The following is a 106582-nucleotide window of genomic DNA, read 5'->3' on the forward strand; positions in this document are numbered from 1 at the left end:
GTTGTAAAGTGAAGGGTGAAGTGGGCATTTCATGCAGTAACTTGGTTGTCAATAGTGCCCACTGTTGTGCTGACCTCAGACAGAGAAGGCAGCTCACTGGCAGCATATTGTTGAATACCTGCCATCAAAATGGACTGGGCATCTGGCCAGAAGGATCCAGCGCCTGGCAAGCACACCGCATTGGTCGAATGCCCAACAGCCAAAGTTGACCCCATTACGGTTGAAGGGCTATTTTCATCACTGCAAAGCAAACAACAGAACTCGAGCCAAGATCCCATTTATATGTTTGTAATTAACAAAGTGCGACAGCACCGTATATACAATATTGCACTAGGCAGGCACTGAAATTGACTTCCCTGTTGAAGTGCCAGTGTCCCACCTCGAAACAGGAGAAGGTCTCAAAGCAAGATGAGATGAACAGCGTGATTTCTTCACCCTCTCCTGGTACAGTTTTCATCTGATGAGCTGGTGCTCCATCTATTGGCTCAGACAAGAAATGAACCCGTCAAACTTGAGCAGCAAAATCAAGTAGTTTTGAGAAAGCGCCACATCTCATAGTCTGAACGACGGGGGGAGCCAGGCTACTGAGATGGGTAAAATTGTGCTGTTTTAAAACATTGCTATGAATCAGTCAACAGTAGTGCATTTTCCAAAATAGTTGAGGATGGCACAAGAAACAAAAACTATATCTAACACTTCAACAGAGGGTGTTCTTTTTAAATGCAAGGGGAAGTTCTTTCTGTCCTCGCCGTTTTCTCTCCTTCAGGTTCAGAGAGGGAGCAAGTGGCCAGTTACCTGGTCGGCACACTGCTGTTTATGAAGTCAAACTCATCTCCCACATCATCCTCAATTACATCGGCATCTCCACGTTGTTGCAAACATTTCCGGACTGCCTGCAGGATGGTCTGCAACCGTCTGTCTAATGCAAGCAAATGAGGCTCTGTCAAAACTGGACTGAGAGTGTCGTGAAGCAAGGACTCCCGCATAACGTCGCTCAGTCGATAATCCGGCTGTGACAACAGCTCCAAACGCAAGAGTGTTGACTTCTTTATTCTATAAAGTAGACAATACAACCATTAGGATCTCCAGCTGGAAGCACATTGGACTGGATTTTGCATTAAGAATAGTTACAATTAAGTCAAACAGCAACTTCCAATGGGGAATTCTCCCGCTCCGCCCGCCACGGGAATTGTAGTGGACAGGGGCGGAAAATGGAAAGGTGTGTTGACCTCGGGCAGGATTTTATGGTTTTGGGGTGAGCGAGACTGAGAAATCCCACCCCAGGTGTCTGTACAGCACATTGAGTGCAGCAATCTAGAAGTTTCTGCCCGAGTTTTCCAGCTCCTATACAATTTCACTACACGGATGCCTCACTGAGAGATTGGGCACTCTCAGCACAGATAGAGACTATGGTGTATCCATCGCTCAGTATCTACTAAACATGCCAGGAAAAGTTAGGGCTAATCCCTTCAAGTGTTACTGAATTTTTAACAGGGTGATAAGTCTTAATTACAGCCGACAACCTCTCTGGCGCTGAAAATGTAAATTTGCGGCCTCTCACTCCTTCAGATTTTAATCATTGCTGAAGATCTTTTAAAAATTCAATTAAACCTTGTGCTTCATAAGCAAACACAGGGTTAAAAAAAGCAGCGGGACCATTACCTGCGTAGATGGTCTCACTGCTAAATTGGCATTGTTTCATACTCATTTTAGGACTGAGACACAGGCACAGCACAGATGTGGCACAATGGTTAGCACTGCTGCTGTGGGGACATGGTTTTGATTCTGCATGTTCTCCCCTTATCTGTGTGGGTTTCCTCCGGGTGCTCCGGTTTCCTCCCACAGTCCGAAAGACATGCAGGTTAGATGCATTGGCCGTTGTAAATTGTCCTTCAGTGAACCTGGACAGAGTGTGGCAACCAAGGGATTTTCACAGTAACGTCACTGCAATGTCAATGTAAGCCTACTTGTGACATGAATAAAATAAATAAATAATTTTGAACCCATTTCTCTTCATCTATTTGATGCCATGCTGACAGTGTGGGATTACCTGCAGCACTGAATCAGGGGGGCAAGGATAGAGAGTTCATCATGTGAATGCTTCCCAAACCTAAGAAAAAGAAAGAAATTGGTTAAAAACTGGTTTGTTGAGGTTGGCAAGTGAGCATTGTCATTCAGATGCGCATATCAGGATGAAGTACAAACAGAAATCTAATCAAAGTTGGTATACCTAATGTCTGTATTGGACTCCCAGGTAACCCTGCAATGCATCCCTTAGACCATTATCAACCAAAACATGACACTGAGCAATAGCAAACATTACTGGGATAGCTGGCAAAAAACTTGATCAAAGTGGGCTATTTTACAATGCTAAAATGCTATATAAACGTCAAGATGCCATTATAAAAATAATGACAATGTAAGTCTGTCACAGCAAGGAAGTGACAACAGCAACTGTTGTTCGCAACAGGGAAGAATTCACAAAAAAAAGTCTATAAATTTTACTATAAATGAATGCCGTGATTTTAGTTTGGGTTTACTGTGACGTACCAAATTTTCTGTTATTATGAGCAAAAGCAAGAAATTACAAGGATGATAAACTAATGACTGAGACTAAATTTCACTGGTATCTAAAACAATGATCAAAGCTGAACCAATCACCTTGGACAGAGGCAGAAAAATTGAGCATGACATATTTTTCACTCAGAGGTGCCACTTTCTATGTTATATAAGAAAGTACATGTCGCTACTGCTTTGCTGGCTGTTCTGAGATCATTACAGAAGCCCCAACCCAGGGCCGGCACAGTGGTTAGCACTGCTGCCTCACTGTGCCAGGGACCTGGGTTTGACTGCCAGCTTGGGTCACTGTCTGTGCGCAGTCTGCACATTGTCCCTGTGTTAGGCAAGGTGGATACAGAACTGACTCGGTCATAGAAGACAGAGGATAGCAGTGGAAGAGTGTGTTTCTGAATGGAGGGCTGTGACAAGTGGCATTCCTCAGGGATCAGTGCTGTTTGTAATATATGTAAATAATTTGGAAGAAAATGTGACTGGTTTGTTTAGTAAGTTTGTGGACGACACAAAGATTGGTGGATTTGCGGATAGTGATGAGGACCATCAAAGGATACAGCAAGATATAGATCGATTGGAGGCTTGGGCAGAGAGATGGCAGATGGAGTTTAATCCAGACAAGTGTGAGGTAATGCATTTTGGAAAGTCTAATACTGATAGGAAATATATAGTAAATGGCAGAACCCTTAGAGTATTAACAAGCAAAGGGATCTGGGTGTACAGGTACACAGGTCACTGAAAGTGGCAATGCAGGTGGAGAAGGTAGTCAAGAAGGCTTACGGCATGCTTGCCTTCATTGATTGGGCATTGAGTTTAAAAATTGGCAATTCATGTTGCAGCTTTATACAACCTTAGTTAGGCCGCACTTGGAATATAGTGTTCAATTCTGGTCGCCACGCTACCAGAAAGATGTGGAGGCTTTGGAAAGGGTACAGAAGAGATTTACCAGAATGTTGCCGAGTATAGAGGGCATTAGCTATGAGGAGACACTGGAGAAACTTGGTTTGTTCTCACTGGAATGGAAGTTGAGGAGCGACCTGATAGAAGTGTACAAGATTATGAGGGGCATGGACAGAATGGATAGTCAGAAACTTTTTCCCAGGGTGGAAGAGTCAATTACTAGGGAGCATAGGGTTTAAGATGTGAGGGGCAAGGTTTAAAGGAGATGTACGAGGCAAGTTTTTTTTTTACAGAGGGTGGAGTGGATGCCTGGAACTCGCTGCCAGGAGAGGTAGTGGAAGCAGATACGGTGGTGACTTTTAAGAGGCATCTGGACATATACATGAATATGATGGGAATAGAGAGATATGGCCCCCAAAAAGGCTTGGGGATTTTAGTTCAGTCGGGCAGCACGATTGGTGCAGGCTTGGAGGGCCAAGAGGCCTGTTCCTGTGCTGTAATTTTCTTCGTTCTTTGTCTGTGTGGGTTTCCTCCAAGTGCTCAAGTTTCCTCCTCCAGTTTGAAAGACATTCTAATTAGGTGCATTGGTCATGTCAAATTCTCCTTCACTGTACCCCTACAGGCACTGGAGTGTGGCGACTTGGGGATTTTCACAGTGACTTTATTGCAGGGTTAATGTATGCTGACATGTGATACTATTAAATAAACTAAACTAAAACTAAAATCCAGTAACAATAGGTTCTCTGGAGATGATGGAAATTTGCAAAGCTTTGCCAACTTTGGATCTCCAAGTGGCAGGTTTTTCCAGAGTCTGAAGTACTTTTTGTCTCTTCTCCACATTAAAGAAACATTGCGCTGCATTCTCACTGCAAAAATCACTTCTAGTACATTAGAAAGCTAGCCCAGACTAGTTATAATAACTCCAGACAGGCTGCGTTCTCATTTCATACACACCTTGTGGAAATGGTGACAATGGACTGCTGACTTCATATCACCTTAATATTCTGCAGACTTATTTCTAACCACTAAGACTGCCGAGGAGATATTTGGTTCAGACTGGACTGGGATTTCTTACCATTCGCTGCCTATGTTGTTTGCAATCCCGTTCACCAACAGTCTTTGTACCCTGACAACTTCCCTTTAATAGTCTTGAGAAAATTATTTCCAAAGTGCAACGTCAAAATGACTGCGGATACCGGCTCCTTGCCAAGCCTGCCAGTTTCCAATCCTCCCCTACACCTGAGGTTAGCTGTCAGAAATCAGCAGGGAAATCTTCCGCTGGAGGAACAGAACAGCTGCCACAATAATGGTCAAAAAGGAACAAAGAACGAAGAACAAAAACAGCCCGGGAAACAGGCCCTTTGGCCCAACGAGCCCGCGCCACCATTTTAACATTACCAGTCCCCCCCTCCACCCATGACCCTTATCTATTGTTTATGGCATTCCACATTGAGAGAAACTAATTTATGGACAATTTATTACCTCCAATCAGCCTAAATAGCAAATTGCTGAAGCAGTCTTTAACGGTGCACTGGCAATAACATTTCTAAAATGTTTCCTACTGTGTAGCTGGAGCCGCTTTATCAATGAGTAGGGCTCCAGCTTTGTGCTTCCTCTGCACTTAGACCATCTTGAATATTTTTTAAAAAATTCCCAGTGCTAATCTGCAGTTCACAGCTGGAGCAGATGTTCCTACCCTTCCGCCCTTTACTGCATACGGCAAGAAATTAAACAACTGAAATCATTCCCTTTACAATCTGAATCCAAAGATAAGAGGAGCAGAAAGGATGTGGTTAGTTGTCATAACACACTAATCAGAACATTTCTCCTCTTGGCCAAGTACGCCGCTATTGAAATGGAGTTTCCACAGAATTTGCAACTAATAATTATAAAATCAGTTCATATTTGGGCAGGATTCAGTAAAATTGAAATATAAGAAATATATAGCAATTCACTAAAGATCCTTATGCAGCATCTTCCAAACCCACAACCACTTCCATCTAGAAGGTCAAGGGCAGCAGATACATGGGAACACCACCAGTGGTAAGTTCCCCTCCAAGCCACTCACTATCCTGACACAGAAATATGTCACTATTCCTTCACAATTGCTGGGTCAACATCCTGGAATTCCCTCCCTATTGACCTTGTGGCTCAACCCGCAGCAGGTGGACTGTAGTGATTCAAGAAGGCAGCTCACCTTCTCAAGGGCAATAAGAGATGGGCAATAAATACTGGCCAGTCAGCTACACCCATATGCCACGAATGAATAAAAGAAAAATGAGGGAGGTGGTGACTTCAATATAGAACAGAATGGAGGAGAATTTCCGAGAAACCTCCTGATCTTCTGTAGTCACTCGGCAGCAACAGAATGCCTCTTCTGGACACACCTTTTATTCCTTTGCTTGTTCCATTACTATCATGCTTTTTGCCAATTAACCTCTGGTGCACAGACATTTTCCCTTTTGTTCTTGTCTTTGCACCACCCCCATCCCAACTTCTTCCATAGCCACTTCGCTCACTTCAAACATGAGACATTTCTAGTTTATGAAAAGTCATTAACCTGAAACGTTAACTCACTTCCTCTCTGCACCACAAATACTACCTGACCTACTGTTAATATGTTTGATTTCCAACAAGTGCAGAATTTTTCTCTTGGTTTCTGTTTTTTTCATTCATTTGAGGGAGGTGGACATTGCTGCCCAGGCCAGCATTGATTGCTCATCCCTACTGCCCTTGAGAAGGTGGTGGTGAGCTGACTTCTTGAACTGCTGCAATATAGGTACACCCACAGTTCTGGGCGGGAGTTCCTGAATTTTGACCTAAACATAGACTTGAACACACTCTAGTATGTTTTGATTTTGGGTTTGGTTTGTCAGGATATGATCGCGAGACACGGAATGTGTCTTGAGTTCAGCAAGTACAAATGCTGAAAATTCCATGGATTGAGAATGTTCTGATATGTTGTATGAGCTGATTGTTAAACAGGAACATCCGTTCAACTGAAAGGAGTGAATCACAATGGACAGCGATGAAGTGACAATAAAGAAGCCTGATTGTAGTCTCACACTCTCATCCTATTCTACATGGGTTTATACCACCTAAAAAAATCAAACTCTTAAAATAAAGTTTAAGTTTATTTATTAGTGTCACAAATAGGCTTGCATTAACACTGCAATGAAGTTTCTGTAAAAATCTCCTAGTCATCACATTCCAGCACCTGCTTGGGTACATGGAGGGAGAACTTAGCATGGCCAAAGGAACCTAACCAGTCTTTCGGATTATGGGAGGAAACCAGAGCACCCGGAGGAACCTGCGCAGACACGGGGAGATTGTGCAGACTCCACACAGACAATGACCCAAGCCGCGAATCGAATCCGGGCACTGTGAGGCAGCAGTGTGCCAACTAAAAAAAAGTTATTAATATTTATTCTGCATTCATAATGTTAGTAACTATATATATATATAAACTAAACAAGTCTGTTACCCTCTGGCATTGTCGAAGTGGATGAGAAATCCATCCTTCCCAAACTTAGTGAAAACCTCAAAGTGATGTCGATCCATATTTCCTGAAAATAAATTTAGAAACATTGGAATTAGCAGCCTGGTTTCACATTGAATGAATCTCTATTTTAAAATTCACTCTTAGTTGAGTACAGTTGGCTGCTGTCATTCTTAATGAGCTTGGCAATTCATGATCCGAATAAAATATAATTAATTGTGAATATTAATCACTGTATCGTTCCTGGATCCATTACATTTCCTGGCTCTGTCTGTTCAGTGATCTCATTAAATGCATTTAAAAGCTTCAGTAGCTTACTTCAGTCACTGGAAAGAAAATAGTCTGAGTTTTCACTTGTGGGTCAGGAACGCAGAGTCAGGACAATTCCCAGCTCTACGAATCCAACCTGGAAAAAATGCCCTGGAATTTCCAATTTTCATTTGGGAGGGTACTAGTTGAAATGGGAGTTGTGGTGGGTGGCACTGGAAACCGTGTGGAGGAGGCACAGGAGCTGCCAGACATGGAGGTAGGCTGGGCATGAAGGTCCACCTCACTGCTGTGGAGTTTGTCCCAGCTGTGAAGAAAAGAATGAAACACTGCCTCCTCACACTCCCTCATCCCCACACACACCCCATGCTCACACCCCAAGGCCCCTCATATCGTACATGTCAACCTATGCCCCTCTACCTACCCCCTAAGACACTTTACAGCCCCTATACCAACTTAGTGCCACCAACCCATGCCCTTACAGCCTCCAGGCCAACTCATCAAGCATCCACCATGGGCATACCTCAGCACTCATGCTGAAATTAAATAAAGTTCTTAAGTATCCTTTGATGAACTGACTAGTTTAAAAATCACTGACTGATACAAATGCATTAACTGCACTTAACTTTCTTCAAATGCTTAATCCTTAATAACATCCCTTGGTACTCCCTTTCTAACAATGCCACCACCTTCTCAAAGGCAACCATGGATGGGTAATGCCTGCTGACCTAGCCAGTAATGACCAAATCCTGTAAAATAATTTAAAATAAGCAAGCAATTGTATTCACTTCAATGCCTTTGTAAGCACTTGGAGATGTCAGTCATACTATGAACTGACAGTAATAATGATAGGTAGTGAAAGCAGTCATGCAGCACTAATCCCATCATGATAACCCTTGGATTTATTTTACAAACAGAATGAAATATCAAGAACATTAAAAAATACTGCAGGTTTTTTTCAAATAGTTGAAGGGCAGCAGACTTAAATGCCTTGACAGTGCAGTTTTACAGCGACCTCGGACCACATCCAAAAGGGTACCCTATCTCTCCAAATAATTTTCTTCTACCAGGTTTAGAGTGCACAAGTGGTGTTTTGGAAATCCCACTAGCCAAATAAGATCAGCCTGAAGACAGTTAAAACGTGAAAATTGCTTCCATGAATCACGGCTGTGTGAAGTGCGACCAATGCCCTGTTCTCATCACCCACCCTGCAAAAATGGTGAGGGCTGTGTCTGGGAGCAGGGCTTCTGGATCCAGGCCTCAGGAGCTATTTTCACTAAGACAGAGAGTCTCTCTGCACGATTATTCAGGCTACTGTCTCAAGATGCTTTGGACAAGAAAAGCAGACATCACACCATAATCTATAGAGAGGGCAGTTCAAGAGGTTAGGGCTAAGATTGGAGGAGTGGAATAGGGGTGATGAAGGCTGGTTTGAATGGGATGGTGGTAATACAATGGCAGCAAACTGTTCTTTTTCTGAATTATAAAGTGAAGCAATGAGTCAATCCTCTGAATATTGCAGGAACTAGTTCTTGTACAATAATGTAAAAATGAATTTATGCTTTCTATATTTTCATCTAACATAACTACAGATTGAAATAACATTCCTGGGTTCCTTGTACTCATATTAATTGCTTCAAGTGTTTTTGTTGTTTCCAGTTGGAAAATATATCAGATTGTTACTGCACATACTGTTTATTCAGGCTATAGGACTGAAAAGGAGTAAACTCAAGATGTAGAATCATTGTGGTTTCAGATGACATTTATCTTGGCTTATGGGAGCTGCTGAATTGGCTCCATCAGCAATGTATAATCCCTGGCAGCTGGGGGCCACTCAGCAGGCTGACTCCGATCCCTCTCAAATACTTATTTCTCTTCTGAGCAATCTAAACAAGGAGCACGGGACTGCATATGAGGAATCAATGTGTGTGGCACCAAGATACCATTCAATTTACTTCCAATCACTTCAACAGACCCACAAGAAAATACTTTACATCTTAAGGAACTGGGTTCAATTTCGGAGCTGATGTCTAATTAGTTGGAGTACTGCAGACATACAGCTTAATCAAAAAAAACGATCAATCCGACAGACTTTCCTGCACTGTGTTCCCTCTGCGGGAATCCATTATTTGTGATTGGGTTTGGATATTTCGTGTTACCGTCATTATTTGTTGCATTTTAATGTGATGCCTACCTATTGTGCTGCACATGATTTTTTTGGCTCATTTTAAAGTGACTTCTGTTTGTATTGAAATGTAGCATTTGTTACATGGAGATAGGACCTTTACCCTTTCTCTTATCCTTGTCCTGCACTGTGCTGGGAGGCAGTACCCTACAGATGCCAGATGCCCCCAGTCAAACATGGCCAATCTTAATGTTAGAGTATTGTCAGGCTAATCGAGTGCAACACAGTTGAGCCCATTTTGCCTTTGCTCAATACCCTCATAATGTATGAAGTAACAAGAGGCTCTGGTCAGACCACATTTGGAATATTGTGAGCAATTCTGGGCCCTGGACAGAGTCCACAGGAGATTCACAAGAATGATCCCAGAACTGAAAAGCTTGATGTATGAGAAGTGTTTGAGTACTCTGGGTCCGTACTCAATGGAGTTTAGAAGGATGAAGGGGGATCTCATTGAAACTTACAGAATACTGAAAGGCCTGGCTAGAGTGGATGTGGGGAAGATGTTCCCTTTAGCAGGCAAGACTAGGATCCAAGGGCACTGCCTCAGAGTAAAGGGCCTTCAGAACCGAGATGAGGAATTTCTTCAGCCAGAGGCTGGTGAATTGATGGAATTCATTGGCACAGAAGGTTGTGGAGGCATGTTACATGTGGTTACATGTTGTGATTTCAGAGGTGTGATGGTGTAACAGATTTTGAGATATGTGGGTGTGGTGGCATTTAATCCTTCATATCTACATGCAGACAGTTCTCCGCACCAGCTTTACCAAGTTGTGGCACCGAGGATGGCTTAGCCAATCCTCCACAGGGAATTATAGTCATATAGTGTTGCATTAGTGGACACATTTCTGCCTCTTCCCTCTCCAGGCCTCTCCCTCACAGGATACTAGGCCAGCTGCCCTAGTATCCTGTGGCTCCGCGAAATACCTAAAAACGTTAGCTATATTAAGAGTGCTATTGTTAGAACAGTCAGAAGTCAATGAGCAAATTACTTTCCTTTGAAGTTTTACCTGTTAGAAAATCAAATATGGCCATATCGATAACATTCAGTAACCTGCTACCTGCGTTGTAAGGAGGGGTACGTTTAATCTTTTCACAATACTTTGGGTTGACTTCCCACCTGTAGGAAGACAAAACAGCAAGAGATTAGACATGTGATGAAAGCCCCCAATCATGATAACATTGAGGGCATATCATAATGTCAACATACGTGCTAGTGCATTAAGCATTGTTTACTCAACTAACTGTTGCTTCAAGGCAGTTCAGCTTTGTCTAATATTTATCATTTTGACTACGTGGGTCAGATGAATTGTTTCTGAATTTTCCAATTGCTGATACAGTTTTCCTCCTCCATCATCAAGACCAATTGTATTATTTCTGAAACCAATACTGCTGTTTCCATTACTCTCCTCTATTGATCCTCTTATTAGTTGGCTTTTCATAGAATCATAGAATCCCTACAATGCAGAAGGAGGCCATTTGGCCCTTTGAGTCTGCACCAACCACAACCCAGGCTCTTTTCTCATGACCCCACATATTTACTCTGCAAATCCCCCTGACACTAGGGTCAATTTAGCATGGCCAATTAACCTAACACGCACATCTTTGGACTGTGGGAGGAAACCAAGCATCTGGAGGAGACTCACGCAGGCATGAGGAGATTGTGCAGACTCCACACAGACAGTGACCCAAGGCCAGAAATGAACCCAGGTCCCTGGCGCTGAAAGGCAGCATTGCTAACCGCTGTGCCTACGTGCCGCTTTTCTTCCTTTCGGGTCTGCCCATGGTGTGTACCTTTCCAAAACTGAGACCACAACCAAGAATGTCCTGCCAGGGTGCTGCAAGTGTGACTATCCAGGTGTTTGGATGTGTGAGGATATTCTGGATTTACCCACTGTGTGCTCATCCCTGCAGGACAGTGTCAGTTATCTTCACCATAAGAACCTCTCAGTTGCCAGCTGAGATGCCATGTGGAAGTGGTGGAGTGCTCATGCGCCGTCAGTGCCAGGCAAACCACCCTACCTCCATCAGAACTCTGACACTGTGACTCTGATTGGGAGGGTAGTGGGGAGCACAGTCATATGGGGAAATCCCAGCGAGGCAGGATAGGTGGCGATCTCACCAAACTCAATGCCGAGAGTTCAGTATTTTCTTTTCTTCTATTTTCCGCCAGTTCAAATCAAAAGTGTGATTTTCTTTAAAAAAAATTGTTCTTGTGGGGTGTGAGACCAGCATGCGCTGTTCATCTCTAATTACCCCTGGGAAGGTAGTGGTGTAGGTAAGGTGAGAGGGGAGAGATACAGAAGTGTCCAGAGGGGCAATTTTTTCACACAGAGTGGCGAGTGTCTAGAACAAGCTGCCAGAGGTAGCATATAGAGGCGGATACAATGTTGTCTTTTAAAAAGCATTTAGACAGTTACATGGGTTAAATTGGCATAGAGGGATATAGGCCAAATGCAGACAATTGGGATTAGCTAGGACTTTAAACAAAAGGGCAGCATGGACAAGGGCCTGTTTCCATGCTGTAAACCACTATGATTTTTCTGTAGTTTGCTAGGCCATTTCAGGGACAGTTAACGTTAAATCAGTGAAAATCCATTTACCGAAGGAAGCAGTAGCAGACATTCTGATGATTCACGGTTGTTTTAATTGTGATACTATAGTTCATTACAAACACTGGTTTCTCCCTGTCCAGAAACCTTCTCCTTGTGTAAGGGACCGGATTTTCCCTGGTCAGAGCCCTGGAAGAGCACTGCAGACGGTGGGGAATGACGGGAATAGGTGCGACCCTGAACGGATCTTGCAAGCATCATTAAACAAACTGGACTTAACTGCTGGCCAGGAAACGGGCAACAAAACATAGTTAACCAATGTGGACTTAACCTCCAGTGAAGGAGTGGGCCAGAAACCTTCCCCCTACTGGAGAAAAACCCAGCTCTTAAATACAAGCTTCAACAAGAATCACTTACTCTCAATCCATCATGAGGCTAGTCCTGGTTTACTCTGAAAGGGACCTGTATTTCTAACTTTATTTAACAACACAGTTTAACTATAACAAATGAATTAGTTTAACCTTTAACAATTGCACAATGCTTAAAGGTGACAAGATGCAAGTCTTAACCTAACCTGCTAGCCTATTGTTATGAGTTCATATTCAAGCAATGTTCTTCTAATTGACTCAAAACTTTTCTTTAAAATTAGTTGCAAAATACAGGTCTGATTGCTTGTCTTAAGTTAAGTCCTTGAGCTTCCAGAACACTTCTGGAGAGTTTGGGGGGGGGGGGGGGGGGGGGGGGGGGGGCGGAGGTGGAGGGAGGGAGGGAGGGATGGAGAGAGAGAGAGAGAGAGAGAGTAAGACATCCGTTTCCTTCTGGCAGCCCAAGCAGCAACTGCTTCTATTCTAAAATGAAACTGAAACAGTATTTATTCGCTGCAAGCTTAGCTCCTCTCACAGGGACTCTGTCCCTGTCAATCAACCTAATCAAAACTCCACACTGAAATCCCCAGGGGAGACCCAGGTAAACACAAAAGCCTTAGCTCTGCTTAAAACAAAGACTCCAGGTCTAAAATGAATACTTATCCCAGCTACCAATCTCAAGGTTTTGTTAGACAAATCGCTACCTTGTAGAACAGTCTGCATTCTAAACATACCCCTTACAAGAAACATGATATACATATATGTATTAAAGGCACAGTAACATCACACCATTCATTTTAAATCAGACGCCCATTACAGGTTGGAAGCCTGATTCGAATATGTTAATGAAGTGCGCTGCCTTCACATGCCTCAAATTTCACTTCTGTTAAAATGGTACTAGACACATGCGGCGAGTTGGGGACACATTTCCCATCTACAATCTTTGAACCACCTAAATATAAATCCCAACACTTACTCTTCTTTACCCGCAAACGTGTAGGACCTGCTCCATGGATTCTTGATGAGTTCTCGCTGTGCAAGGTAAAGGTCAGGCAGAAAGGCAGACATTGACCCTTCCAGCAAGTGAGGCCGCCCGCAGACTGCATACTCTGCCTTACACGAGTACAGGCATCTCGCAAAAAGACACACATTGTTCTCTGCAAAAGAGTAGAGACAACAAAGCTTATCGCGTTACGACCATGTGCAGACCTTATTTTTAAAATTAACAATATTAGGGTCATCAACTCCACTCAGACATCATCAGAAACCTTCCTCCAATCACCTCAGTAAGTTTGAGGGTGGGATCTCCCAACCACACTCACCTCAAGACCAGAAAATCAGCCCAAGGTCAACGGACATGATCCTGACCCAACTGCTGCAATTCCCGTGGTGGGATGAACAGGAAAATTCCATCCAAAAGTCTTTTTTTGCCTATCGCTAATATTTCTATAACTAATAAACAAAAGTATTCAAAGAAAATGAGAGCATATGATTTTTTTTAATGGTCTAACAGTCTTTCAGGCTTGCTGACAGCAATATCTAGAAACCCCCTGTGGTTTGAGCACTAACATGGAGGTTTGGCAAACCAACAAATAATGCACAACAGAAAAGGAAAGCGGACATTTGTTTTTACTTCAACAAGTTCCACAGAAACTAAGAAAACTGTGGCTATTGGCACTGGGAGAGTAAAGAACTTCCCTCTATGTGGGTTCTCAATTTTCCTTCACTTCCATGGACACGCATACGTCATATCCCAGGAAAGTTCCTCTGGCTGTATTTTCACAAGACCTCTTGGTTTGACTTGAATAAACACTTGCAAAATAACCTGACACCAGGTAAGCAATGGCAGATTTTTTCCATTACCATTGGGCAGCATTGACTAGCAGAGAAGAGGCACAGAGGGAGAGCTGTGTTTGGTGTCTATGTTGAAATTAGCGACAGGAAAGAATGTACGTGGTATCTGAAAGAAGTGCTTGATGGATCAAATTAAATTCTTGTATGTTCTTATAACCATCAATAGGAGCAGGGATCAAAAATTACACTAGATTGCCTAAGAAGTTAAGCGGCCAAATTTAAAATGGTAGACGGTTGCAAGTGGATTTTTCCAAATCCTCCCGTAGTGAATACCTCAACATGATGGAAAGAAGATGAAATGTAAACAGCAAATTAAATATTAATCAAACACAAAAGATTTATTCATGGTAAAACCAGATGGAAATTGGTCTCTATTTTTACACAGCAAAACTTGCTACTGAATTTAGACATTATCAGAATGGAGGACCAGATGTCTTGCACATTAAGAACAGGTTGGTGGCAATCAATTGCATACAGTGCCAAAGGAGGCCATTCGGCCTAACAAGCCTGCACTGACAATAATCCCACTCAGGCCCTATTCCCATAACCTCACATATTTACCCTGCTAATTCCTCTGAGACTAAGGGTCATCAATTTCGTATGGACAATCCACCTAACCTGCATATCTTTGGAGTTTGGGAGGGAACCAGAGCACTCGGAGAGAACCCACACAAACACGGGGAAAATGTGCAAACTCCACTCAGGTGGTCACCCGAGGCCAGAATTGAACTTGGGTCCCTGATGCTGTGAGGCAGCAGTGCTATCCACTCTGCCACTGTACCACCCAATTCTATGTGTAGACATCTCAGACCGGATCTTCCTAATTATTTTCCAAAGGAGTTGTTCATTTAAGTTTACAATGTTGAGTAATGATTGTACATAAACCCAGGCTTTCGCTTATTGCAAAGATCTGCCCTCAAAACAGAATCCTAAAGTCAAAGGTAAGATGGTTAAAATATTTTTAACTTCTGCTTGTTGAAATAAAAGTAAGTTGCTTTCGGAATGCCATGTGGTGCATATATATCTTGCTCTGAACTGCATAGGTTTCTGTAAAGTTCAGCTTCTTCCTTCATTACCTGGTGAGATGAAAAAAGTGCCTTTTAAATCTTCATTTCTAGTCAGGTCTTGGACTTCTTTACTTAGGTTAAGCTTCCGGCCAGCCACTGGTGGAACACGCCGGAAATCAAGAATTCTTGAATAAAAAAAGTGTCAATTCATTAACAAAGAATAATATATTTGACGACTATATTTTCAGATACAAGTGTGTGTGTGTGTGTGTGTGTGTGTGTGTGTGTGTGTGTGTGTGTGTGTACCACTCGCAGAGCTCCAACTGTGGTCTCACCCGGACTCAATGCTTGAATTCTATCTCCTTGAATTCTCAAAATAAAGGCCAGCATTCCATTTGTATTTTTTTGATTACATTCTGTACCTGCCCATGACCTTATCTAAAATCTGTCTATGCAATCTCTCAAGTCTCTTTGCACCACCACCGTTTATAGCTTTTCATCATCTGGAAAATACATCCTGTCTTTTTTAGGTCCAAACTGGATGATCCCACACGGTCGATATGAAAATTCATTTGCCAGAGTTTTGCCCCATTTGCTGTTAGTAATTTTATTCTTTTGTCTACAGTGCCATCTATCTTTGTGTCATTGGAAATCTTGGACCTGTGGCTTTCTACCCATCTCCTAAGTCATTAGTTAATATGGTGAAGTGTTGCAGTCCCAGCGCAGATCCTTCTGGAACACCACTAGATACATCCAGGCAATTAGCCCACTATCGCTAATGTCTGTCCATCCTGTTATTTATAGCAATGTCACTACAGATTTTGGTCTGTTAATGACAGCGATTAATGGTGGAAGTCCCCTCTCTCACTCCCCATTGTTATCCACATCAGTGCCTTCAACAAACTTCAATAAAATGCCTCCAGCCCTGTCTTGTCACTGCACCATTTCTTCCAAGAGTCTACGTTGGGTACAATTTGTAGGTGACTGTCAAAACAATGACTATTTGCATAATTTAAAGACCTTTTGATGTTATGAAAACTTTGCGATGGATAAGAAGTAACTTCAGCATGGACAAACAACAGGTGGCAGCAGATCAGCCACTTGTTTTACACACCACGTGGCATTTCTTTCCAACGCAGTTGTGTTGTACCTCAGAAGCCACAGGGATAAATCCAATCCCAGGTCCTCGGGTATAGAGTATGGGCCTGTTCTCAGCAAGGCTGCTGGATGGAGCAGCTTCTACTGTGGATTTCTGATCTTCAAAGGAGGAAATGAAAGGCCTGCTTTCCTCCTCCAAACATACATTCAGTCAGAGGAGAACTCAGCCTGAAGTAAAACATTTTTCCCACTGAAAAGAGGGGGGAATGGGGAGGGATGTAAACCGGATGGCAATGTGTTGCTTCTGTGGAGGGGTAACTTGGTAGGTGGAACAGAGTAAATAGTGAGTTTTAGTGAACTCGTTCATTCGAAACATTTCCCTTTTCATAGTTCAGCTTTAGGAACGAAAAGTGAATTATAAATAAAATCCCTCCCCCACCCAACTGTTTCCAGGGATAGATATGTCACCCCCTAGAGAGGTTGCATATGATTATATTGGCTCTCAGTGGTTTGTGGTTGACCCTTATTATAGTATTTAGGCTTAAACATTTGGTGGGCTGTGAGCCATCTGTAAACTTTACAATAACAATATTTATAAAGAAATTCAGGAAGCACAGACTTCACAGAAAAACTTTCATACTAAGCCCGCAACTTTCTATGCTCAGAAACAGCATGGATTTGTCGCAATACCTCTTGTCAGAGTTGGAAAGATTATTGATCTTTTAAAAGCTAGAAAGTCCCTTTTGTTCTAATGAGAAATAGAGTCTGATCTCCCATCTGTAAAAGGAATAGTAGTCAGCACGGCTTTGTCAAAGGCAGATCGTGCCTTACGAGCCTGGCTGAGTTCTTTGAAAATATGACTAAATACATTGACAAAGGAAGAGCGGTAGATGTGATTTATATGGACTTCAGCAAGGCCTTCGATAAGATCCCCCATGCAAGACTTCTTGAGAAAGTGAGAAGGCATGGGATCCAAGGGGCTGTTGCCTTGTGGATCCAGAACTGGCTTGTCCGCAGAAGGCAGAGAGTGGTTGTAGATGGGTCTTTTTCTGCATGGAGGTCGGTCACCAGTGGAGTGCCCCAGGGATCTGTTCTGGGACCCTTGCTGTTTATAATTTTCATAAATGATCTGGATGAGGAAGTGGAGGGATGGGTTGGTACGTTTGCTGATGACACGAAGGTTGGTGGTGTTGTGGATAGTTTGGAGGGATGTCAGAAGTTGCAGCATGACATAGATAGGATGCAAGGCTGGGCGGAGAAGTGGCAGATGGACTTCAACCCAGATAAATGTGTGGTGGTCCATTTTGGCAGGTCAAATGGGATGAAGGAGTATAATATCAAGGGTAAGACTCTTAGCAGTGTAGAGGATCAGAAGGACCTTGCGGTCAGGGTCCATAGGACTTTTACATCGGCCTCGCAGATAGAGGATGTGGTTAAGAAGGCGTATGGTGTACTGGCCTTCATCAATCGAGGGACTGAGTTTCGGAGTTGGGAGATAATGTTGCAGCTTTATAAGACCCTAGTCGGACCTCTCTTGGAATACTGTGCTCAGTTCTGGTTGCTTCATTACAGGAAGGATGTGGAAGCCATTGAAAGGGTGCAGAGGAGATTTACAAGGATGTTGCCTGGATTGGGTGGCATGTCTTGTGAGGATAGGTTGAGGGAGCTCGGTCTTTTCTCCTTAGAGAGACGAAGGATGAGAGGTGACCTGATAGAAGTGTATAGATGTTGAGAGGTATAGATCGGGTGGATTTTTTTTCCAAGGGCTGGAATGGTTGCTATGAGAGGACACAGGTTTAAGGTGCTGGGGAGTAGGTACAGAGGAGATGTCAGGGGTAAGTTTTTTACTCAGAGGGTGGTGGATGAGTGGAATCGGCTGCCATCGGTGGTGGTGGAGGCAAATTCGATAGGGTCTTTCAAGAGACTTCTGGATGAGTACGTGGGACTTAATAGAATTGAGGGTTATAGGTAAGCCTAGTAGGTATAGATATCATCGGCACAATTTGTGGGCCGAAAAGCCTGTTTGTGCTGTAGTTTTTCTATGTTCTAATAACATCAACAATACAAACAGATAGAGTTGGGGGAGTGTGGGTACACTGTCATTCTGTCCTCCCAGTCAGATGTGCATTTACATGACTGATACCCACAGGGACAGTAGGCATTAAGTGGCAGTGGCACAATGGTTAACACTGCTGCCTCACAGCGCCAGGGACTTAGATTTGATTCCCAGCTTAGGTCACTGTTTGTGTGGAGTCTGCATGTTCTCCCCATGTCTGCATGGGTTTCCTGCGGGTGCTTTGATTTCCTCCCACAATCCGAAAGATGTGCTGGTTAGGAGCATTGACCATGCTGAAATTCTCCATCAGTGTTCATGAGCAGGTGCCAGAGAGTGGCAACAAGGGGATTTTTCACAGAATCTTCATTGAAGTGCTTACTTGTGACACTAATAAATTAATTTAAACTTAAAACCCGTTAAGGGCCTCAATCAGCCGATAAACTGACCACCCCACACCCACCCCCAGCCCTGTTGCTAGTAAAATGAGGGGGAGCTGGCAGGTAGGCAGAGGGCACGGTGCCACTGGGTTTCATGTGCCCCAAGTTCAATCCTGCCAGCGTGGAAGCATTAATCCAGCTAAGAATCTCTGAAAAACACAAAATCATGTCTTGTGTTCACACTGGCCTTTTTTCCACAAATGAAGGAATAGCAGAAATGCTATTCTCCAAGATCACACAACCTTGAAAAACCCAGTGCGTCTGGTCCTTCTACAAATCTGGTCATTTGTGGACCGTAACCTAAAAAAATAAATAAAGAATGCAAACGGCTTGTTCTAAAAACCCAGTGGTTCATTAAAATGCTGTCATGCCAACTAGGTTTGCCCTACACAGGACCTCTATGAGGCTGGCTCTCTTCCTGCTCTTGTGGAGTGGCTGAGTGAGCCGCTCTATCAGAAAATCACAGCGACAATGAATAGACAATAAATGTGACCTTGCCTGTCTCGCCCACATTGTTTGAACATACATTTTACGAAAAGCCTCCACCAAAAATTCACACACTTCAGAGCCTTTACAAAGACTGACAAGAATTTAAGATGAATACTTGAGTACACAAATAAGTGGACTATCATACAATCTCATTATGTTGGATAACCAGTCTCAGGGAGCTATTATTACTGATGTTTGTAGAATCATTGAAATTCAGCGCATAATTCATCTCATTACCAACTTGCTGTTCTTAAAAATTCTTCACACATTAATTTAATATAAAATTGGATTTGTCGCACTAGACGCAGTGAGAAGTCTCACAACACCAGGTTAAAGTCCAAAAGGCTAATTTGGTATCACAAGCTTTCGGAGTGCTGTTCCTTCACCAGGTGAACAGACCCATCTGACAAAGGAGCAACGCTCCGAAAGCTCGTGATACTGAACAAACCTGTTGGACTTTAACCTGGTGTTGTGAGGCTTCTGACTGAGCCCACCCCACTCCAACGCTGGCATCTTCACATTACACTATATGAAATCAGGGCTTTACCTGTCCAGGTGGAAAGCAGCTATTTCCGCATTATGCCGTTGAAGGTCAACAAAATAAAAAACATCTTCTGGAGTCTCCTCTTCTCGTTTTTGCCTAAGAAAAGTGAATAGAACATTTTTTTGTGGTCTGGTCCATTCACCACATAAAAAAGGGACATCGGAAATCAGTTATATACATAAACGCACAGTACCCCCTTTAATTCCCCTTTGCATGCTTTCTCAGTTACCCTCTTGCTACCAGAAGATGCCTACCCCTGTGTATTGAGAATACCTTCTTTTAACTGCCAGGCTATTATAGTAAGTGACCTGGAGCCAGTATGTTTTGAATGTAGAGATATGTACTACATAACAACATCCCTGTGCTCCCCAGTAAGTGATATTAGGTGGTCAGAGTTACAATGTAAAATAAGCATACAGATGTTTTTTCTTTCTAGTTGGATAAGCTCAACATACAACATATTGTAGAGCAGAAGAAAATGCTACTGATATTAAATCTCCTGGCAAGTACAGCGAGAGTGTGATTGTTAAAGTAAGAGAGAAATAGAGGGATGTACCCAGAATTAAAGGAGGCTGTCATAATCACTGATTAATTTTAAGGACACAGGCATTACTATCCCCTTTTGCTTTGCACCATCATCACTTTTGCAATTCAACCTCTTCACCCAGTTGTACAATGTCTTTAAGGGATAGCTGGATGATATCATTCAAAGAGAAGTGTGCCATGTAATCCAGTTTTATTTTCACTTCATCTTGCAAGCTGAATATAGCACAGCTCTGAAACCTGCAAGCTCTCTGCCTTTGTATAAATGCTCCCATTTGGCTTGTCTGAATAAATGAACCTACAATGTGTTTGCCAAATCGCTTATGTGATTGTTATATCATTATAACATGACATGGTGTTCAGCTGTGATCAAGCACTGTTACATAAGAACATTGGAACTAGGAACCGGGAAGGCCATTTTGCACCTTGATCCTGCTCCACCATTCAATAAGATCATAGCTGATCTTTTCATGGACTCAGCTCTACTTACCAGCCCGCCGACTCACCACAACCCTTAATTCCTTTGCTGTTCAAAAATCTGTCTATCGATTGTTGCAACAATTTAAATACAGATGCAACCTAGTGGCCCGCCTTAGATCATGCTATATGGCATAAGACAACTCTTGACATTTTGGTCAGATCACAACAAAGATGAAGTGTAGAGAGCTTTGAGAATGCAGCACACTGAATGCACAGAAAAGTTTTGAAGACACATTGCTTAAGTAAAGAGCTGGTAAGCAGATGGATCGCTCCTGGTGAGATTGCAGCACATAGCCTGTCAATTCAGTGAGTGTGATAGTACATTTGCAAGAACCAACACCGCATTAGCTCAGCTGAGAAAGGCCAGTGACCAGGGTGTGGACCAAATTCATTGCAAGTGAGGGTCAAGCAAAAGCATGTGGAAGCAGCCATAGTGACACTCATCCCTGTAGGAGAAGGAAAGTCAAAAGTAATTAGCCAAATCGTCCACAAAATTTTGCAGTTTGAATTGGGATGCTGGTGACCCAACTATCTGATGTCAAAACATTTAAACAACATGGTTTCTGGATTCAGATGTGTCTGAACCAAACAATCAAGCCATAAGTATTCACCTAGCAAATCAGAATAAAAGTCTACACAGACTGACATATCTGGACTAACAGTAGAAGAGCTAAAGGATCCCAAAAAGATGGTCCAAAGATGTGCAGGTTAGGTTGATTGGCTATGGTAAATTGCCCCTTAATGTCAGGAGGATTAACAGGGCAAATACATGGAGTTACGGGGGTAGGGCTGGGCAGACTTGTTGTCGGTGCAGGCTCGATGAGCCACATGGCCTCCTTATTTATCGAGGCAAGTTCATGTCATTTTGACAACAGCTTACAGAACCTGTAGACCGCTTTGTCAGCAGAAGCAGGGAAATGGGTTCACACTGTGATTTTTCAAACACAGAGCCGGCAGACAGAATTGGTGATCACATCCACTCCCATTCCAGAAAGAGCTGCTAAACACGTCCAGTATGTATAGCATCGAAGATCCACTTGGAGATGAACATAAATACAAAGTGATCCTTGCCGACAAATGCAGCTTACAGATCCAAATCACAACCTCAGTTGCTGATCCACTTACCAGAAAATCCATGTGGATTGTGTGGCCTTCCACATGCATCAAGGAGATGCCCAGCTTTCCAGCAATTCTGCAAAATCTCTAGCAGAAGGGCCATTGACAGCGGCAGTGAACTCGAGCACAGACTGGTGTAGCTACAAAGAGCCATGCACTGATCCAAACGGACCATATACAATGGGAACCTTCAAGCGATAAGAATGACCATTCGGTGTCCCATCAGAAACATGTACATGAGGTGACTCGCAAACCAGAAAATGATGCTGATACGCACAATGAGACAAAGAACAGTGAACACATGTTTCACATTGTCAATCTCATGCAGGACATTGATACCATTTCACTCTTCAGTTTTTCTGCCCTAAGAAAGTTGGCAATTACTGAGTATTGACAAAGATTGACGCAGGGGAAAGTGCCACCATACTACCCCTGCGGATTCTACAAGTATCCACAGAAATGGACGGCCAAGGTAAAAGCCACTGTTGTGAAACTCTCAGCGAACAGTGTTTACTAATTCCGTGTGCAGAGTCCATAGTCCTTGAGTGCCAGTTCAATCAGTCCTCTTGGAAATCTGTAACTGACTTACAACGATTTCAACGATAACCCACTACTGTCGGACCAGCCTCAGTCCTCTCGGATATCACAGATGTTCTAAAGGTCCAGCAATTACAGATCTATCACCATGCCATGAGCTTACACCAATGACAATCCATGGAATTCATCAGACATCACAAGGAAAATCAACTAAAAGAAACTATTCTTATCACTTCAATTCACAATCTAATATTAAAATACCCTACAAGGGAAGGTGACCAATATGCATGATAGAAACGCAGATACAGAACTGCCAGGTTTACTGTTGGGACAACAAATTCACATCCAGGATTCCACAGAACATATGAACATAGCATATGTTCTTAGCTGGAGTACTATGTGCAGTTTTTGTTGCTGCACTTGTGGAAGGATATATTGGCCTTGGAGGGAGTGCAGAGGATGTTCACTGGGCTGAAACCAGAGATGAGGGGGTTGGACTATGAAGAGAGACTAAATAGACTGGGTCTGTACTCGTTGGAGTTTAGAAGGATGAGGGGGGATCTTATAGAGACGTATAAGATAATGAAGGGGATGGATAGGGTAGAGGTAGAGAGATTCTTCCTGCTTAGAAAGGATGGCAGGACTAGAGAACATAGCCTCAAGTTAAGGGGGGGGGCGCAGTTTAGATCAGAGTTGAGGAGGAACTCCTTCACTCAAAGGGTGGTGAATCTCTGGAATTCTCTGCCCGTTGAAGTGGTGGAGGCTACTTCGCTGAATATATTTAAGTCACGGGTAGACAGGTTTCTGATAGACAGGGGAATTAAGGGTTATGGGGAGAAAGCGGGAAAGTGGAACTGATCCACTTCAGATCAGCCATGATCTTATTGAATGGTGGGGCAGGCTCGATGGGCTGGATGGCCTACTCCTGCTCCTATTTCTTATGTTCTTATGTAACTTGAGAAAATACTCAAGAGTGACAGCCTCCACAGATCACTGAGAGCAATTACAGACACCTCCAGATAATGTTACTTCTACAAGGTCTGCACCAGCAGATTACCATTTAGAAACCATGATAATTGACTGTAAACAGTTATAATTCTTTGGAAGTGTAGGAAAAAGTATCTTTAAAAAGAAAGGGGGATGTTGTATATGCTTTTATGAGATAGCTGCATGACATCACAGGAAGTGAGGTATGTCATGTGATCCAGCTTTAGTTTTGCCTGTGAATAGAACACAGCCTGTCCTGATACCTTCAAAATTTTAGTACAAATGTTCACATGAGGGTAGAATTTCCACGGGGCATTCTGATGATCTCCACTTTCATTTCAGCAGGAATTCCAGAGAAACAGCTTTTACATTTATTCATGCCATTGCTTGGGGTGCTGCTGTCAATACTGCACCAGGATCTCAGGCTTGGAAATTTGACCAGTAACAGTTTCCAATTAAAGAGGAAGTAAGGTATTAATCTAACTGCTGCTTGCTTCAGTTGGATTTGTGGGCGAAGCCATAAGCTCTCCATGTGTGGCAGTGGAATCATGGATTCCTTTATTCCAGAACGATTGACAGTTCAGGCTGCAGGATGAGGCTGTAAGTCACATCCTTTCATATAACCGGTTACCTCTGATCTCTACTATAGAGAAAGTCCGATACTGCCAGTGAACACATTTCCTTTTGTTGCTTGACCTAACTTTTTAAAACTGTTCTGTTATGCAGAAATCTCTTTCAACATTGACTGGTTTGAGACATATAATTGTACTCTCAAATTAATCAAACTGTCTCCAATGCGTTTGAAGATAGAGTATGTAATTAACTTAAATGCCTTTGATATAACAAGTAAAGGATTCTCCTCATTTGCTATTTGTAGAAAAATTATAATCATGTTCTTTATAGTTTTGCAACAAACAGCAAAATGCAATGACTCTTCCCATAATTAGCTCCTTTTTAAATTCCCTTATGGGACATGGATATTGCTGCAAGGTCAACATTTATTGCAGATCCTTATTTACCCTTGACGATGGTGATGAGCCCCCATCTTGACAACAGCTGAGAGGCTCACTAGGCCATTAAGAGCCAACCACATTCCTGGAAGTCTGGCCTTACATTATTAGCCAGACCAATCGAATGGCATGGCTCCATTCCAAAAGGACATTAGATACTTGTTGTGTTTTCTGATGGCATGGGATGGGTTCATTCAATGAAAAGCTGAGCTATACCAGCTAGTCCCATGTTCAATATCCAACTGGGGCCACATTAGCTGACCTCAATGGAGGCAGCCATTCAGAGGGTTCAATCAGCATCATCGAGGCTGTCTCAGGGAGGGGAGATGAACAAGGCTTCCAATTCCTGATAGATATTCAGTAGTCATGGCTGGAGTGCATGCAAGGTCAAGACCAGGGTCAGTTGTGATGACCCGAGTGGTCAAATAGTCTGACAGAAAGCCATTCAAATATGGCGGGGGCAGTGGGGGCGCAAAAAGGAATGTAGTGGAAATAGGGCATAGTACAGTCAGCAGGATTGACACCATTCTTTACAGCAAAAAGTGTGAGTTCAGCATGTTGTCTATCTAGTACCAGGGCTCAGGACTTTATTTGGGCTGGAGAGGGACTTGTAGTGGAAGCAGGAGGACCCAGTCGTCATGGCTTACATAGGTAGCAATTCCGTTGGCAGGACAAAGAAGGCAGCACCAAATTAAGAAGCAGAACCTCAATGGTCATAATCTCTGGATTGTTACCTGAGTCATGTGCAAATTGGCAAAGGAAAAATCAAATTAGGGAGATGAATCCGTGGCTTAAAGACTGGTGTGGGAGAAGTGGGTTCCAGTTTGTGGGGCACTGGCACCAATACTAGGGACAGTCTATGGCTGAACTGTGCAGGGAGCTGTGTTCTTGTGAACTGCATAAATAGAGAAACAAAAATGTTTTAAGCAAAATAACGGGGGCAAGGGATCAATTTGGTAAGATATGGTCAATAAAAGAGCAGACAAAGAGCAAAAGATAAAGATACTATTCCGGGAGATGAAAAACAGACCACGACAGGAAGGGATAGAGAGTACAAATTTAGCAGTAAATCAACAGGTGAGACTAGATGCTATTAAAGGAATAAAAAGATAAAGCTAAAATCTCTGTACTGAATGCACATAGCATTCAAAACAAAACAAACTGAAAGCGCATATAGAATAAATAAGTACTATTTGATAGTGATTACAGAGACCCAGCTGCAGGAAGACAGATTGGGATCTTAATATTGAAAGGTACAAGATATTTATGAAGGAAGGAAGTGAGGAAGGGGTGTGGTGTGGGGGTGGGGTAGGAGGCGGTGGAGAGGAGGTGGGTGTACAGGCAGGAGTCTCTGTTAGTTAATGATGGTATTAGCACAATAGACAGGGATGACCTAAATTCAGGAAACCAGGATATGGAAATGTTTAGGTAGAGATGAAAAACGGAAAGGCAAAAAGTAACTTGTGGGAGTACATGTACAGACCCCTTAACAGTAACCACATGGTAGGGTGGAGCATTAGGGAAGAAATAAATGGAATTTGTCAGACAAGTACAGCAGTAATCGTGATAGATTAATTTACATATAGGTATCCAACTGGACAGGTTGGATGGACAGAAAGAGCCTAAATAAGGTGTTCATTGAATGTTTTTGAGATAATTCCTTTTAACGGCAAGTTCTGCAGTCAGAGAGCAGATCAAACCTGATCTGGTATTCTGCAGTAAAGTGCGAGTAATTAATGATCACACAGTGAAGGCACCCCTAGGTGGTTGTGACTATCAGATGATTGAATTTTACATTCAGTTTGAGGGAGAGAGGAGTGGGTCTGAGGCTGTGGCCAGAATTTTACCGTGGGAATTGGAGCGGGTGAGAGGTGGACAATGGAACAATCCATTGACCATGGGTGGGATTTTACGGTTTCAGGACAAGCGGAGTCATAAAATCCTGCCCTATGTTTTTAGACTTAAATAAGGAGAATTATCAGGGCATGAAATTGGAGCTGGCTTAAGTAAATTGGCAAATTAGGGTAAGGGATAGATCATGAGAGATGTAGTAACATAAAACCTTAGAAAATAGGAACAGGAGTGGCCCATTCAGCCCTTTGGACAGGCTGGACTTGTATCTGTTGGAGTTTATAAGAGTGAGAGGTGACTTGATTGAAATCTTCAAGACCCTGAAAGGTCTTGACAAGGTGGTTGTGGAGAGGATATTCTCTGCTGTGGGAGAATCCAGAACTAGGGGTCAGCATTTAAAAATAATAGATCACTCATTTGAAATGGAGATGAAGTGAAATTTGTTCTCTCAAAGGGTTGTGAGTCTTTGGAACTCTCTTCCTGAGAAGTTGGCGGAAGCTAATTCCATGAATATTTTTAAGGCAAAGGTAGATAGATTCTACCTACCCCAATGGATGATCGGGGATAGGGAGGATGAAGATTTGAAATTACTATTCAGTCATAATCTTATTAAATGGCGGAGCTAGGGGAATTTAACAGTAACTTCATTGCAGTGTTAACATAAGCCTCACTTATGACTAGTAAATATACTTTAAAAAACTACTTTAAAAGCAGGCTCAAGGGGCTGAATGGCCACCTCCTGCTCCTTGTTTGAATGTAATGCGAAGACTTAGCAATGGAATGATAGCCAAATGAGTGATGTCATTGAGTATGCTCAGCACATTTAGTCTCATTCATAGAATCATAGAATCTCTACAGTGCAGAAAGAGGCCATTCAGCCCATTGAGCCTGCACCGATCACAATCCCACCAAGGACCTATTCCTGTAACCGCACCTATTTACCCTGCTAATCCCCTGACACCAAGGGACAATTTAGCATGGCCAGTTCACCTAACCTACACATCTTTTGAGTCTGGGAGGAAACCAGAGCAGCCGGAGGAAACCCATGCAGACATGGGGAGAATGTGCAAACTCCACACAGGCAGTGACCTGAGGCTGGAATTGAACCCCCGTGCCTGGCACTGTGTGTTAACCACTGCGCCACCCCAGTTCACAGTTGAAAACAGTGCCTTTAAGAATAGTGGGAAGGAGACAAAATTGGTGAGTGTTTTAAAAAAGAAACTGATTATTTTCAATAAAACAAACCCCAGGAACTAAAAGTAGAATGATTCATCTCACAGCATGAATTTAACACTCATCTCTCAGCAGCATCTTTGGGGTTTGGTTTAAGCATGTAGACATTACAGGACAGGTTCAATATCTTACTTGTGCTAGGTGGCTCGATGGCACAGTGGTTAGCACTCCTGCCTCACAGTGCCAGAGGCATGGCTTCAATTCCCAGCTTTGGTCACTGTGAGGAGTCTGCACGTTCTCCCTGTATCTGTGTGGGTTTCCTCCGGGCACTTCAGTTTCCTCCCACAGTCTGAAAGACGTGCTGGTTAGGTGCATTGGCCATGCTAAATTCCCCTCAGTGTACTCAAACAGGTGCCGGAGTGTGATGCGTAGGGGATTTTCATTGCAATGTTAATGTAAGCCTACTTGCGACACAAATAAATAATATCCTTTCCCATTTGTATGTTTGCAACTGTGATAAAGTAAATACAAAATATGATGATTCACTCCAATATGGTAGGGACATGAGGGTGGGAGGCAAGTCTTCCTGTTCCGCGGGAATGGGAGCGGGTGAGGGGCGAACCATGGAAAAGTCTGTTGACCTCGGGCGGGATTTTCCAGAGGTGAGTGTGGCCGAGTGTTTAATTTGCAGTAAGGTTAAATGTGGGTGCTGGTGAACTAACTTACTTCATAGGCTTGAACATGGCTTTTCCAAAGTTCTTAAATTTTAGAAGTAGTTTCAGATGGACTCCACTTGGCTTCACAACTTGCAAGAGAGAAAAAAAACAAGAAGATTGCAAGTTATAACAGATAAAATAGCGTTCCATATCGTATATATTATCTCCATTTGAACTCTGCCTTCAGATCCCACTCATTATCCAAGACAAACACAGTATAAAAAAACTTGAGAGCTAAGTTGTGGTGGCTTTAGAACAGAGAAACCACTTTGGGTTTTATAATGAGGGGCAGACTGAACACATCCTTGTAGTTTTAAGTGGGAAATCCACATCTTTTGCCCATATCTCTTATTATTTAGTTATAAGCTGTAATTCTCATGGTTCAGGGAAAAGTGCTGCCTTCCGCAGAATGATGCAGAAAGTTCCAAACAATTAAAATAAGTGCAGCTTTGCTTGTGCATTTCAGATTCAACAAAAGCTACCATTGGCGCCAAGCAAAACCAGTTTACACATAGATGCCACAACCCATGTCATGACCTTGGATTTCAGGGCGCGATTTCAATGCTGGATAAGCTCATGCTTCCTAATCATCAACTGTAGAACCTTATACACCTGTCACTTACTGTCCTATCTGCACACCAGTACCAGATTGAGGTAGCAAGAATGTCAAACTGGGGAATTCAGTTCTAACATTAACTCTCCACCATTACTGTACAGAATTGGGATCAATCACGTAATCAGAAATATACCATATTATCAGGTGCAGAGGTCTAAGGACATCATTGTGCTTGGGAAGCCAGTAGCGTCCTGTGAACCAACTATAAATACAATGAGCCAATTTAGCATAATGGGGTAAGAATGCTCACTTTGGGACAGATGTGTGAAGCACCTCTGGACTTGCAATTTTGGTGCATATAGCCTGGATCATATCATCAGTTCTTTACAACCTTAAACGTGGCAGAAAGTTATTAAACACATGGTCTTGCTTTTATTTTATGTTGGTGGCGGTGCAATCTTGGAGGATAAGAATAATCCTACTAAATTGGCAGCTGAGCTGTTTACTGATCTGACAATTAGCGTACGTCACAGCAATTCTGCTAATTTGACCTTTGCCATTCTGAACTTTTAGTCCAGGATGACTGGGGTAGCGTGTTTCAGATATTCCTCTTTACTCCAAGGGCTATGGGGGGAAAAGGCAAGGGAATGGCACTCAGTGAATTGACGTTGCAAAGAGCCAGGACGGACACAACAGCCTCCCTCACTGTAACCATTCTAAGATCCTATGAAATGGATACATCTTCTAAGCAGCTATATAACAAATAGCTTCGTCAATATTCCTAAATTTCATGTCATAAAGTGATAAATTTTTAGTTTGACTTTTAAACTATTCCCCACATAGGAAGCAAGCTTTGTGCAGTTTGGTAAGACTTCCTGTTGAGTAAGGGAAAAATAGCACGCCTGGGGTCAGTGGTTCTATAAGATACAGACCTGCTGTGAGCTTTGTACTGATTATTTTATTAAATTCATTTGTAGGACATGGGCATCTCTGGCTGGCCAGCATTTATTGCCCATCCCTAATTGTCTGAGGGCAGTTGAGAGTCAACCACATTGCTGTGTAGGCCAGACTAGGTAAGGACAACAGATTTCCTTCCCTAAAGGACATTAGTGAGCCAGGTGGGTTCTTATGACAATCAGCAATGGTTTCATGATCATCTTAATTCCAAATATTTTTTATTGAATTCAAATTCCACGTCTGCTGTGTCGGGATTCGAACCCGGGTCTCCAGAACATTAGCCGAATTTCTGGATTAATAGTCTAGCAATAATACTATTAGGCCATCTAAACTTTAGATAGTAGGAAAACAACAGCATATTTATAGATTTAACTCCCCCAATTCTTTAGGGGTACACAGAGTCTGTATCTGCAGGTTGGGCTCCAATTTTTACCTGCCTCATGTCAAATCAAATATCTAATGGGCACACATTTGGGCACAAGGCCCACTTCTCTACTTATCTTAGACACAAGCACCACGTTATCAGCTTCAAACAGTGTTTGTGTTCTACTGCCATGAAAAGAAATCATGCTTGTGTATGTGTTGAAAGTAGCGTTTATTTATATGAGTCATTTGTACGACTGTCTAACGTTAAACAGATTTCTATGCAATCAGCCATACCAAGCAGTGAACAAGGGTGAAAGGGTTACACATTTAAAACAAATATCCTTCCATAACAAGCAGGGTGCTGAACAACTTGTCAGCAGATTTCCTTGTCCCTAACCATGACTCTGAAAAAGTTGCTGATGTGCTAATAGTAACAGTGAGCCTTAGCCGCAAGTAACACAAAAATCAAGTTGCTTTTATTTTTCTCATTTCTGTTGACTCATGTATCTCTTTCCTGCAGCAAGAGCAGAAACAAAATTTACTTTAAACCAGCTCAAATAGTGCAGGCACTGCACAAATTAAAATGACTTAAAAGGGCCGAAAGGACCCAAATTCCAAAAAAAAATCAGCTGGTTTTAAAGTTTGAAACTATTTGCTTCATTTTGTTCATGGATGTGTAGAATATATTTATTAATATCAAGATTAAGTTTGTTGCTTCTGGGCCTTCTGCTAAACTGGGATATGAGGCTGCATTGTGATCCTTTTGCTGGGAATCAAATAACTGTTCAGGATAGAGAAGGTTAAATGTCTCTCATACCTTCTTTACAGTTGCATCGCCCATCCAAAGCCTTCTCGTCGTATGTGTAATCTATAAAATATGTAAAATGACACTTTATTCATAACATAATTGCAAAGATTAAAGATGAATAATCTAAGAAGCCGATAGTGTGTCATTTTGGATCTCTGTGAAGTAGTTCATAATTTGGAAGGATCATTTAGGGTGGCACGGTGACACAGTGGTCAGCACTGCTGCCTCACAGTGCCAGGGACCTGTGTTCAATTCCGCTTCAGGTCACTGTCTGTGTGGACATTCTCCCCATGTCGGTGTGGGTTTCCTCCGGGTGTTCCAGTTTCCTCCCGCAGTCCAAAGATATGCGGGTTAGATTGGCTGGCCGTGCAAAATTGACCCTAATGTCAGGGGGGATTAGCAGGATAAACGTGTGGGTGTTATGGGAATAGGGCCTGGGTGGGATTATGGTCAGTACAGACTTGATGGGCCGAATGGCCTCTTTTTGTACTGTAGGGATTCTATGATTGTATGGCAAGCGACACTGCAACTTCAGGGTACAACTGGAATCTGTTTCCATAACACAGCAAATGTCAGAATCGCCAAGGAGGCTACCTGACACAGATGAACTCCAAAACCAAGTTTCAAAAGTGTTCAGTGAGTCAGCTTGACCTCCTGGGCACTTCCTAAACGTAAGCAGAGCTTATTTAAAAGCTTCAAGTAAGCAGGCGCTCCCATCTGCAATCCACACGCAAATCCACTGGAGTGGAGCTCTTTCTTGGTTACACGGGTTAGATTCTCCAACAGGCTGCATGATTAAGGTGCTGCCAGCTAGGAGTGTGACTGTAGACGTTGGTTTTCAAAAGTCTTTCTTTGAAATGGTCAACCTAAGAATGTATTAAAGCACTCAATAACTTTCTTTAAAGTTTTATTTTTTAGGTACGAAATCTTTTGAATAAAACGAATCTAATCTGCGGCATCTTGGTAAAATATTCAGTGAAAGCAACCTCTGTTCCCAATAAAAAAAAACAGGCTGAAAAAGGGAAAAAAACAACTGGCTTTGCACAGCTGCTACTACCAGACTTCACATCTAACTGCTGATTCCTGTGTGTTGCTGGCACTAACCTTTAATAACCTGGTATAATTCATTACCCCGTCAACTCCTCCGTATTTCATGTAGAACTCCTAGAGAGAAAAGGTCTAATCCACTTCATGTCCAATCCCAGAAGGTACAGGACAATATTTGCAAACCTTTGTGCAACCCAGGGGACGATTCTCCCATTCTGACCTGCTCATTTTTTAGCACCTTGGGCCAGGAGAATCGCGTTTGGGCCGATTTGCAGGATTTGTGCATGCGTTCCTGATGTGTGCGTATCTCTGAGCCCCGGATATCTGGCCCAGTTGGGACCATGCTGGAAACCAGCGGGACCAGCAGGTAAGTCGTTTTAATCTTATTTTAATATTATTTGAATGTCATTATCAGGTCCAGGAGTGAAGTCTTTGGGCCCCATATCATCTTCCACCCCAGTCAGTTTCACTCTGGCATGGTTCAGATTAACTCCTCACTTTTGGGGAACTAGGGACAGACCCTACTGGAGTGAAGGAGGGGTCAATCAGGGCCCCACAGTGGGTCAGGTGGTGGCGCTCTCTGGGTATGGGCACCCTGGCAGTGCCAGCTTGTGCCTCTGGCATTGCCCAAGGGGCAAACTGTCCATGCCCCTTGACACTGCCAGCGGGCATGGGGCAGTGCCGAGGGGTTGGAGCCTAGAAGCAATCAGTGGGGATGAGGGTCCTGCTGGCACTCTGCCATTGGGATCGTTTGGGGTTGGAGGCAGGCCAGCGATTGGGGCAGGTGGTCTGCCAGGATGGGGGATGGGAGGACCATCACTGCTGGGGAGGGAGCAGGGGGAGGTTGAGCTGGCCCAGGAATGCTCCTGGGGGTGGGATCAGGCTGTGGGCAGGTGGGGGCCCCAGGCTGGCCAGCTCGATGCAGGCAGACAGTTTGGGGCCACTGTGCATGCATGATTGTGACATTGCACAGAGTGTGGGAGATTCAAATCTGAACTCCCACTGAAAAAAACAATTGTGATTTACATCACTTTTCCCATTAATTAGCACTTAGAACGTTTTTGGGAGATTGCCTCCCCACTCCAGTTTCTCTTCTCGACATAAAACATCTATTTAGTTCACCCTCTGAAAATCTGCTGCTTTTACGCATTGAGCAATAAACAGTTTAAAATTTGAATGAACAGTACCTGAAGTAATGAATGAACTGACCAATTTATTACACAGGGCACTGTGCCAGTGCTAAAGTACTAACACACTTTGAAAGTTATTCAGAACTTTTCATATCAAACTGCCTACATTGGTAAGACTGGAATTGATGTGGTCTTTGGTTCATTCCCTCTCCTGCAGCAGGTATCATGCCTTAAGAGGGTGTTGGCGACCACAGACATCCAGTGGCTGGGTACATGATTATGTTTGGCAGAGTATTGCAGCTTGCTGTTGCATTCTGCTGACCAGGAAACTCCCACACTTAACAGCTGCACATTGGAAGGATTTAGAGGCTGATAATTAGCCATGTTATGAATGGACCTTCCATAGCCAACGTGCTGAAGCAGATGGTGAACCTGGAGCTTCTGGCCCAGTAGTAGGGGTGCTACCCACTGCCCCATAAGATGCCCCCCCCCCCCCCCCACCGGCTTTAGCTTATGAATAGTTTTGCCTGAACTCCGCTCAAACCTTCATTTTAGGTCTACATGTATCAAACAATTGATGATTTCTTGTACTCCAACAATAGTAATTACTTTTTACCAGTGTACGAGCATTCCAAATGTCACATCTAGATCATAGCATCCTTACAATGCAGAAGGAGATATTTCAGCCCATCAGGTCTGAACCGACAACAATCCCCCACAGGCCCTAATTTCCATAACCCCGTGTATTTACCCTGCTAATCCCTCTGGCGCTAAGAATCAATTTAGCATGGCCAATCAACCTAACCCACACATCTTTGGGCTGTGGGAGGAATCTGAAGCACCCGGAGGAAACGCATGTGGACACGGGAGAATGTGCAAACTTCACACAGATAGTTCCCCAAGGCCGGGTTTGAACCCGGGTCCCTGACGCTGTGAGGATGCAGTTAACTGCTGTGCCACCGGATTATGTAAAGTAACACAAGACTTACATAATCATGGAGTCACTATTCATTTCCAGTGTCCTCCCTGAGACTACAATTACACATTTTAGATCAGCACCAAGTGCTGCTGATGTCTGAATGAGCTGAGATTAATCCACACAAAAAAAAACGCCTTTGACATTTTCAGTACTTTTATTGCTATCTAAAAAATGATTTAATTTTCCCTGGGTGATGATTTGCTTTAAATGTGGAAACAAAGAGTATTAAATGTTATAGATTGGGAAATATTTCAAACAAAACCTCATTATGACTAACCTTTACTGCTCCCAGCTAAAAGTCAGGACTGCACACCTTACATATTACGTAATTCCCAACGAATTTACCAGAAACCCTTGTGATAAGCTCGTCTTGTGATTTTCCTTACAAGTCCTCTTCCTTCATCCACTGTGCCTCAAGATTGTGAGTCACAAACAGCTGGTGAAGTTGGAATTTTCCCCTTGCAGTTTGAGCACACACCCAGTGAATAATGAGATGAAGTGATGTTCAGAATGGAAAGTGGTTTAGAACAGTCAAGCATGAAAATTTTGAACATTAACATCATTTGAGAGGACAGTGGCTGAACAGACCTGGATTTCCAAGCTGTTGTAGGGTTAATGTTTTGCAGTGCTCAGTAGAAAAGCCACCCATACCAGGGGGCCAGAGGGAATGTCAGAGCAGCCACTCCACTGGGGGTGGAGGGAGGGAAATGTCACAAAACCTCTCAAAAGCTGAGCTGCAATCAAAACTGCGACAACAAAGAGATTTGTCCTGTGTTTCCCAAAGCTGGAGTTTACAGTCTCACTTTTGTACTGGCAATGTAACTTAGCGCAGAGTGGGAGGAGGCTCATATGGAATAGAAATGATGCAGACCAGCCAGGCGGAACAGCCTGAGAATGTCCTGAGCACCCAACGCACTGGGGTGCAAATCCCAGGAGGCCATCACGTGGGTTTGTGTCAATGCAATACTATTGTAGCCAAAGACGCCTTTGTCTATTTATAAGGGGATTATGAGATTCCTTACCAGCTTCACTGATGTCAAGGACAGCCAGGTCTTCAAGCAGACGATCGAGAAAGGGGTCTGATCGCGGGTACAATGCATAGCGATCAATGGCTAAGTGAAACTTCAGCCAGTTAGAAGCCAGGTAAACTTTGGAGCTGTAATGTGTACCTGTTAACTCCCCGGCCCGTGCTCTTTTCCTTTGTATGGAACACAAAACAGAAAACAAGTTATAATTAGTGAACTGCTCAGTGAGACAATTCTTAGGATATGTGTCTAACAGTTGCATTAAAATTAAAAACTTGCTTTACTTTTTTTTTGTTTTCTTTATTTTAAGCCTGGTTTCGCTTGGCCAAGTAAACAAAATTGTATCAGAGATCAATAATTATGAATTGGAGATTAACGGTGGCACAGTGGTTAGCACTGCTGTCTCGCAGCGCCAGGGACCCAGGTTCGCTTCCCAGCTTGGGTCACTGTGCAGAGTTTGCATGTTCTCCCTGTGTCTGCGTGGGTTTCTTCTGGGTGCTCTGGTTTCCTCCCACAGTGCGAAAGATGTGCTGGTTAGGTGCCTTGGCCATGCTAAATTCTCCCTCAGTGTACCCGAACAGACACCAGAGTGTGGTGACTAGGGGATTTTCACTGTAACTTCATTGCGGTATTAATGCAAGCCTACTTCTGACACTAATAAATAAATGGAACTAATGCAATTAAAAGGACCAGCAACCCCAATGTATTGATGGACTTCTAGATGGAAAGTATTAACATTCTTTAAACGTGAAATTCCGACTAAATAATAGCTGGGAAAGTAAAAACAAAATTAAATCCCTCATAGGGGGTTTTTGAAAGAAGAGTAAATAAAAGATTTAATATTGCTCTAAGGAATTTTTTTGGCTGAGGTTTCCCACAGGTGCAGGGGCAGCAACACAAACAACATTTGTCCTGGCGCTTGTAGAATTCACTTCTGTCTGTGCTATGATGACACCTTCAAATCTTCCCACTCTTCAACCTCATTAATACAGCTCTGACATGGAGTAAAATTCCATTTTGCACCTGTGGAATATTGAATAAGTTTCTACTTAATTACCTTGAGCAAGAGCTTAACAGAAATTTATTCAGCCGCCCATTCTTCAAGGAATACAAATCCTTAAATTAAGGCTAAACCAACAGGAATAAGCTCTTTGATTCAAAACCCATAGTAAGCACAATGTTTATTTGCCAAAGTCATCGAATGGCACAAAATTTGATGGCCCTTGGCACTGAAATGGTTGCTATGGAACACACAAAAGGTGAGAGTTTGCAGCATTTCCACTAGTCCCAGCTGGCAGGATCAGTCGATTTTGGCCCTTGTTGAGTACGTACAAGATGTTCCGGAATTGTCCGTTGTACCTGTACCTGTCTGCTGTCACTGTGAGAAGAGAATAATGTACAGGTGCAGCTCGAAAAGGCTTTATTCAGCTGGAGAGTACAGGCAGTTTCAACCTAAACAACTTACAGGTTTTGAAATAAGGCTGCTATCTGGGCACCATGTTCTGTTTCACAAGTAGAGTGGCCAAATAGCCTGTAGGAGGTGAATGCAAGCGTGTGAAGGTCACTTCCGGCATAATTGTGTGTGAATGTTTAACAGAACTGGAGTCCACATGATTTACTGTATGCTATCTCCACTATGGAGTTGCCAGCGACAGAAAACCTAAGCCTAGGCAATATACCTTCCATTGACGCTTGGCCTAAAGTTACAAGAGCTTGGACTCAACTTGACAATAATCTCTGCCTGGTTTCAATACGTTGGTGATACAGGACGTCAATGCTCTAACTGCTTAGAACTCTGTTCCCTGATCAATAGGGAAGAGAGTGCAGGAGTACAGATACATTGGACACCAATAAGTTTGTTGCAGCTGGGCATTGCTGCATTAAGCTTATCCAGCCCCCACATACCCTCAAATGACAAAAGATACGCCAGAGAATGGCATGGATTAGTCACTCACCTTAATGGTTGTATCATACACAGAGCTGTCTCATGACTCAGTTAAGGGGATACTTGACACTTTATTCCAATAGCCTCTCACTGACACTCAAACCAGCAATGTTATTGCCAATGGGAACAAGGAGTGATAGTCAATATCTTTTTACAAAGGTAGGGGTGTCTAAAACTAGAAGGCATAGATTTAGTGTGAGAGAGGAGAGATACAAAAGGGTTCAGAGGGGCAACTTTTTCACATAGATGGTGGAGAGTGTCTGGAACAAGCTGCCAGAAGTAGAAGATGAGGCCGGTACAATTTTGTCTTTTAAAAAGTGTTTAGGCCATTACGTAAGTAAGATAGGTGTAGAAGGATATGAGCCAAACACGGGCATTTGGGACTAGCTTATGTGTTAAAAAAAGGGGTGGCATGGACATGTTGGGCCGAAGGGCCTGTTTCCATGCTGTAAACCTCCATGACTCTATGAGTGCAAGATTATTAACTGCACACTGAAGACATGCCAAGGACATGCATAAGGCTGGTGACTGTAGTGGAGCTCTAGAGGTGGCCATTGCTAGCTGCTTTCTCCTTCAGCTGGTTGCAGGACAGGGAGCTGTCCGAGAATGAAGGCAGCAGGACGCCTCACTGATCATCTGCATATTCATGGGAAGGAAAGATGGGCACAGACTTGACTGGTTTGACTTCAGAAGCCCCAAATATGAAAATATTGCTGGGTGGCAGAGAGGCAGGTACAGATATTATACTGTTTGTGCCACTTTACATCCCTTGTCGCCCTGTGCTTGCTCATATTCTCAGGCAGACTGAGTACAGGTGAGCACTGAATGGTTCCCATTGTGCTGTGTACTCCAAATGACATTCCCAGAAAGTGAGCCGTTGCCACCACAAGAAATACAGACTCAGCTTTAAAAGTCAAATTACATGAATGCAAAGAACAAGTGGCAGGTTTGATGCAGAAGATAAAAATATAGTTTGTTTCCAATGTTTGTTAGTGGCTATGCTGATTTTAACAGTATTCATTGTGTTTGTGCATTTTAAGTATACAGAGATCACATTGTACAGCCATGGATGGGTGTGTAGAGCTATGTTGAAATGTGCATTCTTGAATTTATTGCTGCTTTGTTTAAAAAAAATTGTCTTTATGCTGACTGTAACTTTTAGATAAAGGTACCAATTACTAATACATTATTGTCAAGTTACAACAAGTTCAATTACCTTCCTGTCAATTAATTACAGTACTTAAAATGCAAGTGAGAACAAGCATTGCACATTTTTAAGAGAACAACATAATTTATGAAAACCTCTAATACGTTTCATTATTAGCACCTCAAACAAAAAAAATTACAGTGCGTCTGAACAATATTTCTATATCATAAAACATGCATCATTTGTGGACAGCTAAAAATGCTTTTTCAGCTGCTGCCTCATAGCACCAGGGACCTGAGTACAATTCCCAGCTTGGGTCACTATTGGTGTGGAGTTTGCACATTTTCAATGTGTTTGCATGGATTTCCTCCCACAGTCCAAAGATGTGCAGGTTAGATGGATTGGCCATGATAAATTGGCCCTAGTGTCTGGGGGATTAGCTACAGTAAATACATGGGGTTATGGGGATAGGGCATGGGTGGGATTGTAGTCGGTGCAGACTCATTGGGCTGAATGGTCTCCTTCTGTGTATAGATTCTATGACATGTAAGGACCTGTTTCAACTACTTACCATTCTCAGATCTAACAGTGAACAGCACATGTTGATTTTGATTTATTATTGTCATATGTATTAGTACAGTGAAAAGTATTGCTTCTTTTGTGCTATACAGACAAATCGTATGGTTCATAAAGGAGAGGATGCAGAATGTAATGTTACAGTCATAGCTAGGGCGTAGAGGAAGATCGAGTTAATGTAAAGTAGTGTCCATTCAAAAGTCTGATGGCAGCAGGGAAGAAGCTGTTCTTGAGTCAGTTGGTACATAACATTTGTATCTTTTTCCTGATGGAAGAGCATTGATTTGTAAGGAAGGTGCCCTTAATAATCCACATGGTCCTTTATCATCAGTGATCATTTACCTTGTTATTTGCCAGAAATTCCATAAAATCAACCACAGAAAATTTCCTGGCAAATTCTGGGCTGTCTACATGTTGTCAAGTTTTCAGCAACACAGCATCATTCTGATCACACGATTATTATTACAAAGAAAGAAATTGCATTTATGTGGCACCTTTAATGATCTCAGCATATTCCGCAACATTTCACAGTGAATGAAATATGCTTAAAGTGTAATCACTGATGTGTAATCACTGTTGAAATTTGGCAAACGCAGCAACCAATTTGCATATGTAACAATCCACAAACAGCGATGTGACAATGATCTGATTCTTTGCTTCCCTTTCATGTCAGTTGAGACATTGTAATATAGAGTCAGAACGCTGGGAAGAAGCATCTTGTTTCGCTTTGAAATAATGCCACATCCTCTGAGTGGGAAAGCAGGGCATGGTTTCACTTCTAATCCAAAAGACAGCACCGTTAATGGTGCAATGCTCCCTCAGTGCTGTATTAAGGTATCAGCCTAGATTTGCTGCTCAAGTGCCGAGGGTGAGACAACAATTGACCCCCCCAATCCTCTCTCACACACTTTCTGGCTCAGGTAAGAGTGCCACCAACTGTACCAACTGAGCCTTAGAGCAATTTCCATCAACATGACTATCTGGAAACAATATAATAGTCATATTAATACCAATCAATATGAAATGTAACCATCTTACACAAAAATAAGAGCTTTCATTTGTTCATCCCCGTCTTTTACTCTTAATTAAACTAATAGAAGTATCAGTTTAATTTAATAGTCATTTGGTATTACAGAATTTGAGTATTGCTGACAAAAGAGAGTGCAAGTTTTTCATTTTGCACTCATCAGGACAATTCAATAGGGCTTGCAGTGCAGCTGACCTTCACATGCATTTCCTTTGCAGACAATAGGCACGTGTACACACACTGCACATTTTTCAACTAAACAGAAGCTTAAGGGACAATCGTTTCCTGGGTCATTCCCCAGGGTTTAAATTTAAAATAAGCTTGGAAATTAATTGTCAGTTGTTAGTTAATGGGGCAATCTCCATAGCAATATTTCTATCAATCAGACTCAACCATTCAGTACTCTCTTCCAAAGCAGCATAAATTGTTGTTCCCTTTACAATTTGGTATTTTTGCAAATTGTTCCAAAGGCTAAGATGAAAAGCTTTGGCAGCAAGCCTCTCTACTCAAGTTAAATTTTTACTTTTTTTTACTGTTATAATTCACTTTAGGGGCAATTCGTCCATCCTGCGGCACTGATTTTTTAATGCAGTGAGCTGGGAGATTTGAGCAGCACCCAATCTGCGGGATTCGCACCGGGAGTCAAGCCCCGATTGTGTTTACCAGCGCTGGTGGCGTCAGCTCCGCATGGGTGCTCCCTGGGCATTGACACCTTGGCACTGTTCAAGTGGCAAAATGCCAATGCCCAGGGGGCACCTTGGCACTGCTCATTGGTCAGTGCTAAGGGGGTGGGGCCTAATGGGGGGCAATCGGTGAGGTGTCCCATTTCCACTCAGTAGTCGGGATCGGTGGAGGAGTGATGCCGCTGATGTCTGGGTCAGTGGGGAATGGGGATGCCAGCAATGTCAGTGGGGGGTGGGAGTGAGAGGCCAGCAATGTCAGTGGGGGGTGGGAGTGAGAGGCCAGCAATGTCTGTGGGATTGGTTGGGAGTGAGAGGCCAGCAATGTCTGTGGGAGTGGTTGGGAGTGAGAGGCCAGCAATGTCTGTGGGGGGTGGGAGTGAGAGGCCAACAATGTCTGTGGGAATGGTTGGGAGTGAGAGGCCAACAATGTCTGTGGGAATGGTTGGGAGTGAGAGGCCAACAATGTCTGTGGGAATGGTTGGGAGTGAGAGGCCAGCAATGTCTGTGGGAGTGGTTGGGAGTGAGAGGCCAGCAATGTCAGTGGGGGGTGGGAGTGAGAGGCCAGCAACCTCTGTGGGAACGGGTGGGAGTGAGAGGCCAGCAATGTCTGTGGGAGTGGTTGGGAGTGAGAGGCCAGCAATGTCCGTGGGGGGTTGAGACCAGCGATCTCAATGCTGGGAGGACTTGTTTAGCAGTATCCCAGAGATCTGCACATGCACAGTGGCCCGCTCAGCATGCTGATTTCAGTCTCTTCAGCTGGAATAGGCACTGCCCCTTGACTTCTGGGGGATTCATGCTAGTGACCTCTGCAGTGCACAAAGGGCGGGAGATTCATTTGAAAACTCTGCTAAAAGCACTAGCACGACTTACTCCAGTTTTCATGCAAATTGAACATTTAGAATTTTTCTGAGCAAATCCCAGCGTTTACCTTTTGTTGCATATGCTATTTGTAAAATATGTAGCTTTGAAACATTTTATTCATCTTATTTTCTGTCCTTCCAAAATTCCATAATCTATTTACTTGGTAGTCCAAAATTTGTTCCCAATCAGCCTGTGACTATTTGAGAACAGGCTGGTACCAGCCAAATTACAAACATTGTCTTGGACAGAACCAGGTTCATCTTTGGTGCTTCCGAGCATCTAAACATATGATCAAGTATTTTCTGTAGGAGGGATTGTCTGCAGTGCTAATAGCCCTACTCTGCCAAATAAAACAACACAGAATGCGTTCGTGCAAATAGTAGAAAATAAGGAAATCAAATTGTACCAAATGTAAATAAGCTAGTGTCTGTTAGCGAGTCTGGCTTTTCTTTATATTATCAATATAATTATGCAACTAAACTCACCAGAAAGACTTGCTTCAATAGGACACAACTAAAATGTTTAGTAAATGAACAAAAGAAGGCCACCAACAAAGCTGCCCATATTTTCATATCATTACCATACTTGATTCAAGAACATGTAAACTATGTCGTGACTCAGGATCACTAAGCCAAACTGAGGAGATTTAGTGGCAATGGGTGAAATTCTGCTTCTTTCCCAAACAAATCAATATCGCCAAATACATGGGTGGCCATCAACTTCCCAGTTCTGGGGCAAGAGAAGACAAAATCCAAAAATACCTACTTTAAATACTTCAATGATACAATTTCACTTTTCTGGTACGGGGGGCAGTGCCGGTTCCTAGGGAGCTGTGCCAGGAGGCAGGTCCCTTCAACCCCTCCTCCCTGCCCCTGAGGACTGTATTTAACTGTGCCCCCAGCAAGCTCTCTTGCCAGGTTCATGTTGATCCAGACTTTTTTTGTAAACCTCACCGAAGTGATGTCACATTGGCAGGGGAGGATATCCGAATGTGGGCGGACGATACCGCAGGCAAGTCCGATAACAACGTTAAAATGTATTTACCTGGAGTTCCTGCCATGCATTATGTCACAGGTGGGGCAGGGTTGACGATTGCGTCATGAAAGATCTCACTGGCACGCGTTGTTTTTTTAATCGCTCATGAGAATTTGCGCCTCTATTGCCATTTACGTCTGTGGCAAAATTGGGTGCAAAGTCTTGGCCAAAGGGGTGAAAAAGCATTTGTGAAGTTTTTTTTAAAGCAATAATATACTTTATTCATAAAATATCTGAAAGAATATAACAAACATTGCAATGAGTAAAAGCAAATTACTACGGATGCTGGAATCTGAAACCAAAAAAGAGAAGACACAGGAAAATTTCAGCAGGTCTGGCAGCATCTGTAAGGAGAGAAAAGAGCAGACATTTCAAGTCCAGATGACCCTTTGTCACAGCTCATTTCAAACTGGCCACGAAATAAAGTGCAATAATATTCAGGTTCTCCACATACATCATGTTGCACTCTGAGGTGCTTCAATACAATTGTGATACCTGTAATGTTCACTGTATACCTTCAATACAACTCATACAGCTCAAGGGAGCTCGATACAGTTCCACTTCTCTCAGTTCACTTTGGCTGAAATGCTTTGAACAGTGACCTTCCCCATTGTGCCTCTGTGACAGCTGCCCCGAACTTTCCACATTAACTTCATTGCAGTGTTAATGCAAGCCTACTTGGGACACCAATAAATAAACTCAGTACATCCCTCAGCATGTAGTCTGGGGCTTCGGAATGTGCATATGAGTGCAACACTCATACGAGGATAACTTTTTGTACTGGAAGACTAACAAGTTTCAGACAGACCAAAAAACGTCTCTCACTGAGTTGATGATCTTTCAGCAGCAGTTGATGTCTGTCTTAGTGTGTGTCCCTGGGAATAGCCCTTAGAGCACAGAGTCACAGAGAAGTTTGGGATGAACCACCTCAACTCTCTCCAGACCTTCTTCGTAAAGGCACATTCCACAAGGAGTAGTCAACAGTCTCTTCCCCCCCAGTTTCCTCAAGGGCAAAGCGCAGATGGGGTGAGACTCCAGAAGGGTCTGATAGGGAAGACTTTTCTCACCACTAGCTAGGACCTCTGTGAAGGCAGCAAACTTTAAAAAAAATTGTTCTACTCCCATTATTAAATTTACAAAACCAATGCATCGAGTGGACCAGGCAGCCTTGAATAGACCTCCCTGCTTTTCCAAATCTAAATTCAAATTGAATCCAATTCATGGTCCCCACAAGAGACACATTCAAGATCTAAGCTGACAAGAAAAGGCATTGCACCCTAACTTGGGCTTAATTGCACTCTTGACTTAGCCAAAAGACCAAGGAGCACATCCCTGCTCGGTAAACATGGCAGCAAATATCGAGAAAAGGACCTCAAAGTGTCTCCGTGTAGCTGAATCAGAGGCCTAGGGCAACTGTTATTCCATTTTATATGAGTTCCCAAGTGCAACATTGTTGTACAAACAGGAAATTCCCAGCCATCACACCATCTTGCTCCTCTACAAGTGAGTCCTATGAAGCTTGAGCAGGGAGCATCAAAGATTTCAAAAAGAATGAAGAAACTTCTCTTTAGCATATTAACAATGCCTAAAATATCATAACTTACTAAACACAAGTTTCCTTGTTCTTTTCTCACATGGTAACAATATGACATCATGGTGTAAATATTAAAGATACTGAGGAAATTCAAGGTGAGTGGACTTTCACCCAACATCATTTTTCCTTGATGGAGTCAATTGGTTCCAATTTCATACCTAAAATCATTTGGAGTAACAATGGCTTTGTACACCTATGTTATGTGGATGATAACAAGAGCCCATTTTAGATAGGCTGCCCATCCATTATGACCAGTGTTACACTAATACGCAACATCAAAATTAGTTTCAGTGTCATTAACCGTTCCTCACATCAAATCTTTTTATTTTCTCTGCCCCCTTCCCTCCTTTCTCTCCTCCCTTTTCTCCCTCAGTGCTCCTTTCTCTGTCTGCACTCCCTTACTCTCTTTCTCTCTTCCCTTCTCTCCTCCATCATCTCCCTCTCACTCTCTCCTGTCATACATTTCTTCACGTTCAGCACTTTCAATTTCTGAGATGTTCTGGAACATATTGTGTGATCACATACTATTATATCCTTTGAGTCCTGACTTCCAATAACTAATATTGCTGGTAGCTCATTTGGTTCTTATAAAGCACTGGATTGCATAGAAAGTGAAAATGTGAATAATTCTTGAGCACTTTTAAATTGAATATTATCTGTAAGATTAACCTGTTGGTTAAAGTACTTAAAATTCAAAAAGTGTCGCTTCACAGCAAGAACTAATGAAGCCTGATAGCTTCATGACTCATAGCAGATTTCTATATATGCAAAATACACAGCATATCTATGAGCAAGCATCAGGACAAGACTATTTAAAACTAGTGACCTTGCTTCTGATTTGTTTTTTAAATACCAAATGATGGGCACTGTGTGAACATGTAAATCTGTTTCACTCAAATCATTGCAACCCACCCTTACTCATTTTTAAATTGATGTCTTAGTCAGTGCGTGTTCCTTGCTGTAGCTGATTGAATGACACTTGGAAAATTAGCAGCAGCCATCATTACTTAGAGAGTTTGCACTCTTGCCAATGGTAATCAACAGTGACTATGAAATCCCCATAGGATGAGCCAAATTCCAGTGCTTCGGTATAAGCAGGCATTCACACAAATAAACTTCAGTCCCCATCCAGAATCTAAAAAAACTAGGAGGTTAACAGTGCAGATACAGCAAGAGAGAATCTTCATCTTCAATGCTGTTACTCCAGTAGCAGTGTGTTTCAGAATTTCACCTTCGTTTTCTTTGTTAAAAAAACATTTCTTGGCCTTTTGACTAAGGCCAAGCATTGGATCAAGACCAAGATGGGGTGCAGTGCTTTGTCTTGTCAGCTTGCATCTTGTTTGTCTCTCTGGTGGGGACCATGAATTGGATTCAGTTGGAATTTGCATTTCTGCTTTGGGGCAAACAAATAATGGATTTGGGCTCGTCAGGTCCACTCTGCCCACTGGCTTTGTAACATTAAAAACGCCATGTGATATCCATAAATGGTTGGAGGCACTGGGTACTGCAATGGCACTGGGCCCTACTAACATTCTGGCAATAGTACTGAAGACTTGTGCTCCAGAACTTGCGGCTCCCCTAGCCAAGTTCCTCCAGTACACTTACAACACTGGCATCTACCCGACAATATGGAAAATTGCCAGGTATGTCCTGAACACAAAAAGCAGGATAAATCCAACCCAACCAATTACCGCCCAGTCTACTCTCGATCATCAGTAAAGTGATGGAAGGGGTCATCAACAGTATGATCAAGCAGCACCTGCTCAGCAATATCCTGCTCAGTGACACCCAGTTTGGGTTTCGCCAGGGTCACTCAGCTCCTGACCTCATTACAGCCTTGGTTCAAACATGGGTGAAAGAGCTGAATTCCAGAGGTGAGGGAAGAGCAACAGGTCTTGATATCAAAGCTGCATTCAGTTAAGTGTGGCATCAAGGAGGCCTGGCAAAACTGGAATCAATGGGTATCAGCAAGCAAACACTCCATTGGTTGGAGTCATACTTGGCACATAGGAAGATGGTTTTATTTGTGGAGGGTCAGTCATCTCAGCTCCAGGACATGTCAGCAGGAGTCCCTCAGGATACTGTTTTGAGCCCAACCATCTTCAGCTGCTTCATCAATGACCTTTTCTCCATCATAAGCTCAGAAGTGGGGATATTTGCTGATGATTACAATGTTCAGCACCACTCATAACTCCTCAGGTACTGAAGCAGTCCATGTTCAAATGCAACAAGATCTGGACATTTTCCAGGCCTGGGCTAACATGTGGCAAGTAGCATTTGCACCACACAAATGCCAGGCAATGACCATCACCGATAAGAGACACTCTAACCAGCGCCGCTTGACATCCAGTGGTGTTACCATCACTGTATCCCCCACTGTCAACCTTGGGGTTACCATTGACTAGAAACTCAACTGGACTCGCCACATAAACACATTGGCTATAAGACAGGTCAGAGGTTAGGAATACTATGACATAAGAACATAAGAAATAGGAGCAGGAGTAGGCCATCTAGCCCTTCGAGCCTGCCCCGCCATTCAATAAGATCATGGCTGATCTGTCGTGGCTCAGTTCCACCTTCCCGCCCTCTCCCCATAACCCTTAATCCCCTCTCTTATCAAGAACCCATCAACCCGTGTCTTAAAAATATTTAGCGAGGCAGCCTCCACCACTTCAACGGGCAGAGAATTCCAGAGATTCACCACCCTTTGAGTGAAGAAGTTCCTCCTCAACTCCGTTCTAAACCGCCCCCCTTTATCTTGACGCTATGCCCCCTAGTCCTACTGTCTTTTTTGAGCGGGAAGAGTCTCTCCACCTCTATCCTATCCATCCCATTCATCATCTTATACGTCTCAATGAGATCTCCCCTCATTCTTCTAAACTCCAACGAGTACAAGCCTAGTTTATTCAGCCTCTCCTCATAGCTCAACCCCCTCAACTCCGGTATCAGCCTAGTAAACCTCCTCTGCACCCCCTCCAAGGTCAAAATATCTTTGCGCAGGTGCGGCGCCCAAAACTGCACACAGTACTCCAGCTGCGGCCTCACCAATGCCCTACACAGCTGCAGCAAGACCTCCCTACTTTTATATTCAATCACCCTCGCTATGAAGGCCAGCATCCCATTCGCCTTCCTGACCACCTGCTGCACCTGCAAGCTGGGTTTTTGCGACTCATGCACAAGGACCCCAAGGTCCCTCTGCACCGTTGCCTGCTGCAGTTTTTCGCCACGTAAGTAATAGTCCTTCCTACCATTATTCCTACCAAAGTGGACCACCTCACACTTGCCAACATTAAATTCCATTTGCCATTTCCTGGCCCATTCGCCCAGCCTATCTAGATCCTTCTGCAGACTCTCCACACCCTCCGCACAATTTGCCGTTCCCCTAACTCATTTCCTGACTCTCCAAATCCTGTGCACCATCTACAAAGCACAAGTCAGGAATGTGATGGAATACACCGCCCCCCGCCCAACTGGTCTGGATGGGTGCAGCTCCAACAACACTCAAGAAGCTCCGTACCATCCAGGACAAAGCAGCCTGCTTGATTGGCATCACATCCACAAACATCCAAACATCCACTCCCTCCACCACCGACACTCAGTAACAGCCGTGTGCACTATCTGCAAGATGTACTGCTTCAATTCAAAGATCCTTAAACTGCATCTTCCAAACCCACGGCCACTTCCATCTAGAAGGACAAGGGCAGCAGATACATCGAAACATCACCACCTGCAACTTCCCCTCCAAGCCACTCACTATCCTAACTTGGAAACATATCGCTGTTCCTTCATTGTTGCTGGGTCAAAATCCTGGAATTCCCTCCCTAATAGAATTGTGGATCAATCCACACATGTGGACTGCAGCATTTCAAGAATACAGCTCACCACCACCTTCTCAAGGGCAACTAGGGATGGGCAATAAATGCTGGCCAGCCAGTGATGCCCATGTCCCACAAATGAATATAAACAAAGTAGTAAAAATATTTTTTCAAAAAGGGCGAGTGAAAGAAATTGAATCTTGAAATCCTAACCTACACACTACAGACATACTGAAGATTCATTTTCCTTACTCGTCAGGTTTTTCTTTCAACTAACATAAACATAGAGTAAACTATTTGTTTCTATAACCTGCTGCTTGTAGCTACTCCTGCCAGGAATCTTGCTGTTGAGGTACGTCACACTTGTCTCCATCCTCAGCCATCCACTGTAGCGTGTCGACAGCCAGTCTGTGACATCTGTCATCCAATTATACCTAGGTCAACCATGCTTTTTGCTGCTCCCTAATTTTCCTTTCAAAAGAGAGGGTGGCACAAAGGTTAGCGTTGCTGTCTCACAGTGCCAGGGACCCAGGTTCGATTCCCAGTTTGGATCACTTTCTGGAGCTTGCACATCCTCCCTGTGGGTTTCCTCTGGGTATTCTGGTTTCCTCCCACAGTCTGAAAGATGTGCTGGTTAGGTGCACTGGCCATGCTGAATTCTCCCTCAGTGTACCCAAACAGGCGCCAGAGTGTGGCAACTAGGAGGTGTTCACAGTAACTTCATTGCAGCGTTAATGTAAACCTAATAAACTTCAACTTTATCCCTGCAACCTTTCAGTCTGGATCAGATATGTCAAAACGCAATGATCTGTCTTGGGTTTATCTATGGGCTACTTGTGGAATTAATGTACAATATATTTAAATTTCACAATTGTCACAGCTAAATGATGTGCCCATTTTTAATTGTTATAATTTTCTTCCTTTTCCATTCCTCCATGTAACTTTGGTGAAAAGCTTTGAGTGTGGATCAGCTGTGGAATATGTGCATGTGATTAATTAGTCACCAAATCGATTTCTAATGATATCAGTTGGGAAAGCTTGGATTTTTAATTGCGGAAAAGGATTCACATGTATATTCTGGAATTTTACTGGTTCTCCAGCAGAGAGGTGAAGCTGACAGGGGTACAGACCAGCACAAATGCCTTGGCTTTGGTTTCCTGAGGGAAAGGGTAAAATTGGCTAGAGTCATTAAGCCCCCTTTATTCATCTTAAAGAAAGAGGAAGATTTTAAAGAAGCAATTTGCATTTAAATGGAACCTTTTAATCACCTTCGGGCATCCCATAGCACTTTGCAGCCCACAAAATGCTTTTATTTTTAGTAATGTAGTCAGTGTTTGAAGGCAGAAAATGTGGCAATGAAGTTGTGCACAAGCTTTCACAAACATCAGTCAGCTAATCTATTTTAGTGGTGTTGATTGGTGAATAAATATTGCCCTGGGCACAGGATGGAATTCCCCAGATCTTCTTTAAATAATTCCATGCGGAATGTTTTATGCCCATCTGAGTGGGCAGACATTGCTTGAAGATTTTGTACAAGCGACAGCATTTCCGAAGGTGTTGTATTCTCTCAGCACTGTTCTGAAGTATTAGTCTAGATTACTTGCTGAAGTCTCTGCAAGTAGAACTTGATCCAGAGCTTGAAATTGCAACTGGTATTGTTCGACCGTGAGTTCTAACACTGAGTATCTGCTGGGATCTGAACCTCAGATGGAAATATTATGCTGATGTAAGTTGAGGTACAGGCCAGCCATGGTCTAACCTGATTGGCAGAGCAGCCTCAGGAGTGCTAAATACCTCATCACTGTTCCAATGCTCCACATTTCCTTTGATTTTTGATTTGATTTATTATTGTCACATGTACAGTATATAGTGCAAAGTATTGTTTCTTGCGAGCGAGACACACAAAGCATACCGTTCATTAGGATGGAAGGGAGAGAGTGCAGAATGTAGTGTTATAGTCATAGCCAGGGTGCAGAGAAAGATCAGCTTAGTGCGAGGTACATCCATTCAAATGTCTGATGGCAGCAGGAAAGAAGCTGTTTCTTGAGTCGGTTGGTACGTGACCTCAGACATTTGTATTCTCAATATGGTGTCTCTGAACTGAGTGATTTGTTTGAATTGAGTGGCTTTGTATTCGACCCATGGAACTGGGATAAGTTTGCGTGAATCCATTTCATTCGGACTCTTATGGACATCAGGCAGAAAGCTGATTTTCACTCATCACCAGGAATACCTTCAACCCAGGTTCCACAACAACCTGTCCAAAGTGATATCCATATCAACAAATACATTTGCAAACAATTTACCTCAATGATCGATCCACAGATGAACATCAGCAATAAGCTCAAGAGTAAAGTAATCTAAATTAATCCATAGCACTGGTCAGCAAAACAGTATAGTTATCTGAATGTAATGTGCATAAAATGCCCAGCTTATTCAAACAGTATAAATCTATCTAGGTTGGGCATAACTAAGCAAGTGACTCGCATAAAGTCTACTGTTTCACTACAGCTCTAGATTATTGGCTACACTATTTTGGGCCAAAGCTTTCTGAGTCAGGCTAATTCTGGAATTCCTATCTATTCCCTTTGATGTCCATTTTCTCCGGTGTGGGATAAAGTGGACCCAGCATTTCTACCCTTGTTGACTCCATTGCTGGGGTGGACAGTCCAAAACTGGATTCTCTACCATCCCCACAATTTTTGTGGAGTTGGGCCTTTGGGGAGTCTGCCAATTCTCCCCGTGTCTGTGTGGGTTTCCTCCAGGCAGTCGGGTTTCCTCCCACAAGGCTGGTTAGGTACATTGGCCATGTTAAATTCTCCCTCAGTGTTCCCAAACAGGCCCTAGAATGTGGTGATTAGGGAAATTTCACAGTAACTTCATTGCAGTGTTAATGTAGGCCTATTTGTGACAAATAAATAAACTTTAAACTTTTAAGGTGGGTAACCAATGAAAACAGTAGTCCATTTCTTGAATTCCATCATTGACAGACGTTGAAATGTAAAAATAAATCTACTCTTTCAGTTTTAATAGATGCTGTCTTGTCAGATAGATATGTTTTTACTACAACAATTGATTGCAGAGCTCAGTCCTGCAAAGATAAGATGACTATTACATTTAACAGAGTTGTGCAGTAGACTAACTGCTATAGCTTGAAAAATATCTTAACCATCTGTTATTTAATAGGCAACATTGTCTGTATGCTGGAATGGTTTATGACAATAGCTGAGACCCTTATGAATGCTTGGCTGAGCTTCAAATTCTAACACCCATTTTCATCACCAGGAGTCTTTCTAGACAACCTGATTGACCATTTTAAGATTAAATAATTAGTCGTCTTTGTGATTAGTGAAATCAATGCTTGTTTTTATTTAAAAATTGCCTACTGAGGGGATTTAGGTATTTTTGATTGGTTTTTGTTGAAGGAGGTTTTTTTTTAACCGTATGGTGTGCTTAAATGAGATCAGATTTTTAGAAGTTTATTTTAATGTCCATTTTAAAGAAATTTTTAAATTCTTAACAGTAGATACTGGGTGAATGGAAGATACCTGTGAGGCATGGATGAGCATGTGTTTATATATGGCGGAGGAATAATACAGCAGCTTGTTTTTTACCTTCAGCAAGTTTATTGTGCACCCAACTCAGCAGAGCTATGAGTGCCATCTAAAATCCCCACAGCAGCTGTGTCCATTTATAGTCATCGGAGATAGACCCAATAAACATTACCTGTCTTTAATAAGGCAATTAGCTTAATGATGAAATTTTCACAGCATGTACCTGCTAATACTCTGACACATTGGCAGCATAGGGAGCTATGAGGAGGTATGAGGGAGCATGGAGCTGTTTGGGAGGTGATGTGTAAGGATTTTGGGATCTGATATTCAGCATTACAATGGGGCTGATGTCCCAATGGGTATTCTAGCCTGCTGGCTTTGCAATCCACCTGCTTCCATTGCCAGCTTAGGCCTACATCCAGAGGGCATGGCCCCAACTCCATCCTGCCCCTACCGGAATGATAATGTGGTGGGCATGCCGAGTCAGGAAGTCGCCCGACCAAGCCTTATAGCCTCCTTCAGAGAAATTTGCCTCATGATACAGAAACACAAGAAATAGGTGCAGGGATTGACCATATGGTCTGCTACCCCATTCAATACAATCATGGCTGATCATGAGCTTCAATTTCACTTTCCCACCCACTCGTCATATCTCAATTTCCTGAGATCAAAAATTTATCCATTCCAGCCTTAAATGTATTTAACAATGCAGCATCCATAACCCCCTTCTGTAGAGAATTCCAAAAACTCATGATCCTTTGAGTGAATTTCTCTTCAGAGTCCTAAATGATTGCCCCGAATGCTAAGAATTGCCCTGTGTTTTAGATTCTCCAATCAGCAGAAATGACCTCTTAGCATCTACCCTATCAAATCTCTTTAAAATTCTCAATGGGATTGCCCCTTATTCATAGAATACTACAGTGCAGAAGGAGACCACTTGGCCTATCGAGTCTGCACCAACCACAATTCCTATCCCCATAACTCCATGCATTTACCCTAGCCAGTCCCCCTGACACTAAGGGGCAATTTAGCATGGCCATTCCTGCTAACCTGCACATCTTTGGACTGTGGGAGGAAACTAGAGAATCCAGAGGAAACCCACACAGACACAGGGAGAACATGCAAACTCCACATAGACAGTGACCCAAGGAGGGAATCAAACCTAGATCCCTGGCGCTGCGAGGCAGCAGTGCTAACCACTGTGCCACCACGCTGCCTATTCTTCTAAACTCCAGAGAATATGACCCCAATTTACTCAGCCTCTCTATGTAGGACAACGCCATCATCCTAGCGACCAATCTAGTGAACATTCACCCTACCACCCCAAATGCAAGTATATCCTTTTTCAAATGTGGAAACAAAAACTGCACACAGCACTTCAGATGCGGTCATACCAAAACCTGTATCATTGCAGCAGTTATTATTATTTTATGATTACAGCAATATAAATAAGACAGAATGAACATGACAATCCTTTGCTTCGATTCAATTCTATTCTGAATGCAATTCATAACGTTATATTGCTTCTCCCCATGTCATTAAAAGTGGAATGAAAATCTGTACATTTAAGCAATTTTCCCCGTACTTTGAGATTCTCTCTATCTCTCTTTATATTGTTGTGTTGTCGTTTTCTCTGAGCTTGCAACCAGTTAACACAGAAAAACACAAGTGTGTAGCTGATTACTCAATAAAAGCAAAATGAAGAGCTCATCCGTCTGCCTGTCTTAAAACAAAATTCTTAGTAAGTCAATCTGTTAAAAACAAGTACTAAAACCCTTGGCAGCCAATTTATAATTAGTTGCATAAATTGTCAATCCATCTGACATTTATTTAGCATTGAAAGCCAACTTCTCTCTCTGTCTGACTCCCCATTTGCACATCATGAAGTGACAGCTCAGAGACTCTAGTCTTTACATTATGGCTTGAATTTTTCATACGGTGAATCTCTGGAAATGTGTAAGCAAACCATCTCAAACTGAAAAGCTGAGATATTGATCAAAGCCCATCTCTTAAGCAAGAATTATTTACGAGTGTTGTTTTTATGGCACTGTATTATGAAGAGATAGTCTATGTACAGAGCAACAACAACTTGTCTTTCTATCATGTCTTCAGGTAATAAAACAACCCAAATTGCCTCCCGGGAGCATTATAGATCAAAATATGACACAATGTGGTTAACTCTCGACTGTCCTCAGAAACGGCCTAGTGAGCCATTCAGTTCAAGGGCAACGAGGGGTGGATAATAAATGCTGGCCAGCCAGCGACACCCAAGTCCCAAAAATGAATAAAAAATAACAAAGACACATAAGGCGGTACTAGGTCAGATGCCTTGAAAATATTTATAGGATCAAGAGAAACCAGAGTGTACAAAAAACTTGGTCAAAGTGAGGGGTTTTACGGAGTAGCCTGAAGGAAGAATCTGAGGTACAGAGGTGCAGGGAGAGAATTCCAGAGCTTGGAATCTAGACAGCCATCAATGGTTGAAAAACTATAATCGGGAATGCACACAATAAGATAGAATTAGAAAAGTGTGGATATCTTGGAGTGTTGCACAGATGGAGGAGATCATGGACTTAGCAAAGAGCAAGGTCATGGAGAGTTATGAAAACAAGAATGAGAATTTTTAAGTCAGGATTTTGCTTGCTAGGAGCCAAGGTAGGCCAGTGAGCACAGGGGGGCTAGATGTACAAGACTTTGTGAAAGTAAGGACAAAGGCGGCAAGGTTTTGGATGACCTCATGTTTACTGAATATATAATGTGGGAGGCCAGGCAGGAGTGCTTTGGGATAGTGGCATCTAGAGATAATGAAGACCTGAATGAGGGTTTCAGCTGCCTGGGCAAAGGCAAAGTTGGACAAAGTTACGGAGGAAAAAGTGGATGTTCTTAGTGATGGTGCACTGTGGTCGGAAGTTCATCTCAGGTCAAATATGACATCAAGGTTACGTTGTGTCTCAGACTGATGCCAGGGAGAGAGATGGAGTCAGTATTCAAGGAATGGAGTCTGGACTGGGGATCATTGACAATGGCTTCAGCCTTCCCAAATTTATTTGGAGAAATTTCTGCTCATCCAATTTAGTATGTCAGATAAGCAATATGATAACTTAGCAATGGTGCAGTCATCCATAGAGATGGCACTGAGGCAGAGGCTGGGGATTGTCAGTGAAAACTCACATTGTGCTTTAGCATGATGTTACTGAGGGGCAGCTGTAGTAAGAGCCAAGGGATAAATCCTTGGAGGACCACAGGAGGTAAAGGTAGCATTTAGTTTGAGGCAAAATTTCTGGTGACTGATCCTCTCTCACAGATTTGCTTAAGGAACAAAACAAAACTGATTCTGAAGTTTGAAAAGGTATTTCAGGATTCCGATCACTGACACTATTCAAAGAAGCACAGAGGAGTTATCCTTCAACCAACCGACTGACCGACTAAACAGATTAACTGGTCATTCCCCTTCCCAAGCTTCTTCAGGGTTGAATTCTTATCGCCTCACAAGAAGACACAAATAAACGCCTCGTAAAAGATCCACACAGAAGGTCTCTGGTTACAGCCTCTAACAAAGATAAGCTGCATTTGTGCAAACCATGGCAGGTTCAGATATCTGATGCACAAATGGAAAATTCAAAGCTCTCCTATGTGTGACTGTGGTCACCCAGAACAAATCACGGAACACATAATGACTCAATAATACCAGACTCATAAATATGAAAGAAGTATTACAGCAATACACACTGTCACTCCATACTCAGCCGTTTGACAGAAGAAGATTTGGATATTTATCTCATTGATGTGTGTGGAACTGGTTTTTACATTACAATAGTGACTAGTGTTCAAAAGTACTTCATTGATTGTAAAACACTTTGGGATGTCCTGAGATTGTGAAAGAATCATAGAATCCCTATCGAACAGAAAGATACCATTCAGCCCATTAAATCTGCACTGACTCTGCAGCAGAGTATTTCACCCAGACCTTTCACTCTGTCCCATCTCCGTAACCCCACACATTTACCATGGCTAATCCATCTAATCTACACATCCTGGGACACTAAGGGGCAATTTAGCATGGCCAATCTATCTAACCTATGTATCTTTGGATTATGGGAGGAAATTGGAGCATCTGGAGGAAACCCATGCAGACATGGGGAGAATGTGCAAACTCCACACAGTCACCCAAGTTTGGAATTGAACCCAGGTCCTTGGCACTGTGAGGCAGTAGTGCTAACCACTGTGCCACCCACAGAATCTGTATAAGTGCAACTCTTTAAATATAAACAAAGTTAAGTTGCAATTTGACAATTTATGATATCACCTCTTGGCCATATTACTGGCTTCTAATTCCTTCCGACAATTACCCTGTCACTTATGACATTGGTCTGAAGGGCTAAAATACAGGAAGAGCCACAGTATATGGGGAAAAAAAGCTGCAGCAAGTCAGTTGATAGACATTAGTGGCCAACAGCTTCCTGTAAATGAACTCAGGCACTAGAACAGAAACAAGGATTGCCATCACAAAATACAGGCTTGTGCACAAAAGGTACAAATGGTTCCTGTTTTAAAAATAAACTAGCTCAAGGGTATAATGAAACAAGTCTTGGCTGCAGTTGTTTCCAACTATAATTGGTTACAAAATATATATGCAATGGTACCCTCAGCTTAAAACATACTGCTAGTGACCTCAGTAAACCTCGAGTCAACATTACTGCTGCCAGCCAAATTTGCTGCCATTAACATTGACTTTTAATTGGAAAATATGAACAGAAGATAATGGGAGTGTTGAGATGATCAGGGTAGGCAAGATTAAAATTAGCTTTCATTTCATGTTAAATGTTTAGGAAGAGAAATTAGATACAAATTGTTGCACAGGTTAGCGATTTTTTTTATGGAGAACAAATGATTGAGGAGGGTTAAAGCTCAGTTATTTTTCCCATGTAAGGCTTAACTAATTACACACAAAACTTGGATTGGGGAAGACATCAGATTTCTCATGATCCCAATGCTGTTCATGCCAAAGTCAATACATAAATAACACTTCTGTTTAAATGTATCCTCCCTCTTGTCTATCTCTATCTCAATGTGTTTATTTATTCATATGGGTGACTAATCGCCATCACTATTCAATGATTTGAAGGGTACAAGAGTTTCCACCTGCAGATCGTCATTGGAAAAATGCTAAAGATGTTATTGTCAGGATACAAAATATGTACATCCTATATTCTCTAAACCCAAGCTATGACTGTAACAGCACATTCCACACCCTCTCCTTTCCTTCTCCCCTATGTACTGTATGAACGGTATGTTTTGTCTGTATAGTGCACAAGAAACAATACTTTTCACTGTATACTAATACATGTGACAATAATAAATCAAATCAAATGCAATACTCTGCATCGTCAAAACAACCACCTCTTCTAATATAACACACATTATTTATGTCTCTCTCACTGAGAATGCTGTCAAACTGCCACTTTAATATGGCTCCCAAATGACTCTCAGCTCCCAATCTGACCTCTCAAATGCAACAGTGCACAAACCACTCACCATTTTGATTTGACACTACATGGAGTAAGGATCACAGGACCCTCTGGAATTCTGAGCATTTTATATATTAAAGCTCAGCAGTTTTTTAATGTGTAGGAAACATAGAAGATAGGAGCAGGAGGAGGACATTTGGCCCTTCAAGCCTGCTCCACCATTCATTATGATCATGGCTGATCATCCACTCCAGAGTCCAATCCTGCTTTTTTCCCCATAACCTTTGATCCCATTCTCCCAAAGTGCTATATCCAGCCACCTCTTGAATACATTCAATGTTTTGGCATCAACTACTTCCTGTGGTAATGAATTTCACAGGCTCGCCACTGTTTGGGTGAAGAAGTGTCTCTTCACCTCCGTCCTAAATGGTGTACCTTGAATCCTCAGACTGTGACCCCTGGTTTTGGACTCCCCCACCATTGGGAATATCCTCCCTGCATTTACCCTCTCTAGTCCTGTTAGAATTTTATAAGTTTCTATGAGGTCCCCTCTCATTCGTCTGAACTCCAGCAAAAACAATTCAAACCTAGTCAATCTCTCCTCGTAAGGACATAGTTGCCCCGCATGTTCCCAAACCATTAGCAATCTACAGGTTAGATGCAGTGTTCTTTTGAGTGTGTATATGCATACAGCTGCAAAACTTTCTTGCAGAGTGCGATTAGAAGCTTTCAAACAGTACCTGGACAGTACCTGCTGAAAATTGTACTTTATATCTAGGAACAAGAATAATAAGACCTTGGTATGCCATTCAACTAGATAAGACTTGATCTGTACCTTGATCTGTATTTAATGCATATGTGCTGGGAAGGAAATAAGGCAGTAAAACTTGGAAATAACAAGCTATACAAGGCCCAGTATCAGTCTTTTCAAAGTTTACAGGTAATGAAAATCTTATTGATCTCACCATAGCTACAAATCTCATGCTGTAGTATCTATATAAAATAGATTTAAAAACCTGAACACTTCCTGTATCATATTTACTTCCTGAAACACTGCCACTATCCACATTGTTGTTAATACCCACATTGATAGAAACCAGCAGATTTTGCAATCGCTATAAGCAACATCCTGGGCTATCTGCCAATTAAAATTGAAACAGTGTGAATCACACTCTTCCCAAATGCAAGAAACACGATTTGTTTCTCGGGGAAAGTGAATCATTTTGTGGAATTCTGGGGATAAATAAGCAGGTTGTTCTATTGTGACAGAGAGAGTTAATCGTTCTTGTCAAAAATTAAATTCAGACTTTCATGCACTACTGGGGAAATGTGTTGCATTGATAGGGCAACTGTCCTTCAGATGGGCGAGTAAATTAATAACAAAGAACAGTGCAGCACAGGAACAAGCCTTTGGCCCACCTAGCCTACGCCAACACATGATGCTTCTCTAAACTAAAGACATTTTGTCTCTATGTGGTTCGTATCTCTCTATTCCCTGCCTATTCATGTACCTCTCAAGATGCCTCTTAAACATTGCTATTGTATCTGCTTCTACTACCTTCTCTGGCAGCACGTTCCATGCACTCACCAACATCTGTAAAAATCCTGCTTCTCATATCTCCTTTTACCTTTAAGGTATGTCCCCTAGTAGTTGACAATTCTACCCTGGGAAAAAAGACTTTAACTATCCATTCTATCCATGCCTCTCATAATCTTGTAAACTTCTATCAGGTCGCACTTCAGCCTCTGACGTTCCAGTGAAAACAAACCAAGTTTGTCCAATCTCTTTTCACAGTTAATATCCTCCAACCCAAGCAACATCCTGATAAAGATTTTCTGTACCTCTCCAAAGCCTTCTGGTAGTGTAGTGACCAAAACTGTATGCAATATTCCATTTGTGGAACTAAAGTTCTATACAGCTTCAACACAACTTGCCAATTTTTATACCCTATGCCTCAACCGATGAAGGCAAGCATGCCTAACGCTTTACTGATCACCTTATTTACTTGTGTTGCCACTTTCAGGGAACTATGGCCCTATACACCTAGATCCCTCTGTATGTTAATGTTTCTAAGGATTCTGCCATTCACTATATACTTCCCTCCTGCATTAGATCTTCCAAAATGCATTGCCTTGCATTGGTTTGGATTAAATCCCATCTGCCATTTCTCCCCCAGACTCTTCAGCCTATCTATATCTTGCTGTATCCTCTGGCAATCCTCCTCACTGTCTACAGCTCCCCCAGTCTTTGTGTCATCCGCAAACTTATTAATCAGACCACCTACATTCTCCTCTAAATCATTTATATATATTACAAAAACAAAAGGTCCCAGCACTGATCTTTATAGAACACCACTGATCACAGATCTCCAGTCAAAAAAAAACACCCTTCCACCGCTACTCTGTCTTCTATGACCAAGGACAGTAAGAAGTCTCACAACACCAGGTTAAAGTCCAACAGGTTTATTTGGCAGTACTAGCTTTCGGAGTCTCAAGCTCCTTCCTCGGGTGTTGAGATTCTGAAAGTTGTGCGACCAAATAAACCTGTTGGACTTTAACCTGGTGTTGTGAGACTTCTTGCTGTACTTACCTCAGTCCAATGCTAGCATCTCCATCTCTATGACCAAGCCAGTTCTGTATCCATCTTACCAGCTCACCATAGATCCCACGTGATTTCACCTTATGTATCAGTCTGCCATGAGGGGCCTTGTCAAAGCCTTGCTAAAGACCATGTAGACAACATTCACCAGTCTGCCCTCATCAATCATCTTTGTCAATTTCTCAAAAGACCTGCAGGATTATAGCTGACCAGACTGCCCTGGCAATGAGTGACTCATGAACAGCTCCATGATTATTATAAGAAATCTCAGAATGCCAGGTTAAAGCCCAACAGGTTTATTTGGTGTCACAAGCTTTTGGAGCGCTGCTCCTTCATCAGGCGAGTGAAGGAGTAGTGTTCCAAAAGCTTGTGATAACAAATAAACCTATTGGACTTTAACCGGGTGTTGTGAGACTTACTTACTGTGCCCACCCCAGTCCAATGCTGGCATCTCCACACCATGAGTATTGAATGTGGAGGATAGAGAATGGGGTGAATGGAGAAAGGTATTTCAGGTTTTTTTTATTTAAATCAGATGGGGGCTGGCCACATGCTGAAACCCATCCTATGCTTTTAAATCTCCAAAACCAATTTATTAGACATCTACAGAAAAAGCTGAAAAACCTTAACAGGTTTGGGGGACAACAGAACCAAAGTTTCAAGTCTGGATGACCCACGTCAGAATGGATCTGTACCAAGGGTCATCCAGACTCAGAACATTAGTTCTGTTCTTGGCAGAATGGTGGCACAGTGGTTAGCACTGCTGCCTCACAATGCCAGGGGCCCAGGTTCAATTCTGGCCTTGGATGACTGTGTGGAGTCTACACATTTTCCCTGGGTGCTCCGGTTTCCCCTCAGTCCAGAGATATGCAGGTTAGGTGGACTGGCCATGTTAAATTGCCCCTTAATGCCCCAAATATAGCTTAGGGGGATTAGCAGGGTAAATACATTGGGTTATGGGATAAACTTGGGTAAGGGTTAGGGCAGATGTAAGGATTCTGTGATTCTCTCTCCACAGATGCTGTCAGAGCTGAGATTTTCTAGTATTTTCTGCTCTTGTTTCGGATTCCGGCATCAGCAGTATTTTGCTGGACTCAAAACAGACCCCCTTTCAAACTCGGCATTTGCTGAGTGGCTAGTCTCGAAGGACAGGATGAACACGCTATGCAAATGAGACATTTCGCACCATAAAATTCCACACGACTTCATCTGCCTGACAGTGTGGTTGCAAATGAATCTGTTCCACGATGTTAAAAGGCTCGCAGGAAATCACGCCACCTGCAAGTGATGTGTGGGGCCGTTGAAATTAATCCCAACGCAATTCCCCGGCACAATTGTGCTAAAACCTGCCACATATGCTGACAGATAGAAGTGCAGCCTGCACTCTGACTGAAGATGGGACTTGACTGACACACTATCGACTGGCGGAATCACTACCCACAATCAGGCACACATTCAAGAAACGGCCTGAAACTGTCTTCCTCGCCCAACCGTGAAGTGAGGCAGGCAGGGATGGAACACGCTGGTGGAGTACTTCCAATTGGGTTGCTTAATTATTTTGCGCTTCAAACTGGTTTAGCAAGTGCTAAAAGTAGATTGTGCAGAAAGCATTCGGATTTACTGCACGGAGGACTGGATTTAAGAGCCCATCCAATCATCATATTTGGGAGATTTCCAGATGGAATTAATCATTTCCACCTCCAGACGCTTGGGGATTATCTATGGAATTTATAGATTTTTTTCAGTTCAGCCGAAAAAAATGGTAAATTAATTATTTTTGTTAAATTAAACCAGCATATACACAAGTATGTTCCAACTAATACAGATTGCATTGATATTGGGTTTGATTTTCACCCATTCTAAACCCTTCCATTCAGGGTTAAAATGGGGTCCAAAGAAGTGCCCCCCCCCCCCCCCCCCCGCCATTGCATTAGGCAGGCTTTCCTCTTGACCTATTGGTCGGTTATGTGAGTTACCCATTTCGGGGCAGGTTTAAAGGTATCCCTCTCCTAATACAAGGAATTCTGATTTAAGACACTTGTCTCAGCAATTCCAAGTTGCCAAAGTTGACACCAGCGATGGATGAGCGTTACAGGGCTGGACTGGGATGCTGTTAGAGAGGGAGGATTGACAGCTGTGGATCAACATCACAAAAATCAAGGGTCCCCCATTGAATCCACAGCTTCCTGCTGCAACAACAGCAGGGGAGCATATCTGAACGATGGCCGCTGAACTAATATCAGGGCTTTGACCAAGGTGGGAACAAAGTAACATTGTTGTCAGTCTACATAGTATCCTCTTCCCCCTTCACACACACACACATCCCGGGGACACATTACAATGTGTCTGTGGGATGCCAGGGGGAAAAAAAGCAGCCTCAATTTCCACTGATGGGACTGTAACAATGAATCTATTTCTGTACAGTGTACAACTGTTTCCAAATCATGCCTGTGTCAGACAACAGGCACACCGAATATTGGTGCACTTCCTTACAGAGCCACTGTTAGAATAGGAATCCTTTATACGTTGAGAGTTTACACACTCATCATAAACATTACCTGAACTGCAACAGTTAAGAGTGCGGTGAACTTAATGACCTCCCACCTACATTTGCTCACGATCCTTAGAGACCACACAAGTAATCGAAATAATCCCACCCCACCCCGCTAGAAGTTGTTGGACAACTTACCTATTCGCCCGCTTAGCTTTGTAAGTGCAATATTTCACCGCGTCCTCCTTCTCTAGGAGCTGGTCCCCAGGTCGCCGCGGTTGAGTCCGCCTCTGGTAGAAAGGATGCGAGAAGAGTTTGCGGAGTTTGGAGAGAGTTGGGTGGAGGGACCAGCGCACCGACTCCACCGGAGTCCCGCTGCCGTTTGCAGAGGAGCTCCGCAGAACGGCGCTCCGGTTGAGGGACTCCTCGCACGGGCAGTGGCTTCGGATGGACCGCTGGTGCAACTTGGGCAGGATGTTGAAGAGTAGGTCGACTGTGAAAGCAGTCGAGAGGAGCAGGACTATTAGGAATCTGCTCCTGGCACTCCACATGGCTTGAGTCAGTCCGTCAGTAGTCAGTCAGGCGCTCAGAGCTTTGCCTACCAGAAAGAGAGAGGGAGAGTCTGTCACAACACGACCCACGCTTATCAGCTCAACCGCAGCGCCTTCTTAAAGTGACACTGCTCCCAGAGCTCCCAATACCGAGCTCGCAGGGATGTTAGGGAACACAAAAAATAAAACAAAAGCTTCCTTACTATTCAGTCCCCCCCAAAAAATCTTTTAAATTTTATCTGGTCTGTTCTGGAGTCACACAAGGAATATTCATTGCTTCAAGTGGAGTGGGTTCTGTGGCCCATTTAACAGGAGCGAATAGAAATGATTTTGACAGTTGTAGCTAATCGCACCTCGCTCAATTTGACACGTTCATCTCCTGGTTACCGAAGACCCAGGATTAAGAGGAAATTAATTTCATTCCAAGCATAAATTAAAGAGAGAAGCCAACTTTCCGCCAGGCTTTCCAACGAATCTGTTTGGGTAGAGTTGCACTGAATTTGTTAACATGAAGACTGATTCTGGAAGTCAGTGCTGGGTGTAGGTGAGGCAATGTCTTCAAGCGTAGCCCTCCCTCCTACCAGCATGTCAGCGACACCTCCTTGCCGTATCATTTACTGAAGTGAATACAGCGGAGGATCCGCTGTGAGACAAATTGCTTTGAAATCAATATTTTACTTCCGGCTCCTCCCTCCCCCCCCCCCCCCCCCAGCCCCCTTTCTCCTTTTAAGTAGTTGAGCTAACTTGGAAATCGATGAAATATTTGCCAAGCAAAAGTGCCGGTGGATTGGAAACACGCTAACGTGACTCCCTTATTCAAGATAGGAGGAAAGCAAAAAGTGGGAAACTATAGTCAGCTTGACCTCTGTGGTGGGAAATTGTCGGAGTCAATCATTAAGGAAGAGGTGACTGAGCATCTGGAAAAGCAAAGCTCAATTCACCAGTGCCAGCACGGTTTTGTGAAGGGCAAGCTTTGTTTGACAAACCTGTTAGAGTCTTTTGAGCAAGGTAGATATCGGGAATCCTGTAGATATGATCTATCTGGACTTCCAGAAGGCACTTGACAAGGTGCCACACAAGAGCCTAATCCAGATGGTTATATCCCAAGGGGTTGGGGGTAGGGTAGTGTCTTCGATTGAGGATTGGCTGACTGATAGAAAGCAGAGGGCTGGGATAAATGGGTCCTTCTCCAATTGGCGGTCTGTAACTCGTGGGGTCCCACAGGGTTCAGTTCTTGGACCACAACTATTTACAATCTATATCAATGATCTACAAGCAGGGACAGAGTGTAACATAGCAAAATTTGCTGATGATGTGAAAATAGGTGTGATGAAGAGATAGAAAATTTACAAATCGATATTGACAGGCTAGGGGAATGGGCCATAATCTGGCAGATGGAATTTAATGTGAATAAATGCAAGGTTATCCATTTTGGCTGGAAAAATAAAAGGGCAAGTTACTAATCAAATGGGAAATTGATTAAAAAGGCACCTGCGCAGAGTGCCTTGTGCATGAGCCTCAGAAAGTGGGTATACAGGTGCAGACTGTTATAAGGAAGGCAAATGGAATCTTGGCACTTATTGCAAAGGGTCTAGAGTATTAGAGAAGTGTTGTTACAATGAGGCATTGGTGAGACCACACATAGAGTATTGTGTTCAGTTTTGGTCACCTTCTTTGAGGAAGGACGTGGTGATACTGGAGGCAGTTCAGAAGATGATCACTAGATTGTTTCCATGTTTGATGGGGCTGTCATATGAGGTGAGGTTGAGTAGCATGGGCTTGTACTGGCTGGAGTATAGAAGAATGAGGGGGGATTTGATTGAGCTACATAAAATACTCAATGGGATTGATAAAGTAAATGTTAACCAAATGTTCCACCTTCTAAAATGGTCTAGGACAAGAGGACATAGTTGTAGTGTAAGAGGGGGAGGTTCAGATAAAGATAAGGAGAAACTACTTCTCACAGAGGATGAATTTATGGAACTCGCTGCTCCAGAGTACAGCAGATGCAGAATCAATCAATGGGTTCAAGAAAGAGATAGGTAAATGTTTGACCAAAAGCAGGATAAAAAGTATGGGGAAAAGGCAGAGAAGTGGAGTTAGGATGAGATGGAGATCAGCCATGATCATATACAATAGCTTGAAGAGCTGAACTGCCTACTTTTTCTCTTAATTCCTATGTTCCCATGTTCCTGGAACTGAAAATGATTATAATAAGCAAAATATTGCAGATGCTGAATCCAGGGAGGCTGGAACATCTTAGTACATTTGGCAACATCTATTAGGATTAATATCTATTGTGGCGGCATGGTGGCATCGTTAGTATTGCTGTCTCACAGCTCCAGGGACGTGGGTTTGATTCCTGGCTTGGGTCGGTCTGTGTGGAGTCTGCATGTTCTCCCTATGTCTCTGTGGGTCTTCTCCAGGTGCTCCAGTTTGCTCTCACAGTTTGAAAGACACACTGGCTAGGTGCAGTGGCCATGCTAAATTCTCCTTCAGTGTACCCGAACAGGTGCCAGAGGGCGTCAACTGGGGCATTTTCACAGTAACTTCATTGCAGTGTTAAACTTGTGACACAAATAAATACCAAATTTTAGGAGAGAAACAGAGGCTTTGAATCTTTTGTCTCTTGGCCAGAATTGAAGGGAGGGTGAATGTGTTAGAGCTGTGGAAACTGCAACAAAAGTAGCAACATTAAGGACAAAGACAGATGTCCTGGTGTGAAGCGGAAGGGAGGTTATTTTTGCTGCCAAAGCTTACAAGCCCCTTCCCATTCTGCCCAGGGTGTTTTTTTTTAAGATTTGAAGACTTCTGACCTGTGCCTATCATAAACAAAGTGATGACCTCTAGATTAGCATTCCACAGAGGCGAGGTTCATACCCAGTGCACAACAACAACGTTTAAACCTTATTCATTAGTGTCACAAGTAAGCTTACATTCACCCTACAGTGAAGTTACTGTGAAAATCCCCATGTCGCCACACTCTGGTGCACTGAGGAAAAATTTAGCATGGCCAATGCACCTAACCAGCCAGTCTTTCGGACTGTGGGAGGAAACCGGAGCATCTGGAGAAAACCCCCGAGGACACTGGGAGAACGTGCAGACTCCGCACAGGCAGTGACCGAGACAGGAATTGAACCCAGGTCCCTGGCACTGTGAGGCAGCAGTACTAACCACTGTGTTACCCTGTATATTTTGATCCACAAAAAAGCTTCACTGATATATTGTATCACTAGAACATTCCTTGCATTTATTTATACCACTCAGAAGGTGAGATATGAGAACATGAGAACCTCACAGTTGCTTGTTTCCAAACGTGTATAAGCTGACAGTTTTGAATAGATGAAAGCGGAGCTGAAGCCCAAATGAAATATTCTGTTTATTCTTTAGGCACCTAGTAGAATCTAAATTAATTCACGAGCATTTTCTTTTGTTCTGAAATGCTAACCTGTGGACATTAAGAGGAATAATTATAACCGGGTTCAATAAAGAGCATTGATTCTGGATAACTCGCCCATATGCTGCAGGAGATGAAACTCTTCAAGATATTAAACTGATAAGAACAGATACTACATTTGATCTTAGCCAAAAGGCCGAGAAGCCAAACTCTTCAACTACATGTTGAGAACTGGGTCGAAGATCCGGCCCTGTGTTGCCGGAGTGTGGTATGGTATGCAATGTCCTTTGTGGCACCTAGCCATCTGCCTACACTGGAGATATGCAGAAGGACTTTGGAGGTCAGTGCTCCAGAGGGACCTTGCTGTGGATAGGCAGTCAGTATATACAGCAGTGACAGCACGTAACAGTACGCAGCTTCTGAGAAGAGATAAAGGTAAATGGAACAGATAACCTGGGAATATAGATAGGTCAGCATTAGCTTATGCAGTGATAAAGTCGGAAAATTGTGGGGACCATTTCGGTTGCTGTGAGTAACTCAGTATGAAGCAGATTTTAGTCAGCATGGCCATGCTATCTGATATTGGTAATGATGGGAAAGAAGCTATTTAACATTCATCTACCAAGTATTAGATATTCAGAAGTGACCTAAAAGGCGAAATAAAATACCTGCTACCCTTTCCCACTTATATCCATTGTTCCAAGAAGCACACCCCCTACCAGTAAGTACGGGCCCGGGGGACCCGGGGCATCTCCCCCCCTCCTCCTCTCTCCAGCCTCAGGGGCCGGGGACGGGGGCGCGGAGAACTACCACCCCCCCTCCCCCCCTTCCCTTTCCCCGCTTTTGGTTCTGATGCCCTGGTCTCGGAGCCTCTGGGAAAATCCCAGCCCAATGTTACCTTAAACCAGTCGTGTGTTCTGTTAATTCAGTGGTCGTGTTATCTTGTGGCAAAAAGTGAGTGAAGATTATCTGCAGTTCCCTGACAACTTGCGGGAAATTCCACCGACTTGGGGATCCATGAGCATTCTGTCATTTTGTGCTTTTCTAAAGATACCGGAGTGATTTTATTGTATTGTTTGCACAGGGTACAATCTTATCAATGTTGAACTAACGCCCGTGTTTTTTTTCCCTCAATTTAATAATCAACTAGCTTTCCTTGAAAATAGTCAGCACATTTTCCCTTTTTTCCTTGCCAAAGTGGTCAAAATAACATAGCGGAAATAAAGTGCTTGGGTCATTGAAATCAGTGTTAGAGTGCCGCACTCGCCACATTGCAAATTACATATTAACTAGGCAATGGATGTCATCCAGAAAGGTCATGTGATGCAACTGTCCAAGACCCTAATCTGTAGTCGTTCAGTTACTCTGATTTAACAGAGATAAATAAATCTGACCGTTAACCTGCCAACACAGCATAGAAAAAATCATCAAACACAAGGAAGAAACATTTCTCAATCAACCTTCAGTAACAATGACAACCACACTCAGTCCATATTAATCTGCACAGCTTCCTCTAGGATGTTGTAATCATTGTCGCAGTGTTTCAAGTTTATTCATGAGTGTCACAAACCGGCTTATATTAACACTGCAATGAAGTTACTGTGAAAATCCCCTAGCAATCACACTCTGAGGCCTGTTTGGGTACACTGAGGGAGAATGTAGCATGGCCAGATTGTTTGAAATTTAGAAATTAGAGTTCAAACTCAAATAGTAAATCTGAAATTAGCAAAAATGTCTACTCACATCAGTGTGGGATTCTCTGCCCAACCCCCTCCCTCCACCCCCATGGTGTGTTTCTTGGTGGCAGGGGGTGACCCATTGTTGGTTGGAGGTGGGATCTTCTGGTCCCACTGCTGTCTATAGGATTTCCCATTGAATCCACCCAATGCTGCCAGGAAATCCATGATGGGGTGCTCCATTGGTGGGACTGGAAGATCAATTGGTGTCTATGAAATGATTGCTAATTGTTGGGAAAAAAAAATTTGATTCACTAATGTCCTTTAGGGAAGAAAATCTGCCATCTTTACCTGGTCTGGTCTACATGTGATTCCAGATACACAGCAATGTTGTTGACTCTTAACTGCCCTAAAATGGCTGAGCAAGCCATTTGATTGAAAGGAAATGAACCTGGGCAAGAAATGCTGGCCTTGCCGGTTAAACTCATATGCCTTGAAATAATTTTTAAAAACTACAGGAGAAAAGGATACTTATTGGTTGGCTAATTGACTCTGATATTGACTGAGATGTTGCCATAGAGAAAGCAGTAAAAAATTATTAGCTCCCCAAATGCCCAGTCAATTGAAAAGAGACTCTAGGTTTGAACATACTCTCTTAGTTTGCAGAGAATTAGTCCCTGTGTATGAATGCATATTCTTCTAACAAGTATAATTGAATATTATGAACTCTGCTGATTATCTTAAATAGGTTGTTCATTCAGCTATTATTGGAGTCCATGAACTTCCAAGGTGGGCCCCAACTTCTCCTAAAGAAATGAATGTCATGGCATTCCCGACAGAAATAGGTGAGGCTGAGGAAAATTCTTTTATGGGTACTGAATCTACCCTGGCCGCTGTGATAGCAGATCCCTCCACTGCGTACAGGATACCCGAAAAGGAGGGAGCATCCCAACACCCACCCCTAACAGAGCTCCTGTGATGTGAGAAACCATGTTTGTAGTTGATGGAAGATCCACTGGGCGGTGTGGTGGTCTGGGTGGCACAGTGTTAGCACTGCTGCCATATAGCGCTAGGGACCTGGATTCAATTCAGGCCTTGGGTCACTGACATAGAATCATAGAAACCCTACAGTGCAGGGAGAGGCTATGTGGCCCATCAAGTCTGCACCGGCCACAATCATACTCAGGTTCTATCCCCGTATTCTTACATATTTACCCACTAATCCCCCTAACCTACACATCCTGGGACACTAAGGGGCAATTTAGTATGGCCAATCAACGTAACCTGCACATCTTTGGACTATGGGAAGATACCGAAGCACCCGGAGGAAACCTATGCAGGCACAGGGAGAATGTGCAAACTCCACACAGACAGTGACCCAAGCCGGGAATCGAACCCAGGTCTCTGGAGCTGTGAAGCAGCAGTGCTAACCACTGTGCTACCGTGTCTGTGCGAAATCTGCACGTTCTCCCTATGTCTGCGTGGGTTTCCTCCGGGTGCTCTGGTTTCCTCCCATAGTCCAAAATACATGCTGGTTAGGTGCATTGGCCATGCTAAATTCTCCCTCAGTGTACCTGAACACGTGCCGGAATGTGATGAATAGGGGATTTTCCACAGGGACTTCTTTGCAGTATTAATGTAAGCCTACTTGTGACACTCACAAATAATCTTTAAACTTAAACCTGTGAAAGCCTGCCTAAAAACCAACAATGCTAGATGCATCTAAGTACACCAGACACAGTAAACCTGAGTCTAATCTTATGTATGAGTAAAAAAAAACAGTTGTCTGTCAGAGCTTTGCATATATATAAAACAATACATTATGAGATTTAGTGAGACATTATTCTGTGTTTTTCGAAAAAATTCTGTTAAAGTTTAGGAGTTAGTAACTACAGGACACAGAAACCCGTAAAGTAGCTGTGGATCCTATCAGTTTGCGGAGTGAAAAAAACTTGGGCTATACCAGTATTCAAACTGAACATCCAGTGCTACCTCATGCAATGAATACAAATTGGCAGGGCCTCACATGGAAAAAGAACTCATAGTAGCTGAATGAATCATTATGAGACTAGCACCAGTCATATGTTGTGCTAAAGAAGCATGAAAAAGTTCAGACACACCAAATGTTATTAGCCCACCTGCCACAATGATTATTTTACTGAAATACAAACACTCCACTAAGTGGCAAGAAAACAAATAAGAGCAGAGTAAATGATGGACCAATTATGTGACTAAGGATATAGAAAGTGACCTGTCTTAAGTAAATTGTCAGCTTGAACATATCAGCCTGGATCTCAGATTGCCCCAGTCCAACATACCTTTTTATTTAAACAGTCCGTGTAGTCAGAATTGACTGCAAAAGCCCAATCATTGACGTTTACTAGTGAAATTTGACAAACAAGGAGCAGTCCATTAATTAGCTGTAGCTATAAGTTTAAAGGAATTTTCTAAGTGAATCAGCATGGTACATCATCAATTGATCAATTGGCATAATGTGAACAGAGTTTTTTTAATCATGTTAAAGCAAGGTCGATTGTAACATCACGGTAAATCATTGAGAACCATTCATATTTATTCAACAATTGCACAATTGTTTTGATTTACCCAAGATGAATGTGCCTCTATTAAATACTGAATTTAGCAGGTTGTAGCATAATTTTGGCAATGGTGACTTTAGTTTACTATCACCGCTGTTATCTGACAATAATATATCACATATTAGACCTTGATCAGTGTAATAAGTAAGTGTGCAAAACACTGAGCAAGCTATGAGTTGTTCTATTTGATTAGATTGTATCCTCTTGACAGTGAAAATGTCGTTGTGTCCTGGCAATGCAATTGTCATTTTTGGAAAATTCATCAAGGAACATGGCATGGACAGGTCATGAACTCAATGTGGGTGTACTCTGCTAGAGTCAAGAAAATGGGCTTATTTTAAAAAAGCTAATTTTGAATGCTTTTATTTCACCAAAATGTTTGTGAGAATATGAACTATAATCAGATTGATTGATTTCAATATAACAAAGAGCAATATTTAAATGTTTAAATCATGAAAATAGAAAGATACAACATGAAGCAAATTGGGTCACTGGTTCACAGGTTCAGACTAAAGGTTACCTGTGTACTGTCTGCCAGTTAATCTCGCTTTGTTTAAAGATAAATTCAAAGTATTAATTTAATACCTCAACAATGCCCCTTGCTCAATGCGTAGATCACTTTCTGATACGTAATCAGCCCTTCTAATTCAAACAATATACCTCCTACAGACTTAAACCCCCTTCTAAAAATTAGTTAGCAATACACAGGCCCATCTTCTTGTCTCAGGTGAACACTCTGAGAGCTCTCAGAGAAGACTTTTCAGTGAGAGAGAGACAGAAAGCCATTTCTTCCATCTGGCAGTCCAGGTAGCAAACTGTTTGTATTTTAAAAATGAACTAGAAAATGTGTATCTTCCCTGCAAGCTTACTTTCTCCCATGAGCACATCACTCAACCCCATTAATCAATGTATTCAAAACTCTAATCTGAAACCCCAAAGTAAACCTAAGTAAACATAAATGCATTAGCTCAGCTGAAAACAAACACCCCAGGTCCTTATCCTGTTCCCCCAGCTACCAATTTAAAATATTACTTAGAGAAATTGGCACCTTGCAAAACAGTTCTGACTTTTGACTATATCCCTTACAAGAAAAATGATATACATATGTTTCTTAAAGACACAGTATATCATCACAGTACTAGCAAAATTCAAGGAATTCAATCCTGGCTCTTATTAGCTGCGACCCATCTGGCTCTAAGTCCAATTTCTCCCAGAGCCAATCTCAACGCTCCTGGAATCTAAAGCCCTCCCTCCTGCACCATCTCTCCTGCCATGCATTCGTTAGCTTTATTGTCCTATTTTTATACTGACTTGCCTGTGGTACAGGGAGTAATATAGACATTACTACTTTTTACGTCTTGCTTGCTAATTTCCTAGCCAGCTCCCTAAATTCTGACTGCAGGGCCACATAGCTCTTTCTAACTATGTTGTTCAAACAAGTGTACACCAGAGGTACTGGATCACCCTCTCTCCTCAGGGTGGTCTGCAGTCATTCAATGCTGTCCTTGACTCTGGTACCAGAGAAGCAACGCACCATCCTTAATTCACATCTGTGGCCACAGAGATGCCAGTCTATTCCAATGCATATTGAATTAACTGTCACCATTGTTCTTCTTGTTTTCCAGCATCACTGTATAGCTGACCCACTCATGGCGCCATATCTGGCCCTGATTGTATTCCCCAAATGAACCATCACTCTCATCAATATTCAGAACTGAGAGAAGAATGCACTCAGGGGACTCCCACAATAACATGTCTGGTGGTCAGCAATTCCTTCTCTTCCTGCATACTCTTAAACTGTATGGTGACTACAACTCTAAATGTGCTAACTACAAAGCTCTCAGCTATGTGGATACGCATCCATGATGCCAGCTGCTAATCAAGTCCTGCAGCACAGACCTTGAGCTGCTGCAACTGATGACACTTACTGCATAAATAGTTATCCAGGACACAGGAAGTGCCCTGAAGTCCCTACATAGCACAGGATGTTCATCTAGAGTTTTGGGGTGCCCTGTTATTCCTCTATTTATTAATTAATAATGGTATTTCCACTAATAAAGCCTATACATACAAATAAAACTTTACGAATACTAATAAACCCTACTTCCATTAATAAATCTCACTAATACTGATAAAACCTACCAATATATAATACATCTTACGAGTAGAAATAAACCTGATGTAAACATACAAGACTCACAAGCTACTCCTTTGTAACCTGTTGTTAATAGTTGATACTTTTTAAGGTTTTCTAAACTCCCAGTTGTTTACATTCAGTCCCCAAGCAGCACCACTGAGCAGCCAGTTAACTTACCAATCTCCTGTGATGTCAAGGTACAATTTTTTTTCAAAGTCAGCATTCACCAGCTGCAGCTCCACCTCTGGCTTCATTCCTGACTGTCGTCAAGGTAAATGAACCCTCGTATAAAATTCCGAAAGGGCTGGTCAGAATGGTTGCAGAGATGTTGTTTCCTCAGGCTTGGGTGGATCCAGAGCAAGGGTCACATTCTCAACAGAAGGCCATGGAGACTAAATCACTGGATATATTTGAAAAGGATACGGATAGACACAGTAGAGCAGTGGTTAGCACTGCCGCTTCATAGTGCCAGGGACCTGGGTTCAATTCCTAGCTTAGATCACTGTCTGTGTGGAGTTTGCATGTTGTCTGCATGGGTTTCCTCTGGGTGCTCCGGTTTCCTCTCACATTCTGAAAGACGGGCTGGTTAGCTGCATTGACACAAACAGGCACTAGACTGTGGCAACTAAGGGAATTTCACAGTAACTTCATTGCGGTGTTAATGTAAGTTTTACTTATGACTAATAAGTAAACTTTAAAAACTTTAGATTTCTAGACTCTAAATGTGTCAAGGCCTCTGGGAAGAGCGTGGGAGTATGGCTTTGAGATAGAGGATCAGCCATGATCATATTGAATGGTTAGAACAGGTTATAAGGGCCAAATGGCCTACTCCTGCTCTGATTTTCTATGTATCAATGTTTCTAGCAAGGAAATCCATCGTGTAAATAAATACTTTTTGCCAAATGATGATTTTGAATATAGTAAGTTTTTGTGAATTTCGGCATTTGTGTTTCATATTTGTGAGATTAAAATTGTTAATTAAAATAATTGTGTGAAAGAAGATAATTAACTGAATTATTGAATGAAATCTGTTGCTTCTCAGAAATGTTTCACGTAAATTACTTCATTGAAACATACCTGTGGTCTGATCTTCATCTTTAATGCCTTTCTCATTCAGATTAACATCTGTTATACCCAAAACATTATTAACATGTATGGGAGAAAACACATGGGCTTGTGGGAAAGAGCAAGACTTGATAAGCGAGGGGATTAAGGGTTATGGGGAGAGGGCGGGAATGTGGAACTGAGCCACGACAGATCAGCCATGATCTTATTGAATGGCGGGGCAGGCTCGAAGGGCTAGATGGCCTACTCCTGCTCCTATTTCTTATGTTCTTATGTTCTTATAGCTCTATCAAAGATTCAGAATCATAGAATCCCTACAGTACAGGAGACCAGTCAGCCCATCAAGGATGTACCTACCACAATCCCACTCAGGCCCTATTCCTGTAGCCCCACACATTTACTCTGCTAATCCTGTGACACTCGGATCAAATTTAGCATGGCCAATGAACCTAGCCCGCATATCTTTGGACAGTGAGAGAAAACCAGAGCACCTGGAGGAAACCCATGCAGACATGGGGAGGAAGTGCAAACTCCAAAGAGTTTGCCATTTGACAGAGGCATGTAGGCCTCCTTGTGCTGTATCATTCTATGATTTCAAATATTAAAATCCCAAATGGCAACTGAATATTTTGGAGCCACTAGACCGAACAAACTTGATTAAAATCACAAGAAGAGTGTCTGTGCTTTTGTTACTAACAGAATTTGTCAATTATATCATCAATGGGTCCTGTAGTAATCAAAGCAATACACATTTCCTCTTGCCAATCTCCACTGAGTATAATCAAAATGTGACAAGTACTTAACAAGCAGACTGCACATATAGGGTGGATCAATATGCAAGTGCTTGTCAGTGGTATTACCTGCATCTAGTGCAACTTGTTGTTTTAAATTTGCAAGTCTTTCTACCTTTGGGCACAGTTTCTACCTGAAATCTACTTGACAGTAGGAATGCTAAATATATTTCATGATGGTAACTGGCAACTGTGTACTTGCATTCCCTGGGAACATTATTAAAACTTCATCTTTTGTGTTAAATAAACCTTTCAACCTATTAATTTGCAATAGATTAAAACACAAGTGCTGGGAATGAGAAAATAATCATTCACACCCTCTGTGGGTGGCTACTGTAAGACCTTTTATGTGAAATTGGATATGCCAATTTTCTTATAAAATAGCATCATTGAATAGCTATAGCACAGAAGGAGGCCATTCAGCCTGCTGTGTTCATGCCGTCTTTGTCTAAGAGCTATTTAGCTCGTTTCACTCCCCCGCCCTATTTTCTTTGGTTAGGATATTTTATTTTGTTTCCTATAGTTAGCAGGCAAGAAGTTTATTTTGTAATTTGTAATCATGTCTATTTCTGTATTGAAATTTGTGAGCTGAAGCAAACATCTCTTTTAGCGCATTCCTGCAGAATGGATAACAATTATCATCTTCCGGGTTAGGTCACAAAACATGTTGATTAAAGTTGTGATAATTTCTTTATTTTACACCCTGGTACAAGATACGTAAAGAATTGACACCCCTGATGTAAGGTACAAAAGTCTGCGAACATGAACCAACCGACTCAAGAACAGCTTCTTCCCTTCTGCCATCAGACTTTTGAATGGACCTACCATATATTATGATAATCTTTCTCAACACCCTATCTGCAATGGTAACGTTTGTATAGTGTGCAAGAAACAATGCTTTTCACTGTATCCAAGAACATGTAACAATAATAAAGTAAATCAAATCAAATCAAAGACATTGGAAAATAAGTTACACACTCCGCTTTGAACTGGAATGAATGTTAAACCATATTCAAAGTCAAATATGTTTGAAATTTGACTCCATTTTGGCCTTTCTTTGCCAATAAAAGTCAGTCAGCACACCTGCTAAGGTAGATTTATTGTCCGTTTCTTACATGCAGAATTCTATTTTCTGGGACATTACCTTCAGGGCATTAAGGTCCCTAGCTCACAATGGCTGTCTTATGTGGCTGAAGTCACTGTGATCAAGGGATGCAAGATGCACAATGTATTGTTGGCCACTACATAACAAACAACTGCAATTAGATCATTTTATTTTTACCCCTGAGTTGTGTTGTAGAAAAATGTATCACCTATGTACAAAACAAAATAAATAAACTAGAGGCTGGAAAAATTTGAACACCTAACACATGACATTCCTTTGTTCACTAATTTAACGGAAGCATCAACCCATTTAAAATTAATGAGTTAATTCCTGCATTAAAATAGAGCTTTTCCAGTATTCATTATTAATATAAGCAACAATAGTACCCTAGTTCAGGTGTCCATTAAAATTGTAAAATCTCATGAGAAAGGATTGATAAATCTTTTCTTTCAGGAGGGAGCAGTGGAGCCCTGTGCCATTATTTTCTTGATAACAACAAAAGTGCGCATTTACAAAGAACAAAAAAAAGAACAAAAACAGCCTGGGAAACAGGCCCTTTGGCCCAATGAGCCCGCGCCGCCATTTTAATATTTCCAGTCCCCCTCCACCCATGACCCTTATCTATTGTTTTTATGGCAATCCACATTGAGGGAAATTTAGATGCAACTTTTGTCTCAAGTCATGTATTACAAACCAATGCTTGCCAAGCTCTTTCATAGTGGTTGGTTACTGAGAATAGTGTGGTATTCATTCATTAGAGAATAACTCTTTTCAAGCAGCAAGACTTAGCTTAATAAATAGGATACTTGTTTTCCCTCTGGTGTACCCCTAAAATGAAGCATGAACTGAACATTTCTTGCTCTCACAGGAGTGCAGCAAAGGTTTACCACACTGATTCCAGGGATGGCGGGACTGATGTGTGAGGAGAGATTGACTAGGTTAGAATTGTTTTTGCTGGAGTTCAGACGAATGAGGGCTGATCGCATAGAGACTTATAAAATTCTAAAAGACTGGACAGGGTAGATGCAGGGAGGATATTCCTGACAGTGGGGGAGTCCAGAACCAGTGGTCACAGTCTGAGGATTCAGGGTAGACCATTTAGCACGGAGGTGAGGAGACAGTTCTTTACCCAAAGGGTGGCGAGCCTGTGAAATTCAATACCACAGGAAGTAGTTGATGCCAAAACATTGAATGTATTCAAGAGTCAGCTAGATATAGCACTTGGGACGAATGGGATCAAAGGGGAAAAAGCAGGATTAGACTATTGAGTTAGATGATCAGTCATGATAGTAACGAATAGCAGAGCAGGCTCAAAGGCCAAATGGCTTCCTCCAGCTTCCACCTTCTGTATTTCTATGTTTCTATTAAGATGAGATGTTTTCTCTGAAAGAGAAATACAGGCACTCTTTTTCCAAGGTAAGCACATATTGGAGTGCCTGAAAGGTAACAGACAAAATATTCAAATCATTGCCTTATCCCAGCATTAATATCTGAGAACACGTCCCATTTTCACCATCATTTTCCTCATTAGATTCTGTTCTGGCTGTTATTCCAACATTGTCCATATTGGAGAAAGTAATCTTGACTGTATTGCTAGATTGATAAGAGGCACATACAGTAAACATTTTACCTTGGGTGTGAATGAGGGTACAACCCTACTCTGCATCTCCTCCTTACTCCACATAGTAAGGAATAGAGGCTAGATTTTCCACTTGTTGACATGAATGGCAGCAGTGTATAAATCAGCAATGGAAACTAATCTAGACTTAGTGAACTGTTTATTTTTTTAAACAAAGTGGACAGTTGGAACTGAGTCAAACTTTCACTTAGCTGTTAAGACGGAGGAGGGAACAGTTCAGAATTGGCTCCATTTCAATAAGAGGCTCTTCGCTTTCCTCTAATTTAAACACATCAGGACCCACCGAGCCAAGAAGAGTTTCTTTCCAGCCTGAAGCCAATGCAAAAATAGACGCAGTAATCACGGTATTTGTGCTTCAGCTGTCATTACTTGTGGATAGAATGGACACGTTTCTGGCTTTTTCATGTTTGAAGCAAAAAGGCCTGGGTCTTATTCCATGATTTACTGCATAAGCAGAGCAAGTTTGTACAAATTCTTTTTTGTTTCAGTCGTGTAGAATGCTTTGCATAGAGAATAGTTTGTAGTTGTGTAGAATGCTTTGCCATGGAGACCATTGGGTGGCACGGTGACACAGTGGTTAACATTGCTGTGTCACAGTGCCAGGGACCCGAGTTGGATTCATGGCTTGGGTCACTGTCTGTGTGGAGTCTGCCAGTTCTCCCCGTGTCTGCATGGGTTTCCTCCGGGTGCTCCAGTTTCCTCCCACAGTCTGAAAGACATGTTGGTTAGGTGCATTGGCCCAAATGGTGATTAGGGGAAAATCACAGTAACTTCATTGCAGTGTTAATGTAAACCCAATAAATTAACTTTAACTTTAACCATTGCATCTTCTAAGGCAAGAATAGGTAAACTTTGAGGAAGATGGTAAAGAGACCAGGGTGTGGAGTTGTTATCATGGTGACGGGAGAGCAGGGTAACAGGATTAGATACAAAGATTTGTCGCAGGTACAATAGATGGGAATTTTTACTTACTTGACCCACAGAAACTGGTTATCAGAAAGTTGTGGGGAACCAGCAGTTCTTTGCCTCCCTGCGCATTTCTCTTCATAGAGTGTCAGGTCCCTGTTTGGAGGTCAGGCTGATTATCAATTATCAAACGTCCTGAGATTTGAAGGCCTGAGGATGGGGGAATCAGAGGCCTGAAGAGGTAAGATTATAGAGGGTGTACGTGCCCAGTCATGAAGGCTTCTCATGGAGGCACCTGAATCCAGGAGGTAAAGATGAAGTCACCTCCCTTCTGTATCATGGAATCATAGAATAGAATCCCTACAGCATAGAAGGAGGCCATTTGGCTCATCAAGTCTGTACCGACCACAATCCCACCCAGGATCTATCCCCGTAACCCCACATATTTACTCTGCTAATCCCCCTGACACTAAGGGAAATTTAGCATGGCCAATCCAACTAACCTGCGCACCTTTGGAAAGCCTAACATCTTTTAGGGAAGGAAATCTGCCATCCTTATCTGGGCTGGCAGACCCACACCAATGTGGTAGTCTCTTAAAATTTTTCTGAAATGGCCGAGCAAGCCACTCAGTTTAATGAGGGATGGGCAATAAATGCCGGCCTAGTCAGTGATGCCCATGAATGAATACAGAAAACTTGCCTCAGTAAAGCAATTGGATTTCCCAATGCTTGGAAAACATGGCCAACAACAGTTAGCATCAAGATACTGACGTGCAATGAGATTGGCATCCTCATTATCATATTTAAAGTATCAACCTGCTTCCTTGGATTGGGTTGGTTATCCATCCACCTTCCCATTTTCTCAGTTAAAATCAGAAATGGGAAGGTTGGAGGTGGGTTTAGGGAAGGAAACAGATTGCTGAGATTTGCCGGCCCCAAACCCACCATTTTTTTAGGTTAAATCTCCCCCCTGCTGAAGTGGACCATATAGGGTGGAATCAAAATGATTCCAAAGAGAAAATATCTGTCCCAATAACTGGTGCTATCAGTTGGCAAGACAATGTTTTTGATGCTCTCGATGTGCACCGTGAAAACTGAATGATAGAATTCAGTCGACTCACTTTGGAGGATGCTTTGGTCAGCTAAACACAATCTATGAGCTTGTGAATACTTGATGGGCTCCCAGGTTTAGGTTAATTAATTACTTCTAAAACTGTCAGTCCTCGATTATCAAGATAAAAACAATATGCCATTTTAATTTCAAAAGGGCAATATTACCGTCTGTATTAGTGATATATAGAAAAATAGGTTGCGTTTTATGTGTGGGGGGGCATCATATCGGGGGAGGGAGACTATGTCAGGCTATTATCCCTTTGCTTTTGAAGCTACAAAGGCAGTTAAAATTCTGTTAATTCTTCAGAGGGATTCTGTTCACTTCAGGGAAGCTAAATGCATTCGGAAGGAGCTTCTCATGGTTAATAGTTCTATTGCAATGCTAATAAATGATTGGACATCAGCCTGATTATCAATTATCAAATGCCCTGAGGTTCAGAGGCACAGTGGAGGGGGAATCAGAAGCCCAAGGAGGTAAGATTGCAAGAACTCTGCAAGTGGGTGCCTTAAACATTTATAAGAGACTTACTTCAGAAGTTAGCTGGAGAGAGTTCATCTGGGCTGTGTGTAAATCTTTTGTAACGTAGGTACCTGACTCTATTTTCAATTCTGTAAATCATTTCATTGTAAGAGATAGCCCTGGGCTACACTAGTTCAGTACAATAGTGAATGATGCGTTGTTTTCAGATCACAGAGTTTGCAGTTCACTTGCAGCACAAGAGAATGTTGGAAACATCATGAATTCTAACAATTGTATCCTCAGAATGCACAAACATAGCATTCAGTTCAACTTTTGTATTATCTGTCTTGACCTTTAAGAATCAGAGCCCGAAAGGAAGGGAAAATAAGCAGCCCAACTTTGTTGAGCTTGCAGTATGCGGTAGCTTCCAAGACAGTAGTGGTACAGAGGTTGCTGATAATATTTCTTCAATAACCTTAGCATACAAGATCCACATCAGGGCTAACTGACTGTATACCCAGAATACAATGATCTAACACAGAATGCAAAGTCAAATTCACGTAGACACATGTCTGAATGCAAGCGGGGGCATGCAATTATAATTAGTCATGGTCACAATATGTGTGACTCATTCTTTAATTGGGTAACCTCATTGTAAACAAATTGGGCAACTTGTGCACCCATGCTTCATCATATCACTTCACACAATGTATTCACCCACTTTCCCTACTGCATACATACCATTAGCTGACCAATTTTTGTGTTCCTGTTTAATTGGACCCCGGGTTGATTCCCAGCTTGGGTCACTGTCTGTGCAGAATCTACACATTCTCCCTGCATCTGCATGGGTTTCCTCCAGGTGCTCTGGTTTCCTCCCACAGTCCGAAAGACGAGCTGGTCAGGTGCATTGACCACGCTAAATTCTCCCTCAGTGTACCCGAACAGGCACTGGAGTGTGGCGACTAGGGGAATGTCACAGTAACTTTGTTGCAATGTTAATGTAAGCCTACTTGTGACACTAATAAATAAACTTCAAACTTTAAACAAGGAAGATGCAGAATTATAGCATTAAAAAATCATTTTTGGGATTTGGGTGGGAAAGCAGAAGGGGGATGGGGGGGGGCACAGATGTGGCCAGATTATTGCTTGTCCTGAGTTGTGTTGAAAATATGATAATGGGCCATCTATTGAACTTCATTGTCACTCCCACAGAAGGAATTTCAGACTGCTGATCCTATGGTAATAAAAGAATGGCCAAAGATCCCCATGTTAGGATGGTATGTGACACAGAGAGGACATTGGAGCTGATTGCAAACAGTATATAGGACATAACTTATTTTCAACCAGCACACGCAACTTCAGCAAATTGTTATTATTGCCTAGCTTGCTCTAGAGACCTTGATGCACAACTTCATGCTGACTCAACCTGGCCAAATTAAATGCTGCCACATAGGCAGTGATTTTGAAAATCCAGCTCACAAGCTAATGGCAGGAATATACTCAGACTGCAGAGGTTTCAGGATTATTGAGATCAAGAAATATGCTTTGTACAAATTGTAAGGGGAAGAACCCAAAATAACCTTTTTCCTATAATACTTGTTTATATGGTATTAGCTGCCTTGTCCTTTGTCATGGAATTATTGAATTTTGTGTCCTTCTGCACTAAATTTGCAGTCCATAGAGATTGTAACATTTAAGGTCCAGCATGTTCCAATGCTTATTACGTTGGTTCCTGGCTAAGAATGAAGAACAGAGAACAATACAGCATAGGAACAGGCCCCTCGGCCCTCCAAACCTGCACCGATCATGTGTTCCTAACTAGACCATCCATTCCCAGTCTGTTCATATGGCTATCTAGATAAGTCTTAAATGATCCTAATGGGTCTGCCTCAACCACCTTGCTTTGTAGTGCATTCCAGGCCCCCACCACCCTCTGTGTAAAATACATCCCCTGTATTGAACCTTGCCTTCCTTACCTTGAACTTGTAACCCCTTGTGTTTGTCATTTCTGACCTGGGAAAAAGCTTTGAACTGTTCACCCTATCTATGTCCTTCATAATTTTACAAACTCCTATCAGGTCACCCCTCAACCTCCGTCTTTCCAGGGAGAACAACCCTAGTTTACTCAACCTCATCTCATATCTAATACCCTCCATACCAGGCAACGTCCTGTAAACCTTTTCTGCACTCTCTCCAAAGCCTCCATGTCCTGATAGTGTGGCAACCAGAATTGGACGCAGTATTCCAGATGTGACCTAACCAACGTTCTATATTACTGCAACATCATATGCCAACTTTTACACTCTATGCCCCATCCAATAAAGGCAAGCATGCCATATGCCTTCTTCACCACCTTTTCTACCTGTGCTGCCACCTTTAAGGATCTGTGGACTTGCACACCCAGCCTATACTCCTGATAGTTCTGCCATTTATTGAATAGCTCCCCCTGCATTTGATCTACCAAAATGCATCACTTCACATTCATCTGGAACAAGAGTGGGACCCTCTGCGAGTCTTTTGGTAGGTCACCAGATTAGTTCAAGGAGTCTGCATGTTCTCCCCGTGTCTGTGTGGGTTTTCTCCTGGTACTCTGGTTCCCTCCCACAGTGTGAAAAACGTGCAGGTTAAGTGCACTGGCCTTTCTAAAATTCTCCCTCAGTGAACCTGAACAGATGCAGGAGTGTGGCGACTAGGGGATTTTCACAGTAACTTCATTGCAGTGTTAATGTAAACCCACTTGTGACACCAATAAATAAAATTTTAAAACATGAAGAAAGCTTCTTTGATTTTCTACCAGTCAGTGAACAGCTCTTCTTGAGGCAGTCAGTTTCGCAGAGTCTGCCAGCCAACAGTGTCACAGAGACAGGGATAGGCAGTTAAGTTGAATTAAAGCATTAGAGATAGAGATGCAGGGAGTAGATCTTCTGTAAAGAGAACCACTGGGGTAAAGGTATCTCTTTGGAGCAGTGGCATTCTACTTGGCACATACCTTCAACAGAGATATTGGCCGGAATTCTCTGGCTGTTCACACCGGGGGGTTCTTCTGGTCCCACTGGCGGCGCAACCCGTGTACGGGTTTCTCACCAATGTGGGGTGGCATCAAGAGGAATTCTCACTGACAGCAGCAGGACCAGAAAATCCTGCCGCTAGCAAACAATGCGCCAACTCTCACTGGTGGGAGACCGAAGAATCTCACCCCCAGTGCCTGGCAGTTATTTTTCCTTTCCTATCTCAGAGTTGAGATGACCTTCTATGCGTTGCCTAGGGTGACAGACCGTGGATCAAATTTGAAACTGTCCTGGGTGGTATGGCTCGGTATGACACAGTGTGGTATCATTCTCCAAGCCGAAGTTTGGCATTGACTTAGTGAATATTCACATTTCCTGACTATTGAAGCCACAACCTGGAAAAGCCCATTCACCCAACACAAAACATCAAAAGGCTAAACAGAAAATAAATCCAGGTGTAAGCTTCATTGTGAGGTTAAAAATAACCAAGTCTGTGGCAGAAAGAGAGGTGAATAATTTTCATAATGTTCAACTTCCCTTTCTGCCTCACCCCTCATCCTTTCAATCTAGGTACAGCTTTCCCTTTTTTGAGTAAGTCCACTTCAAAAGTGAATAACAACACACAAAAAAAATAACGGCAGGCCTCACAAAAATTCCAGAAAAGCCTCAGATTCCCTTTGAGATTTATTTTAATCCCATTGCCTTTAGTATCAAACTTTAATAATATTCCATTCGCTTCTCCATCTCTTAAAATAACTCTGTTCTCATCCTTTTTTCTGCAGGGGGCATTGGTAATCAATTGTCGACTTCTCGGACTAGCTTTACATTTACAGAAGTGTCGGGACTGTGAGTGTACAATAATGTTTAAAAGTTTAAATTCAATAGAACCTTCAAGTATTTCAGCACAAAAATTTTGACAGTTCTTATCAATGTCATTCCACATCCGCAGATGCACTTGAGTGCGCAGAGTCGCTCTCAAGGCTGATTCTGAACGTGGTGTTCCATCGGGCTGTCAGAAGTTGCTGAGACTAACCACTGGAGATATTTAAATTACACATCCAGAAAAGGGTTTGAGATCTGAGCTAAGCTGCAGAACATTCAATTGACCAAGTTTGTCTTCATATCCGTTAAGAGCAGACAAAGCACTGAAATAAAACATAAAAGCACAGTAGCACAGTGGTTAGCACTGCTGCCTCACAGTGCCAGGGATTTGGGTTCAATTCCCAGCTTGGGTCACTGTCTGTGCAGAGTCTGCACATTCTCCCTGTGTCTACATGGGTTTCCTCTGGTTTCCTCCCACAGACTGAAAGACGTGCTGATTAGTTGCATTGTCCATGCTAAAATTATCTCTCAATGAACCCGAATGGGTGCTGGTGTGTGCGACTAGGGGATTTTCATGGCAAATTCATTGCAGTGTTAATGTAAGCCTACTTTTGACACTAATAAATAAAATTTTAAAACACAAAAGAACCTTCCTTGACTTTTTCCCATTCTGCCGTTATTCTCTTGTTGTCTGACTGGTTGAAGTGTTAATGGGAGTCTGGGTGTTATATCTGAGGTCTGTAGCTGGTTTATGAAGCTGCAGCTTTATGCTGCTGCAAGTATGATGCTGATTTCCTTGCAAAAAAGGTAATGGTTTGTGTTGACTGAGAAAGTATATTGAATAATATGTTACCACGCACTAAGCGTACCAATATTGCAATAGGCTGTGTTTCCAATTCTGTACCCAGTTATATTCTTCCTATCATTTCAATTAACAAGAATGTTCACTTTTAACATAAGTGTCATGACTTCCTCCATCAGTTTTCAGTATTCAGCCTTTTACTCCTCACTTCTAAGAAACTAAGTTTCAAAAATGTGCACTGTAGTTTTGTGTAGCACCCTCAGCAACTTTGTGACAATCTTTTGAACTTCTAGAACTGGAGATTCGACACTCCCTCACACAGTGAAAGTGTCAATTAACAGCATCACAAAATAGTGGAAACTCAACACTGATCCCTGTCAGAAGAGGGATCGATCAGAAAGACCTGTCAACTTACCAAAGAATATTGGGTGGAATTTTATGCTGGTGGGATTTTATGTTCCTGTAGAAGTCAACTAATGTTTAAGTTAATTTGTTAGCGTCACAAGTGGGCTTACATTAACAGTGCAATGAAGTCACTGTGAAAATCCCCTAGTCGTTACACTCCAGCGCCTGTTCGGGTACGTTGAGGGAGAATTTAGCGTGGCCAGCATACCTATTGAATAGCTTGCTGCAGTTATGGCCCCGTTTCCTCCAAACGCACACCCCTCCCCCTCCCCCCACCAACCCCACACCCAATGCTATAGGCCCATAAAATTCTACCCAATTAAATTATAATGCAAAAAAAATTAACATGTGACTAAACACAGGAACTGAAACATCTAGAGCCTAATACACGAGTGAAGAATTATTAAGAGCACCATGGACTATTTTGTCTGTCGGAGCGAGAAATTGCAATTTTAAGCTCACAGCTAAAAAGTAATCTGTGAATATGGTTTACAACTTATTTTGGTAAATAGCTATATTGATGAAGAAAAGTTGTTTTGTTCTTACAGGAAACCAACAGTACTTCCTGTGTACTCCCTTGTCCATTCTAGATTAAACATTCATGTCTCCCAACGCGTGGCTGCTGCATTTGGATCTGTCAGGCCATTGCTCATGTATGTGGTGTTTTGACTGACTTACTGTTTTTATTACTCTTATCTGGCACACAAATTTCTAAAATAACATGCAAAACAGTTGCATGAAGAAGTAACTCATAAACTCTTTCAACAGTCTGAAAACATAAGTGAATACACACTCATGAATATTGCATGAAAGGAAATGTAAAATGTAGGCACTTGTGCCTTTAATTGCCATGGCCCCAAAACATCATTTGATGTAGATAAAAGATGTGCGTGAAGCTGAGATGGGTCTAGGATTCATTCAACCACACAACACATCAGTGGCTAAATCAACGGCTTCTTGTTATGCCTCTCCACTGCATTAAAGTTCTGTTTGTGGTGCCTAAAAGCTTAATTATTTAGCCATTACACAGAATCTCTACATAAATCCAGAACAGTGAACGTAAGTCATCTGGGCAGAATTTGCCCCCGGAGGAGGCAAGAATATTTTGCTTCAAAAACACCATTCAGAAAATTGTACTTTCAAAATGAGCTTTCGAACACGAGATAAAAAAAAGCCCAGAATCCTCAAGGCTGAAATAGTCAAGGTCGCTACAGAAAATCGGCACTTAATATTTCTTCCATTCAAAAAGGGCACAATATGTACTAGTGTGAGTGTTTTGCAGTATTTAATAATTTGTTGAAAGCAGGAGTATAACATAGAACATTCATTCTTATTCAAGGTTCTTCTACTCGCACCCAAATGCTGGAAAGCTGCAGAGACCAGCTGTTTTGAAAACAAAAGAAAGAATAGGTCAGAGATGGTGCTGCCAACCTGTGCCATAAAAACAAATTATAATAAGGCAAGGATGAGAGGAGACCATTGCATTCAGAGCATTACTTTGTATATTCAATACTTACTTTTCTCATCTTGTTGAAGCTTGGAGCACAAAGCCTGAAAACTTCAAAAATATTCCAGCAGTCTCCGGGAGTTTGGAATGTATAAAATGTGTAATGTGTGACAGCCTCCATAAATGAAAGGCTCTACTGGGAATGTTGAGCTAAGCCAACTCTCTGCACGAGCGAAATACAATTGGCACCTGCAGTGAGTTGATCTACATACTCTACTTGTATCTTGGTGTATGCACATCAATGTTGTAGTCACACTGAAAAGCTGTATTTTGCAATACCAAAGGTGGAATGTATACCGGGCTGATGACAAATTGAAATGATCCTGACTGTCTAAACCCAGCTCCTTGATTTGATTTGATTTGATTTATTATTGCTACATGTATTAACATACAATGAAAAGTATTGTTTCTTGCGTGCTATATAAACAAAACATACCATTCAGAGAGAAGGAAAGGAGGCAGTGCAGAATGTAGTGTTACAGTCATAGCCCGGGTGTCGAGAAAGATCAACTTAATGCAAGGTAAGTCCATTCAAAAGTCTGACAGTAGCAGGGAAGAAGCTGTTCTTGAGTCAGTTGGTATATAACTTCAGACTTTTGTATCTTTTTCCTGATGGAAGAAGGTAGAATAGAGAATGTCTGGAATGCGTGGGGTTCTTAATTACGCTGGCTGCTTTACGAGGCGGTGGGTAGTGTAGACAGAGTCAATGGATGGGAGGCTGGCTTACGTGATGGATTGGGCTACATTCATGACCTTTTGTAGTTCCTTGCAGTCTTCCAGCAGAGCTGGCCAGCAGCTCACGGCTTCAGCAAAGCCTTCTGAATTTCAGATCTTCAGGGGTGAAGTTTTGGAAAAAAAAATAAAGTGAAATGTTATAAAAATCACTCTGCAGCTGATTTTTGCTTCATAGTAGAGAAGGGTAATGGGCAGTGGGAGGGGGGGTGGAAACGACATGTTTCCCAGTTTTCACACCATTGTGGCTGCTTCCTGCCTCATTAATTATGCATCAGCAGGAAAAACATTGTATCATGGATGGGTGACCTCTGATTCTGCCTTGTTTAACCCCCAACCACACCACAGTCTTCTCACTGTCTTCATTGTAAGAAGTCTCACAATGCCAGCTTAAAGTTCAACAGGTTTATTTGGGATCACAAGTTTTCAGAGTGCTGCTCCTTGATCAAATGAGTTTGCTTGATGAAGGAGCAGCGCTCCAAAAGCTCATTATTCCAAATAAACTTGTTGAACTTTAACCTGCTGTTGTGAGGCTTCTTACCGTGCCCAACCTAGTTCAATGCAAGCACCTCCATCTCACTGTCTTCATTGGTGGAGCAAGTTCAAGGGGCTGAATGGCCTACTCCTGCCCCATATTTGTATTTTCATGCCCAGACTAAGAAATGTCATGCCTCACAAATTTGACTGAATTTTTTGAGGAGGTGACAAAAACGATTGATGAGGGAAGGGCCGTGGATGTAGTCTATTTGGATTTTAGTAAAGCGTTTGACAAGGTCCCTCATGGCAGGTTGGTGCAAAAGGTTAAATCTCACAGGATAAAAGGTGAGCTAGCTAGATGGGTGGAGAACTGGCTTGGCAATAGAAGACGGAGGGTTGCAGTGGAGGGGTCTTTTTCTGGTTGGAGGTCTGTGACTAGTGGTCACAGGGCTCTGTACTGGGACCTCGGCTATTTGTGATATATATAAATGATTTGGAAGAAGATGGTATGATCAGTAAGTTTGCGGATGACACAAAGGTTGCTGGAGTTGCAGATAGTGATGAACATTGTCAGAGAATACAGCATGATATAGATAGGCTGGAAAATTGGGTGGAGAAATGGCAGATGGAATTTAATCCAGATAAATGTGAAGTGATGCATTTCGGTAGATCTAATGTAGGGGGGAGTATACAATAAATGGCAGAACCATCAGGAGTATAGACATACAGAGGGACCTGGGTGTGCAGGTTCACAGGTCCTTAAAGGTGGCAGCACAGGTGGAGAGGGTAGTGAAGAAGGCATATGGCATGCTTGCCTTTATTGGATGGGGCATAGAGTATAAAAGTTGGCATATGATGTTGCAGCTGTATAGAATGTTGGTTAGGCCACATTTGGAATACTGCATCCAGTTCTGGTCACCACACTACCAGAGGGACGTGAAGGCTTTGGAGAGAGTGCAGAGGAGGTTTACCAGGATGCTGCCTGATATGGAGGGTCTTAGCTATGAGGAGAGATTGGGTAAACTGGGGTTGTTCTCCCTAGAAAGACGGAGGATGAGGGGCGACCTAATAGAGGTGTATAAAATTATGAAGGGCACAGATAGGGTGAACAGTGGGAAGCTTTTTCCCAGGTCGGACGTGACGAACACAAGGGGTCACAAGTTCAAGGTAAGGGGGGGCAAGGTTCAACACAGATGTCAGGAGGACGTATTTTACACAGAGAGTGCAGGGGGCCTGGAATGCACTGCCAAGCAAGGTGGTTGAGGCGGACACGCTGGGATTGTTTAAGACTTATCTAGATAGCCACATGAACAGACTGGAAATAGAGGGATACAAACGAATGGTCTAGCTGGGTGCATGAGCGGCGCAGGCTTGGAGGGCCGAAGGGCCTGTTCCTGTGCTGTATTGTTCTTTGTTTGTTCTTTGTAAAACAAAGTCATCTGCAGTGTTCACACTTGGTAACGTCCTGGTAGGCTGTCTCACAGACATCGTGGAGACTAGTGGGATATAGTCTACCTCTGTGATGGCTGGAGGAAATCTTTCCATTACAGCCTGCAAGGCGAGATCTATGGTGGTGAGTGCCAATGCTACCCAGAAGGGGTTAGCCATCCAGTGCCAAAAAGGAATGAATGGTCTCATCTCTGTCACTAGGCTAAGTCAACCAGCTTGTACCTCTCAACGCACACACTCACAAACCCATCTGCACATTCACGGGATGACACTCCACAGGGATTTTACAAGCTGCCAATTCAGGGCACATCACCACTCTCTCTCTCACACACATCTTCATATCTCCACCTAGGCTCCTATCCCGTACTGTTTCTGCCCTCAGCCAGTGGATGCACGGTTCCACTCTCCACCCACACAAGACACGCATCCCTATTCTCTACCTTGGCATGTGTCCTGCTCTCCATCTGTCTTTAAGGAAGACAAGCTCACCCATAATAGAAGAGAGAGATCTCTGACCGGTGGAGGAATGCCAGAGCTGACATCCCTATTCCATTTGAGGAGCAGGTTATTGAATAGGCTGGAGAGGATTGGAACTGCTCACGTTCCGAATGAGGATCCTCCACCAACTGATGCTCAGAATCTGTGAGTTCATTATCTTGTTTACAAGTTGCCTATTATGCGTGAATTTTCTCTCCTCTCTTTCATAAGCACCTCTGTAAGGTGCCCCAGAGTCACCAGGAACCAGGTCCTCACCTCCAGCCCTGAAGACGATGATACTCCAGAAAAGTGAGCAGAGGGACCGTCATAGCACACTCTGTACCTGTGGAGGGACACACACCTCAGTTAGGCTTAGTTTGAGAGCAGCCTCAAGGTCACAAATTGCTGAGGACAGCACACAGCCTGGTCCACAGTAAGCAGAGGCAGAGATATCCAAGAGAGCTGACACTAGAGAGCAAATGACGATCTAATTAAACATAGGCATGTCCTATTGATACAGCATGGGGTATTGGGGTCGGATATTCCAGCAGGGGTTTTTAATCATGAGTATTAATTATATTCAAATCTAATCATATTACATTCCCAACACGGTGCAGCGGAAAACATACACCTCCATTAAGATCCAAAGCGGATGAACACAAACTGCTTTTACTGCAACATAAAATTAGTTTCTTCAATTCAGCGATGATTTCCGCTGCTGCCCACCATGTCACCCTGCCATAAGAGGGAGTGGAAAATCCCTCCCAATAGTTTTAAAAAATTTTTTACTCCATTATTAAAGTTACAAAGCCAATGCTTGTAATGGACTGGGCAAACCCGAATCCATTCCTTGCTTACTCCAAAAACCAAATTCAAAAATCAATTAAATCCAATTCATGGTACCCACAAGAGAGGCAAACAAGATCCAAGCTGACAAGATGAGGCATTGCACCCCATCTTGGGCTTGATCTGACATTTGACCTTAGCCAAAAGCTTATTTATTAGTGTTGCAAGTAGGCTCACATTAACACTGCAATGAAGTTATTGTGAAAATCCCCTAGTCGCTACACTCTGGTGCCTGTTCAGGTACACTGAGCATGGCCAATGCAGCAAACCAGCACATCTTTCGGACTTTTGGGAGGAAACCAGAGCACCCCGAGCGAACCCACATAGATGCAGGGAGAATGTGCAGACTTATGATAGCCAGTGACCCAAGCCAGGATTTGAACCCAGATCCCTGACACTGTGAGGCAGCAGTGCGAACCACTGTGCTGCCTAAGTTTATTTCCCTTATTGTCCATATTCCTCTATCCTAACGTACGCACACGCCAGCTGCCTGACTAGTTTATTTGCAAATTCTAAATTTCATCTCCTCTAGTCGTCAGAAAGACTTATATTTATATAGTGCATCAGCACAAACTCTGGACTTCCCTTTGTGTTTTCCTAAAAAGGTCCAAAGATTTAGTCAACATGTCTACATGTATTGTGATGTCGCTACATCACCAGCACAACTCTAATTGGATTTATGAGCTGTCTGTGTGAGTGAGGCTGACCTAAAGCGAGCTCACAAGTAACTGACTCTTAGTTCCAACCACAAGATTTGAACGCTCGGACTATAATTTCTGCAACCTTTAAATTAAGTCTATCTGAATGTTTAAATCAAGAATTTTCTAAATCAAGAATTTTCTAAGTCATGAGAATTGTGATATTTCTGAAAGCCTAACCTATTGCAGCTGAGGAATAATTTGATAGTTGTGGTAGCAATGTTTCTTTGGTTTTGTTGCATAAAATGTACAAAGGTTTCGTGAAAATGGGAAAAGCTGTCAGCCTGCTCTGCATCACACATTGAAGCCCATTGAGGTCCTCAAACTGATCTCTTTTATCTAATCCACACAATTAATCCTCATGCCAGTAGATAGAGTACAATGTTAGCAAGTGTGAGGTTATCCACTTTGGCAGAAATAATAGTAGGAGGGATTACTATTTAAAGGGAGAAAAGCTGCAGCATGCTATGGTGCAGAGGGACCTGGGGGTCCTTGTGCATGAGTCGCAAAAACCCAGTCTGCAGGTGCAGCAGGTGATCAAGAAGGCAAATGGGATACTGGCCTTTATAGCGAGGGGGATAGAATATAAAAGCACGGAGGTCTTGCTGCAACTGTACAGGGCACTGGTGAGGCCACAGCTGGAGTACTGTGTGCAGTTTTGGTCGCCGCACTTGCGCAAGGATATTTTGGCCTTGGAGGGAGTGCAGAGGAGGTTCACTAGGCTGATACCGGAGTCGAGGGGGTTGGACTATGACGAGAGACTAAATAGACTGGGTCTGTACTCGTTGGAGTTTAGAAGGATGAGGGGAGATCTTATAGAGACGTATAAGATAATGAAAGGGATGGATAGGGTAGAGGTAGAGAGATTCTTCCCGCTCAGAAAGGACAGCAGAACTAGAGGGCACAGCCTCAAGATAAGGGGGGGGGGGCAGAGTTGAGGAGGAACTTCTTCACTCAAAGGGTGGTGAATCTCTGGAATTCTCTGCCCATTGAAGTGGTGGAGGCTACCTCGCTAAATATATTTAAGTCACGGGTAGATAGGTTTTTGACAGACAAGGGAATTAAAGATTATGGGGAGAGAGCGGGAAAGTGGAACTGATCTACTTCAGATCAGCCATGACCTTATTGAATGGCGGGGCAGGCTCGAAGGGCTAGATGGCCTACTCCTGCTCCTATTTCTTATGTTCTTATGTTCTTAGATAGCTGTCTGTTAAAAGCACTGGCAAGGATTTCTATCATCCGGTAACAGAATTCATGTTAAAGTTTGAAGTTTTAAAGTTTATTTATTAGCACCACAAGCAGGCTTACAATAACACCGCAATGAAGTTATTGTGAAAATCCCCTAGTCGCCACACTCTGGCACTTCTTCGGGTACATTGAGGGAGAATTTAGCATGGCCAATGCACCTAACCAGCATATCTTTTAGACTGTGGGAGGAAACCAGAGCACCCATCAATCTGTGGGTTTAGTCTCTTCAAGTTGCATTTTTGTTAATCCGGAAAGACACCAGAGCTAGGAAGCTGGTTCGAAACTTGTGTTGGTTTTTACTGGGCTCTCTTGACTTGAGTTCAAATTTGCTAGTGTTATTAAACAGAAAGGAACTGATCCCGGACAGATAAAGAGTTCTAGCAGCTGGAAGTGATCAGATTAATGAGAAGGTAGTCAGCAAGATTCAGGAGTAGTTTTTTTCTTTATTAAGGCTTATTATTCAGCCTTGGCAGCACTCTGTCAGCGTATAGAGACAACTCATCATAGTTGTTGCTTACAGGCAACTTAGATGTATCACAAACTGAGCAAGAAGGATTTATGCAGTCACAATTAAATGCCATATTTTCAAGTAAATATGGAAAAGAAAACATAGTTTTCATAGCCCACTGTATCTTTTGCTAACATTGTTGTATTATTTATGGAAATAAACACATGGAATGCCTCCCCCAGTACACCCCCCCACTCCTCCTCCCCTCCACCCCCAAAATCACCCCATCATTGGAAATCATGTAATCTAAGCCCTGTGCTCTTGTATTATTTCTCTGGATCCCTCTGCCTCCCCTTTTCCCTTTAAGACCCACCTTCAGACCCACCTTTTGACAATGGTTTTACTTAGCTTTGCTTGTTTAGAATTTAATTTTTGATGACATCACTGTGAAGCATGTTGAGGTTTTTTTTCTCTATTTTAAAGATGTTTTTGATGAAATGTAACCTTAAAGGAGCACCAGCTTCAGGAACCTTGCCAATAAACATTTTCTTCCCTATTTTTGTGGACAATTGAAGAAAAAGCTTGGGTTCATGCAGAGAAAAACAGAGAGCCTCGCATTTATATAGTGCCTTTCACGATTTCAGGTCGTCTGTTCTTCAAGTGGCATCATGGATCTTTTATGTTGACTTGAACGGGTAGACAGAGCTTCAGTTTAACTTGCATCTCATCTGAAAGGCAGTATCTTCAATAGCGCAGCATTCCCTCAGTAGTGCCCTGGAGTGACAGCCTACACTGAGTGCTTACAATGAGGTTTGAACCCACAATCTTCTGACTCAGGCAAGTGTGTTAAGCCTAGGCTGACACTCTGTCAGTTACTGAAATGTGCTTAAATATTTCATTCAGCGCACACAAAATATTTTGTTCAGATTCCCCTCCCGTCCCTTTCTTCCATGAGGATCTTTAAGTTCCGCCAAATATATTACGAATTCGGTGAATTTAAACGACCTTGAAAGAAAAACTTTTGGAGCATAAGGTGATCGTCTCTTGTGTGTCAGAGGTCTTTGGTGCAGTGAAAAAACCCTGTTACCAAACACAACATCAAATATATTGAAGATGAAATAAACAGTGAGGATCTGATAGACGTGGCAATAATTTGGTCTGTAATTAAATCCCAAAATATATGTCTGGTATTTCACTCAATGGGCTCACTGGCACCAGATGAAATTAGGGATTTAATTAAAATGTAACATCTGTTATCTTTCTTGGCCACACCCAGTATCTAACTCCAAATCAAAGACACGTCCCACCCTAGACAAGATAATCAGAGTACACAAGCTAAAAAAGGTGAAACACTATGGAAATCCCCATAACACATTTCAACATCAGTGCTATTTCAGACTAAAAAAGCCTGTTCTTTCTCATTTTTCAGACTGCAGGCCACGGTTTTAAACAACCAGACTTTCTATGTTTTTTCACAGCTCTTGGCAGTGAAAATTCTTTGAGTTGTTGAGAAATCATATCCCTGATTGGACAGTGACCTTCCTTCTTCATTCTCATACTAAAGAGTTTCAAACTGAGCCTAATAAAATCTTTACAAATCAATTAAACACCAGTCAGAATGTTGTGCTCCCAACAGAACCTCATGCTCAGTAGCTTATTTTCCCTTAAGGAAATCTTAATGGTGAAAGATACATGACCTGAATGTTTGCTTTCTCCCTTTAAAATAAATAGTGTGGAAATTAGGTGAACTGATTAAGATATCAGGTGGTGTTCCTGCTATCACCAAACTTTAGAAATTGGCTGCACACGTAGATTAATTTTTCACCCATGCACTGATTAGTTAGCCCCAGAAGAGTAGGTTTTAAGAGATTTAACCGCCTTAGCTATACCTTTGATGTACGACTTCCATCATAACTGGCCTGGTTGAGATTTAGTGGAACTCTGCCAACTAAAGGGAGTTGAAAGTCTGGATTGTGTGTTTATGTTTGAATAGTGGCCCCTGCTGCTTGATTTTAGAACTCCATTACCAGTAGTCCTGCTGGAACCAGCTCAGGTCTAGGAGAATGTCTGGAATGAGATACTCTATATGTGACGGGATGGTCAATAAATGCTGTCCTAGGCAGCGGCACCCACATCCCATAAATTAATTTTAAAAGGAATATACTTGGGTGGTGAGGGGAAGTTTCAGCTTGTTATGTGTCCAATAGTTGGCACGTTTTAAAAGATTTTCATAGAATCATAGAATTCCCACAGCGCAGAAGGAGGCCATTTGGCCCATCAAGTCTGCGCTGACTTTCTAAAAGAGCAGCCCACCCTGGTCCTCCCCTCCACCCTATCACCATAACACTGTGGATTTACCATAACCCCGTGCATTTACCATGGCTAATACACTGAATCTACACACCTTGGGTCACGAAGGGGCAATTTAGCACAGGCAATCCACCCAATCTGCACCTCTTTGGATGCTAAAGAGCAATTTAGCATTGCCAATCCACCTAACCTGCACATCCTTGGACTGTGGGAGGAAACCAGAGGACCCGGAGAAAACCCACGCAGACACGGGGACAACATGTAAACTCCACATAGACAGTGACCCAAGGCCATTATTGAACCCAGGTCCCTGACATCGTGAGGCAGTAGTGCTAACCCGCCTGGGTTAACTGTTAAGGCTGCTATGCTCACCACTATACCACCCGTTATCATAAGTTATTTCATTTACCAGGAAGATGACTATTGTCAACCAATGAAACTATTAAATGGTTCAATGCAGTTTTTGTAAAAGTCAATTTCAGTGATCTTAAACCAGGTTTGCCACAAGTGGCGATCCCAGAGCATTTACTAAAAATGCTTACTCTTGGTGGCCAATCTAGTTTCACCTATATTAATGAAACTTCATCAGTTTATCACTCTTAAATACATCATGGAATACTTTCCAATTCAAAGACAAAAAAAACAATAATGTTATGTTATGTTATGAATGGGTTGGTTTATCGAAGATTTTAGTGATTCACATCTCAAACAAAGCAACCTCGTAAGATACATTAAATCTGTTTGAAGCATCAGAATGCCAGGTCAGCAACAGATATTAAACTGAAATTGAATAAAATGTGCAAATCAGGAAGTAAAAATCTTTACAAAATATGGAGTGCATGTGTAGTAACATAATTTACTCACAGTGCTGGTAAAAGTTATACTGGCAGTTTTATAGGTTACTATATTCATAGTAATCGGTTATTCCTACACGTCTGGTTGATGTTGTCTTCAGTAACGAAGAGCACAGCTCTGTTGCATCTTCTCTATTGAATAATAATCTATGAAAGGCAAGTTCCTGAAACAAGTCTGGATAACTGTGAATCTACCTGTACTTCTGGATTCAGGAGTAACAGAGATTTTAGGCGTTCCTGTGACATAAATACATCTGCCTGGCATGTTTTCTATTTCCTCAAAATGACTAATATACGGGATTCCCTTGGAGAAAGCTGTGGTGCTGACATAAATGGAAGATGCAACACCCTGGGTGTGAAATGGTCCTTGATAGATGACTTTAAGTTAATAAACAAATGAGGAAAAAACACTGCAAATGCACTCTGCTTTTGAAGATCTATCAGCAGTCAATGACGTTATATGGGTGGACCATTTTACAGAACCATACACTGCAAAATGAGGCCATTCAGCCCATCAAGTCTGCATCATTCACAATTCCACCCAGGCCTTATCGACATATCCCCATGCATTTACACAAGCAAGCCCCCCCCCCACCTCATCAATACTAAGGGACAATTTAGCATGGCCAGCGCACCTAACTTGCACATCTTTGGACAATGGGAGGAAACTAGAGCACCCAGAAGAAGCCCAGACAAACACAGGGAGAATGTGCAAACTTCACACAGACAGTGATCCAAGCCAGGATTCAAACCCAGGTCCCTGGATCTGGAGCTCAGCAGTGCTAACCACTGTGCCACCGCGCCACCCCTCAGGTCTGCAAGCCCAGCCTGGCAGATTGCAGGCCCATCAGAATTCTGGCATTAATATCATCTACATGTATTTAATTAATTATTCAGGCACAGTCATAGGGTAACTCAAGTCCAAAACCCTCACACAAACAGGTTATATGAGTTTCATGCCTTATCCATTACTCATCAGGCATCAGTCAAAGTCATTTGGGTTCATCAATTCTTGGTCAGTTGGTCAAGAAAATTGGTCAATGAGGGAATTGAGTCCTACATTGCAGAAGGAGGACATTCGGCCCATCAAGTCTGCACTGACTACCATCCCATTCAGGCCCTATCTCCATACATTTACCCTAGCTAGCCCCCCTGACACTAGGGCAATTTAACACGCCCAATCCAGCTAACCCAGCTTTGGAGGAAACCCACGCAGATGCGGGGAGAATTGCAAACTCCACACAGACCGTGACCCAAGCCAGGATTCGTACCCAGGATCCTGGTGCTGTGAGTCAGTCGTGCTAACTATCATGTCACCATGCCGCCCTTTATTAAATCGAATCCTATTTAACAGTTTGCCCAGAGTAGGGTGACTCTTTATTGTTAACATTCTGAGTGTGTACGCACTGGCTTATTCACAGAGTGCTTGAACAATAAATTCTTTGCCGCATGTATCAACAGTTCACATTGTATTCTACTCAGTTTAACAATGCTCGAGTACATTCACCTTTAAGTAGTTCTTGCTAAATTCCTCCTTTCTTCCTGACAGTATGGGATCAGATCCCCCATTAGCTCCAGTACCTTACTAAAGCAATTGATATTCATATGTGATCACTGACCGGCAGTAATAGCTGGTTATCTCAGAAACCAGAAAAGATGACAACTCATTGATGAAGTGTGCCACACAAACCATCATTCCAGGGCATTAATCAGCAATAATTGAATCCATTCTCCTGACGTGTGAGCAGTGTGCTCCCTTAAGTTACATCTTGGCCACTGACTGGTCTGAAAACATTAGCATCTCTGTAATCATAACCATTCAACACCAGAAATCACTCCAGGCACAACCGACAATTTTAAGATACAAATGAAGTTACATCCTCTGGTAATTTTTAAAGGCAGCTATTCCAACCCTGAGGAGATATCAAACCTCCTTGCGTGTTTTTGATTTACTTTGAACTTCAAGGTAATTTTCACAAATTGCCAAATTTTGTGATGAAAATTTGAAGGCACGATATTAAATTTTAAAAAAGATTTTGGTGATCTTTATGCTGATTTCCTTCATTGCTGAAAAAGTGATTTTAAGAGTTTGATGAGCAGCAGGATTAACATTATTCTGTTTGCCTTGTTTAATTCAAGATGTTACTTTTGCATTAAAGCCATTTAAAGAAGGGAAAGGCTTTCTATAGATCTGCACTCAGGTTTGTGAACTGAAGAGATTCACTTACTCCACAGCCAGACTTCCAGATCATCCATAATGCTGGATTAACAATGCCACATGCACAAAGTGTATCTATTCAATGTTGCTGCGAGTTATCCAGCCAAAGCACTCAATGTTTCTTTTCATCACCTATAAAAGATACGTCAAAGCTCCTGGTCTGAATGACATCTACCCACACACTATCACTGTGATGACAGTATCATTTTGTTTGGTAAATGCAAACACTCTGTCACTTAGCAACACAATGTTTGGCATGCTGCTAGCTACGTTATACAATTGCTATTAGGCCAGCACAATTGTACTGGGGAGTGTTCCAGTCCATCTCTACAAGCTGTGAAATAATCTCGCATTTATCTACGTCTTACCAGCAGAATGTTTTTTTTTCATAAAAGTAAGAGTCACTGTTTGATCTCCAGTGACAATGGTGTATCTTTGCTCCCTCTGTGTAACTTATCACAATCACTATTTGATTCCTCTTTATCTGTATCCTCTTACCGAGGGTGCTTTATTTTGCTGTCATTTGCTTCTGAATCAATGTCATAATCTTTACGTGAGTCTATTGTTCTCTCAGCCTCTTCTATTTTCTGTATGTCATCCACTTGCATGTCAAAAGCGTAATACTGTGGATGCTGGGAATCTGAAATCTGAAGGGATGCACGGTGGCACAGTGGTTAGCACTGCTGCCTCACAACACCAGGGACCAGGGTTCGATTCGGGCCTCGGGTCACTGACTGTGTGGAGTTTGCATGTTCTCCGTGTGAATGCGTGGGTTTCGTCCAGGTGTTCTGGTTCCTGCCCACACTCCAAAGATGTGCAGGTTAGATTGATGGGCCATGCTAAATTGCCCCTTAGTGTCAGGGGGACTAGCAGGGAAAATATGTGGGGATTACCGGAATAGGGCTTGGGTGGGACTGCTGTCAGTGCAGGCTTGGTGGGCCAAATAGCCTGCTTCTGCACTATAGGAATTCTGTGAAATGGAAACGGAAAGCTGCAAATAGGCTTGTACTCGTTAGAGTTTAGAAGAATGAGGGGAGATCTCATTGAGACGTATAAGATGATGAATGGGATGGATAGGATAGAGGTGGAGAGACTCTTCCCGCTCAGAAAGGACAGTAGGACTAGGGGGCACAGCCTCAAGATAAAGGGGGGGCGGTTTAGAACAGAGTTGAGGAGGAACTTCTTCACTCAAAGGGTGGTGAATCTCTGGAATTCTCTGCCCGTTGAGGTGGTGGAGGCTGCCTCGCTAAATATTTTTAAGACGTGGGTTGATGGGTTTTTGATAAGCGAGAGGATTAAGGGTTATGGGGAGAGGGCGGGAATGTGGAACTGAGCCACAACAGATCAGCCATGATCTTATTGAATGGCGGGGCAGGCTCGAAGGGCTGGATGGCCTACTCCTGCTCCTGTTTCTTATGTTCTTATGTTCTTATTAAATAGTCGACTGGTCTGGCAGCATCTGTAGAGAAAGAAACAGAGTTAACAATTTAGTTCTCTGACAAATCTTCAAAACTGCATTCAATTGACTGAAATAAAACTGAATATCAAATCGTTTGTATAACAAATGAACAATTAAATGCTGCTCACCTGAGATAATATACTGGCTCTTTATTGGCTTATCTGCTTCAGTTAGGATATCTTTTTCCATACGTAAATCTCCTAGTCTGTAAACCATAATGTACTTTATTTAATCTTCAATTGTTTTCTGTTTTTATTTTGTACCTTTTGAATCCTGCAGTTCTCTTTTTGTTTCTGTTTCTGAACATTCTTTGACTTTCGCTCTGACTTCCTGAAACTCCACTTCTGGTCTACTTTCTGACGTCACATTTTGTTCCAACTTCCTAACCCCAGCTCAGTGACCCATGCTTGGAGGGAGGAGGGGTATGTGTCACATTGCAGAAGGTAGAGAATAAGCAGGCTGAGTAACTTGGCAGGCGGCGGTAAGCAACGTCAAGGACTGAAAGGTTGCACGGACCAGTTGGGATTTAGTTGTGAGGCTGGTTCTGAATGGAAGAGAGACTTCGATCAGCAAAAGCAGAGAAACTGAAAGGCAGTGACTTTGATGCACAGACCAGGCCGAGAGTGGGGAAGCCATCTGGGGAGGTGGGGGGTCGGTGGGGCGGCAGGGTGAACAATGTGGTGGGGGGGGGGGGATTGGAACATTAAAAATAATTGAGAAAACAGAAAATTAAAATTAAAGTGAAACAACATCAAGGGGAAGTGATGGCCTAGTGGTATTATCACTAGTCTATTAATTCAGAAACTCAGCTAATGTTCTGTGCAACCGGATTCAAATCCCATCACGGCAGGTGGTGGAATTTGAATTCAATAAAAAATATCTGGAATTAAGAATCTACTACTGACCTTGAAAGTGTTGTCAATTATTGGAAAAACCCATCCAGTTCACTAATGCCCTTTAGGGAAGGTAATCTGGTGTCCTTATCTGTTCTGGCCTACATGTGATTCCAGAGCCACAGCAATGTGGTTGACTCTCAACTGCCGTCTAAGGGTAAGTAGGGGTGGGCAATAAATGCTGGCCAGCCAGTGACGCCCATGCCCCATGAATGAATTAAAAAAAAATTATAAACAGGATAAAAGTATTGGGAAACTAAGCAATTTTTAAAAACAACTGCCTTTTTGTTGTATCGAGTCCATTGTTGGGATGAGATCAGACAGAGAAGGCAACATGATGACAGAGACAAGTCAGAAACTTTACAATACTGTATTCTTGCAGACCTAAAACTCTGAATATTAATGGATCTGTAAGTCTATATTAAGTTAATGGCTTTGACAATTTGGCGAGTGAAGCAGAAGCAAAGTTGACCTCTTAACAAAAATACATTTCCTTAGAATTAAATTAGATTTTGACGGTGAATATATTAAAGGAATGCAGCAGACCTAACCAATTATAAAATGCAATCTTTACTAAAATACATGATTGGAATGTTGAACACTGGGCCTTTTCCATTGTTCAATCTCTGAAGGAAAAGGTTTTTTTGCAAGGAGGAGATTAAAAAGCATAATTTTTGAAATATGTATCATGCAGTCTCATGTACAGCAGTACTTGCTCTTGATCATATGTACCCCACGTTTTCTATTTAAGATCTATTTGTAAAGTTATTTTATTTCCTCTTAAGTCCACCCTTTTCCCTATTAACAGTACTGTCCCCAGAATTAGAGCTTAGTACCTCCTGACATGTTTTTAGTAGGCTGTTCAAGTTTGTGCAAGATCAGCTTGTTGACTTGTTTTACAATTTTCCCTGTGTGGCAAGTATTTTCTCCCTTTGCCTCGCACCTTCTCTCATGATTTAATTAAGATTTGGGGAATGTAATTCCTTGCAACCTTACTCCTTGCTATCATGTAGTAGTATGTGCGACAATATCTTCTGGAAATTTTCAATAGTTATCATTAATTCTGAGGTTGTGGACACCATTGGCAAAGATAGAACTAATTGTCCACCCTAACTACCCTTAGAAAGCTCCTTGATTGTGTTGTTAATTTGCTTCAGACAGCAATTAAAGGTTAATCAGTGTGGATCTTTAAGGGAAAATGATGGTGTAGTGGTAACATAATTGGAATAGTGATTAAAGGAAGCAGGCTATTGTTCTAAGAAAGTGGGTTTAAATCCTGTCATGTGACAACTGGTCGAATATATTTTCAATTAATAAATCAGAAATATATAGTTCTTCTCAGTATTGGTTACCATAATAGCTATTACTGATTGTTGTTTGAAAAAGAAATAGGGCCCACTAATGGTCCTTTAGGGAAGGAAATCTGCCATCCTTACTCGGTCTGGCCTACATGTGACTTCAGGCCTACGTGTGAGTCCAGACCCACAGCCATGTTGTCGATTATTAATTGCCCTCTGCAATGGCTGAGCACTAAGTTCAGGATGGGCAACAATTGTTGGCACATCCCCATGAAATAATGAAGGAACTTATTGGACAAATGGGGTGAGCATAGGTTATTCGTGAACCAGTTTCAAGGCCACTGATGGTTCTAGATTTTTAAAAAAAGATGAATTAATGTTTTCAAACCGGTGAGGTGGGACTTAAACCCCCTTTTCTCTGGTTAGTTCGTCGAGGCCTTTGCATTTCAAGTTCAGTCTATTTTATAATTTATTTTAAAATCTGCCATGAATTGTTCAAACTGCGTACATGGAAAAAAGTGTTATTTATATTCCGTGGTCAATTCTTACACAGAAGTAGAATTGTACCGGCAGACTGGAACATTTAGAGGTATAGAGAGTGCAGCAAAACAGTGGATTAAAATTAATAACTGCTCACAATGCATTAATGAGAAATGTTCTTAGGTGTGAAAGACATGCCAAAATAAATACTCAAAACCTCCCATTCAGCTTTAAAGCGCCAGCATCTGCAAGACATTTTCTACAGGCAAATGTGTGAACAGTTCTAAATCAAACATGTCAGAATCCTATTTGATTAGAATCAGCCCCACAGGCACTCAGCCCAAATCGCTGAGGCCCACAAGTCTAAGAAAAGTGCTTGCTTAATGTTAAATTTGGAATAACAAGAGCTGTTTTTTTAACTCAATTGTTCGCCAGTGTCCTGCTGAGGTCCATTTAAGGTTATTCTATAGCTGCACTCATGTTAGATTGTGTGAGGCGATTTTTCCTGTTCCAGAGTATAGTGAACCTTTGGAATCTTTTTATTTTGAGTAACATATGCAAATCCTCTGTGCACCTTCATTGTTCTTGTCTGAGGCCACATCATATAGAAGGTGAGTGGTTTAATACATATGCATGTATGTATGATCAGTGTGATTTCCTGGATGGTTTTGATTGTTTGAAGGGGATAGAGAGGAAGTTCCCTGAGTTCCTTAGGGACATAGGAGCACGGGTGGTGTGGTGACACAATGGTTAGCACTGTTGCTTCACAGCACCAGGGACCTGGGTTCAATTCCGGCCTTGGGTGACTGTGTGGGGTTTGCACATTCTCCGTGTCAATGCGGGTTTCCTCTGGGTGTCCCCTTTCCCTCCCATACTCCAAAGATGTGTGGATTAGGTTGATTGGCTATGCTAAATTTCCCCTTAGTGACTTAAGATGTGTAGGTTAGGGGGAATTAGTGGGGTAAATCTGTGGTGTTATGGGGATAGGGCCTCTGTTGAAGAGTCAGTGCTGGCTTGATGGGCCAAATGGCCTCCTTGTGCATTGTATGGATTCTATGATCATTGGCATAGCAGCAGATTACTTGATCCCTCAAACCTGCTCTGCCATTTAATTGGATCATGGCTGAACTTCCACGTCAAAGCCACGCTTCCACACTAACCCTGATTCCTTAATGCCATGGGTATCAATAAATCTGTGGACATCTACTTTGAACTTACTCAATGACTGAGTCTCCACAGACCTCTGGGGTAGAAACTTCCAAAGATTTATCATTCTCTGACTGAAGAAATTCCTCCTAATCTCGGTCCTAAATTGCCTATCTTTTTATTCTGAGACTGCTTTTTGGTTCTAGACTCCTTCACAACCAGGGGAGACGAGCCCTCCTGCGTCTACCCTGCTGAGCCTGTAAGATTTCCATGCATGTCGTTTCTGACTCTGACCTCGAGAGAACACAGACTCAGTCTTCACAATCTTTCCTCATATGACAATGCCACCATTTCCAAGATTAGTCTGGTGAACCTCTCTTGCAGTCCCTCTTTGGCCAGGATATCCTTCCTTCATTCACCATGGGTTCTGTTTTCCTTTTTCCTTGCCACTCTGAGGATATTATTTGGCTTTGGGTGGGTGATGGGTGGAGGAAATATTGAGTCCACATGCTGCAACCATCATGAGTCTGAGACTGACTTGATAAACCAGTTAAATACTTGGCTGTGCATTCCAGGCTCCCACCGCCCTTCGTCCGCATATTTCTACTGAACCTCCCCCGCTTACCTTGAACTTGTGCCCCCTTGTGATTGTCATTTCTGCCTCCAATTTCTGCTTCCAACTGTTCACCTCATCTACACCCCTCATAATTTTATAAACTTCTATCAAACACTTTCCTTCTCCTTCCCCGCTTAGTTTGCCTCCCATGTCTAGACTTCACTTCACCCTCCAGTTTTGTCTGCCTCCTGCTAAATTAAGCACCCTCGCCTGCATGAACCGTGCTGCTGGTGGGGCCAAAAGATTTAGCCCTTTGTTAGCTCCTGGATGAAACCACAGTAAACCCATAATGAAATTAAAGATTTTTTTTTGTCCTGTTGGAAAGTAACCATAGTCTGATCCACAAATCTGTCTGGCAGCTTGGAGCTATTTTGGGAAGCCTTTAAACTCAGTCCAATGTTTAAGGTGTGACCTTTAGAGCGGTATTCTGAATATTTGTAATACTGTAACTGCGCATTGTGAAGTGAGTGTTTTTTTTGTTGGATAATAATTGGTAATAACCTGTGGAGAACTCCCCCTTCCCCTCGTTGGAATAGTAGCTGGGAATCTTTAATACGCCCCCATGGGTTTTTACTTATCTTTGATTGTTTACTCACAATTCTTCATCAAATATTTCATAGAATCCCTACAGGGCAGAAGGAGGCCATTCAGCCCATTGAATCTGCACCAACCACAATCTTACCTAAGTCCTATCCCCACAGCTCCATGCATCTACCCTAGCTAGTCCCCTGACACTAAGGGGCAATTTAGCATGGCCAATCCACCTAACCTGCACATCTTTTGGACTGCAGAAGAAAACCAGAGCATCCAGAGGAAACCCATGTAGACACGAGGAGAATGTGCAAATTTCACACCAACAGTGACCCAAGCTGGGAATTGAACTTGGGCCCCTGGCACTGTGAGGCAGCTGTGCTAACCACTGTGCTACTCCCAATGGCATAGTGGTTCACTTCACTATTCATGATAGTGGTAACTAAAAAGACAAATGGAATTTTGTTCTTCATTGCTAGTGGGGTGGAGTTTAAAACAGGGATGTTATGTTGCAGCTCTATAAGATGCTGGTGAGGCCACACTTGGAATACTGTATACAGCTTTGGTCTCCTTACTTGAGAGAGGATATACTGGCACTGGAGGGGGTGCAGAGGAGATTCACTAGGTTGATTCCAGAGTTGAGAGGGTTGGCTTACTAGGAGAGACTGAGTAGACTGGGACTATACTCACTGGAATTTAGAAGAACAAGGGGGATTTTATAGAAACATATAAAATTATGAAGGGAATAGATAAGATAGAAGAAGGGAGGCTGTTTCCACTGATGGGTAAAACTAAAATGAGGGGATATGGCTTCAAAATAAGGGGTGACAGATTTAGGACTGAGCTGAAGAGGAACTTCTTCACCCAAAGGGTTGAGAATCTGTGGAATTTCTTGCCCAGTGAAGCAGTTGATGCTACTTTGTTGATTTTTTTAAGGCAAAGATAGATAGGTTTTTGAACAGTAAAGGAATTAAGGGTTATGGTGAGCGGGTGAGCAAGTGAAGCTGAGTCCAGGAAAAGATCAGCCATAATCTTATTGAATGGTGGAGCAGGGCTCAAGGGGCAAAATGGCCTTCTCCTGCTCCTAGCTTTTATGTTCTTATATATCCCTTTTAATGCCCTATGTCACTTCAACAATTTCCATTTTCTTGCCCCTAATTGCCTCCTCTTCACTATGGACATCCAACCTCTCTATAGCTTCAATCTCTATCAGGATGGTCCAAGGGCTCTTACCACCTTCCTTGAGCAGAGGCCCAAATAGACCCCATCCACCAGCCCTGTCCTATGCCTAGCTGAATCTCTTCTTTCTTGAACAATTTCTCCTTTAATTTGTCTCACTCCCTCCAAATAAAAGTTCTAGCTATGGGTACCCACATAGGTCCTAGTTATACCTGTCTATTTGTGAGGTATGTGGAACATTCTGTGTTCTGTTCCTATCCAGGCCCCCTGCTATACCTCTTTGTTCCCGGTACATTGATTGATGCTGCTGCCTGTTGTGATGATACTGTGCCTTTAAGAAATGTATTTTATATCATGTTTCTGGTGATGGTTCTGTTTTATGTTTCAACTCTGGTTAGGGTGCCAGGTTATCTGCAGCTGGCAGCCCATCTGCTGACACTGCACAAAGTTAATTGCTCCTAATTATCAGAGTTTTAATCTGGGCTGATGCAGTTTTGCTATGTTAGAGTTGTCCCCTGGGGTTTTCAGGGTAGAGTTTGATTAGGTCAATTGACAAGAAAATCTTGTACTAATGGGAGGAGCTAGCCTTACAGGGAGGGAGGCAGGCAGTTGCAGTTTGAATTTGAAAAGGAGAAGCAACTCTTCTCTCTCTCACTCCCTGGAAATTAAAGTCTTGAACCTGTTAGAAAAGAGGTCCGCAAAAGGCAAGAGGTGTTTTTTTGCCTCTGTCTCACTGGAGTTCTGCTATATGAAGACAGGTTTTCCTCAGGAGGCTGCTGTATGAGAGCCAGAAGTTAGATGTCTCTGTATCTCTGTCCAGAGAAATTAAAAGGCTGGGGAACTGGGAATTTCCATAAGCCTGGACATCTTGCTAACTAATTCTGAAGACAAATTTATGTCTGTGGGGATGTTGCTTACATTTCTATCCTTGGCCTGCCTTGTTGTTCCAATGATGCAAACACAAGCTAGAGGAATAACACCACCTGATATTTTACAGCCTCTGGACTCAACATTGAGTTCAACAACTTCAGGCCATGAATTCTGACCCCCATTTTGTATTAACTTTGCTGAGTGCCAATTTGTATCTTGTTTTGCTTTCAGACGGAGCAGATTTTTATCCTACTTTTAATACCTACTCTTGCCCTATGCTTTGCTTCTTTACTCCAACCATTCCCACTCCCTTTGCCTTTTGTTCCATGACATCTTTGGCACTTAATCTCCCTCTGTGTTGCAGAACCCATCCTTGACTTTCCCGTTTGTTCCACCTGATCTCCCTTTGAAAACAGCATCAATCCCATCACGTTTTCACCCTCTCCTCAGTTCCAAAGAAGATTTATACTTGACT

General features: G+C 42.5%; 1 protein-coding gene and 1 pseudogene across 1 annotated transcript; both read right to left on the reverse strand.

Annotated features, from left to right (window-relative positions):
- Positions 1-261: 261 nt before the first annotated feature.
- On the reverse strand, positions 262-63017 carry fam20a (FAM20A golgi associated secretory pathway pseudokinase). Its single transcript, XM_080209596.1, has 12 exons — positions 62802-63017; positions 62096-62495; positions 35100-35275; positions 30931-30981; positions 28245-28323; positions 19825-19917; positions 15267-15382; positions 13313-13493; positions 10430-10539; positions 6956-7037; positions 2051-2110; positions 262-1053 (listed from the first exon to the last, which is right to left on the reverse strand). The coding sequence occupies exons 2-12, from the start codon at positions 62446-62448 to the stop codon at positions 792-794; spliced, it is 1563 nt and encodes a 520-aa protein (XP_080065722.1). The 5' UTR covers positions 62449-62495; positions 62802-63017; the 3' UTR covers positions 262-791.
- Positions 63018-65852: 2835 nt separating this feature from the next.
- Positions 65853-66053, reverse strand: LOC145356711 (U2 spliceosomal RNA; annotated as a pseudogene).
- Positions 66054-106582: the final 40529 nt, after the last annotated feature.

Source organism: Carcharhinus amblyrhynchos, chromosome 21, assembly GCF_965287045.1.
Source record: "Carcharhinus amblyrhynchos chromosome 21, sCarAmb.v2.hapA, whole genome shotgun sequence".
NCBI classification, from domain to species: domain Eukaryota; kingdom Metazoa; phylum Chordata; class Chondrichthyes; order Carcharhiniformes; family Carcharhinidae; genus Carcharhinus; species Carcharhinus amblyrhynchos.

Bases quoted from the DNA above. Each gene is read 5' to 3' on its own strand.
- fam20a (XM_080209596.1), bottom strand. From the start codon at position 62,448: ATGTGGAGTGCCAGGAGCAGATTCCTAATAGTCCTGCTCCTCTCGACT. The intron at 19,918-28,244 runs GTAAGTTAGTTC...CACTTTTCTTAG, and splicing joins GCCATGTTCAAGCCTATGAA to GCAAAAACGAGAAGAGGAGA. The intron at 10,540-13,312 runs GTAAGTGTTGGG...GTCTTCCTACAG, and splicing joins ACGTTTGCGGGTAAAGAAGA to GTGGGAAGTCAACCCAAAGT.